The following is a 144,179-nucleotide window of genomic DNA, read 5'->3' on the forward strand; positions in this document are numbered from 1 at the left end:
GAGAGAGAGAGGAGCACAGCGGTAGTGGAGAGAGAGAGAGGAGCACGGCGGGAGTGAAGTGAGAGAGAGGAGCACAGCGGTAGTGGAGGGAGAGAGAAGAGTACCGCGGGAGTGAAGAGAGAGAGAGGAGCACAGCGGTAGTGGAGAGAGTGAGAAGAGCACCGCGGGAGTGAAGAGAGAGAGAGGAGCACAGCGGTAGTGGAGAGAGAGAGAAGAGCACCGCGGGAGTGAAGAGAGAGAGGAGCACGGCAAGAGTGGAGCAGGGAAAAAAAAAAATCGAAAAATGACATCAGAGTGACGTCACAATCAACAGAGAGAGCAGGGACACAGAGAGCAGCCGGGGTGAGTAAACAGGTAAGCTTTTAATTTAATTTAAGTCAAACATAGCATCAAACATAACAGGCAAGCAGGTAGGTGATTGGTTTGGGAAGAAGTTACCTGTTTGGTGAGTGTCTGGTAGGTGATTAAGGTCCATTTTAATCCTCACATTTAAAATGGTAAAGGAACGAGTGGTAAGCTTAATAAAATATATAAAAAAAGAAAAGAAACGAAATAATTGAATAAATAATTAAGTAGTTAATTAAAACACATTACGGATGGCAGGACAGGTGATGTGTCACGGCTGCTGCATATAGGAGCTCTTGAGGCTCGAAGAGTTCGGCTCAGAGTCATTAAACTGGAGTCCGAGCTGCAGACACTGCGACACATCAGGGAGGGGGAACGTTACCTGGACATTTTGTACCAGGAGGCAGTCACATCCCTTAGGATAGGGTCTTCTGATTTGGTCAGTGGTCAGGGACAAGAGAGTGTGGCTGCAGCTGAGGCAGGAAAGGGGACCCAGAAGGTAGGAGTGCAGGAGCACAGTCATTGTGATTGTCCAACAGGTTTGAGGTTCTTGCAGCTTGTTTGGATGAGAGTGGGGGCTGCAGGGTGGATGAGCAACCTGGAGAAAAAAGGAATGTAGTGGTAGTAGAGGACGGTATAGTTAGGAGGATTGACACTGTTCTCTGCAGCAAAGAGCGAGAGTCCAGACGGCTGTGTTGCCTGTCATGGTTCAGGACATCTGCTCAGGGCTGGAGAGGAACTTAGAGAAGGAGGGGGAGGATCCAGTCGTCATGGTCCATGTAGGTATCAATGACATAGACAGGACAAGGAAAGAGTTTCTGCATGGTCAGTATGAGGAACAAGGTGCCAAATTAAGAAGTAGAACCTCAAAGGTAATAATCTCTGGATTATTACCTGAGCCATGTGCAAGTTGGCCTAGGGCAAATAAGATTGGAGAAATTAATGCATGGCTCAAAGACTGGTGTGATAGAAGTGGGTTCCGGTTCATGAGGCACTGGCACCAATACTGGGGAAAGTGGTGGTTGTACTGTTGGGACAGTCTACACCTGAACCATGCCAGGGCCGGTGTTCTAGCGGGCCACATAACTAGGGAAGTAGAGAGGGTTTTAAACTGAATAGTGGGGGCAAGGGATCAAATTTGGGAAGATATGGTAAATCAAGGAGTAGAGACAAGGCAAGAGAGAAAGGTATTAATATGGGAAATGATAAAGAGACTGTGACAGGAAGGAACAGAGCGTAAAATCTAAGAGTAAATCAACAGACAAGGCTAGAGGTTACAAAAATAATAAAAGGACAAAACTAAGGCTCTGTATCTGAATGCACTTAGCATTTGAAACAAAACAGATGAACTGAGAGTGCAAATAGAAATAAATAAGTACGATCTTATAGCCATTACAGAGACATGCTGCAAGATGATACAGATTGGGGCCTGAATATTGAAGGATACGTGGCATTTGGGAAGACAGGAAGCTAGGAAAATGTGGAGGGGTAGCTCTGTTAATTAATGATGGTAATAGCGCATCAGAGAGGGATGCCCTAAGTTCAGGAAACCAGGATGTAGAAGCAGTTTGGGTAGACATGAGAAATCATAAAGGCAAGAAGTCACTTGTGGGAGTGGTGTACAGGCCACCTAATATTAACCACACTGTAGGATGGAATATAAAGGAAGAAATAATGGCAGCTTGTCTGAAAGGTACAGTGATAATTATGGGGGATTTTAACCTACATATAAACTGGAAAAATCAGATGGGCAGAGGTAGCCTAGATGAGGAGTACATAGAAAGTTTTCGGGATAATTTCTTGGAACAATACATTCTGGAGCCAACCATAGAGCAAGCTATACTAGACCTGGTCTTATTCAATGAGATAGGATTAATTAATGGCCTCATAGTTAAGGTGCCCCTAGGTAGCAGCAATCATAATATGATTGAATTTTACATTCAGTTTGAGGGAGAGAAGAGTGGGTCCAAGACTAGTATTTTAAACTTAAATAAGGGAACTTATGAGGGCATGAAAGCAGAGCTAGCTAAAGCGAACTGGCAAATCAGGTTAAGGGATAGGTCAATAGAGATCCAGTGGCAGACATTTAAGGGGATATTTCAGAATACACAGAATAGATACATTTCAATAAGAAAGAAATTTTCCAAGGGTGGGACCCACCATCCATGGTTAATTAAAATAGTTAAAGATAGTATCAAACTAAAGAAAAAGCCTATAATTGCACAAAGATGGGAGGCAGGTCAGAAGATTGGACACAATGTAAAAAACAGCAAAGAACGACTAAAAGATTAATAAGGAGGGAAAAATTAGAGCACGAGTGAAAGCTAGCTAGAAAATAAAGACAGATAGTAAGAGTTTCTATAGATATTTGAAAAAGAAAAGTTAACAAAGTGAGCATTGGCCCTATAGAAAGTGAGTCTGGGGAATTAATAATGGATAATAAGGAGATGGCAGATGAATTGAACAGATATTTTGCATCGGTCTTTACTAATGAGGATACAAGTAACATCCCAGTATTAGCTGCTAGTCAGGAAATGGAAGAGAGGGAAGAACTCAAGAAAATTACATTCACCAGGGAAGTGGTACTGAACGAATTGTTGGAGCTGTGGGCTGACAAGTTCACGGGTCCTGATGGACTTCATCCTAGGGTGTTAAAAGAAGTGGCGAGTGAGATAGTTGATGCGTTAGTTTTAATTTTCCAAAATTCCCTAGATTTGGGGAAGTTTCCATTAGATTGGAAAATAGCCAATGTAACTCCTTTATTCAAAAAGAGGAGACAGAAAGCATGAAATTACAGGCCAGTTAGCTCAGCATCTGTCTTCGGGAAAATGTTAGAAGCTATTATTAAAGATGTTATAGCAGGGCTTTTAGAAAAATTGAAGGTAATCAGGCAGAGTCAACATGGTTTTGTGAAAGGGAAATCATGTTTAACCAATTTATTGGAGTTCTTTGAGGGAGTTACTTGTGTTGTGGATAAAGGGGAACCGGTGGATGCATTGTACTTTGATTTGCAGAAGGCATTTGATAAAGTGCCACATCAAACATTATTGCAGAAAATAAAAGCTCATGGTGTAGCGGGTAACATATTGGCATGGATAGAAGATTGGCTAGCCATCAGAAAACAGAGAGTAGGCATTTTATGATTGGCAAGATGTAATGAGTGGTGTGCCACAGGGATCAGTGCTGGGGCTTCAACTTTTTACAATTTATATAAATGACTTGGATGAAGAGACTGAAGGTATGGTTGCTACATTTGCTGATGACACAAAGATAGGTAGGAAAGTAAGTTGTGAAGAGGACATAAGGGGGCTACAAAGGGATATAGATAGGTTAAGTGAGTGGGCAAAGACCTGGCAAATGGAGTATAATGTGGGAAAGTGGGAAATTGTCCACTTTGGCAGGAAGAATAAACTAGAAGCATATTTTATAAATGGTGAGAGATTGCAGAGCTCTGAGATGCAGAGGGATCTGGGTGTCCTAGTGCATGAATCACAAAAGGCTAGTATGCAGGTACAGCACGTAATTAGGAAAGCTAATAGAATGTTATCGTTTATCATGAGGGGAATTGAGTACAGAAGTAGGGAGGTTATGCTCCATATATACAGGGCATTGGTGAGACCACATCTGGAGTACTGTGTACAGTACTGGTCTCCTTATTGAGGGAAGGATGTAACTGCGTTGAAGGCAGTACAGAGAAGGTTTACTGGACTAATACCTGGAATGGGCAGGCTGTCTTATGAGGAAAGATTGGACAGGCTAGTCTTGTATCCGCTGGGATTTAGAAGAGTAAGAGGCGACTTGATTGAAACATATAAGATCCTGAGGGGTCTTGACAGGGTGGATGTGGAAAGGATGATTCCCCTTGTGGGAGAATCTAGAACTAGGGGTCACTGTTTAAAAATAAGGGGTCGCCCATTTATGACAGAGTTGAGGAGAAATTTGTTCTCCTCAAAGGGTCGTGAGTCTTTGGAATTCTCTTCCTCAGAAGGCAGTGGGAGCAGAGTCTTTGAATATTTTTAAGGCCGAGGTAGATAGATTCTTGATAAGCAAGGGGTGAAAGGTTATTGGGGGTAGGTGGTAGGGTGGCGTAATCAGTTCGGCCATGAATGTATTGAATGGTGGAGCAGGCTGGACGGGCCAAGTGGTCTACTCCTGCTCCTAATTAGTATGTTCGTATGTAACAAAGCGTCTTTAGAGGAAAGCAGAACTGAAATGATGTGATTAGATGGCACTTTGAAAAAATTCTTGATTGCCAACAAATACAAACACCATCATATTTGCTTCAGATAGACACAAGAGAAATAATATTTCCTTGTTCTTTAAAATTAGTGTTGCCATCAATTTTGAATACTGTTCTGTTAGTTAGCATTGGTTTAACTAATTTAAACCGGACAATGAGAAGTAAAAATAAAGACTTGCATTTATATAGCACCTTTCACTGTCACATCTTAGGCTGAAAGAATCACACTTGAAGTCACAGATTAAACTTTAACAAAGATTTAACAAGCTTTTAATGAAGGCTCCTGCTTACTGCTGCTACATGTGCTATCTAACCTTACAACATAGCCCTAGTCATGTGATTTCCCCAAAGCACAGAAAGTTCCTTTCAGTACTGTATAGTCTCTAATACTCAAGCCCATACCTACAATCAGCTATCATGACATTCATAACCCCAGGAAGTCCCAAAGTGCTTTATAACCAATGAAGTACTTTTGAAGTGTAGTCACTGTTAGAACATAGAACATAGAACATTACAGCGCAGTACAGGCCCTTCGGCCCTCGATGTTGCGCCAACCTGTGAAACCATCTGACCTACACTATTCCATTTTCATCCATATGTCAATCCAATGACTACTTAAATGCCCTTAAAGTTGGCGAGTCTACTACTGTTGCAGGCAGGGCGTTCCACGCCCCTACTACTCTCTGAGTAAAGAAACTACCTCTGACATCTGTCCTATATCTATCACCCCTCAACTTAAAGCTATGTCCCCTCGTGTTTGCCATCACCATCCGAGGAAAAAGACGCTCACTATCCACCCTATCTAACCCTCTGGTTATCTTATATGTCTCTATTAAGTCACCTCTCCTCCTCCTTCTCTCTAACGAAAGCAACCTCAAGTCCCTCAGCCTTTCCTCGTAAGACCTTCCCTCCATACCAGGCAACATCCTAGTAAATCTCCTCTGCACCCTTTCCAAAGCTTCCACATCCTTCCTATAATGCGGTGACCAGAACTGCACGCAATACTCCAGGTGCGGCCACACCAGAGTTTTGTACAGCTGCAGCATGACCTCGTGGCTCCGAAACTCGATCCCCCTACTAATAAAAGCTAACACACCATATGCCTTCTTAACAGCCCTATTAACCTGGGTGGCAACTTTCAGGGATTTATGTACCTGGACACCAAGATCTCTCTGCTCATCTACACTACCAAGAATCTTCCCATTAGCCCAGTACTCTGCATTCCTGTTACTCCTTCCAAAGTGAATCACCTCACACTTTTCTGCATTAAACTCCATTTGCCATCTCTCAGCCCAGCTCTGCAGCCTATCTATGTCCCTCTGTAACCCACAACATCCTTCGGCATTATCCACAACTCCACCGACCTTAGTGTCATCCGCAAATTTACTAACCCACCCTTCTACACCCTCTTCCAGGTCATTTATAAAAATGACAAACAGCAGTGGCCCCAAAACAGATCCTTGCGGTACACCACTAGTAACAAAACTCCAGGATGAACATTTGCCATCAACCACCACCCTCTGTCTTCTTTCAGCTAGCCAATTTCTGATCCAAAGCACTAAATCACCTTCAATCCCATACTTCCGTATTTTCTGCAATAGCCTACCGTGGGGAACCTTATCAAACGCCTTACTGAAATCCATATACACCACATCCACTGCTTTACCCTCATCCACCTGTTTGGTCACCTTCTCAAAAAACTCAATAAGGTTTGGGAGGCACGACCTACCTTTCACAAAACCGTGCTGACTATCGCTAATGAACTTATTCTTTTCAAGATGATTATAAATCCTGTCTCTTATAACCTTTTCCAACATTTTACCCACAACCGAAGTAAGGCTCACAGGTCTATAATTACCAGGGCTGTCTCTACTCCCCTTCTTGAACAAGGGGACAACATTTGCTATCCTCCAGTCTTCCAGCACTATTCCTGTCGACAATGACGACATAAAGATCAAGGACAAAGGCTCTACAATCTCCTCCCTGGCCCAGGGGACTTATCTATTTTCACACTTTCCAAAATTGCTAACACCTCCTCCTTGTGAACCTCAATCCCATCTAGCCTAGTAGTCTGAATCTCAGTATTCTCCTCGACAACATTTTCTTTCTCTACTGTAAATACTGACGAAAAATATTCATTTAACGCTTCCCCTATCTCCTCTGATTCCACACACAACTTCCCACTACTATCCTTGATTGGCCCTAATCTAACTCTAGTCATTCTTTTATTCCTGATATACCTATAGAAAGCCTTAGGGTTTTCCTTGATCCTATCCGCCAATTACTTCTCGTGTCCTCTCCTCGCTCTTCTAAGCTCTCCCTTTAGATCATTCCTGACTAGCTTGTAACTCTCAAGCGCACTACACGTCTCATCCTAACATAAGCCTTCTTCTTCCTCTTGACAAGCGCTTCAACTTCTTTAGTAAACCACGGCTCCCTCGCTCGACAACTTCCTCCCTGCCTGACAGGTGCATACTTATCAAGGACACGCAGTAGCTGCTCCTTGAATAAGCTCCACATTTCGATTGTGCCCATCCCCTGCAGTTTCCTTCCCCATCCTACGCATCCTAAATCTTGCCTAATCGCATCATAATTTCCTTTCCCCCAGCTATAATTCTTACCCTGCGGAATATACCTGTCCCTGCCCATCGCTAAGGTAAACCTAACCGAATTGTGATCACTATCACCAAAGTGCTCACCTACAACTAAATTTAACACCTGGCCGGGTTCATTACCCAGTACCAAATCCAATGTGGCATCGCCCCTGGTTGGCCTGTCTACATACTGTGTCAGAAAACCCTCCTGCACACACTGGACAAAAACTGACCCATCTAAAGTACTCGAACTATAGTATTTCCAGTCGATATTTGGAAAGTTAAAGTCCCCCATAACAATTACCCTGTTACTCTCGCCCCTGTCGAGAATCATCTTCGCTATCCTTTCCTCTACATCTCTGGAACTATTTGGAGGTCTATAGAAAACTCCCAACAGGGTGACCTCTCCTCTCCTGTTTCTAACCTTGGCCCATACTACCTCAGTAGACAAGTCCTCAAACGTCCTTTCTGCCGCTGTAATACCCTCCTTGATTAACAATGCCACACCCCCCCCCTCTTTTACCATCTTCTCTGTTCTTACTGAAACATCTAAATCCCGGAACCTGCAACATCCATTCCTGTCCCTGCTCTACCCATGTCTCCGAAATGGCCACAACATCGAGATCCCAGGTACCAACCCATGCTGCAAGCTCACCCACCTTATTCCGGATGCTCCTGGCGTTGAAGTAGACACACTTTAAACCAAGTTCTTGCTTGCCAGTGCCCTCTTGCGTCCTTGTAACCTTATCCCTGACCTCACTACTCTCAACATCCTGTACACTGGAACTACAATTTAGGTTCCCATCCCCCTGCTGAATTAGTTTAAACCCCCCCGAAGAGCACTAGCAAATCTCCCCCCCAGGATATTGGTACCCCTCTGGTTCAGGTGAAGACCATCCTACCAAGGTCAAAGCCGACCTACTGTTTCTGCAGGAGTGTGGAATACCACACCTCAGCAGCTATAGGCAATGGTTGCGATGGTAGTCCCATGGGCCATCGATCTGGTCAGGGGTAATGGTTCCTGTTCCTCCGGCATGGGTAGTCTGCTGCGGGGAGGTAACTTCACCATCTCCGAGGTTAAGGAGGTGGTGGGCGGTCGCCTCCTCATAGCAGATGTAATGTACAACAATGCTCCGCTCCGGTTGATCAATGTGCACACCCCTGTTCAATGCAGCGAGCGGCTGACCGTCTTCCAGCAGCTCCCACTGCTGCTGGTGACGTCCAGGCCAGTCATTCTAGGCGGTGACTTCAACTGCATCATTGATGCAGCTGGACGATCCAGCAGTGACAAAGAACAAAGAACAAAGAACAAAGAACAAAGAACAGTACAGCACAGGAACAGGCCATTCGGCCCTCCAAGCCTGCGCCGATCTTGATGCCTGCCGAAACTAAAACCTTCTGCACTTCTGGGGACCGTATCCCTCTATTCCCATCCTATTCATGGATTTGTCAAGATGCCTCTTTAATGTCATTATTGTACCTGCTTCCACCACCTCCCCCGGCAGCAAGTTCCAGGCACTCACCACCCTCTGTGTAAAGAACTTGCCTCACACATACCCTCTAAACTTTGCCCCTTTCACCTTAAACCTATGTCCCCTCGTAACTGACTCTTCCACCCTGGGAAAAAGCTTCTGACTATCCACTCTGCCCATGCCGCTCATAACTTTGTAAACCTCTATCATGTCGCCCCTCCACCTCCGTTGTCCCAGTGAAAACAATCCGGGTTTTTCCAACCTCTCCTCATAGCTAATGCCCTCCAGACCAGGCAACATCCTGGTAAACCTCTTCTGTACCCTCTCTAAAGCCTCCACGTCCTTCTGGTAGTGTGGCAACCAGAATTGCATCCAATATTCTAAGAGTGGCCTGACTAAGGTTCTGTACAGCTACAGCATAACTTGCCAATTTTTATACTCTATGCTCCGACCGATGAAGGCAAGCATGCCGTATGCCTTCTTGACTACCTTATCCACCTGCGTTGCCACCTGTGGACCTGTACGCCCAGATCTCTCTGCCTGTCAATACTCCTAAGGGTTCTGCCATTTACTGTATACTTCCCACCTGCATTAGATCTTCCAAAATGTATTACCTCACATTTGTCCGGATTAAACTCCATCTGCCATTTCTCCGCCCAAGTCTCCAACTGATCTATATCCTGCTGTATCCTCTGACAATCCTCATCACTATCCGCAACTCCCCCAACCTTTGTGTCGTCCGCAAACTTACTGATCAGACCAGCTACATTTTCCTCCAAATCATTTATATATACTACAAACAGCAAAGGTCCCAGCACTGATCCCTGCGGAACACCACCAGTTACATCCCTCCATTCAGAAAAGCACCCTTCCACTGCTACCCTCTGTCTTCTATGACTGAGCCAGTTCTGTATCCATCTTGCCAGCTCACCTCTGATCCCATGTGACTTCACCTTTTGTACCAGTCTGCCGTGAGGGACCTTGTCAAAGGCTTTACTGAAGTCCATATAGATAACATCCACTGCCCTTCCTTCATCAATCATCTTTGTCACTTCCTCAAAAAATTTAATCAAGTTAGTGAGACACTACCTCCCCTTCACAAAACCATGCTGCCTCTCGCTAATAAGTTTGTTTGTTTCCAAATGGGAGTAAATCCTGTCCTGAAGAATCCTCTCTAATAATTTTCCTACCACTGACATAAGGCTCACCAGCCTATAATTTCCTGGATTATCCTTGCTACCTTTCTTAAACAAAGGAACAACATTGGCTATTCTCCAGTCCTCTGGGACCTCACCTGTAGCCAATGAGCATGCAAAGATTTCTGTCAAGGCCCCAGCAATTTCTTCCTTTGCCTCCCTCAGTATTCTGGGGTAGATCCATCAGGCCCTGGGGACTTATCTACCTTAATGCTTTGCAAGACACCCAACACCTCCTCCTTTTTGATAATGAGATGACTGAGACTATCTGCACTCCCTTCCCTAGGCTCATCATCCACCAAGTCCTTCTCTTTGGTGAATACTGATGCAAAGTACTCATTTAGTACCTCGCCCATTTCCTCTGGGTGATGACAGCAAACTGGACGCTACGTCCAAATTCCTAATGGAAGCAGTAAGAGATGCCAACCTGCAGACGGAGCGCAGCGTAGTTACACCTGGTCAAGATCGGACGGGTCTGCCTGTTCCAGGATTGACTTCCTGTTTGTGTCCCGTGCTGTCACGGTCAGATCCACCGACGTCAAGCCGGTGTTCTTCCCCGACCATTGCCTCTTACTGACCGACTGTCACTTACAGGACGACCAGCGGGTTGGCAGGGGGATATGGAAGCTTAATGCTACACTGCTAACCCCAGAGAACGTTGAGGAACTCAAAAGGGATTACAAAGGTTGGAGAACTGTGAAACCCCTCTTTGAGTCTCCAGTTCACTGGTGGGAGCCGATCAAGGAGAACATCAAGAGGTTCTTTATCTTCAAAGGTGTTCAGAGGGCGAGAGAGAGACAGAGGGAAATGTCCCGACTCCAGAAAAGAATGCAAAATCTGCTCCGGCTGCAGTCGATGGGGGTCAAGGTCAAGGAGGACCTCCATGAGGTGAAGAGCCAGCAGGCCTTGCTCTTTGCCACGGAGGCCTCCAAGATCATCTTCCGGTCCAGAGTCCGCTCCATCGAGCAGGATGAGATGTGCTCGCGTTACTTCTTCCAAAAGGTACATAGAGAGAGCTCTGTTATCAGCAGCCTGAAGGAAGAAGATAGCTCGGTAACGTCTTCGCAGTCTGACATACTAAGGATCAGCAAATCCTTTTATGCTGGGCTGTATGACGTGAAGCCCACAGACAGCAGAGCCACCCAGTCCTTCCTGTTATCTATCACAGAGGTCTTAGATGACAGCAGGAGGGAGAGACTGGACAAGCCGGTAACTCTGGACGAGCTGACAAAGGCCGTCAAGTCCTTCGAGACGAGTAAAACTCCCGGAAGCGATGGTTTACCGGTTGAATTGTATTTAGCTCTGTGGGACTGGGTCGGCCCGGACCTGCTGGAAGTATATGAGAGTATGCTTCTGGCCGGCAGCATGTCAGAATCCATGAGGAAAGGCATCATTGCCCTCATCTATAAGTGGAAGGAGGAGAGGGCAGAAATCAGACATTGGCGGCCCATCTCACTGCTTAATGTTGACGACAAGATTCTATCCAAAGTCATCGCCAGTCGAGTCAAGTCTGCTCTGGAGTTGGTGATTCACCCTGATCAGACCTGCACTGTACCCGGCAGGAAGATCTCTGATAGTCTTGCGCTACTCAGGGATACGATGTACGGGACAGGAGGGTGGACGCCTGTCTCATCAGCCTGGACCAGGAGAAGGCTTTTGACAGGATATCGTACACCTACATGATGCACGTGCTCTCCAGAATGGGATATGGGGAGGGAATCTGCAATTGGATCAAACTGCTCTACACAAACATCAGTAGCGCAGTCTTAATCAATGGGTGGGAATCAGAAAGTTTCCTGATCCAATCTGGAGTCAGACAGGGCTGTCCTGTCTCCCTGGTCTTGTTTGTTTGCTGTATTGAACCCTTTGCTGAGTCTATTAGGAAGGATGTGAGCATAAGAGGGATGACAATCACAGGCAGTGGAGGCACTCAGGTTAAAACCTCCCTGTACATGGATGATGTCGCCGTCTTCTGCTCGGATCCGCTGTCCGTTTGCAGACTGATGAGCATCTGTGACCAGTTCGAACTGGCCTCAGGAGCCAAAGTTAACCACGGCAAGAGCGCGGCCATGTTCTTTGGGAACTCGGCTGACCGATCCTTTGTCCCCTTCACCGTCAGGTCAAACTACCTGAAGGTGCTGGGGATATGGTTCGGAAGGGCCGGGTGTGCAACAAAACCTGGGAGGAGCGAGTAGCCAGGGTACAACACAAGCTGAGCATGTGGGAGCAGCGATCTCTCTCCATTGTGGGTAAGAACCTGGTCATCAGGTGCGAGGCACTCACGTTGTTGCTGTACGTGGCGCAGGTCTGGCCCATACCCCACTCCTGCGCCATGACGGTCACCCAAGCCATTTTTCGCTTCATCTGGGGATCCAAAATGGACCGGGTCCGGAGGGACACGATGTTCAAACCTCTGGATATGGGCGGGAAAAACGTACCCAACGTCGCCCTCATCCTGATGACCACCTTCGTGTGCGGCTGCATCAAGCTGTGTGTAGATCCCCAGTACGCAAACACCAAGTGTCACTACTTGCTGAGTTTCGATCTGTCCCCGGTGTTGCAAAGGATGGGCCTGGTCACATTGCCGCGGAATGTTCCATCCAGTTGGACCGTGCCATACCACCCATCCTTTGAGGGAAGGTTTCTGCGGAAAAACACCTTTGACCACCGATCCATCAGGCAGTGGTCTGCACAGAATGTCCTCAAGGCCATACAGGAAAAGGGGATGGTGGATCCTGTCGGATGGTTCCCCGAGCAGACTGCCAAAGTCATTTGGCAGAATGCCTCGTCACCAGAACTTTCAAACAAGCACCAAGATGTAGCTTGGCTGGTGGTGAGAAGAGCCCTCCCTGTCAGATCCTTCCTGCACGCTTGGAGTCATACCCCCTCCGCACAATGCCCTCGAGGTAGCTGTGGTGGGGAAGAGATGGTTGCCCTACTCCTTCTGGAATGTGTATTTGCAAAGCAGGTGTGGAAAGAGATGCAGTGGTTTTTGTCGAGGTTCATCCCAAGCAGCTCTGTAGCACAGGAGCTTGTGCTCTATGGACTGTTCCCAGGGATGCACACCGAGATTAACATCAACTGCTACTGGAGGACTATCAATTCGGTGAAAGATGCTCTTTGGTCTGCCCGAAACATGCGGGTCTTCCAGCGCAAAGAGTTGTCCACGACCGAGTGTTGCAGACTGGCACATTCCAAGGTCCAGGACTACGTGCTGAGGGACGCACTAAAGCTTGGGGCAGCCGCGGCAAAGGCTCAATGGGGAAAGAACACTGTGTAAGGTCCCCCCACCGAGCTGAACTGCGGGGCTGAATCCATGGAAAACCACTCGGGTTGTATCCAGAAAATATGGGTTTGCTGCAAAACGTACATGGCATGTAAAATGAAATGGAAGGGTTGTGAGGCAACTCACTCCTGTATTGAAGGAAACTGATCTCCTTTGTACTTTTTGTATTGTTCACTTGGTGCTGTTTTGAACTGTTTTGTAATGTATTTTTTTACAGATTTTTATGAATAAAGTATATTTTGGGGAAAAAAAGGGAATATGCAGTGAGACCTGGGTGTTCTCGTACACCAGTCGCTGAAGGTAAGCATGCAGGTCCAACAGGCGGTAAAAAAGGCAAATGGTATGTTGGCCTTCATAGCGAGAGGATTCGAGTACAGGAGCAGGGATGTCTTGCTGCAATTATACAGGGCCTTGGTGAGGCCACACCTGGAATATTGTGTGCAGTTTTGGTCTCCTTATCTGAGGAAGGATGTTCTTGCTATAGAGGGAGTGCAGCGACGGAGACGGAGGTTGAGGGGGGACCTGATTGAGGTGTACAAAATCATGAGAGGTATAGACAGGGTGGATAGCAAGAGGCTTTTTCCCAGAGTGGGGGATTCAATTACTAGAGGACACGAGTTCAAAGTGAAAGGGGAAAAGTTTAGGGGGGTTATGCGTGGAAAGTTCTTTGCACTGAGGGTGGTGGGTGCCTGGAACGCGTTGCCAGCGGAGGTGGTAGATGTGGGCACGATGGCGTCTTTTAAGATGTATCTAGACAGATACATGAATGGGCAGGAAGAAAAGAGATACAGACCCTTAGAAAATAGGCGACATGTTTCGATAGAGGATCTGGATCGGCGCAGGCTTGGAGGGCCGAAGGGCCTGTTCCTGTGCTGTAATTTTCTTTGTTCTTTGTTCTTTGTTCTTTGAAGGTTTACCAGACTGATTCCTGGGATGGCGGGACTGACGCATGAGGAGAGATTAAGTCGGTTAGGATTATATTCGCTGGAGTTCAGAAGAGTGAGGGGGGAATCTCATAGAAACCTATAAAATTCGAACAGGACTTGACTGGGTAGATGCAGGAAGGATGTTCCCGATGGTGGGGGAGTCCAGAACCAGGGGTCATAGTCTAAGGGTAAACCTTTCAGAACTGAGATGCGGAGAAATTTCTTCACCCAGAGAGTGGTGAGCCTGTGAATTTCGCTACCACAGAAAGCAGTTGAGGCCAAAACATTGTATGTTTTCAAGAAGGAGTTAGATATAGCTCTTGAGTCTAAAGGGATCAAAGGGTATGGGGTGAAAGCGGGAACAGGTTACTGAGTTGGATGTTCAGCCATGATCATAATAAATGGCGGAGCAGGCTCGAAGGGCCGAATGGCCTACTCCTGCTCCTATTTTCTATGTTTCTTTGTCTATGTTTCTATCTTTCCCAGCTGAATGGAGGTGAATGAGAAGATTTCTTGTAGCTATGAATGAGAAAAAAAACTCAGTTGAAAGTTTTACCACACCATCTTTTGGAGAAAGAAAAAATTGAGTGTGAAACAATTTTAAAAATGTCAAGTTCCTGGCTGAAGTGAGAAATTGAGAGAAGGCTGCACAGATCAAGCCAAAAAACAATGCTGGGATTCAGCTGACTGGACAGGCCCAAACAAACTGACTTGCTCTCATGTAACATATAATCTATAATATTAAAATGTGGTCTCCTCTATATTGGGGTGATCAAGCGCAGACTGGGCAACCGCTTTGCGGAACACCTCCGCTCGGTCCAAAAGCAGGACCCTGAGCTTCCGGTTGCTTGCCATTTCAACACTCCCCCCTGCTCTCACGCTCACATCTCTGTCCTGGGATTGCTGCAGTGTTCCAGTGAACATCAACGCAAGCTCGAGGAACAGCATCTCATTTACCGATTAGGCACACTACAGCCTGCCGGACTGAACATTGAGTTCAATAATTTCAGAGCATGACGGCCCCCCATTTTACTTTTATTTTTAGTTGTTTTTTCTTTTTTCTTTTTTTTTGTGTTCATTTTATTTTATTTCATCTTAGTTTGTTCAGTTTGCTTACCCATTTTCTTTTCATGTTTGTACTTGTGGCTGTTCAATTTTCAGTCCGTTAACACCCAATCCGTATTAATGCTTTGTCTTTCAACACACCATTAACATATTGTTTGCCTTTGCTCCATGACCTTCTGGTCAGCTATTCTGTGACCTTGTCCTATCTACACCTTCTCATTTGTTATCTCTTGCCCCACCCCTGCTTTCCTTGCTTATAACCTTTGACATTTCTAATATTTGCCAGTTCTGAAGAAGGGTCACTGACCTGAAACATTAACTCTGCTTCTGTCTCCACAGATGCTGCCAGACCTGCTGAGTATTTCCAGCATTTCTTGTTTTTACTTCAGATTTCCAGCATCCGCAGTATTTTGATGTTATTAAACTGATTTGCTCACTGTGTAGTCAGCTACCAGTTGGTCCGGAAAACTCTTTTGATCTCATCAACTGCTGTAACTTTGGATGTCTGTTGTGGAGGTTTCATTTTTACCCCTTGCTCCAAGTTTTCATTTCAATCATGTGTTTGCAGACATACTGAAAAGGCTCACCAAATCCCTTTTCATAAGGATACTGCCCTTTAATTTTACCATTGTTGATTCCCGCTAACATTCTGTATTCTGTTGCTGTCTTTTTGAACTGCCATTGTTGACAGATGACCTTAGCATGAAACTGACATTTGAGAGGCTGCCATTCTCGAATATTGTCTTGGTGGGACATGAATACTTGTCAGCAATCTCCATTTCTAGAATCTTCTGTTCCAGTAAATCTTAGTTACACTGATTGATAAACAATTATCTAGCTTGGTGAAAGCTCTGAATGCTAATCTATTCAGTAATGCTTTACCAAGATACTTTCCTCTGTATAAAATTTAAAAACTCACTTTTACTAGATTATCATTGCCATCCAATGTCAGTTAATAAACACAGCAGAAAATATATCTTTCAATCTTCTCTCATGAATCTGAATTTGATAAATAATTGGCATTCTTTATAGAATATAATAATGCAATATTTGTCATTCTATTGGTCTCAACAAATAGCTGATGCAGTCCTGTCCCGCACAGTGGACAAGGCATAGAGAGGATTGAATGTCACTGTTTCCATGACGGTGCATGCTAATGCTGATTATCTTTTCTCTTCCTTCAAATTTCACCCCTCCCCTCCTAAAGACAGAGAAGTTCTGTTGGGTTAAGATTTTTCTGGCAGATGCCATCCTCCAGCACCATGTGTCGTGAGAATCAACAAGTTATTTGACTGTGGAGGCAGAGTCTGAGAGTGCCCTCACCTGAAATCCACATGCGTGCACATTCCAACAGGAGTGGGAACCCTGACTGACCGTCTTCCCTCCTCCCTAAGCAAGAGATCTGAATCTGATTGCAGCATGCTGTGTCATCCTGGTTGAGATGAGCTAACTCAACACCAGCCAGGAAAGAAAGGAAATCTTGCACTTAGAAAGCACCTTATCACATCTTTTAGAAAGGTCTCAATGCATTTCCCATTGAATGAATTACTTGAATCAGCAGCAGTGCCCCACCCTTGACTATACCAAGGAATATTTTTTAATGCAGGTTTAAAGATCCCAATTACGTTCTATTATGATATCTGATGGCACTGGTTCATGAAAGATTTTACGTTCATCGATTTGCAAATGGGTTTAAGCGGAAATCTGAGCAAAAAATTCAATTCAGGAAACTACCGCAATCTTGAGCACAGTTTGTGCCTGGATTGCCAATTACGCCCAAAGTGGAAACTCTACCCCCAGAGATAGAACCAGACATTTGGTGAAATGGAATCTCTGTCAATATAATCTTGTTAAATTCTATTGTACAAACTGAAACCCACATCTGGGAATAGATTTCACACGATGTTTTCATCCTTTTCTGCTACTTGGCAAATCCACAATATTCAGCCCAATTCAATTGCTCAGTGTTGCCCATCTGTTCTACTTGCCATAAATTAATGAAGATAATTAATTTTTTGTGGAGTAGCATGCTGACACCTGCAAAAAATACACACATGCAGAAGTCCTGCTGAAACCGGTAGTGTAAACAGAGCTGTTGGATTCAATCCAGATTCTCTTGCAAAGTGTCCCGAAAGGTGGCCCTTTCAGATCCATCCATTTCAGAAAACAAAATACTGCAGATGCTGGAAGTCTGAAAAAAGAATGGGAAATACTGGAACCGCTCAGCAGTTCGGGCATCATCTGAGCAATGAGAAAGGTAGAGTTAACTATTTAGGTCAATGGTCTTTTGCTGGATTGGGAGATGTTCCAGGTTAACAATTGATAAGGTAGGTCAGAGCCAGGGAAAAGGGGGAGAAAAATAAAGACAGGCCTGTGATTAGGTGGAATGATAGGAGATGATTAAAAGACAGAAGTGATGATGGTGTAAGAAAAATGAAGGCATTACTTGCTATCTCTCCCTGACCCTTTTCCCTGGTTCTACCCAAGAGCAGATCAAATAATGTACTTTGGGGAACTATTATTATACATCAGCTCAATATAAAATGAATGTAATCATTTTTCTTCATTTTACAATAGTTCAGAAAAAGGGATTTTGGGATAATTCCTTGATCTCAAATTCACTGGTGAGAAGCCACAGCTAAAGGGAGAATGAGGGAGTCCTGTACTGTTCGAGGTATCATATAAACATATGAATTAGGAGCAGGGATAGGCCAATCAGCCCCTCAAGCCTGCTCCGCCATTCAATAAAATCATGGCTGATCAAATTGTAATCTCAACTCCACATTCCCGCCTACCCCCAATAACCTTTCACCCCCTTGTTTGTCAAGAATCTATCTACTTCTGCCTTAAAAATATTTAAAGACTCTGCTTCCACCACCTTTTGAGGAAGAGAATTCCAAAGATTCACGACCCTCTGAGAGAAAACATTTCTTCTCATCTCTGTCTTAAATGGTCGACCCCTTTTTTTAAACATTGGCCCCTAGTTTTAAATTCACCCACAGGGTGAACCATCCTTTCCACATCCACCCTGTCAATACTCCTCAGAATCTTATATATTTCAATCAAGTCACCTCTTACTCTTCTAAACTCCAGCGGATATTGAAGTGATTTATGACTTTAACCCCTTATAGGGACTAAACCAAATCAGGAGTACATCCCTATGAATCTCCGTTAATCAAGTTCAAACCAGACAAATTGTTATAGACACTTATTTGGGACCAAAGAATTGAACTAGTTTTCCCTCAAAGAAAGAAAACTAACAGAGAATATTACCATCTTTCGGATAGCCTATTTTAAAAATAATTATGGTTAAGTCATAAATATCCCAGATATTATAAGGGTCTGGGAAACTCTCTTCAATATGTATCTCTCCACTTAAACAGACTTAGGGGGATCCTGTAGTTGTATACAGAATGCTACATGAGACAATTTATTAACTTTTATATATTTATTAAAGAATTTAACAGGCAATACACTTTTAAGTGGATATGTATATCACAATATCAAATATTACTAAGAGATGTAACACATAATCTTATTTCTAACATAGAATCCAAAAGTTTAATCCCGCAAATGTTACAGCAAAATATCTTAGAATATCCATCAAAATTTAAAGTAAACTTTTACCATAAATTCCCCGAGTAAGCCATAGAGTGATAAGTATTGTTGAGGAATTCAACACTTTTATTTTTGCTTCAGAAATTCTCATGTTTATACTATTTCTAAGGTATCATCTAACCTTTTAATATATAGGTGTTACCTTTCTGTGTGTGTTTTTCCTGCTTTTAAGATCCAGATTTGGTAGTATCATTTCCACTTACATCTCCACTTAATGTTTTGCTGGAATTCCCTGCTCTTCTAGTTGTGAGCATTTATCTGGTCAAAATGTTTACAATTGTGTTTACTTGACCTCTATTTCCTGTGAGTACTATTCCATTTATTGTTTTATTATCTATAATTGTGTTTTATGATACCTTGTAACAACCTTTTGAATCGATCTGTCTATATCACTGACCAACACTATCAATTACGTTTATTGCTACCTCTTACTGATGTGACACAGGATATTTCAATGTGTGTTTATCCTCCAAGTCCCTGGCAACAGAAACACTGAAATAGATTTTCCAACTTAAAAGGTGTTTCTGCTTCACATTCTATTGTAACAGGGACCTTGAAAGACCTTGACATTTTTAACTCTACCTTCTTAAAGGGGAATGTCAGTGAGTCTTGAAAACTGACCATTTATTCAATCTCTAATTCTAAAGGTATGATATATTAACTATATCCAAATTTCTACCTAATTAGGCCTATTATACCTATGTTTCATCACAATACATGCCTAGCCTGTCCAACCTTTCCTCTTAAGCCAACCTGCCCATTCCAGATATTAGTCTAGTAAATCTTCTCTGAACTGCTTCCAACACATTTACATTCTTCCTTCAACAGGGAGACCAGTACTGTACACAGTACTCCAGATGTGGTCTCACCAATGCCCTGTATAGCTGAAGCATAACCTCCCTACTTTTGTATTCAATTCCCCTCACAATAAATGATAATATTCCATTAGCTTTCCTAATTACTTGCTGTATCTGCATACTAACCTTTTGCGATTCATGCACTAGAACACCCAGATCCTCTGCATCTCAGAGCACTGCAATCTCTCACTATTTAGATAATATGCTTCTTTTTTATTCTTCCTGCCAAAATGGACAATTTCACATTTTCCCACATTATGCTCCATTTGCCAGATCTTTACCCACTCGCTTAACCTATCTATATCCCTTTGTAGCCTCCTTATGTCTTCTTCAAAACGTACTTTCCTACCTAACTTTGGGTCATCAGCAAATTTAGCAACCATACCTTTGGTCCCTTCATCCAAGTTATTTATATATATTGTAAAAAGTTGAGGCCCCAGCACAAATCCCTGTGGCACACCATTCGTTACATCTTGCCAACCAGAAAATGACCCATTTATACCTATTCTCTGTTTCCTGATTACTAGCCAATTTTCTATCCACACCAAAATGTTACCCCCTACACCATGAGCTTTTATTTTCTGCAATAACCTTTGATGTGGCACCTTCTGGAAATCTAAGTACAGTACATTCACCCATTTCCCTTTATCCACAGCACATGTTATTTCTTCAAAGAACTCTAATAAATTGGTTAAACATGATTTCCCTTTCACAAAACCAACATAACGCTGCCTGATTACCTTGAAGTTTTCTAAATGCCCTGCTATAACGTCCTTAATAACATTTTCACCATGACAGATGTTAAGCTAACTGGCCTATCATTTCCTGCTTTATTTCTCCCTCTCTTTTTGAATAAAGGAGTTACCATTCACTATTTTCCAATCTAATGGAACCTTCCCCGAATCGAGGGAATTTTGGAAAATCAAAACCAACGCATCAACTATCGCACTCGCCACTTCCTATAGGACCCAGGATGAAGTCCATCCGAACCCAGGGACTTGTCAGCCTGCAGATCCAACAATTGATCAGCACCACTTCCCTGGTGATTGTAATTTTCTTGAGTTCCTCCCTCCCTTCCATTTCCTGATTTTCAGCTAATACTGGAATGGTACTTATATCCCCTATGGTGAAGACAGATGCAAAATATCTGTTCAGTTCATCTGCCATCTCCTTATTTTCCCTTATTAGTTCCCCAGACTCACTTTTTATAGGACCTGCGCTCACTTTGTTAAATCTTCTTTTTAAAAAATATATGTAGAAACTCTTACTGTCTGTTTTTATATTTCCCGCCAGCTTTGTCTCATACTTTAATTGTTCCCTCGTTATTCATCTTTTAGTCGTTCTTTGCGGCTTTTATATTCTGTTGAATCTTCTGACCTGCCACCCATCTTAACACAATTATATGCTTTTTCTTTAAGTTTGACACTATCTTTAACTTTTTAGTTAACCATGGTATGGTGAATCCTCCCCTTGGAATTTTTCTTTCTTGTTGGAATGTATCTATTCTGTGTATTCTGAAATAACCCCTTAAATGTCTGTCTCTGCATCTCTAATGACCTATCCCTTACCCTACTTTGCCAGTTCACTTTAGCTATCTCTGCTTTCATGCCCTCATAATTGCCCTTATTTAAGTTTAAAATACTAGTCTTAGACCCACCTTTCTCTCCCTCAAACTGAATGTAAAATTCAATCATATTATGATCACTGCTGCCTATGGGGTCTTCACTACGAGGTCATTCATTAATTCTATCTCGTTGCACAATACCAGGTCTAGTATAGCCTGCTCTCTGGTTGGCTCCAGAATGAGCTGTTCTAAGAAACTATCCTGAAAACATTCTATGAACTCCTCATCTAGCCTACCTTTGCTCATCTGATTTTTCCAATCTATATGTAGATTAAAATCCCCCATGATTATCACCATATCTTTCTGACAAGCACCCATTATTTCGTTCTTTATACCCCGTCCTACTATGTGGTTACTATTAGGGGGCCTGTACCCCACTCCCACAAGTGATTTCTTGCCTTTATCATTTTTCATCTTGACCCAAACTGCTTCTACATCCTGGTTTCCTGAACTTAGGTCATCCCTCTCTATTATGCTAATTCCATCATTTATTAACAGAGCCACCCTTCCACCTTTTATTAGCTTTCTGTCTTCCTAAATGTCATGTACCCTTCAATATTCAGATCCCGATCTATGTCATCCTGTAGTCATGTCTCTGTAATGACTATCAGATCGTGCTTATTTATTTCTATTTGCACTGTCAGTTCATCTGTTTTATTTCGAATGCTACATGCATTCAGATACAGATTTTTTAGTTTTGTCTCTTTATTATTTTTGTAACCTCTCGCCTTGTCTGCTGATTTAGACTTGGATTTGTACACACTGTCCCTTCCTTCACAGTCTGTTTATCTTTTCCCATATTAATACCTTTCTCTCTTGCCTTGTCTCTACTCTTTGATTAACCACATCTTCCCAAATTTGATCCCTTGCCCCCACTATTTAGTTTAAAACCCTCTCTACTTCTTTAGTTATGCGACTCGCTGGAACATCGATCCCAGTACGGTTCAGGTATAGACCGTCCCAACGGTACAGTCCCCACTTTTCCCAGTACTGGTGCCAGTGCCCCACAAACCAGAACCCACTTCTAACAAACCAGTCTCTGAGCCACACATTAATTTCTCTAATCTTATTTGGCCTACTCCAACTTGCTCGTGGCTCAAGTAATAATCCAGACATTATTACCTCTGAGGTTCTGCTTCTTTATTTGGTTCCTAGTTCCTCATACTGACTAAGCAGAATCTCTTTCCTTGTCCTGCCCATGCTGTTGGTACCTACATGGATCACAATGACTGGATCCTCCCCCTCCCACTGTAAGTTCCTCTCCAGTCCTGGCACCGGGCAGGCAACACAGCTGTCTGACTCTTGCTCTTTGCTGCAGAGGACAGTGTCAATCCCCCTGACTATACTGTCCCTTACTGCCACTACTTTCCTTTCTCCTCCCCCACTTGAATGGCTTCCTGTACCATGGTGCCATCTTTCAGATGAGATGTTAAACTAAGGCCCCATCTGCCCTCTCAGGTGGACATGAAAGGTCCCATGGCACTATTTCAAAGAAGAGCAGGGGAGTTCTCCCCAGTGTTCTGGCCAATATTTATCCCTCAATCAACATCACAAAAAACCCAGTTTATCTGGTCTTTATCACATTGCTGTTTGTGGGAGCGTGCTGTGTGCAAATTAGCTGCTGTGTATCCTGCATTGCAACAGTGACTACACTTCAAAAGTACTTAATTGTCTGCAAAGTGCTTTGGACATCTGGTGGTCGTAAAAGGTGCTATATAATTGCAAGTCTTTCTTTTTGTGGATCAAAGGATTACAACTATATTGTTGTAGCTCTATCTCCTCATGAGCACACGCTCCAATCAGAGGACTGGAGTATGGAAATAATGCACGAGAAAAATAAGTTTTCCACAAATTAAATGAATGAACACACAGTAAATTTCATGATTTTATGAGGTGAGTACTTCAAAAATACTTCATTGACTGTAAAACGCTTTGGGACATCCGGTGGTTGTGAAAGGTGCTATATTAATGCAAGTCTTTACTCCTTTTTTGGATGTAGGGAAGAACAAAAAGAGTGCAGATGTTAGATTTCCACTTCCACCATTGTATCTCGGTATTTCCTGGGGCTTGCCACTGACTAGAACTGGACTTGCAACTGTAGGAGGCATAGGCCCTGTATTGCTGTTATAGTGATGTGGGAGCATTGTACTAGCCTCCTGTCTCATTCTTCCTTTCAGTTTGCTTGTTGGATATCCCAGCTGAAGGGTGCCTGCAGAGATCTGGTGCAAGAGCCTGATCATTGAGGGTTATGCACAGAGTCACAGGGACCAGGCTCAAAATGTATGCAGGCAAGTTGTTACCATCAGGTGAAGAGGAGTCACAAGGCTCTCCTCTTGTCCTTTCTCTTATTTGAACACAACAGGGTTTATTCTATGATTCCTTTTTTAAACAGTGGATGTGGTTACCACCGCAGTGAGTGTTTTACCTTTTACCTTTGTTGTGATCATAAAAGAAACAATTGGACAGGTTTTCTTGAGTTTAAACAAGACAGAGGTGAGTTTGTTATACTTAACAACCTAAACATGCTCTGAAAAAAAAATATGCTACACATTCATAAACATGATCACATGAGAATTACACAGTGATGAGGGATAGATCTGTGGTTGGATTAGAGTCCAGAACAAATAAAAAGTAATACACAGTCTCTGGGGTTGGATGATTCCATTGTCTTCTGTCTGTAGTTGTGTTCCTGAAGTCTTTGGCTAGTAAATGTGCAGTCTGTGGCTGGCCCACCTGGTTCAGGCTTTTCTAGTAAGCAGAATTGTAAGTGGCTTTCTTCCCCTGGTGTCTTTGTCTTGGATCCAGCAACCAGCAACTAGGCTTCACATGTACCCACCAGGCCTTCTGGAGAGAGAGAGGGAGGGAGAGAGAGAGAGAGAGAGAGAGAGAGAGAGCCCTTCTGGCTTCTGCCCAGAATGAGTCATTGACTTGTCTGTTTTTGTCCAAGGGATACTCTCAGCTTTCATAGAGATGGACAGATGGAAACATGACTGCCTCAGTGTATTATCTGGAAACTTCTAATGAGATTCAAGTTTAGGAATTTCAGTCCCACAGGCCTTAGGATGTTAATGTTTATACCTGGAAGGGTTGGCCCTTTCAAGATTAATGTTCCAGGATGGCTTTGAATGCCTTGCTAATGAAAGCAATTTCCTGTGGCTCATTCGATAGAGCAAACCATTGTTTTAGGTACAGGTTCATCAGACATGTGTCTCCTCTTTGAAGCCTTGGAATGTGCAAGGTGTTCAGATGTAAATTGCTGTGGCCATCTTGGCTGCCAGTTTTTTTTTAATGTTAACTGTAGAATTCCAGCTCTTTTTGTTTCATTAAAAGTTTAATGTAGGTTTTCAATCGATGAATTAACAGGTTTTTCCTGGCAAAGTTTTAAACTTCACTTAAGAATCCCACCTCAAGATGGTTTAAAGTTACTGGGGTTCTTCTGTCTGCTTAACATTGACTTCAGGTCTTAACTTTAACTTCCACTTTCTTTACAGCAATGGTGGTGTGGAGCGGGTGTGTCAGTGTTTCTAAGGAGAGGGTGAAAACTGGTTGGCATTTTCTGTAAGACAAGTTGACACTTAGGATGGGACATTTGGTAAGGACACTTCTGGCAGTGCAGTCTGCATCCTTAATGTTGGTCTACCTTTTTTCAAGGCCAGTGGAATCCATTCCACATTGCTTTATCACTGCCTCATGCTATTCACACAATTATCTCCATCTGTTAAATTTAATTTAATTTGGCTCATGTCAATATCACTCAAGTCATTTAATCATCACCTGTTTTCCTCTGAAGCATTGTAAGGTCCAATCTATTCCTTCACTCATATGGTTATATGTGTGTTTTTACTCTTTCCCTTTCTTTTGTTCTGTTTCATTTGTCCATCTGTAATCTGTGCTCATTCTAATAAAGGATTACACGTTGTCTGCTCTCATTGACCTGCTGTCTGTTAGCAGTAGTTTCTGGCATTTGCAATTTTGTTTGCTTTTTATTTAAAATGCAGTTTAGTTTTGGATATTATATTTATATGGTTGCATTCACACAATGCCTCGGAGTTAGCACCAAGAGATGCTATTTTTACTGTATATATTAAAAAAGAACATGTTCGTGGATTAAACTCAAACAGGTGCCTTCTCTTCAGCTGCATGTTAATGAAAAATTGTGCACTGAGCAAACATTCCTCTTGAAATCACACCAGCATCATTAAACAGAAGACCCATATCAATTAAAACATTCCCTGTAGTCATAGCCATGGCAACAAGACAGAATCGACATTTTTGTGGCTGATTTGAGTAGACGTCATTGGGTACATTTTTCTTTGAGTTTGCCCACTGGGTGTTGAACAGGCACAGCATACGCAGCGGAAGAAACTACCCATGTTTATAATCCCTCTGGCTCATTAGTTTGGAACAGGTCTAACCCTTGACTGGGCCATGCATCTAAAAAAAACTAGCAAATAGTAGCAAATAAAACAGAAAGTGCTGGAAATACTCAGCAGGTCTGGCAGCAACTGTGGAGAGAGGAACAGAGTTAACATTTCAGGTTTATGAGCTTTCATCAGAACTGGCAAAGGTTAGAAATGAATTAGGTTTTAAGCAAGTGAATCGGGGATGGGGGCGGGGTGTGGGGGTGGAAGAGAACAAAGGGGAAGGTGTGTGATAGGACAGAGGGCTGGAGAGATTAACTGACAAGGAGGTCATGGGGCAAAGGCAAAGAGAGTGTGCTAATGGTGTGGTGAAAGACAAAGCATTAGTGTAGAGAGAGTGTTAATGACAGAATAATGAACAGCTCTGTCCAAAAGCACAAACAAGAAAAACTACATTTAAGGCAGACACATGGTTAAAAAATGACAAAACAAAATAAAATAAAATAATTTTAAAAAAGGGTCAGTCATGCTCTGAAATTATTGAACTCAATGTTCAGTTTGGAAGGCTGTAGAGTGCCTAATCTGAAAATGAGGTGCTATTCCTCGAGCTTGCATTGATGTTCACTAGAACATTGCAGCAGGCCAAGGACATCAATGTGGGCATGGGAGTAGGGGGTGAATTGAAATGGCAAGCAACTGGAAGCTTGGGGTCATGCTTGCGGGGCCATTGACACTCTCTCTGCACTAATGTTCTGTCTTTCACCATGCAATTAGCACACTCCCTTTGCCTTTGCCCCTTGACCACCTTGTCAGTTAATCTCTCCAGCCCTCTGTCCTATCACACACCTTCCCTTTTGTTCTCTTTCTCCCCGACCCCCGCTTCACTTGCTTAAAACGTAATTCTTTTCTAACCTTTGCCAGTTCTGATGAAAGGTCATTGACCTGAAACGTTAACTCTGTTTCTCTCTCCACAGGTGCCACCAGACCTGCTGAGTATTTCCAGCACTTTCTGTTTTATTTCAGATTTCTAGTATCCGCAGTATTTTGCTTTTATTTATATGAATGTAGCAGTTGGGCTCCTGGCTGCCAATGTTTAACAAAATCTTCATCAGATTCCCCATAGAGTTGACTCATTGAATTTAGTGGTTTTTAATTATCAAATAGTAGCTTGCAGAAACTTTCAAGCCAATAGTGTAGAATGTTACGTTGCAAATTCACAAACTAGGATTAACCTATGTTTGGTTAACCTATCCTGAATGAGTGACTGTAAGCAATGGCTACTCTTTCCATTCAAATATACCACCTCCTGACCTACCAATTTTATGTGTAGAGATTCTGGTGCCAGGTCTTTAGTACCTAGAAACTGAATAACGGTTTATGGTTTCTGAACAAACCTAAATATGTAATATTTGTATCAAGCATAGTTGTGTTTCTAGAGTTTCAGGAAGTATGAGATGACTTAGTTAGAAAATCCAGCCAACTGCTTCTAAAAATACATACCATGTCATATATTATTTATTGTAGAAAAGCCCTTGTAACATTACTGCTTGAAGATTAGTGTACAAATGCTTAACATGCTTACATGCAATTCCGTTGTCCACTATTGTAACAGCAGTGTTAACTATTTTAAAATATCCTAGCTTTTATATATTGTGCTTTGCACAGGATTGCTCAAGGCCAAAGTGCTCCTGCGACCCGGGTTCAATTCTGGGGACTGCCTATGTGGAGTTTGCAAGTTCTCCCTGTGTCTGCGTGGGTTTCCTCCAGATGCTCCGGTTTCCTCCCACAGCCAAAAGACTTGCAGGTTGATAGGTAAATTGGCCATTATAAATTGTCCCTAGTATAGGTAGGTGGTAGGGGAATATAGGGACAGGTGAGGATGTGGTAGGAATGGGATTAGTGTAGGATTAGTATAAATGGGTGGTTAATGGTCGGCACAGACTCAGTGGGCTGAAGGGCCTGTTTCAGTGCTGTATCTCTAAATCTAAATCTAAAAAAATCTAAATAGTGTTGGGTGAAGGTGATGAAATGTGGCAATTATTCTATGGCATAATCAGGAGAGAAAGTATTGAGGAGAGTGGTATGTTCCTCCCTCGAATTGAACCTCAGAAAAGCTCTCTTTTATGCTCAAGCTGGTACTTCGGCACTAATTATTTTCAGTGAAGTATTCGCTGTGTGATTGAGAAAGTGGTATCTCTCACAAGTCAACATTCTAAAATTCTGTAATATATACTGGCCCACTAAAATTTCACATTTTAGATCCTTGTTCCCTTTCACCTCCTAATATTATGACTAATTAAATGAATACTGAGAGTATGGGACTGCAGGAACTGGACACTGCTGCAGCCAATTAACACAACACATTCTTACCACAGGAGAAGACAATATATAATTCAGGGAATGAATATAAATAGTTTGGATGAGAAATTGATTCACTGTGGGACCTGGAGAAGGGAGGAACCCAATGAATGAAGGCGTGAAACAGGAGCCAGCTATAGATGAGCAGTGAATGAAGAAATGCCAGCCTCTGGTTGCAGACTACATGAATGATGATTGCATGAATTCTGCCATAAAACGAAGAATGCTCGCAGAGCAACAAACTCAAATGAAGATTCTGTGCAGCATCTCTGAAGATGTGTGGTAAATGGCTGGTCGAGTGGCATAGTTCACTATGATGTTTTGTCCTAACATTTGAGAGGATTTCTCTTCAATGCACTGCATCCTGAAGGAAGTGGGCACACCAGGAATATCTGCATTCCTTCACCTGCTTCTTGAGTTAATCAAGTAAGTCAATTAATTCAATGTGGAGCCACTGCGTGAAGTACTGCAGGTTCTTGGGGGAGCATTTCGAGAGGTCGATTTGAATCAGATTCTGAAGTATAATGTCTCAGAGCACCATGAGGTCATTCGATTAACCCTCTGAGGCATAGAATATAAGAGGAGGCAGGTTATGATGGAGCTGTACAAAATGCTAGTTAGGCCACAGCTGGAGTACTGTGTACAATTCTGGGCACCACACTATAGGAAGGATATGATTGCACAGGAGAGGGTGCAGAGGAGATTCACCAGGATGTTGCCTGGGCTGGAGCATTTCAGCTATGAAGAGAGACTGAAAAGGCTAGGGTTGCTTTCCTTAGAGCAGAGAAGGCTGAGGGGGGACCTGATTGAGGTATACAAAATTATGAGGGGCGTTGATAGGTTAGATAGGAAGAAACCTTTTCCTTTAGCGGAGGGGTCAATAACTAGGGGGCATAGATTTAAGGTAAGGGGCAGGAGGTTTAGAGGGGATTTGAGGAAAACAAATTTCACTCAGAGGGTGGTTGGAATCTGGAATGCACTAGCTGAGGAGGTGGTAGAGGCAGGTACCCTCACAACATTTAAGAAGTATTGAGATGAGCACTTGAAACGCCATAGCATACAAGGCTACGGGCCAAGTGCTGGAAAATGGGATTAGAATAGATAGGTGCTTGATGGCCAACACAGACACGATGGGCCGAAGGGCCTGTTTCTGTGCTGTATGACTCTATGACTGTCTTGGGGATTTAAGGATCTTTCTGCTTCTCCTAAGTCAGTTCTCTCATTGATCACTGGAGACCAGAATCTTGTTCCCACGGCCAGTGGAGTAGGTGATGGGCTTGTCTTGAGGCTGCTTTCTCTCATGCCTTGAGCACAGTGAACTACTTGATCAACTCCCGACAAAAACCAGTGAATTATTATTTCAAAAGCCTCATTTTTAGGCTAGGTTTAATCAAAGATTTGAGGAGTGCGGGAAAGCTTCTGTTTATGTGATAAGGAGATTCCAATCTACTCAATGCTCTACACGATGGGGGATGAAGCTGAAGGTAATTGAGGGAGATTTTCCTCTATGGTCACCCACTGTGCGCCTGGGACAAGATGGGGTAGATTTTGTCTTTGTGCGATGAAACTGGTGATAGCGAATCAGCTGCCTGTTTTGCATCACACCCAATTTTCATTGACATTGATGGAAATTAGAATCGGGAAAAATGTTGTTGATTTTTCGTTACCTGTCTCACACTATCGCACAAAGTTAAAATCCATGCTGACATCTCTTACACTGCTGCCTTCCTCAGACCAGTTCCACAGCCCAGGCAAATTGCAGGCACAGGCCGACTTGCCATGTGCCTTATACTGGGAGTGCAGCTGCAGGTCTTTCAGAGAGTAGCAGCTGGAGGGCTTTGGGCGCTTTAGAACATCCCGGAGAGTTTTAAAATAAATTGTAAAACTTTCCTGAGTAATCTTCAACCTTCTCTTGGGATCCCTGCAAACCCTCATGAGCATGTGAGACTCGGGGAGGGCCTCCGGGCTAAAGCTTTTCAAGTGCCTCTCTGCTTGGGCACCCAATGATTGTGAGTCTAGGTAAATGAAGCAGGAAGATTGGGACATTGCCATTTGGCTCATTACACTAGCATCTAGAAAAGGGAAGAGATAAATTTACTGTCTATACTCTCTTCATTTAAGCCTGACAGACAGAGGGAACTATATCACAGATCATCAGAACAATGCTGATTGAGAAATGCCATCAGCCCATTAAGTTGGCTCCGTCCAGGGTCCATGTGAGATTATTCTATCATGGACTTTTCTTCCACATCACCTGTTGATCCCCTACTTTAATGAACCCTTAGCTATCAACTAATACTAAAGGATAAGCATTCCTCTTGTCTAGTCCTAGTTTGGACCCCTACCCACTGGGAAACTGCATTAAACAATCTTACCTCCACGAGATAGGTCTGGAAACATTTGAGAGGCATTTGGTGGTGGATGGAGATGTCACTTCGAGAGAACAAAGCTGAATCACAGAATATGAGGGTGAATCTAAGTGCAGTTTTGCTACGGCTGAGTGCCAGCAGACAGAACACTGTGAATATGGTGTACCTTGCAATGAAGTGAGTTGTGACTGCCTCATAGTTGGCCTGTGAGATAACAGGTTGTTGCAAAGTCTTCAACTGGAGTCTGATGTTGCTCTTGCAAAGACAGTCCAACAGCTGAGACAAAAGGAATCTGTTTAAAAAGCAACAGATGGCAGTTAGAAATCAGCCAGATGGGGATGCAAATTCAGTTACAGGGAAAATCTCAGCAGTCTGCAAAAGATACTTAGGCAAATTATACTCTGAAACAAGTGAAGAGAGATGCCCACCAGTAAAGGGAAAAACCTGTGATGTCGCAGATGTCAATGCAAGTTGCCTATTAGTTTTACATATTGACAGACTGCTCTCACTGTCGGGAAGAAAGTAGCAGTCTGCTGTTTTGCTCCTCAAGGGCTGTCTTCCTATTGGATGACTTAATAAGGGGGACTAACATAAGACACGACTGTTTGTTCTCTGCCTTTGATCCCCCTGCTAAGGGAAAACGTTTCTTCCTATATATCCTATCTATGCCCCTCATAATTTTGTATACCTCAATCAGGTCCCCCCTCAGCCTTCTCTGCTCTAAGTAAAACAACCCTAGCCTTTTCAATCTCTCTTCATAGCTGAAATGCTCCAGCCCAGGCAACATCCTGGTGAATCTCCTCTGCACCCTCTCCAGTGCAATCACATCCTTCCTATAGTGTGGTGCCCAGAACTGTACACAGTACTCCAGCTAGTGGCCTAACTAGTGTTTTATACAGCTCCATCATAACCTCCCTGCTCTTATATTCTAAACCTCAGCTAATCCCATATGCCTTCCTAATCACCTTATCTACCTGTGCGGCTGCCTTCACTGATCTATAGACAAGTACACCAAGGTCCCTCTGACCCTCTGTACTTCCAGGGGTCCTACCGTTCATTGTATATTCCCTTGCCTTGTGGTAGTTGAATTTATTTTCTCTTTTTCAAATGTCGTATGGCCATCATGCTAGACATTATGGTAGATTTTTTTCACGGAATGTAAAAATCTGATAACTGGATGATTCTGCCCTTTTTGTTTTCAGGAATATATATATATATATATATATATTACTTGCATGCTATCCAAGCTTATCAATGTTGCTAGACCATTCACAAGAGCAGTCAGTAATCATATACCTCGTCTGATAGTGAGGAGGTTAAGTAGTGCACAGTTGATAATTATAATGTATAAATCTAGTTTAAAAATTGTTTTTTACATGTCATCATTTTGGGGGGGTGGGGAAGGGCAAGTAATTAATTCTATGGTTATTGTGGGGGGAGAGGGGCAAAATAAATGTTTTTAATTTTTTTTAAATTCAATGTCTCTCTAAATTTTTGAATTCTATGGTAGGGCTCAAAGTCCTTTAAAAATGCGTCCGCACCTGCACACAGGCAGCTGACGCCATTGCCGGGGTTGAACAGCCCATCCCCTCCACCTCATCAAGGGAGGGCGGCCCACCCCAGCTATTTAAATGAACCGTCACGCTCAATATCACAGCAGCTCCACAACATGCAGCCCGCACAGGCAGGCCGCCATTATTTTCACCCACTGCCGATTTTGGTGGCGGGAGTATAAACATATCTCCTCACAATAAAGGTTCATCTGAATGGACATTAACTGCTACGGGTCCTGTTACCTCTGGTTGTTGACTTGGTGAGATCAAAATAGAGGAATTTGTTTGTCCCCTTGCACAAGCATGATTTGATATTTAATTGAACTCCAAGAGTGCAATTTAGAATCAAATTTCGTCTCCATTTTCCAAGATAAAATATGGCTGATAGTTCAGTTATGTGTGCTTGAGAGAGTTGAAGGACATGACCCCTGAGCTTTAAGAATATAAAATAGCTCAAACCCCACATACAGGTGAGCGGTACAGACACTTGGGAGTTAACTGTACCACACAGAGGGGTGAGCTAACTGAAACTAGAGCCATTATCATGGACAATTGCACAGGACAACTGCCATTATATAGCGCAATTAATGAAAGGAGTATTCACATCCCAGTCAACCTTGAAGCCAGGTATCCATTACCATGGGGAGGGAATCACATTGTTTTCTGTTGTATAAACAGAAGAAGAATTGATTATGTCCATACAGTGCTGTCTAGACCAGGGCCTGGAATAAACCAAGGAAAAGAGGTGCTAAGCACAGATGACTCAGTGGAATGGTAACACGTTTTGTGCCTGTGATTCTTCTTCTTCTTTGGCCTCCTTATCTCGAGAGACAATGGATAAGCGCCTGGAGATGGTCAGTGGTTTGTGAAGCAGCGCCTGGAGTGGCTATAAAGGCCAATTCAAGAGTGACAGACTCTTTCACAGATGCTGCAGAGAAATTTGTTTGTCGGGGCTGTTACACAGTTGGCTCGCCCCTTGCGCCTCTGTCTTTTTTCCTGCCAGCTACTAAGTCTCTTCGACTCGCCACACTTTAGCCCCGTCTTTATGGCTGCCCGCCAGAATCATCATAAAAGAGGACGACATTGGAGCACGGACACTGCAGTCAGGAGAAGGAGGATGGAGACCGGTCACTTCCAGATCCAGGCCTACAATCAACACCGGCAACAACACATGTGTGGGTGTTTGTAAGTTTCAGCCAAATCGTAGCGGGGTTTGTGTTGTGAGGTATTGTTGTTAATTCAAGTCAAGTCAAAGAGAGGTTTGTACTAAGGGGGAGATTTTGTGAGTTCAATAAGCGAACAAATCTGAGGTTGAGCCAAACCCTGTGTTACTTGCATTTTATTCTCGTAATTCCTGGAGTCCAAGAACTATTGTAAGGGGGAAGGGGAATGGAATCTCTTAGAGTTTAGATGCTGCTCAAACCTGAGTGTTCCTCCCCATCTCTGCCTGATGTTGACAGCTTGTATTCAAATAATGCTTTTAATTTCCTGTGTTTGTGCTTTTCTGTGAATGTAATGGAATAAAAATTAAACTTTTTTGGATATTGCTTCTTTCAAGAAGTTATGAAATTAGTTTGGTGGCTGGAAAGATAGAAAATCTATTGGATTAAAGATGAATGTTCAGGTTAAGTTTCATGCTAAAATATTGAGAGAGTTTGAGAGCATGGGGATACTTCTGGGCATGGATTAGCCACTGAAAGTGGACTGCAAGAGGAGAAAATCAAGGAAAAGCATTACTAATCTGTTGGTTCTTCATTCTGCAGAGTCTCAAAATAACAGTTTCTATTTCAATTTTATTTCCCTGCACTGAGAGCTCCAGATGCTGGTAAAAGAAGACATAGTATTGAAGGCCAGTACTGTCCATGCTTTTATAATTTCCTTTTTTTACTTCACCCCTGCACTTTCTATACTCCTCTAGGCTTTCTAAAGTATTAAGATATTTGTGATTTAATAAGCTTTCTTTTTCTGCTTTAACTTACCCTGTAAGCTTCTAGATAACCAAGGAGCTCTACATTTGGCAGTATCACCCTTAATCTTTGTGGGGACATGCCTACACTGTGCCTGTAGTATCTCGCTTTTGAATGCCTCCCACTGGTTTGCCACTGGTTTTCCTTCACGTAGCTGTGTTCAATCCAATTTCACCAGGTCACCTCTCAGTTTCGTAAAATTTGCCTTCCCCCAATTTAGAACCTTTGCTCCTATTTTATCTTTGTCCTTTTCCATAATTACACTAAAACTAACTGTATTATGGTCACTATCTCCAAAATGGTCACCCACTGTTACTTTATCAAGGACTAAATCTAGAATTGCGCCCCCTCTCATTGGGCTTGTTACGTGCTGGCTAAAAAAGTTCACTTGAACGCAGTTCAAGAATTTTGTCCCTCTGTGCCCTTCACACTGTTTGTATCCCTCTTGATATTGGGGTAGTTGAAATCCCCAACTATTATTGCTCAACAGTGTTTGCACTCAGAAATTTGCCTACATATTTGTTCTTCTATCACCGTCTCACTATTTGGGAGTCTATAGTACACTCCTAGTAATGTGGCTGCCCTTTTTTATTTCTGTGCTCCACCCGTATGGCCCCATTTGATGATTCATTTAGCATATCATCCCTCCTCAAAGCTGTTATTGATTCCTTAACTAATAATGCTGCACCCCCCTCCTTTTTTATCTCCCTCTATATCTCGCCTGAAAACTCTATAACCAGGCATGTTGAGCTGCCGTTCTTGCCCCTCTTTAAGCAAGAGGGGCAAGACTCCTTGAAACATGAGAGCGGCGCAGTGGTTAGCACCGCAGCCTCACAGCTCCAGGGACCCGGGTTCGATTCTAGGTACTGCCTGTGCGGAGTTTGCAAGTTCTCCCTGTGACCGCGTGGGTTTTCGCCGGGTGCTCCGGTTTCCTCCCACAAGCCAAAGACTTGCAGGTTGATAGGTAAATTGGCCATTGTAAATTGCCCCTAGTGTAGGTAGGTGGTAGGGAATATGGGGTTACTGCAGGGTTAGTATAAATGGGTGGTTGTTGGTCGGCACAGACTCGGTGGGCCGAAGGGCCTGTTTCAGTGCTGTATCTATAAATAAAAAATAAAATAGTAAAAATTGTAAATGAGACATCAGAGTTACAGCTGGGATGTTTAATGTGACTCAAAGATGCTTTCTCCATCAGGAATTCATAAACAATTGCCTCAAGTCACACAAGTATTACTATTCCAGTGGGTCTTGTCATTGCCTGGCAACACAGATACTAACAAGATGACACCAGAGATGTCTGAAGTCATCTTGTTAATGCAATGCTTTTTCTGAAATTTATACAGCTATGGTCTGCTTCTTATTAGTAACTTGAGCTCTTGGCTTGAAAGGCTTGATATAATCTGAAATGCTATCTACTTTTCAATTTATCAAGAGTATTTCCAGTATGACTTGGTAAGGTTTTGGAAAATTTTAGAACAATGCTGCATATAGTTTGAATAAAGGCTACGGGACCTCTGAACATATGGAACGAAAGTGGTCATTTATCCCATCAAACTCATTCCATATATCTATTGCTGTGAGGGAAGAAAATCTTGTAATCTCACAGCTTGCTGGAGGCTTATCTAATTTTATAAATGTACCTTAGTTCCGCAATCAATGTCCAACTTAGTTAAACTGCTTGTCTGTACATTACCTATTCTTAGTAGTGGGCCTTTTGAGTGCATTACCGGTTTGTGTAGTGTGTGCTGACAGTATGATGTGTTCAAAGGGGTATTGGTCCTTGGCCAGGGTAGAGATCACAACATAGAGAAGAGAAGTGGTTTAATCGTTAACGTATAATTAATCAGTGTGATCTGGGCTTGCCTGAGGGTGGGGAGAGGAATTTTCCAGATTTTCCCCCTCTTGTTGATCCTTTTTTTTGCCTCTTATAGGAGGTTACGTGGCTGCTGGGTTGGAGTGGGTCTCTGTGTTGGGGTGGGGTTGGGATAGGGGAGGAGAGTGTCTGGTCAAGACACTCCTGGCATCATGATTGTGGTATTTCCCTTCCCGCCATTTTTGTATTTTCTCAGCTTCTTAAAAACATGCATCATCCTTTCCCCTCTCCAAGTTTAAATTCCCTTGCGGAGCTGAGCAAAGTGGAAGCATTATCATGGTGGGGAGAAATTAGGATGTCATCTGCTGACCCTGCGTCTCCATCCTGTTTAAGTACTCTGTAGGGGTGGGTTTCTGCAAATTACTGAGGGCGGGAGCTTCTTGCATGCATTCCTTTCACAATTGACATCAAAAAAGAGGCATGATTGGTCAGAGGACTTCACTCATCAGAATTCCCACCCTCCCACCTCTGGTGCTGCCAATGTACTGTATGCCTGTATCACATAGGTGCAGGCTACAGTAAGCAGCGGAAGTGGGGTCTTACCAAAACGGGAAAAGCCACTTTCCTTGCAATAGCTGCCTGCTTTCTGACTGGCTGCTCTGAGGAAACTGACCTTTCTGGGAAAGTGCCAATTTCCAAGTGCTGTTCTCATTCCTCTATGGCTCTTTCTGGTAGCACTGGGTCCCCCAGCTGGCCAAAGTTGCAATACTGCCACATGTGCCTGCCTACTCTATTTGAATTCCTTGACCCTGAAAATTTTGACGAGGGCAGACTCTTGAATTGCGAGTGGAAGGTGTGAGTCTGCTATTGCTGCAGTGACGGAGTGGGATCACAGATTTTCAGCCCCAGGATGGCTGTAATATTCCAAATAGGGTCTTGTCAGCTTCACAGTGACTGGATAATTCCTGTCAAAAGGCAGTGATTCTTTCCAAATCCTTTCTTTTTCAATTTCACACATGGAAATCTCATTATCGTGCCCCCCGCCCCCCTTGCAGCAAAGCCTAACCATCAGCCTCAAGAAAATGAACATCATGGGACAGGACGTCAGAAATGCTCCATCTATCAATATTGGCGACCACGCTCTGGAAGTGGTTCAAGAGTTCACCTACCTAGGCTCAACTATCACCAGTAACCTGTCTCTCGATGCAAAAATCAACAAGCGCATGGGAAAGGCTTCCACTGCTATGTCCAGACTGGCCAAGAGGGTGTGGGAACTGACACGGAACACAAAAGTCCGAGTGTATCAAGCCTGTGTCCTCAATACCTTGCTCTACGGCAGCGAGGCCTGGACAACGTATGTCAGCCAAGAGCAAAGTCTCAACTCATTCCATCTTCACTGCCTCCGGAGAATCCTTGGCATCAGGTGGCAGGACCGTATCACCAACACAGAAGTCCTTGAGGCGGCCAACATCCCCAGCATATGCAGATAGGAACAGAAAAGAGAAGAGGAGAAGAGGGGTGGTGCAGTGGTTAGCACCGCAGCCTCACAGCTCCAGCGACCCAGGTTCAGTTCTGGGTACTGCCTATGTGGAGTTTGCAAGTTCTCCATGTGACCGCGTGGGTTTCCGCCAGGTGCTCCGGTTTCCTCCCACAGCCAAAGACTTGCAGGTTGATAGGTAAGTTGGCCATTGTAAATTGCCCCTTGTGTAGGTAAGTGGTAGGAGAATGGTGGGGGTGTGGTAGGGAATATGGGGTTAATGTAGGATTAGTATAAATGGGTGGTTGTTGGTCGGCACAGACTTGGTGGGCCGAAGGGCCTGTTTCAGTGCTGTATCTCTAAATAAATAAAAAAAATAAATAAATATACACCCTACTGAGCCAGCGGTGCTTGAGATGGCTTGGCCATGTGAGCCGCATGGAAGATGGCAGGATCTCCAAGGATTCATTGTACAGCGAGCTCGTCAATGGTATCAGACACACTGGCCGTCCATGTCTCTGCTTTAAAGACATCTGCAAACGCAACATGAAGTCCTGTGACATTGACCACAGTCGTGGAAGTCAGTTGCCGGTGATTGCCAGAGCTGGCGGACAGACATAAAGGTGGGGCTAAAGTGTGGCGAGTCGAAGAGACTTAGCAGTTGGCAGGAAAAAAGTGCAGGAAGTGCAAGGAGAGAGCCAACTGTGTAACAGCCCCGACAACCAATTTTATCTGCAGCATCTGTGGAAGAGTCTGTCACTCTAGAATTGGCCATTGTAGCCACTGCAGGCTATAATGCTCCACAAACCACTGACCACCTCTAGGCACTTACCCATTGTCTTTTGAGACAAGGAGGCCAAAGAAGAATTATAATAGTGTTCTTGTTACAATAGAATCTTTACCATGAATAGTGGAATGTGAATTTGGCACGAAAATCTGAGTATGAGCAAAGACATTATATCCAGTTCAATTAATTCACCTCTGGTGAGACCTATAATGGTTCATGGCTAGAGTAGGTCTGCAGTATAATGGCCAGTGCTGGGCAGCATCCTGTAGACCAATGATATTTCAGTGCGTTCTGTAAAACTGGTCCATCTATCTATGGGTATGAGTGCAACCCATTCTGAGACTGATAGCTGAAGACAAGAGTGAAACTTATGTTTCTAATGGTGCTCTATTTTCCAAAGGATGCAGAGAGCCATTGAATACTGGACAATATAATCCAATTATGTGAGCAAATTGGAATTGTTAAATGCATCACATTTTACACATAGCTCTTTATATAGCCATGACATTAGATCCAGGGCCAGAACAAGAAAGCAGCTCACACCCCACCTTGCATCGCATCCCCAATATTTGTAAACACCAGCGCAGTTACACGCATCCCAGAGGATGCAATGAATGAAGGGGAAGTTAGTATTGCATGAGTCACAGTGCACAGCTGGTGCCAGAGGAGAAATGGGAAACCATTGGCCAGATGATCCCATTATTGCCTCCAGCAACCTCCTGCATTTTCGCCAATGTCACGTTGCTCTGGATATTCAATGGGAAAGGACATGGAAGTGCTGGCCATTCTGAGCAATACGTCATTCACGTGTTTGATATTTCTATAGACTGCCCATTGGTTAGCACTACAAACAATCCCTAGGTTAGTTCGGAAGGAAGCAGAGGCAGAAAAATTGAAGGCAGTGCTGATATTAGCTGCCTCTGGTAGTATAATGGTTCTGACCTGGACTAGTGATCCAGAGGCCTGAACTAATGATCTAGGTATCTGTGCCTGAGCCTGCAAACATGCTTTGTTATATTTTGTCAGATGTGAACCTTCCATTTCTGATGCAACACATCTCACTGGCAGTGAAACTTAGGGTTATAGGAACTTCTTTACATATCCCCTCTTCTTTTATGATCTTCCTATTCTGCTGAAAACTTGAAAATGCTTCAAGCACAGTCAGTTTTCTGGTGATTTTACAGAGGATACTCAACTGCTTTTGTTTCTAGTGTTTTATACCAAAGAATAACAAAAACTAAAAAGTCACCTTTTGTCCATTCCAAATGAGTGGGCAATGTAAACAATATGACCCTGTCCTAAATGGACAGTAAATGTCTGGGGGCCATTAGCACCTGTTATCAGGTTAACATGAGGTTCTCCAGATTTTATTGTGCCCATCTTACGGCTGCAGTACAGGTGCGACAAGGGCTAATTTTGGGGAGCAAAGTCCTGCACCAATCAGCACCGGAGCATGGGTGCTGCTGTATGGGCATAGGCAGCTGCCCAGATCATAGAATCGTAGAAAGTTTACCGCACAGAAAGAGGCCACTTGGCCCATCGTGTCTGTGCCAGCTGAACAACAAGACACCCAGACTAATCCCACTTTCCACCATTTGGTCCATAGTCCTGCAGGTGCATATCCTGGCACTTTTTAAATGAGTTGAGGGGTTCTGCCTCTACTACCCTTTCAGGCAGTGAGTTCCAGAGCCCCACCGCCCTCTGGGTGAAAAAATATTCCCTCATCTCCCCTCTAATCTTTCTACCAATCACTTTAAATCTCTGTCCCCAGTCACTGACTTCTCTGCTAAGGTAAATAGGCCCTTCCCATCCACTTTATCCTCACAATTTTGTACATCTTAATCAAATCTCCCCTCAGCCTTCTCTGTTCCAAGGAGAACAGCATCAGCCTATCCAATCTTTCCTCATAGCTGCATTTTTCCAGTCCTGGCAACATCTTCATAAATCTCCTCTGTACCCTCTCTAGTGCAATTACATCCTTTCTGTAATGAGGTGACCAGAACTGCACACAGTACTCAAGTTGTGGCCTAACCAATGAGTTATACAGTTCCAACATAACCTCCCTGCTCTTATACTCTACACCTCAGTTAATAAAGGAAAAGATTCCATATACCTTCTTAATCATCCTATCAACCTGCCTTGCTACCTTCAGGGATCTGTGGACATTCACTCCAAGGTCTCTCACCTCCTCTACACCTCTCAGTATTTCGCCATTAATTGTGTATTCCCCTGCCTTGTTTGACCTCCCCAAATGCATCACCTCACACTTCTCCAAGTTGAATTCCATTTGCCACTTTTCTGCCTATCTGACCAGACCATCAATATCTTCCTGCAGTCTACAGCTATCCTCCTCGCTATCTACCACACGGCCAATTTTTGTGTCATCTGCAAACTTCTTGATTATGCCCCTTACATTTATGTCCAAATCGTGAATATATGACACAAAAAGCAGGGGACCTAGTACTGAGCCCTGTGTAACGCCACTGGAGACAGTCTTCCAATTGCAAAAACACCCATCAGCAATTACCCTTTTTTCCTGCCACTGAGCCAATTTTGTATCCACCTTGCTACATTTCCCTGGATCCCATGGGTTTTTATGTTTTTAACCAGTCTGCCATGTGGGACCTTGCAAAAACATTGCTAAAATCCATGTAGACCACATCAACTGCACTACCCTCATCAATCCTCCTTGTTACTGCTTCAAAAACTTCAATCAAGTTAGTCAGACACGATCGTCCCTTAACAAATCCATGCTGACTATCCTTGATTAATCTGTGCCCTTCTACGTGACAGTTTATCCTGTCTCTCAAAATTAATTCCAATTATTTTCCCACTAGGCTGACTGGCCTATAATTATTCAGTCTATCCCTCACTCCCTTTTTAAACAGAGGTACAACCTTTGCAGTTCTCCAATCCTCCGGCACCACACTTGTATCCAGTGAGGACTGGTAAATGATGGTTCAAGCATCCGTTATTTTCTCCCTGGCTTCTTTTGACAGTCTGGGGTACATTTCATCTGGCCCTGGTGATTTATCAACTTTCAAAGATGCTAATCCCATTAATACTTCCTCCCTCCCTATGTTTATCACAACCAATACTTCACACTCCTCCTCCTTAACTACAATATCTGCATCGTCCCCCTCTTTTGTGAAGACAGATGCAGAGTATTCATTAAGAAACTCACGGTGCTCATGGCACCTACCTGAAGCAGGCATTAGGCTCCTTACATATGTAACTGAGGGGTCTAACGCCTGTTGCAGGACCCATGCACTAAACAATTGAGCGATGAATGGAGCAGGCTCCAGGTTTGTACTGCTCAGGATTCTTAAGCGATCCCTGCATCCTAAGCAGCTGCCTCCACAAAACAATAGTTTTATTAAAATAAAAAGTTCCTGCTGAACCAGTGGAAGCAGGAGGCCTTCTCCTTGCTCCAGAGCATTCCTGAGGGATGTGATTGCTCCCCCTTCCCCTCCCATTGTCCGACCTCTCCCTGGGAACTACTTGAGTGCTGCTGCCAAGGGTGGGGGCCTGAAGATGGCTGCATTGCCTCTGGAAGCACATCAGATGCTAGCAGCTCTGAAATGAGACCTGAGGCCCAATTTTTAGGCTAACCTCAGGCCTCTTGGGTTTGGCACATAACTAATCTTCAGCTCATTGTGTGAGAGGATCACACCTTGCACTAATTGAGTGGGAATCTATGAAATCACACTTATGTTCTGCTCCATTACGATGGAGCCCACCAACCGGCAAGTCGACAGGAGCAAAATACTGCAGATGCAGGAAATCTGAAAGAAAAACAGAAAATAGTGGAAACACTCAGCAGGTCTGGAAGCATCTGTGGGGAGAGAAACAGAGTCAATGTTTCTGGTCAATGACCCTTCATCAGCACTGGGAGTACGGGTACTTGAATGAGCAAGGCATAGAGGGATATGGAATTAATGCAGGCAGGTGGGATTAGTATAGATAGGCATTATGGTCGGCATAGACGCTGTGGGCCGAAGGGCCTGTTTTTATGCTGTACAACTCTATGACTCTACTTGGAGATGTAACAGTTTTTAAGCAAGGCAGGGAAAGGCAGGGTGGGGTGGGATGGGTGCGTTGGGGGAGAAATGTTGGGGGCAGGAGTGCAGTGAGGAAATAACTAAAGGGAAGGTCTGTTTGCAGCACTCAGATAGGTCCCTGGGAGGGTGTCGGATAATGGGAGGGATGGTGGTGGAGGGGTGGCGGGGGTGGGGAACAGGAGGCCTCCTGTTCCCCCGGATCAGCAGGAACTTTTATTTTTAATAAAACTTACTGTTTTTTGGAGGCAGCTGCTTAGGACGCAGGGACCACTTAAGAATCCTGAGCAGAACAAACCTGGAGCCTGCTCCATTCATCGCTCATTAATGGGTGGAAGCCAGGAATTATTAAATGACAAAAGGGGTAATGATGCAAGGCAAAGGGGAATGGTAAAGAAACAGAAGGTAGGTGGGAAAGCAGGATCACCGCCAACAGCCGCTGTCCAAAAATTTTAAAACAGAAAAAACACAGAAAAGAGGAAAAAAAGGTGACAGAGATTAATTATGATCTGAAATTGTTGATCTCAATGTTGTGTCTGGAAGGCTGAAAAGTGCTTAATCGAAAGATAATGTTCCTCGAGCTTCTGTTGAGCTTCATTCAAACAGTGTTGGAGGTCGAGGACAGAGAATCAGAGTGGGATTGGGGTGGAGAATTAAAATGACAGGCGATGAATTGGCAAGACTACCCCAGTATTTTTACAGGCAAAAGTGAATAATGAAAGATTATATCACTTGGAGTGCATACATCTGCATTGCTGTAATCTATTAACATGCCACTGTAACTATAATGGATATGGATATCATATTTTTATCTCAGATCAGTATGGTAAAATTTGCCCAATTTTACTGAAAACTCTCGAAATGTTTTGATATTTTAAAGGGAGTTGCTGAAAATTGGAATGAACTAGAAGAAATTAATATGCTTCCATTCTTCATTTCTGCTTCTCCCGCTTTCTTCTTTCTTTTCTGCGCTCCTGAAGGATTCTCTTTCTCTGTATTTGCTGCAATCCCTGAGAGTGGAGATTGGAATTAAGGGATTCCTAAAATAACACAGGCTAATCTGCACTGAATCCTTTTTCAACAGCAAAATCCTACAGAAAATAACATTAATTAATCCAAATTATGCCACTACATGGTGAAAGCTAAGGGTAGTAAATGAGTAAAAAAAAGTATAACATGTAATCCTAGGACAACTGCATCTGTTATGGATACTGTAGACTAGTGATTATAGCACTAGGCCTGGAACCCAGAGGTTAATCTCGCCATAGCAGGTTGTGAAGTTAAATTTAATAAATCTGATAATCTGTGGGCTGCATTGCTGTAAAACCCAAATGATTCACTAAAAGAGCCTGTCACCCTCACCTGGTCTAGCATCCAGGTGAGTTCAAGCCCCAGTCTCACACCATGTGGTTCTTCGTGCCTTCAGGGAAAGTAGGGCTGGGAAATAAATGCCACTTCATTATAATTTTCCACATCCGATAAGAAATACAATAAACTTATGCTAATCATGGAACGCTCCCTATCTTGGGTGTGTTACTTCTTACATAATCTAAGGTACATTTACACAACATCATTAAGTGTCAAGATGAAGTGGTTTTGGCTTCACCAGTGATGTTAGACTTGTTTATTATAAATTGGATGTTAAGGCTTGTACTGATCGAATGGGAGTCTTGTTCTCGTGTTGGCTAAGGTTAATGCTTCATTGACAATACAACTGCCATGCCACAGTTGAAGGATACAGATTTTCTCTCTGGGAGCCTGAGGCGTGCTGTGCCTTTCAGAAGTTAGTTGCTGTTTTTCGGCCCTGGACTATTTGCATTCACAATGACAGTGCGGCTGGCTAAGCCTCGCACCTGAGCATTGGGAATTAAACAGGAAAGAATCAGATCAAAGGCACAGGGTTATTTTGTGAGAGGGCAGAAGAAGAAAGTACCTTAAGGCTCACTCCTCTGTGATGCATGGCTGCCCTGAGAACTCTAGCAGGTGTTGTAACCACTGAAGGTTCTAGCACCAAGTTTCTTCAGGCCTCTCTGTTTAGGCAGGAAAGTGAGGAAGGAATACAGGTATATAAACAAGAAATGCTGCAACCAATCAGCAGGTCTGGCAGCATCTGTGGAAAGAGAAGCAGAGTTAACGTTTCGGGTCAGATGAAGGGTCACTGACCCGAAACGTTAACTCTGCTTCTCTTTCCACAGATGCTGCCAGACCTGCTGAGTGGTTCCAGCATTTCTTGTTTATATTTCAGATTTCCAGCATCCGCAGTATTTTGCTTTTATTTTAAGGAATACAGGTACACAGCTTATGCCTGTTTTTTATTTGTTCTTGGGATTTGAGTGTCTCAGGCTAAGCCAGCATTTATTACCCATCCCTAATTGCCCTTGAGAAGGTGGTGGTGAGCTGCCTTCTTGAACTGCTGCAGCCCATGTGGGGTAGGTACACCTACAGTGCTGTTAGATCTCGTTAATGTACGACTGCTGGACTTGTACCTTCTCCAGGAACTGAGGTCAACGTAGAATGTCCCAGGCCGAGGAAATTCCAGGGCAACCACCTGATATAGTTGGGTTCTGTCCTTTTTCCCTATCATGTGCATGGGGAAAATTTAACTCTGTCCTTAAATATCTTTTTGAGTGTTAGAGGTTGGATTCTCCTGCAGAAACAGTCAACAATTGCTGCACACATGTAAACAGGAAATCTATATATATACCTATTAAACAGATACTGTGAGGTTCCTTAAAGCTTTGGACCCTGAGTATATAGGCCATTCATTATAATCCAATGTTTTGCACATGATTACTGTTGTCAGTGAAATGATGTAGCTGAGAACCAATTTGGAAACACTCAGATGGCTTGTTCCAGCCGGTTAGGTTTTTACACAATGCGCCAGTCACTTTGCCTTTCACAGCTGCAAGAAACACAATATAATTTTTTAAATAGCAATTTTTCAGCATGACACAATTCAGGTACATAATTCTGTTTGGAATATATCTTCAGAACATGTGATAATTTAGTCTTTCATAAAATGAAAGAGAATGTATCCTATTCGGTGTAAAATAATAACTAGAATATATGAAAATTTCAGTAAAAGCATATATGATGCCTAGAAATAGGATTTTATAATCTGGTTTTTAAGATTTTAAACTTTAACACAGAGTCTGTGTCTTTGTCTTGAGTTGAATTATGCTATTTTATATTGTTGAAGTGTAAAAGAAAGCTGCAAATGTTGGTGATATCAAAGTGCTGGAAATAGACAATGTGTGTATCAGCATCTGAAGAGGGCAAAGACAAGCACACTTTCGAATGTTGACTCTTCATCATAACTGGGAACTGAAAGGTAGGAAATAAGAGCAGGAGTAGGCCATTCGGCCCCTCGAGCCTGCTGCACCATTCAACCAGATCATGGCTGATCTTCTACCTCAATGCCATTTCTGCACTCTCCCGTTTCCCTTGCTATCTCAATATCTACAAATCTATCGATCTCTTTCTTGAACATACTCAATGACTAAGCCTCCACTGCCCTCTGGGGTAGAGAATTCCACAGAAGCACCATCCTCTGAGTGACAAAATTCCTCCTCATCTTAGTCCTAAATGGTCTACCTCTTATTCTGAGACTGTGACCCCTGGTTCGAGAGCCCCCAGACAGGGTAAACATGCTTCCTGCATCTACCATGTCGAGCCCTATAAGAATTTTGTATGCTTCAATGAGATCATCTCTCATTCTTCTAAATTCGAGAGAATAACGCCCCAGTCTCCACAATATCTCCTCAAAGGACAACCCTGCCACCCCAGGGATCAGTCTGGTGAACCTCTGTTGCGTTAGCTCTATGGCAAGTATATCCTTCCTTAGGTAAGGACTATCAGAGTGTTTTAGAGAGGGAGGTGATGGTGTAGTGGTAATGTCACTGCACTAGTAATTTAGAGCCCAGGCTAATGTTCTGGGGATATGGGTTCGAATCCCACCAACGGCAGATGGTGAAATTTTGTGAATTCAATTAATAAACCTGGAATTAAAAGCTAGTTTAACAGTAACTATGAAACAATTGTCGATTGTTGTAAAAACCCATCTGGTTTGCTAATGTCCTTAAGGGAAGGAAATCTGCTGTCCTTGTCTGGTCTGGCCTACATGTGATTCCAGACCCACAGCAATGTGGTTGACTTTTAAATGGTCTAGCAAGCCACTCAGTTGTATCAAGCTGCTGCAAAATAAACAAGCCTCTTCAATGTGACCAACAAAAAGAGAAACAGTGAGGAGACGGGGCAGAGAAGGAGATAACCAAAAGTAAAAACTGAAGCCCTGAAATTGTGCAAATCTACTCCTGACGTTTGGAAGGTGCACAGATTAGTATGCCTAATACATTGCACTCTCAATTTTCTGCCTGTTAATTTTTATAGCTGGAAATTTGGAGTGTTCTCGAGGGAGTGCCCTCATCTTCATGCTCAGTTCACCAATCAGCACTCTCATCAACTGTGATTCCACGATGGAGCAGGATCTCATAATTTTGCTTAAGTGTGTTAACTGCTACCACAAGAAATAGTTAATGATGGCATTAATAGCCTGTAAGTAGGTGAAAAGTCAGAGATGGAATATAATAATCATCTTCATCAGACGTATTTGTAATGGCTCTGTAAATGGTCATAGGATAATTTACTAGCTTTGTATCAATGTCCCACTGGATGTTGTGGGATTATGCAAACCCAGTGAAGGAGTTAATAATTGTCTAAATTAAGTGATGTCTTGGCCCTATATAATGTCAGATGGGAAGGACAGAAACTGTAATATGAGATTCGCACTCTTATTCTGTCCTGTCTATCTTGTCAGTGAACTGCAATAGAGCAGGAACAAGAGAAGGCCAAAGAAAGACTAATAGGCACAGTCATAAAAATATGTGTCTGCAACGATTTTGCCATTTGTTGTAGTGTTTTCTGATCTGAAGGACTGTCTATGTGTCTTCAACTCGGTCTGAATCTGGAGACAGCTGTAAGAAAGTTGCTAACATATCCAATGCATATACATATAATGGAATAACATTTTACAAGTGTTGATAATGATACAAATTTGTGATAGATTTGCTTTGAAATTTGATTTTTGTAGTTTTATTAACAATGGGAGATGATTGAGCTCCAGGACAGTTAACTATAAACCCACTAAGTGTTAGGTCTTAAATTTAACATCTCAATCAAGAGTGAAGAGTGTAAGTTTCCTGCTTTGGTGTCTGTTCAAATGGAATAGACTGAATGCCATAAAATTAAAAACAAAAACCAGTCTGAGTAATGAGGCATGAATTGGGTGATTCAACTATTTAGTGAAACAGGAAATCCCAATTGATCGATAGAATTAACTTCTGTCTGTATGAAGAAAACATTGCTCATTTATATTGTCAGGTTTAGAGACACTAACCATGCTGTCACAGATTACCCTAATTACAAAGTTCACAGGGTGGATGAGTGGATTGCACAAAACCTTTCTTTTTTATATTACTGGTATAAATCTTCTGTGTTATATGTGGCCATCTAATTGCTTCATTCTCCTCAGACAGTGCCCAGTTAACATTTATTCCCCAGATGAGCCTCTTCATGATTGGGTCACAGAGAGGATTTTGGTCCTTTGGTTTTTTGTAAATTACTTGCTGTGATGATGTGTGTGGTTTTATCACATGCAATTGCTTACTTAAATTCATCAGTTTTTTGATGCACAAATATAATAACAGTTTTCTACGTTTCTCGTTGAATGTGATTGTTGGATCTGAGCAGTCCCCAATTAAAAAACAAATTTGTCCCACTACATTCTTATAACTGTATATACAATTATTCATACATAGGGGCACATAAAAGTTTTAGGATTGAGATGAACTTGTTACAAATTGTATTTCATGTTAATGGCTGGGAGTTACCTTGGAGCTGTTCTTGCTCCGTCGTGACTTCACCAGAAGCCAGTTACTCACCACAAGCTGAACCGTGATTTAAGTTATTGTTGTTCCAACTGCTATAGTTACTATCTTCTTCTGACTCTTTTTATACAGAAGATGTTACTTTTCAGATTTTAGCTCAGAGTTGATGTCTTCATGTGTTATGGAATAATAGATATGACATCTAATATGCCTCTTCATTTCTAAGTGTCACATCAAATGGTAGAAAAATTACACCTCAAATCCAGAGGGAGCTAATTTTGCAGTAAGGCAAGCAGTTACCCATTTTTATATACAGTTCTCCGGAGATCAAAATCAAAACTTGTTTTCCTGAAAGAAAGGAGTCAGTCTGGGATATTTAGCATTCTGCATAAAGGTGCACTTGTTCTAGACCTTTTATAATAACAATTTTGACAGGTATGCAAAAGCAGTTCAATATACTAAATCAACACCCCACTGTTTTTTTACTCTTTCCTTGCCATTTTTAATAGCTCTGGGCAGTTTTCACACTTGGGAGAAATCTTGTGAGATTTATGCTTCAACAGCCCAAGCCGAAAGGCATGAAAGCTTCTTCCAGGAATCAAATTTGCAACATGATTCCAATGAGCCAATGTGTTATCTTTATGTTTTCAGTATGACAATGGGTTAATAAAGGATTATGTTTGACTTTGTCCATATAGGGTCATGACCTAACCCCATGCTATCCCTTTGTAGGCAGGCAAGATCCTTAAATTCTTCCTAGTTATCCAAGCTGGAAGAATGCTGCCAATTTACTCAGATTCCCAAAAGGGTGTTTTTCCCAGAGTTCAGTTAACTGTGCCAATACCTCAATAAAGGTGCATTTTTGTCTTTTGCACTCATGACACAGAGCTTTGCATGCTGAGAGTGTTAAGGATGAATATTTACATCAATGTGCTGATGTGTTATCCTGCTTGTACTCTGTAAACAGAACTGGATTAGTGACTTCATAAATTGTGTGTCTGGAACATAGAAACAGGAGTAAGCCATTCAACCTCTCGAACCTATTTGGCTTTTCAATTGGATCATGGCTGATCAGTACAGATATATATTCTTTCTTCTAAATAATTTAAGAAAACAAACATTTTATTTTTTCATAAATTTGCCCATTATTCTGTCCATAGTTTCTTATTTAGTTAGTTACCTCTCTGAGTGATTTCCTTCTTTTTAATGACGTTGGCAGAACTTACACTTCTTGGCTTCTGCTACCAATGTTGGCCTTCAAATCTACGATTTATTTTCAGGAATGTGGGTTTCCCAAAGCTCTACAAAACGGTAAAATCAGACTTGATGAAAGTCAGTACAAATATAATCATATATTTAAGTGTTCGACTGGGATTAAAGAAGACAGTATTGATATTGTAAAGGCTGTATGTTCATTATATGAAAGTATTACGTGGAAAAAGCTCTTTAAATCAGCTCCTTCCAACACACCATCAGGTGTAACACATGCAAATTTCTACATTATGTTTTATAAAGAAAGGCGTCAAATATAGAAGACAATCATTTCTTGCTGGCTGCCTCTGATCTTTGGGAGGACCTGAGTATTTACAGGAAAAGGACAATCTATAGGAAATACCCAGTAACAGAAAATCCTGCCTAATTGATTTCAGGATCTGGTTAAGCACTATAATTGAACTAGAGATGTATCTATTTACGGCAATTGGATCTGTGCTTTTGAAGAGACACACCAGTTATAGAGAGCTGTACTTTAGCAACAGAACAATACATTGTACATTACATATAAAAGAGAACTGTAATACAGCAGATCTGCTAGTTTATTTAATCTAGTAGGGGAGGCGGGTAACCACAGCTAATGCTTCCGAGAGAATAACATTCTTCCTAGCCATAAAATGCAAAGCAGCAAAACGCCAGAATTTTATAATCTTCATTATTCAGCATTGGACAGTTACATTCCACAGTCAGTATCTCCTTGAAGAATTTCCATCTCCACAGAATACTTACTGTTGCTAAAACAAAGTGGGAATAGACTGAGAAAGTGGAATTTGTTTTTTATTCATTCATGGGATGTGGGCATCACTGGCTAGGCCAGTATTTATTGCCCATCCCTAATTGCCCTTGGGAAGGTGGTGGTGAGCTGCCTTCTTGAACCGCTGCAGTCCATGTGAGGTAGGTACACCCACAGTGCTGTTAAGAAGGGAGTTCCAGGATTTTGACCCAGTGACAGTGAAGGAACGGCGATATAGTTCCAAGTCAGGATGGTGTGTGACTTGGAGGAGAACTTGCAGGTGGTGGTGTTCCCATGCATCTGCTGCCCTTGTCTTTCTAGTTGGTAGAGGTCACGGGTTTGGAAGGTGCTGTCTAAGGAACTTTGGTGCGTTGCTGAAGTGCATCTTGTAGATGGTACACACTGCTGCCACTGTGCGTCTGTGGTGGAGGGAGTGAATATTTAAGGTGGTGGATGGGGTGCCAATCAAGAGGGCTGCTTTGTCCTGGATGGTGTCGAGCTTCTTGAGTGTTGTTGGAGCTGCACCCATCCAGGCAAGTGGAGAGTATTCCATCACACTCCTGACTTGTGCCTTGTAGATGGTGGACAGGCTTTGGGAATTCAGGAGGTGAGTTACTTGCTGCAGGATTCCTAGCCTTTGACCTGATCTTGTAGCCACAGTATTTATATGGCTACTCCAGTTCAGTTTCTGGTCAATGGTAGCCCTTCGGATGCTGATAGGGGATTCAGCGATGGCAATGCCATTGAATGTCAAGGGGAGATGGTCAGATTCTCTCTTGTTGGGGATGGTCATTGCCTGGCACTTGTGTGGCGCGAATGTTACTTGCCACTTATCAGCCCAAGCCTGGATATTGTCCAGGAATTGAAATAGAAGAACAGTCATGGCCTTATCGAATGGCAGAGCAGGCTTGAGGGGCTGTATTGCCTCCTCTTGTTCCTGTTTCATAGTTCTTATGTTTATGTTCATACTTTTAAATGAGAAGTTAAACTGTTGCTTGAAGAGGATGAAAATTGAAGCAGGAGAATAGAGTAGGAGAGTGGCTTTAGATAATTGGGTCATGTGGAGAAAAATAACAAATGTGTTGTAATATTCTATGATTATATGATCATCTAAATACACACTTAACCTTTTTACCATTAATTATGCTATATGTGTACAAATTTTACTGATTTATAATCCTATCCTTATGCCAGAATGTGGAAAATCCATCCACAGATGACCTAGCCAATGCTAACAGTGTATGTCAATTCTAAGTTCAAACTTTCTATCTGTTACTAAGGATTATTGCAACAAATACTTGTTTGATGTTGTGACGGAAATCGCACCTGCCAAATGGAAACATATTAATTTTGTCATATGGGACACTACCTGAACCATTTTTACTGGACATTGCACATAACCTGTTTAAAAGAACAACAGAGCTGAACAGCTGGAAACATGGTTGCACATTTGCATTCTGAGAGATAGTTGAATAGGGAGACAATGGGAGTGCTCACTGATTCAATTAACAAGATTGGCCTGGGCAATAGTGATAATCCACATCCTTTGACTGTATAAGAGCCAGAAGTCCACCTAACGCCCCCCACCCCCCCCATCTTCCCTCACCGAGTGTGTCTGGAAAGCTTTGAAGTCCAGCAACCCTCCAAGAAGCTGCTGTTTCAAACAAAGAGATGGTCACATGACCTACCTGCTGGCCAGACTGGGGTCTTTTTTGAATTGTGCCACAGAAAGGAATCAGACTGCAAGACCAAAGAGAAGACCTCTCCCTCTGTCTCTCTCTCCAGCAAAGTCTCAGGAAAACTAAGGTGGCAGTTTCTATGCTTCAAGACTACAGACAAAGCATATCTTTGGCCTTCTGGTACCAGAGAAGCAGGCTTGAAATTATGCACCAGGCCGCAGCGAGAACTCCAAGATCTTAACTTCAATTGAGGACATCGTAACCCAGTAACTAAATTCCATGTATTACAAACTCTACTTCAACCCTACCCACCCAATCCCCCGCAATTCTTTCTCCCCCTCTGTGTCTATTTGTGTGTGTGTTTCTCTCGTGTGAATGCGAGCGTTATTGCATCACATATGTTCGTAATTTTAACTGGGTTAGAGTGATAAGGCTAATAAACTTACATCTTTCTTGTTTAAACCTAAGAAAACCTGTCTGATTGGTTCAGTTGCAATTACAATTACAGAGCAGTGAGCAAAGGGTCACTGAGGTGTTAAGCTAAAAATCACTGTGTTTTAAAAGATAAACCCTGTTACGGCCAAACCAGGAAAGGGGCAAGAGGGGAGCCTGAGACCCCTTCCTCACCTGGTTGTAACAATGTTTAAACAGACTCTGCAGTTGGGTTGTGTAGAAAAAAAATCAACTTTTTCACTATTCCAGTTGAACATTTTTCAAAGGAAAATGAACCTTCTTACTTAAAATAATCTCTAACAGCAGCTGGGTGAATCAAATCCGTGCAACCCTGTAAATATTATGTCCCCATGAGATAGAATTAGCACTCCTGATACATGAGAGATGGAGAGTGTGTGCAAGACCAGCAGAAATGGTGCACATGAGAGGAGAGGAGAGATATTGCAAAGTGTGAGTGGGTGTGTGAGATGAAGATGATTGTGTGTGTGTCTAGAGATGAAAGGCTGGGTTTTGTGTATATAAGAATGAGGTGCTGAAGAAGATAGTGATCTTGACTGAATATTGTCAGCTGTTTTCTTGCTCCTTTTCAAAATCTCATTACTCTTGGTGGAATCATGGATATATCAGTGTCTTTAAAATATACTGAACAGATAATTCTGGCAAAATGGGCATTAAAGTTTAACTGATATTCCGTTCAATTGTTGATCACTCTGCTTCAATATAATAACTAAAACATAAGTGATCCAATTGTTTATTCTATAATCTATAGGAAAAGTAATGGCAATGCATCTCTAAAGATCCTTCATAAATGTATTGACATGCTTCCTTACTGCTGAATGCTTTAGGAGCGAATACTATTGTATAAATTCTTAAGCACAGTGGCTGGGATTTTACTGAGCTCCTGAGGTTAGGCTCCGTGGCGGGGGTGGGTAAGGGGTGGGTGAGGGGGTGCAGAAGATTGTTCTGGCAGTGGCCTGCCACGGAGTCAGACACCAGGAGTGCCGGGCCTGATCTTCCCAGCGGCAGTGAGACTCCGTGGCGACACCTCTGCTGCTGGGCGACGGGACCCAGTTTTGAATATTTAAATTAAAGACATGAATAGACTTAAGTAAAATTTACTCCAATCTTACCATCGGGCCGTGATCTTCCCAGCGGCGGCAGGCACTCACGTACCTTCACTTCCCCGTCCAGGGAAAGCAGGCGCCACAGGAGTGGGGAAGGGGGGAGTTTTTGATTTTTATTGCTGCGGTGGAGGGGGGAAACGGGGTCAGATTTACAGTACTAGTGTAGGGGATGGTGGGAAGGGGTGACCTCTGCACTTGGTTCAGTTTGAGTGAGGGGGTGGGGGGGAAGGTCAAGTGTTGAAGGTAAGTGTTTTGTTGTTGGCGGGGGGAGGTAGGGCAAATATTTAATTTAATTGTTACTGGCGGGTGGGACAGGGGCAACAGAGTTTTGATTGGTACAGTGGTGGGGGCAGGGGGTATAACTTTAAAAATGTAAATTAGCCAGTAGGACTGGCTGACCTTTAAAAATGGTGCCAGCGCCTGTGCACAGGCAGCTGACGCCATTTCCAGCATTGGGGAGCCCGCTCTCTCCACGTTATTGGGAGGTGGGGGCAGCCCAACTGACACATTATCACGGAGGCCTGGCAGCGCCCTTTTTTTTGCGGGTACATAAAATCCAGCCCAGTGTGTGCAATTTGATGCTCTTGCACACTGGGTCTAACAATATACCTGGCCATTTTGTAGGATTATACTCCAGATAACAAATAGGAAATTTTCTTAAGAGAAAAATAGGTCAAGACACCAGAATCAGTGTGTTCCTATATAATTCAGAGATACCGGTGGCAATGAGCCAGTGGTTATTGTAATATCAAATCTGAAGATAACTCTATGAACAATTATCAATAGCTAGGAAATTGTCTTCATTGCAATCAAACTTGTAACATTCTCCGTTCCAAAGCAATTCTTGCCAAATAGTTTATACCAATGAAGGGCAAACCAGCAACTAAACTGAGCTGGGCAAAAACATCATAAATATAGTAAAAACAGAAAATGCTGGCAATGCACCACAGGTTGATCAACATTTGAAAGATAAAGCTGGATAATGCCTTGTGTGCAACCTTTCATCAAATGCTGAACTTTTCACAAGGGTAAATAGAGTAGCAGCTGCTTTGGGCATTGCTTTTTAACATGTTCTGTCAGAATGGCAGGGCATGAATTTTTATTTTCAGTTGAGCTGCCAGGGGTATTTGACAGGAGGAGTTGTAGAAAAGAGTCATCCCCAAGAGATTAACCTTACTTTCTCTGTGATACTGACTGATACGTGAATTTTCAGTATATTCTGGTTTTATCTTGGATTTTCAGCATTCACAGTCTTTCTTTTGATCTATACCAACAACACCAAAAATTTACAATTATATATGCCTTTAACAGTAAAACATCCCAAGGTGCTTCACAGGATTATTAGCAAACAAAATATGACTAATCTATATAAGGATGTATTAGGCTAGATCTTAGACAAGTTTGTCAAATTTAGGTTTTAAGGTGTGTCTTTAAGGAGGACAGAGAGGTAGCGAGGCAGAAAGGTTTAGGGAGGGAATTCCAGAGCTTTGGGCCCAGGTATCTGAAGGCATGGCCTTCACCAATGGTTGAGCAATTAAAATTGGGGATGCTCAAGAGACCAGAATTGGAGGAGTGCAGACATCTCAAAGGGTGGTAGGGCTGCAGGGGATTATAGAGATAGAGAGGGATGAGGCAATGAAGGGAGTTGAAAACAAAGATGAGAATTTTAAAATCGATGTATTGCTTAACTGGAAGCACACGTAGGTCAGTGAGGTGGTGGGTAACGGCACTTGGTGTGAGTTAGGACTCTGGCAGCAGAGTTTTGATTGATCTCAAGTTTATGGAGGGTAAAATGTGGGAGGCTGGCCAGGAGTGCTTTGAATTGTCAAGTCTGGAGGTAACAAAGGCAGGGATGAGGGTTTCAGCAGCAGAGGAAGTGAGGGACCTTGGAGTGAATGTCCACAGATCCCTGAAGGTAGCAAGGCAGGTTGATAGGATGATTAAGAAGGTATATGGAATCCTTTCCTTTATTAGCTGAGGTATAGAATATAAGAGCTGGGAGGTTATGCTGGAACTGTATAACTCATTGGTTAGGCCACAACTTGAGTACTGTGTGAAGTTCTGGTTGCCTCATTACAGAAAGGATGTAACTGCACTAGAGAGGGTACAGAGGAGATTTACAAGGATGTTGCCAGAACTGGAAAAATGCAGCTATGAGGAAATATTGAATAGGCTGAGGTGGTTCTCCTTGGAACAGAGAAGACTGAGGGGAGATCTGATTGAAACGTACAAAATTTTGAGGGGTCTGGATAGAGTGGAGGTGAAGGGTCTATTCACCTTAGCAGAGAGGTCAGTGAAGAGGGGGCATAGATTTACAGTGATTGGTAGAAAAATTAGAGGGGAGATGAGGAAAATGTTTTTTTACCCAGAGGGTAGTGATGGTCTGGAACCCACTGCCTGAAAGGGTAGTTGAGGCAGAGAACCTCAACTTATTCAAAAAGAGTCTGGATATGCACCTCAAGTGCTGTAAGCTGCAGGGCTACTGACCAAATGCTGGAAGGTGGGATTAGAATAGGTGGAATGTTTCCCGGCTGGCATAGACATGATGGGCCAAATGGCCTCTTTCTGTGCCTTAAACTTTCTATGATTCTATGATTCTATAAGTCAACGATGTTCTGGAGATGGAAATAGGCCGTCTTAGTGAAGGCGTGGATATGTGGTCGGGAACATATCTCTGGGTCAAATGTGATACCAAACTTATGAACAGTGTGGTTCAGCCTTAGGCATTTGCCAGGCAGAGGGATGGAGTTGGTGGCTAGGGAATGGAGTTTGTAGCCAGGATTGAAGATAATGGCTTTGGTCTTCCCAACATTTCGTTGGAGGAAATTTCTGCTCATCCAGTACTGGATGTCGGACAAGCAGTGTGATAAATCAGAGACAGTGGAGTGTTGAGAGAGAGGATGGTGAGGTGGAGCTGGGTGCTGTCAGCATACATGTGAAATCTGACATTGTGTTTTTGGATGATGTCACCAAGGAGAAGCATGTTAATGAGAAATAGGAGGGGGCCAAGGATAGATACTTGGAGGACACCAGAGGTAATGGTGCAGGAGCAGAAAGAGAAGTCAGTGCAGGTGATTCTCTGGCTATAATTCAATAGTTAAGAATGGAACCAGGTTAGCGTAGTCTCACCCAGCTGGACGACAGTTCAGGTATGTTGGAGGAGGATGATGTGGTCAACCGTGTCAAAGGCTGCAGACGGGTTAAAAAGTATGAGGTGAGATAGTTTACCTTTGTCACAGTCACATAGAATGTCATTAGTAACTTTGAAAAGAGCACTTTTGGTACTGTGGCGGGGCGGACGCCTGATTGGATGGATTTAAACATGAAGTTTCAGGAAAGATGGGAATGGATTTGGGAGGTGACATCACATTCAAGGACTTTGGAGAGGAAAGGGAGGTTACAGATGGGACAGTAGTTTGCACAGACAAAGGGTCAATTTTTTTTAGGATAGGAGTGATGATGGCAGACTTGAAGGAGAGAGGGAGAGTACCTGAGGAGAGGGAACTGTTAACAATATCAGCTAATGTGGGAATCAGGAAGGGAAGTTGGGTGCTCAAGTTTAGTGGGAACAAGCTCAAGGCAGCAGAAGGTGGGTCTCATGGACACGATGAGCTTGGAGAGGGCATGAAGGGAGATCGGAGAGAAAATAGAAAAAGTTGTGAGTTCAAGGCTAGGGCAGGGGGATCTTTAGAGGAAATTTGGTCTGGTGGGCTAGTGGATGGGAGCGAAGTGTCAGAGGCAGCTGATTGGACGGTATCGATCTTAGTGATAAAAAAGTCCATGAGCTACTCACATTTGTTGGAGGTGAGTGTGGAGGGGACAGGGGAGAGGGGTTTAAGTGACAGTTTGTAGTACAGAAAAGAAACAATGGGTTTTGGAATGACCCTGGAATAGTTGGCAGTTTTGGCTCATGAGCGCAGGATCCATTAGTCCTTTACATGGTCCAACTAGATCTGGCAGTGAATGGCTAAACCAGTTGTCTGTAATAGCCATTGAAATCATTGTCCTTCAGACTTAAGGAAGCTGAGATTAGGGCTGTACCGGGGGAATGGCCAGGGTGAAAGAGAATAATGGTTTTAATGGGGACTAGGGCATTGAAGGTGGAGGTGAGGATGTATTTGAGTAAATTGGTAGATGCAAAAATGTTATGGTAATTGAAGGGCTAAAAGCTATACAGTTGAGCTTTTGAAAGTGCAATTGTAAGTGAATGTGGGATAGTTTTTTCCAGGAGTGAACACAGACGGAAGTAGGGTTGCGAGAGGGAAGGTGAGTGGACAGCAATACAAGGAAGTGATCAGACATGGCCTTATCTGTGATAAACATAACAAACATGCATACTTTCCTGCAGGGACTGAATGGCTATGTCTAGAAAACATCATTTTAACAAAGCTGGATTCATTCATTTTGTGCCCAAAGTAAAACATGTTATGGATCCCTCCTGATAGGGTGACAAACATTATTCCGTTATTGCATATTACAATTTATAAGCAGTGGGTCGATGCTTATTTCATACAGATGTGCTCCCCCTATTTAATAATGGCCATGATCCAGGTTTGTTCATTCTTTTGCACCAGCAGTTGTGTAGGAGTTAAAGCAAGTTTTATTCCAATCACTGAACTGCAAAGCATATTAGAACAATGATATATGGCACAATCACAGTATTTCATTGTTTGACATGACCTTCCATATGCTGTTCCTTGTGAATTCCCCACCCATCCTTCCAGTTCCTAGCAGCTAATTAATCTGATACTGATCACAGTGGCCACCCCATTATAAAATATTAATTGTGGCCTCTTGAATTATTGATTAATGATATTGTGAGGTGTGGCAGATGTGCAGGCAATCTAAGAATAGGATGCATCTGCTGTTTGTGCAGGTTGACTACCTTGAAAGTAAAATCAGCTTTTATAATGGCCCAAACATAGATAAAGAGGAATATTGCCTTCTGAAGCCAGAAATGAGATAGACCTGATCAGGGGCACTAGCAGCGGCTGCAAAGAATAAAAGAGCAAACGAGAGAGAGAGAGAGGGAGTGGGGGAACAGCGAGACCTGACTGGTATATTTCCAAAAAAAGCAAGGAGTGATGCCAGAGGACAGCAGGTAGATGATTGGTTGATGAGTATTAGGCTTTTCTAAAAACCAGGAGATTGATTTAAACTAGGACCGGGGAACTATAAAATGCTGTATTGAATTTATAGCTTAGCTAGTTAAACTAATTGATAAATTTTCTATCGGGGTAAGTATAACAGTAAGGGAAGTTATAAGAGTATTTGCACAGAGCAGCTCTCGAGGCACTAATTAAAATTAATAGTTTAAAAAAGGTAGTAACCAGAGTCTAAAAGAGGGAATAGAATTTATTTTTCGATGGTGGATGGGCAGCTGAGACCTGTTGCTTGCAATTCCTGTGCCATGTGGGAAATTCAGGACACGTCATGTGTGTAGGAAGTGTCTCCAGCTGCTTCAGCCCGAGCTCAGGATTTCCAAGCTTGAGAAGCAGCGGGAGTCACTGTGGAGCATTAGGGAGGATGACAGTTTCCTGGATCACACGTTAGAGGAGGTGGTCACCCCACAGACAGTGAGAGGTGAGAGTGACTGCCCTTGACATCAAGGCGGCATTTGAGCGAGTATGGCATCAAGGAGCCCTAGCAAAACTGGAGTCAATGGTAATCAGGAGGAAAACTCTCCCCTGGTTGGAGTCATACCTAGCACAAAGGAAGATGGTTGTGGTTGTTGGAGGTCAATCATCTGAGCTCCAGGACATCACTGCAGGAGTTCCTCAGGGTCGTGTCCTAGGCCCAGCCATCTTCAGCTGGTTCATCAATGACCTTCCCTCCATCATAAGATCAGAAATGGGGATGTTCACTGATGATTGTACAATGTTCAGCACCATTCACAACTCCTCAGTTACTGAAGCAGCCCGTATCCATATGCAGCAAGACCTGGATAATATCCAGGCTTGGGCTGATAAGTGGCAAGTAACATTCATGCCACACAAATGCCAGGCAATGAACATCTCCAACAAGAGTCATAGAGTCTTACAGCATAGAAACAGGCCCTTCGGCCCTCCGCGTCCATACCGACCATAATGCCTATCTATACTAATCCCACCTGCCTACATTAATTCCATATCACTCTATGCCTTGCTCATTCAAGTACCTGTCCAGATGCCTCTTAAATGTCACTACTGTTCCTGCCTCCACCACCTCCTCTGGCAGCTCATTCCAGATACCCACTATTCTTTGTGTGAAAAATTTACTCCTTTGATCCCCTTTAAACCTCCTCCCTCTCACCTTAAATCTATGCCCTCTAGTTTTAATCATCCCTACCATGGGAAACAGACTCTGGCTATCTACCCTATCTATGCCTCTCATAATTTGATATACCTCTATCATGTCCCCTTTCAGCCACCTTCGCTCCAGGGAAAATAGACCCAGCCTATCCAATCTCTCTTTATAACTCAAGCTCTCCAAACCAGGCAACATCCTTGTGAATCTTTTCTGCACCCTGTCTAGCTTAATCACATCTTTCCTGTAGTGCGGCGACCAGAACTGCACACAGTACTCCAAATGTGGCCTAACCAACGTTATGTACAACTGTTACATGACGTCCCAACTCTTGTACTCAATGCCTCGGCCGATGAAGGCAAGCATGCCATATGCCTTCTTCACCACCCTGTCTACCTGTGTTGCCACTTTCAGGGAACTATGTACTTGCACCCCAAGGTCTCTCTGCTCAACAACACTCCCCAGGGCCCTGCCATTCACTGTATCTGTCCTGCCCTGGTTTAACTTCCCAAAATGCATTACTTCATCCTTGTCTGCGTTAAAGTCCATCTAACCATCTCCTCTTGACATTCAATAGTATTATGATCACTGAATCCCCCACTATCAACATCCTGGGGGTTGCCATTGACCAGAAACTGAAATGCAGTAGCCATATAAATACCGTAGCCATATAAATACCATGGCTACAAGAGCAGGTCAGAGGCTAGGAATCCTGCAGCGAGTAACTCACCTCCTGACTCCTCAAAGCCTGTCCACCATCTACAAGGCACAAGTCAGGAGTGTGATGGAATACTCTCCACTTGCCTGGATGGATGCAGCTCCAACAACACTTAAGAAGCTCGACACCATCCAGGACAAAGCAGCCCGCTTGATTGGCACCCCATTCACAAACATTCACTCCCTCCACCACTGACACACAGTGGCAGCAGTGTGTACCATCTACAAGATGCACTGCAGCAATGCACCAAGGATCCTTAGACAGCACCTTCCAAACCTGTGACCTCTACCAACTAGAAGGACAAGGGCAGCAAATGCGTGGGAACACCACCACCTGAAAGTTCCCCTCCAAGTCACACACCATCCTGACTTAGAACTATATTGCCGTTCCTTCACTGTCGCTGAGTCAAAATCCTGGAACTCCCTTCCTAACAGCACTGTGGGTGTACCTACCTCACATGGACTGCAGCGGTTCAAGAAGTCAGCTCACCGGCACCTTCTCAAGGGCAATTAGGGATGGGCAATAAATGCTGGCCTAGCCAGTGATGCCCACATCCCATGAATGAATAAAAAAAAGTTCAGGATAGGAAATGTGTGGCCATCCGGAAGAGTAGGAGGAAGCAGGAGTCTTTGGGGTGTGTGCCACGCTCAAACCGGTACTCACGTTTGGAGACTTTTGGGAGTGACAACACCTTCAAGGAGTGCAGTCCAGACCATGGCACCAATGGGCATGGCACTGTACAGGAGGGTACAGCAAAGAGTAGAAATGCAGTCGTTATAGGAGATTCCATAATCGGAGGGACAGACAGGCATTTCTGTAACCGTCATCATGTGTCTTGCATGTTGCGTTGCCTCCCTCATGCCAGCGTAAAGAACATGAAGGAAAGGGTGCAGGATATTTTGCAGGGGGAAGGGAGTGAGCCAGAAGTTGTGGTACATGTCTGGTACACGTCGGTACTAACAACATAGGGAGAACAAGTATTGAGGTTCTACGGTCAGATTTTCAGAAGCTAGGGAGGAAGTTAAAAAGTATGACCTTGATTGTAGTAATCTCTGGATTACTCCCAGTGTTACATGCTAGTGAGAGTAGAAATAGGAAGATGGAGAGGATCAATGCATGGCTTGAGTTATGGTGCAGGAATGAGGGCTTCAGATTCTTGGGACATTGGGACAGTACTGTGTGGAATTCAATAATACAAAGTATTTAGAAAAGATAGGGAAGGAAAAAAGGTAGGTGGGGTGGCAGTACTGATTAGGAAGACATTGCAGAATTGGAAAGGGAGGATGTCCTAGTGGGGGCAAAGATCGAATCCATTTGTTTGAAGTTGAGAAGCAAAAAGGGCATGATCACACTATGGGGGTATTATATAGGCCTCCAAATAGTGAGTGTAACAGAGAGAGGAGCATATCTGCAGGGAAATTAGAGAGCTGTGCAAGAATTATAGAGTGGTGATAGTGGGGGACTTTGATCACCCAAATAGCGATTAGGAAAAAGTCAGAGTAACGGGAAAGGAGGGGGACGAATTTTTGAAATGTGTTCAAGATAAGTTCCTTGACCAATATGTTCTCAGTCCTAGAAGGAGGTATTGCTGGATCTGCTGTTGGGAAATGAAGTGGACCAAGTGTTTGTGGGGGAGCACTTGGGTAAGAGTGATCACTGTATCATAAGATTTAGATTAGTAATAGTAAAAAAGCAAGGAACAATCTAACACAGAACTTCTAAATTGGATGAGGGCTAACTTCAATGGGATGACAGGGGATCTAGCTAGGGTAAAATGGAACAAAAGATTGACAGGAAAAACAGTAATTGAGCAATGGGTGATCTTTAAGGAGAAGATGTTTCAGATACAAGAGGATAACTAAGGAAAGGGTAGGGCCTATCAGAAACGTACAAGGTAACTTATACGTGGATGCAGAAGATGTGGGCAGGATTCTTAATGAGTTTATTGTCTCTGTCTTCATAAAGGAAAGGGATGATGGGAAATATGAGATACACTATGCATAATGAGAGAGGAAGTACTCGAGGGTCTGACATCCTTGAAAGTGGATAAATTGCCAGGGCCGGATGGATTGCAAACCAGGTTGTTAAAGGAAGCCAGGAAGGAAATAGCAGATGCGCTGAGGATCATCTTCAAATACCCAATAGATATGGGCGAGGTGCTAGTGGATTGGAGGTCTGCGAATGTTATACCATTGTTTAAAAAGGGTGCAGGGGATAGACCAAATAATTATAGGCTGGTCAGTCTGACCTCGGTGGTGGGTAAATTATTAGAATCAATTCTGAGGGACAGGATAAACTGCCACTTAGAAAGGCACGGATTAATCAGGGATAGTCAGCATGGATTTGTTAAGGGAAGGTCATGTCTTACGATACAGGGAAATGTGGCAGGTTGGATCCAGAATTGGCTCAGGGACAGGAAACTAAGGGTAGTAGTCGACAGATGTTTTTGCGAATGGAAAGCTGTTTCCAGTGACTTTGCACAGGGTTCAGTGTTGGGTGCCTTGCTGTTTGTGGTATATATTAATGGTTTAGACTTAAATGTGGGAGGCATGATTGGGAAATTTGCTGATGATACAAAACTTGGCCGTGTAGTTGATAGTGAAGAGGATAGCTGTAGACTCCAGAATGATATCAATGGTTTGGTTGAGTGGGCAGAAAAGTGGCAAATGGAATTCAATCCAGAGAGGTGTGAGGTAATGCATTTGGGGAGAGCAAACAAAGCAAGGGAATACACAATAAACGGGAGGATATTGAGAGGGGTAGAAATGAGAGACCTTGGAGTGCATGTCCACAGGTCTCTGAAGGTGGCAGGACAGGTAGATAGAGTGGTGACGAAAGCATATGGAATGCTTTCCTTTATTGGCCGAGGGATAGTATACAAAAGCAGGGATGTAACACTGGAACTGTATAAAATGCTGGTTAGGCCACATCTGGAGTATTGGGTACAGTTTTGGTCATCACATTGCAGGAAGGACATATTGCTCTGGAGAGAGTACAGAGGAGATTTACAAGAATGTTGCCAGGGCTTGCAAGTTGCAGCTATGAGGAAAGATTGGATTTGCTAGGGTTGTTTTCCTAAGAACAGAGGAGGCTGAGGGGTGACTTAATTGAGATGTACAAAATTATGAGGGGCCTAGATAGAGTAGACAGGAAGGACCTGTTTCCCCTAGCAGAGAGGTCAATTACCAGCGGGCACAGATTTAAGGTCATTGGTAGCAGGATTAGAGGGGACATAAGGAAAAACATTTTCACCCAGAGGCTGGTGGGTGTCTGGAATTCTCTGCCAGGAACGGTGGTGGAGGCAGAAACCCTCAACTCTTTTAAAAGGTACCTGGACCTGCACCTGAAGTGCTGTAACCTGCAAGGCTATGGACCAGGTGCTGGAAGGTCAGATTAGATTGGGCGGCTAGCTTTTTCGGCCCAGCGCAGACACCATGGGCTGAATGGCCTCCTTCTGTGCCATAACCTTTCTATGGTTCTATACAGGCTAGGTACATTCCAACAAAAAATAGGCTTGCATCCCAGGTTGCTAAAGAAAGTGGAGGATAGTGGAAGGGCTTGCCATAATCTTCGAATCTTCTGTGGATATGGGGGATGTTCCAGAGAATTGGAGAGTGGCAAATGTGACACCCTTATTCAAGAAAGGGTGTAAGGACAGTCCTAGCAACTACGGACCTGTTAGTTTAACATCAGTGGTAGGTAAGATTTTAGAAACAATAATTAGGGAAAAATCAACATTTAATTAGAGAGGTTTGAATTAATTAAGGAGAGCCAGCAAGGATTTGTAAAAGGGAGACCATGCTTGACAAATCTAATTGAATTTTTGATGAAGTAACAGAGAAGGTTGATGAAGAGAATGTGGTGGATGTTGTTTATATGGATTTAAGAAAGCATTTGATAAGGTACCACATAAAAGTCTGGTTATCAAAATTGAGGCTTATGGAATAGGAGAGCCAGCGTCCAATTGGTTAAAAAATTGGCTTAAGAGCAGAAAACAGCGAGTAGTAGTAATTGGTTGCTTTTCAGACTGGAGGATGGTAGACAGTGGTGTTCCCCAAGGTTCAGTGCTGGGACCACTATTTTTTTGCTATATATAATTGTCTTGGATGTTGGAATACAGAGTAGAATTTCAGAATTTGCCCATAACACCAAACTTGGATGTTTGTCAAGCAGTGAGGATGATATGAACTGTCCGCAACAGGACATAGATAGGCTAGCAGAATGGGCAGAGAGGTGGCAAATGGAATTTAATACTGAGAAGTGTGAGGTGAGGCATTTTAGCAGAAGCAATAGGGAGAGGCAATATATACTTAATGGCACAGTTTTAAAGAACAGAGGGACCTGGGGGTGCATGCGCATTGATCTTTGAAGGTGGCAGGACATGTCAAGAGAGTGGTTGGTAAAATATCTGGAATCTTGGGTTTCATTAATAGAGGCATTGAGTACAAAAGCAGGGAAGTTATGCTGAGTGTTTATAACGCTCTGGTTAGGTCCCAACTGGAGTATTGCATCGAGTTCTGGTCACCACACCTCAGGAAGGATGTGAGGGTCCTTGAGAGGGTGCAGAGGAGATTTACCAGAATGGTTCCAGGGTTGGGGAATTTTAGTGCAAGGTTAGGTTGGAAAATCTGAGGTTGTTTTCCTTAGAGTAGAGGAGATTGAGGGGAGATTTAATAGAGGTGTTCAAGATTATGACAGGTTTAGATAAGTTATGGTACAAGAAATAGGGGACATAGATTGAAAGTTTTGGGCAAGAGATGCAGGGGGAATATGAGGACGAACTTTTTTACGCAGTGGGTGGCAATGACCTAGAACTTGCTGCCTACAAATGTGGTAAAAGTGGAGACTATCAATGATTTCAAAAGGAAATTGGAAGGGCAATTGAAGGAAATAAACTTGTAGGGCTAAGGGATTGAGCAGGGGAGTGGGTCTGACTGGATAGCTCTGTGTAGAGCCAGCATGGACTTAATGGGCCGAATGGCCTACTTCTGTACTGTGAATGACTCTATGAGAACCAGGCCAAATACACTAATTTGAGAGGACAGGTGAAGAGAAAAATAAGACTGGCAAGGCGGGAACATGAAAATAGAATTGCAGTTAACATAAAAGAGAACCCAAAAATCTTCTAAATAGTAAGTGGGTAGGAAGAGATGGGGTGGGACCTATTAGGGACAAAGAGGGTGATACATATTTAGAGACACAGGAAAAGTCTAAAATACTTAATGTGTATTTTGTATTGGTGTTTACTAAGGAAGAGGATGATGACAAAATATTGGTCGAAGCAGAGATGGTAGAGGTAATGTATGGGATGAAAATTGACAGATAGGATGTACTGGAAAGACTGGCTATGCTTAGAGTGGATAAGTTGCTTGGTCGGGATGGCTTACATCCCAGGTTACTCAAATAAGTGGGAGTGAAGATAACGGAAGAGCTTACCGTAATCTTCCAATCTTCCTTAGATATGGGGAAGGTGCCAGAGGATTAGAGAGTGGCAAATGTGACACACTTATTCAAGAAAGGACATGAGGACATTCCTAGTAACTACAGACTGGTTAGTTTAACATCTGTGCTGTTTAAGGTTTTAGAAACAATAATCAGGGAAAAAATCAACAGGTTCTTGGAAAGGTTGAGTTAATTAAGGAAAGCCAGCATGTAAAAGGAAGATTATACTTGACTAATCTAATTGAAATTTTTGATGAAGTAACAGTCAAGGTTGATGAAGGGAAAGCAATGGCTGTTGTCTCTATGGATTTTAAGAAAGCGTTTGACAAAGTAACAACGACAACAATTTATATTTATATAGCACCTTTAAGGTAATAAGACGTCCCAAGGTGCTTCACAGGAGGGTTATAAAACAAAGCATGACACCAAGCCACAAAAGGAGATATTAGGTCAGATGACCAAAAGCTTGGTCAGAGGTAGATTTTAAGGAGTGTCTCAAACAAGGAAAGTGAGGTGGAGAGGCAGAGAGGTATACGGAGGATATTCCAGAGCTTGGAGGCAACTGAAGGCATGGCCACCAATCGTGGAGGTCAGAATTAGAGGAGAGCAGATATCTTGGAGGGTTGTGGGTCTGGAGGAGATTACAGAGATAGACAGGGGCGAGGCCATGGAGGGATTTGAAAAAAGGATGAGAATTTTAAAATCAGGATGTTGCTTGATCGTGAGGCAACATAGGTCAGTGAGCACAGGGGTGATAGGGTAACGGGAGTTGGTGCGAGTTAAGACACACCCAGCAGAGTTTTGGATGACCTCAAGTTTATGGAGAGTAGAATATGGGAGACCAGTCAGAAGTACATTGGAATGGTCAAGACTAGAGGTAACAAAGGCATGAATGAGTGTTTTAGCAGCAGATGAGCTGAGACAGGGGTGAAGTCATGCCATGTTACAAAGGTGGAAATAGGCACAAATGTGAGTATCACATAAAAGGCTGGTTACCATAATTGAGGCTCATGGAATAGGAGGGTCAGTGTCAGCTCGGATAAAAAATTTGCTTACAAACAGAACACAGCGAGTTGTGGTATATGGTTGTTTTACAGACTGGAGGATGTTCCCCAAGGTTCAGTGCCAGGACCACTGCTTTTTTGATATGTATAAATGACTTAGATTTTGGAATGCAAAGAAAAATTTCAAAATTTGCCAATGATACAAAACTAGGAGGTGTAGTAGATAATGAGGATGATAGCAATCGACTACAAAAGGACATAGAGTGTCAGAGTGGGGAGACAAGTATTGAATACAGAAGTATGAGGTGATGCATAAGGGATAGGGAGAGGCAATATCGACTTAATGACACAGATTTAAAGAGTGCACATGGACAGAGGGACATGAAGGTGGTAGAGGTCATGGGTTTGGAAGGTGCTGTCGAAGGAGACTTGATGAAGCAGCTGAAGATGGTTGGGCCTAGGACACTACCCTGAGGAACTCCTGCAGTGATGTCCTGGGGCTGAGATGGTTGACCTCCAACAACCACAACCATCTTCCTTTGTGCTAGGTATGACTCCAACCAGTGGAGAGTTTTCCCGCTGATTCCCATTGATTCCAGTTTTGCTAGGGCTCCTTGATGCCATACTTGGTCAAATGCTGCCTTGATGTCAAGGGCAGTCACTCTCACCTCACCTCTGGAGTTCAGCACTTTTCTCCATGTTTGGACCAAGGCTGCAATGAGGTCAGGAGCTGAGTGGCCCTGGTTTTAACCTAAACTGAGCGTCAAGTGCTGCTTGATTGCACTGTTGATGACTCCTTACATCACTTTGCTGATGATTGGGAGTAGGCTGATAGGGCAGTATTTGGCTGGGTTGGATTTGCCTACTTTTTGTGCGCAGGACATACCTGGTCAATTTTCCATATTGCTGGGAAGATGCCAGTGCTGTACCTGTACTGGAATAGCTTGGCTAGGAGTGTGGCTAGTTCTGGAACACAAGTCTTCAGTATTATTGCTGCAATGTTGTCAGAGCCCATAGCCTTTGCAGTATCCAGTGCCTTCAGCCATTTCTTGATATCGCGTGTAGTGAATTGGACTGGCTAAAGACTGGCATCTGTGATGAGGGGGACTTCAGGAGGAAGCCGAGATGGATCAACCACTTGGTACTTCATCCTTGTCTTTTATAACTGATGTGCTGGGCTCCCCCATCTTTGAAGGTGGGGATGTTTGTGGAGTCTCTTCCTCCTGTCAGTTATTTAATTGTCCACCACGATTCATGACTGGATGTGGCAGGACTGCAGAGCTTAGATCTGATCCATTGGTTGTGGGATTGCTTCCACTGTTTGGCATGCAAGTAGTCCTGTGTTGTAGCTTCACCTCATTTTTAGGTATGCCTGGTGCTGCTCCTGGCATGCCCTCCTGCACACTTCATAGAACCAGGTTGGTCCCCTGGCTTGATGGTGTCATGCTAGACCCCCACCTACCAAGAATGAGGCATATTAATTTCACCATATGGACATTACATTTCAAACTGTTGCTGAAGTGAAGAAAGGACTTGTTTAAAAAATCACCAGGCCCTTCGCTGGAAAAACATTTTTGCATACTAACAGCCAGTGCTTAGAAGGACAAAGGGGCTATTCCCTGCTCCAATTTAACCCACAATGGTTGGCACCAGGTACTGTGTGTAAGAAGAGACATTCCAGGGTCGGCTAAGACCAGAGAATCTACAAACAGACGTGGTCAGACATGACTGACCTGCTTGGCAACCTGGGTTTTTCTGAATTGTACAAACAGTTTGAACTCAGAGTGTCTGTTTGCTCCTGGACTGAAAAAACCTCCCCTGGCTGGCTCGCCACAGCCTCTCCTGTCTGCTCCCATCTCTTTCTCACAGGACTCCAAATCCACTGAAGGCACATGAACTTCAAGAAAGAAAAGTCTCCCGCAGCGAAAAACATTTAAGAAGAATACTGGGCCCCAACGAAAAGCAAGATCTACCTACAATCAAGGACGCTACAGTGAGCTCGAAGATCTGTAACAAAAACCCTCTTCAGAGATTGCCTCAAACTTTTTCACTTTATTTCTTCTGCTCTGTTCTGTCTCTATCTGCATGTGTGCATCACGTATGCATGCTAGCGTCGTGTATCTTTTTTATTTTATTTTAGAGATACAGCACTGAAACAGGCCCTTCGGCCCACCGAGTCTGTGCTGACCAACAACCACCCGTTTATATTAACCCTACAGTAATCCCATATTCTCTACCACCTACCTATATTAGGGGCAATTTACAACGGCCAATTTACCTATCACCTGCAAGTCTTTGGCTATAGGATGAAACCGGAGCACCCGGCGAAAACCCACACGGTCACAGGGAGAAACTTGCAAACTCCGCACAGGCAGTACTCAGAATCGAACCTGGGTCCTTGGAGCTGTGAGGCTGCGGTGCTAACCACTGCGCCACTGTGCTGCCCATAGGCGTCTGTAGGCGTTAACTGAATTGGAGTTTAAGTTTAACAAATTTCAACTTTTCTTCTTTAAACCTAAGAAAACCTGTTTGTGCTGGTTTCTTTGCCGTATAATTGAAAAGCTGTGAACAAGGATTCACCAAGGGGGAGCTAAAAACATGGTGTGTTTAAAATAAAACCCAAATGAAGGCTGAGAGGGAACCCTAGACCCCTTTCTCACAGGGTCGTAACAATGGTAATGGTGGGGGATATGCCGAGCCATGAGGTTCCAGTTTGTGGTTAAATACAATTGTGCTGCTGCTCATGGCCCACAGAGCCTCATGGATGCCCAGTTTTGAGTTGCTAGATCTTTTTGAAATCTATCCCAGTTAGCATGGTGGTAGTGTCACACAACACGATGTTGGGTACCCTCTATGTGAAGACGGGACTTTTTCTCCACAAGAACTGTGCGTTGGTCACTCCTACCAATACTCTCATGGACAGATGCATCTGTGACAGGTAGATTGGTGAGGATGATGTCAAGTATGCATTTCCCTCTTGTTGATTCTCTGCCACCCAGTCTAGCAGCTATGTCCTTTAGGACTCGGCCAGTTCAGTCAGTAGTGGCGCTGCCGAGTCACTCTTGGTGATGGACATTGAAGTCCCCCACCCAGAGTATATTTTGTACTCTTGCTACCCTCTGTGCATCTTCCAATTGGTGTTCAACATGGAGAAGCACTGGTTCATCAGCTGAGGGGGACAGTAGGTGGTAATCAGCAGGAGGTTTTCTTGCCCATGTTTGACCTGTTGCCAAGAGACTTCATGGGGTCTGGAGCCAATGTTGAGGACTCCCAGGGCAACCCCCTCTCAACTGTATACCACTGTGCTGCTACCTCTGCTGGATCCTGCCAGTGGGACAGACATACCCAGGGATGGTGATGGTGGTGCCTGGGACATTGTCTGCAAGGTATAATTCTGTGAGTATGACTATGTCAGGCTGTTGCTTGACTAGTCTGGGGGACAGCTCTCCCAACTTTGGCACAAGCCCCCAGATGTTAGTAAGGAGGACTTTGCAGGGTCGACGGGGCTGGGTTTGCTGTTGTCATTTCCAGTGCCTAGGTTGATGCCGGGTGTTCTATCTGGTTTCATTCCTTTTCTTAGATTTTGTAATGGTTTGATAGAACTGAGTGGCTTGCTAAGCCATTTCAGAGGGCATTTAAGAGTCATCCACATTGCTGTGATTTTTGTCTTCATAAATTGAGTACAAAAGCAGGGAAGTTATGCTGAACCTTTAGAACATTATAAAGCTCTGGTTAGTCCATAGATAGAGTATTAGGTCCAATTCTGGTCACCATACCTTAGGAAGGATGTGAGAGTTCTTGAGAGAGTGAGAGGAGATTTACCAGAATTGTTCCAGGGATGAGGGATTTTAGCTACAAGGTTAGGTTGGAGAAGCTGGGTCGTTCTTCTTGGAGCAAAGGACATTGAGGGGAGATGTGATAGAGGTGTACAAGATTATGACAGGTTTAGATAAGGTAGACAAAAAATGCTGTTCCCAGTAGCTGATGGTGTAAGGACTAAAGGACACAGATTGAAAGTTTTGGGCAAAAAATGCAGGGGGAATATGAGGAAGAACTTTTTACACTGTGAGTGGCAAGGACCTGGAACTCGCTGCCTATGAGGGTGGTGGAAGTGGAGATGATGAATGATTTCAAAAGGAAATTGGCTGGGCACTTGAGGGAAATAAACCTACAGGGCTACAGAGATAGAGGGAGGAATGGGACTGATTGGATTGCTCTACAGAAAGCCAGCAATGTTTCGATGGGCTAAATGGCCTTTTTCTATACTGTAATTACTCTATGACTCGATCGGAAGCATATGTATAATATTACATCTTCAGATGAAATGAAAATTTCTATCGTCAAAATAGTGTTTTTCAAAAGAGCGCTCAGACAATGCCTCTGGGTTATTGAAAATCAAACAGCTGAGGAGTTCTTTGAAGCTAGGGAATTTTAGCAAATAGACACGGTCCTTTAGGTATCTTATAACGATGGTATTCGATACGTTGGTAGTTTTGACAGATCACAGTGTAGCTGAGGATGCAGCAATCTATGGAGGATTCGTGGTGTTATATATGTCAATGTTTGCGGATCATGGAACTACAGATACACATTTGAACATTTCACTACACCATACTTGGGCCAAACTTATATGATTCACATAGATACTTACAGAGTTCAAAGTAACACCCAAAGAATCGAAAATGGGGAAAACATTGCCTTTTTTATATATATAAAGGGTCACTACAAGAGAAGGATTAATTGTATTAGTTTTATTATTCAAATTGTGTGGAAAGTTCCAAAATTTAAATACAGGAACAGAATACCAGTTAAATTTAAAATCTAATCAGTCAGACAGGCATTGATCTCACCAAGCCCTACTACAAATGTACAGTTTGGAATATAAAGAAGTTGAAGATGAAGAACAGCAGAAAGTGTTGTTTGTCACTACCAATGTAATCATATTTTGTCATCGATATTTTGATAGCAATGTACATGGGAGAGGCCATTGCCGAAAGCAGAAATCTTATCTTTTGATACTGTTGCCATTAATTGGGCTCTGTAGCTCTGTAGGGAACAAAGGGGAGAAAGGTGGAAAGCAAGAGAGGAGACAAGCAGATTATCATTAACCTTTGTGTGCTCCTCTTGGAGCAGATCATTATCAAAATTCAGGGAATATGGTATGGCCTGTTACAGCTTTTTGGTTTCTTCACACTTGTCAGTAACAATATGAAAGATACAACATGGGCTCAAGGCGTTACAGCAAAGTGTTCAAACTGACAGTGCAGAGTTATTTTCAGAATGGTGTGTTCTGATTGAATGATGTAGTGTGGCACTGAGCCCAACAGAAGGTCCATGCTCTGTGGTGAGCTACCCAATCACAGCCAGGAACGTGCTAGGTGATGTCTTTGCTGCCTGCTCAAAAGAGCAGGTTAAAATTAGGATTGGTGTGAAGCAGGCAAAAAAATCAGTGGGTAAGCTACCTGGGGCATTTTAACTCCATACCGACTCAGTTTCTGGATTTGAATCACTCCATGTCCAAAAGTAAATTCGCTGACAGCCGTTGAGATTGTACATTATTCACTGAGCACCAGTGGAGGGTATGGAAGTCCTGATTGGTTATTTTGATAGCAGAACTCACTTCTCACTTCGGTTACTTTTCCCATCATCTGAGAACCAAGTGTTAATAGTTAATAGTGTTATTAGTTATTGCTGACATTAATTGTGGGAGAGCCCAAACTAGGGGCTATTAATATAAGATAGTCAGTAATTAATCCAATGAAGAACTCAACAGAAACTTCTTTACCTAGAGAATGTTAAGAATTTGGAACACGCTACCAGAAGCAAGCTGAGGCGAATATTATCGAAACCTTTAAGGGGAAGCTAGATAAGTACATGAGGGAGAAAGGAATAGAAGAATGTGTTAGATGAAGTAGAGCAGGAGGAGACTTGTGTGGAGAATAAACACTGGCATAGACTAGCTGGGCTGAATGCCCTGTTTCTGTGCTGTACATCCTTTGTAATTCCATGAAGAGTTTATGTACAATTTGTCACACAGTAACCTAATTTCACAGTTTTCTTTTTTTGAAGCATTATTTGCCACCCCCAGGAAAGCAATTAAATTAATGAGTGCCATGGGAAGTTTATCTGAAGGAGTTGACTTGATGGGACAACGACAATATTTCATTCCGTACAAGAAGTTGCAGGTGTAAGGACCTTAGCTATAAGCATGTGCCTTCAATGCGAATTTGCTTCAAGTATTCAAATGGGGGTTGGAGGAGTCCCTGAGAGTGACAAACATCTTTACACGTAGAAGGTAGGTGAGTCATGATGGCTTGTGCCACACAGTATCTACAGTTTCCTTTACTTGTTTGATTGCCTTTGAGAGCCATAGAGGAAATTCCTGGAGTATTGTGTCCAATTCTGGGCACCATACTTTAGAAAGGATGTGAAGACATTGGAGAGGGTGCAGAAAAGAATTACAAGCATGGTTACGGATTTACAAGCATGGTTACGGAGATGAGAGACTTCAGTTACGGGGAGGGACTGTTCTCTTTAGAGAAGAAAAGGTTGAGAGGAGACTTGATAGAGGCATTGAAAATCATGAGGGGTCATTGAGTCATAGAGTTATACAGCACAGAAACAGGCCCTTCGGCCCATCGTGTCTGCGCCGGCCATCAAGCACCTAACTATTCTAATCCCATTTTCCAGCACTTGGCCCATAGCCTTGTATGTTATGGCGTTTCAAGTGCTCATCTCAATACTTCTTAAATGTTGTGAGGGTACCTGCCTCTACCACCTCCTCAGCTAGTGCATTCCAGATTCCAACCACCCTCTGAGTGAAATTTGTTTTCCTCAAATCCCCTCTAAACCTCCTGCCCCTTACCTTAAATCTATGCCCCCTAGTTATTGACCCCTCCGCTAAAGGAAAAGGTTTCTTCCTATCTAACCTATCAACGCCCCTCATAATTTTGTATACCTCAATCAGGTCCCCCCTCAGCCTTCTCTGCTCTAAGGAAAGCAACCCTAGCCTTTTCAGTCTCTCTTCATAGCTGAAATGCTCCAGCCCAGGCAACATCCTGGTGAATCTCCTCTGCACCCTCTCCTGTGCAATCACATCCTTCCTATAGTGTGGCGCCCAGAACTGTACACAGTACTCCAGCTGTGGCCTAACTAGCGTTTTATACAGCTCCATCATAACCTGCCTGCTCTTATATTCTATGCCTCGGCTGATTAAAGGAAGTATCCCATATGCCTTCCTAACCACCTTATCTACCTGTGCTGCTGCCTGCAGTGATCTATGGACAAGTACACCAAGGTCCCTCTGACTCTCTGTGACAGAGTAGACAAAGAGGAACTGTTCCTATTGGCAAAAGGGTTGAGAACCAGAGGACACTGACTTCAGGTGATTGGCAAAAGGACCAGAGGCGACATGAGGAAAATCTTTTTACCTAGTGAGTGGTAAGCATCTGAGATGCACTACCTGAGAGAGTGGTGGTTTTCAAAAGGGAATTGGATTATTGTCTGAAGAGAAAAACAAAATGCAGGGCTACGGGGAAAAGGCAGGGGGAGTGGGACTAAATGAGTAGCTCTTACAGAGAGCCAGCATGGACATGATGGGCCAAATGGCCTCCTTCTGTGCTGTAACCATTCTATAATTCCAGACCCAACGCTATCAAACAAAGTATGACACCAAGGTGCATCAGGAGATATTAGGCCAGGTAACCAGAAGGTTGACCAAAAAGGTAGGTTTTAAGAAACGTCTTAAAGGTGGAGAGAGCGGTAGAGAGGCAGACAATCTTAGGGAGATAATTTCAGAGCTAAGAGCTTTGGAAGCTAAAGGCATGGATGCCAATAGTGGAGTTATTAAAATTGGTAATGTGCAAGAGGCCAGAGTTGGAGGAGCGCAGATATCTCGGAGGGTTGTGGGACTGGAGGAGATTGCAGAGGTAGTGAGGGGCAAGGCCATGGAGCGATTTGAAAACAAGGATAAGAATTCTAAAATTGAGGCATTTCCTAACTGTGAGCCAACGTAGGTCAGCAAGAACAGGGGTGATGTGTGTACAGGACTTTTGTGGATCCAGCAGGAAAATTCTTACTCCTCCTGGCCCCAAATTAGGTCTCACTGGTTAGGTTGCTCAAGGCCTCACACCTATTAGCCTGCATGGTGCACACTCTGCCCATGGATACTGGAAAATGCAAATGGCTCCTACAACTTGTGTAGGATCCTAATTTACATATCTCGTGTGGGAGCACTGACTGCCCATTTGCAGGCTTCCCTCAAAATTGTATCGGGTAGGCCTCAAGCAGCCAAGAGTAGGCAATTGTTCAAAAATAATTTACCGCGTCCCAAATCTATGCCCATCTTTCCCATGTTTCAATCCCTCAAATCAGGTTTCTGCCCCTGCCTCAGTACTGAAATGGCTCTTATCCAAGTCACAAGGACATTCTATGTGACTGTGACAAAGGTAAACTATCCCTTCTCTTCCTTCTCGACCTGTCTGCAGCTTTTGAGACAGTTGACCAAATCATTCTCCTTCTACGCCTCTGCTCTGCTGCCCAACTGAGTGGAACTTCTCTTGTTTGGTTCCATTCTTATCTATCTAATCATAGCCAGAGTATCACTTGCAATGGCGTTTCTTCCCTCTCCCACACTGTTACCTCTAGCGACCCCCAAGAATCTATCCTTGGCCCCTCCTATTTCTCATTTACATGCTGCCCCTTGATGATATCACCCAAAAACCATGTGTTTCCATGTGTATACTGATGTCATTCTCCTCTCTGGACCCCTCAACTGTGTTTGATTTATCACACTGTTCATCTGACATCCAATTTTGGATGAGCAGAAATTTCCTCCAAATAAATATTGGGAAGACTGAAGCCATTGTCTTTGGTACCTGCTATAAACTCAGTTCCATGGGCCATCCCTAGCAATTCTCTGGAGTTATCTGCAGCCTTGGTATTGTGTTTGACTCTGAGGTGAGCTTCCAACCACAGATCCGCTCCAAATCCAAAACCACCTACTTCCACCACTGTAACATCGCCAGACTCCAACCCTGCCTCACTTCATCTGCTGCTAAAAGCCTTATACATTCTTTTGTTATTCCTAGACTTGACTATTCCACTGCTCCCCTGGTTGGCCTCCATCCTTCCACTCTTCATAAACCTGTGCTCATCCAAAACTCAGCTGCCCATGTCGTAACTCACTCCTAGTCTTTTTCACCCATCACCCCATTGCATGCTGCCCTACTTTGGATCCCGGTCCGACAATGTCTCAATTTCAAAATCCAAATTCTTATTTTCAAATCTGCCATAGTCTCGTCCCTCCCTATCTCTGTAATCTCCTCCAGCCCTACAAGTCTTCACGATCACTACACTCCTCCAACTCTGTCCTCTTGTGCACCCCCTATTTCAATCGCTCCACCATTGGTGATTGTGCCTTCAATTACCAAGGCCCTAAGCTCTGGAATTCCCTCCCTAAACCTCTCTGCCTCTCTACCCTCCTTAAAGAAAAACTGACTTGCATTTATATAGGGCTTTTCGTCACCACCTGATGTCTCACAGTGCTTTACAGCCAATGAAATACTTTTGGTTGTAGTCACTGTTGTGATGTAGGAAATGCAGCAGCCAATTTACACACAGCAAGCTCCCACAAACATCAATGTGGTAATGATGTTAATTGAAGGATAAAGATTGACCAGAACACCAGGGATAACTCCCCTGCTCTTCTTCAAAATTGTGGTATCAGACCTTTCATTTCCATAAGGCATGACAGGGCAGCACCTCCTCAATACTCCACCATCAGCTCTTTTGAATTGAAGTCCTGAACAGGGATTTGAACCTAGAACCATTTGACTCAGTGGCTACCAACTAATCTCCAGCTGACACACGCATTATTTGAAACCTAGCTCTTTGACAAATCTCTCCTGATATTTCCATCTTTGACTCGGTGTCCAGTTTTGATTTTATTGCTATCACTCTTGTTAAGCACCCTGGGACATTTTGCTATGTTAAAAGCACAATATAAATGCAAGTTGTTATTGCTATTGTTGTTGTTATTCCGAGAGAGATATTTTATTGCTTGTCTCTGTAACCCTCGTATTCTGGGTTTGTGAATTTTTCAAACACATGACATTCATTGCATTAATTTATTGAAGGGGCTGTAACTGCTGTCTTTGAGTGAATTAAATGTCTTAGCTTTGGCTAATGAGATTTCTATTGTATTCTCTGAAGATACCACAAAGTGTTTTCTTTCTCAGGCTTCTGAAGATAAGGCATTATTATTATTCAGACTATTAAAGGCGAATATCTTTAACCCTCAGTTGTCAGAATGACACAAACTTGCATATCTTAAGGTACTTCACAAATAGGCTCAAAGAAAATGGGCAGCCAGACTGGAAGGAGGAATGGCCAAAAGGGTTTGATCTTGTAGTTCACCCGACGTGGTGGGGGTGCCGGAGATTGGGAACGACAGGGGCCGCCATGGAACCCGACGCCGGAATTGCTGGATTCGATCTTCCCGGGGGCGGGGAAGCTCCGTGACAGCACCTCCACCGCTCTGCGACAGGACCCGAGTTTAAATATTTAAAATACCTCTCTGCATACATTTCAATGTCATCCGCCGCGATGTTCCCATCCAATCACGATCTTGAGATCGACATGCGGCACTCACGCACCTTCACTTTCCCATCCATGAGGAGCTGGCGCCACCAAGGAGGGGAAGGGGTCACCTCTGCATTCTGTGTAAGGATAAGTGGGGGAAGGGGTCACCTCTGCATTCTGTGTAAGGATAAGTGGGGGAAGGGGTCACCTCTGCATTCTGTGTAAGGATAAGTGGGGGAAGGGGTCACCTCTGCATTCTGTGTAAGGATAAGTGGGGGAAGGGGTCACCTCTGCATTCTGTGTAAGGATAAGTGGGGGAAGGGGTCACCTCTGCATTCTGTGTAAGGATAAGTGGGGGAAGGGGTCAACTCTGCATTCTGTGTAAGGATAAGTGGGGGAAGGGGTCACCTCTGCATTCTGTGTAAGGATAAGTGGGGGAAGGGGTCACCTCTGCATTCTGTGTAAGGATAAGTGGGGGAAGGGGTCAACTCTGCATTCTGTGTAAGGATAAGTGGGGGAAGGGGTCAACTCTGCATTCTGTGTAAGGATAAGTGGGGGAAGGGGTCAACTCTGCATTTTGCTTGCAGGGCTGGCAGACTTTTGAAAATGGTGCCAGCACCTTCTCCCACATCAAATGACGCCATTCATGGCATCACCGATGCTGCCCCCACCACGTGATTGTTGGGGGGGGTGGGTGCAGTGGTGGTTGGGTGGCAACACCTTCACTATGTTAAGTGGCCACCCCCCGCAGAATCGCAGCGGCCCAGGCCCTGTGCGGGGCGGCTGCCATTTTCTGCACCTGCCGCCGCTCCTGACAGCAGGACAACAAGATCCAGCCCATGGTGAGTTCACAGAAGTGGGTTTGGGAAGTTTATAAAGGTGGAGAGACTGGAGAGGCTTAGGAAGTGAGTGCCAGAGAGCAGGACTGAACTACCACCTGCATTGAGATGAAGGGATGGTGAATGCACAGAAAGTCTGGAGCAGAGGAATGGAGCATTCATCGCCTTGGGATGATATAGGATTAGAGGAAATTTCAAGAGACTGATATACCATATAGTCAAAAATAATCAATCAGTATTTTGGCTTTGACTTTAACCCCACCCAACCCCCGACAGTCAGGGATGGGTCAAGCGAGGGGTTAAAATCCTAACAATCCATAGCCTACCTTACAGTTTCCCCATCCCCAGCAACTCAGGGCCTGGATGAGATCCCAATAAAAGCAGGCGGGGGTCTGCTTCAGATTCGAAAGTTGCAGCATGATAATGCCAGGATGTAATTTTAAGGGGGGAGTCCCACACTGTCAGTTGTCCGGCAGTAGCAACAAGGTAGGAAGAGCCAAGTGGCTAGAAGAGGCCCAGGCATGTGTAAGCATAAGAACATAAGAAATAGGAGCAGGAGTAGGCCATTCGGCCCCTCAAGCCTGCCCTGCCATTCAATACGATCATGGCTGATCTGCCCCAGACCTCAACTCCTCTTTCGTGCCAGCTCCTCACAGCCCTCAACTCCCCGATATTTCAAAAATCTATCTATTTCCTCTTTAAATACTTCCAGTGATCCAGCCTCCACAACTCTCTGAAGTAGAGAATTCCAGACATTCATCATCCTCTGAGAGAAGAAATTCCTTTGCATCTCAGTTTTAAATGAGTGTCCCCTTATTCTGTAACTACGTTCCCTAGTTCAAAATTCCCCCACTAGTGGAAACATCTTCTCAACATCTATCCTGTCAAGCCCCCTCAGAATCTTGTACGTTTCAATAAGATCACCCCTCATTCTTCTAAACTCTAATGAATAAAGGCCTAACCTGTTTAGCCATTCTTGATATGTCAATCCCTTCATCCCAGGAATCAGCCTAGTGAATCTCTTTTGACTTGCCTCCAATGCCAGTATATCCTTTCTTAACTACAGGGACCAAAACTGTATGCAGTACTCCAGGTGCAGCCTCACCAACACCCTGTACAGTTGTAACAAGACTTCCCTATTTTTAAACTCCAACCCCCTAGCAATAAAGGCCAAAATTTTATTTGCCGTCTTAATTACTTGCTGCACCTGCATGCTAACTTTTTGTATTTCATGCACAAGAACACCCAGATCCCTCTGTGTTGCACTTTTTTGAAGTCTCTCTCCAGTGGTGCAGTGGTTAGCACCGCAACCTCACAGCTCCAGCGAACTGGGTTCAATTCTGGGTACTGCCTGTGTGGAGTTTGCAAGTTCTCCCTGTGTCTGCGTGGGTTTTCGACGGGGACTCTGGTTTCTTCCCACCACCAAAAGACTTGCAGGTTGATAGATAAATTGGCCATTATAAAATTGCCCCTAGTATAGGTAGGTGGTAGGGGAATATAAGAACAGGTGGGGATGTGGTAGGAATACGGGATTAGTGTAGGATTAGTATAAACGGGTGGTTGATGGTCGACACAGACTCGGTGGACCGAAGGGCCTGTTTCAGTGCTGTATATCTAAATCTAAAAAAAAAATAGTCTGCCTTTTGATTCTTCCCACCAAAGTGCGTGACCTCACAATTTCCTACATTAAACTCCATCTGCCAAGTTTTTGCCCACTCACTCAACCTATCTATATCCCCTTGCAGATTCCTTATGTACTCATCACAACATGCCCTCCCACCTATTTTTGTATTGTCAGTAAATTTGGATATATTACACTCTGCCCCCTCCTCCAAGTCATTATTATAGATAGTAAATAATTGAGGCCCTAGGACTGATCCTTGTGGCACTCCACTAGTTACATCTTTCCAACCTGAAAAAGACCCATTAATCCCGACTCTGTCTTCTGTGAGTTAACCAATCCTCAATCCATGCTAATACATTCCCCCCAATACCGTGAGCTCCTCTCTTGTGCAATAATCTTTTATGTGGCACCTTATCGAATGCCTTCTCGAAATCCAAATACGCTGTATCTACCAGTTCCCCTTTATCAACTCTGCTTGTTATATCCTCAAAGAACTCTAGCAAATTTGTCAAACATAATTTCCCTTTCACAAAACCATGTTGACTCTGTTTGATTGCGTTAAGCTTTTCTAAATGTCCTGCTATTTCTTCCTTAATAATGGACTCCAGCATTTTCCCACTGACCGATGTTCGGCTGACTGGCCCATAGTTTCCTACTTTTTGTCTCCCTCCCTTCTTGAACAGGGCGTCAAATTAGCGGTTTTCCAATCCACTAGGACTCTCCTGGAACCCAGTGAGTTCTAGAATATTTCGACCAATTCCTCCACTATCTCTGCAGCCATAGAGTTATAGAGTCATAGAGTTATACAGCACAGAAACAGGCCCTTCGGCCCATCGTGCCTGCGCCGGCCATCTAGTACCTAACTATTCTAATCCCATTTTCCAGCACTTGGCCCATAGCCTTGTATGTTATGGCGTTTCAAGTGCTCATCTAAATACTTCTTAAATGTTGTGAGGGTTCCTGCCTCTACCACCTCTTCAGGCAGTGCATTCCAGATTCCAACTACCCTCTGAGTGAAATATTTCCTCAAATCCCCTCAAAATCTCCTGCACCTTTTCTTAAATCTGTGCCCCCTGGTTATTGACCCCTCCGGTAAGGGAAAAAGTGTCTTCCTATCTAACCTATCAATGCCCCTCATAATTTTGAATACCTCAATTAGGTTCCCCCTCAGCCTTCTCTGCTCTACGGAAAACAACCCTAGCCTTTTCAGTCTCTCTTCATAGCTGAAATGCTCCAGCCCAGGCAACATCCTGGTGAATCTCCTCTGCACCCTCTCCTGTGCAATCACATCCTTCCTATAGTGTGGTGCCCAGAACTGTACACAGTACTCCAGCTGTGGCCTAACTAGCATTTTATACAGCTCCATCATAACCTCCCTGCTCTTTTATTCTATGCCTCGGCTGATAAAGGTAAGTATCCCATATGCCTTCCTAACCACCTTATCTACCTGTGCTGCTGCCTTCAGTGATCTATGGACAAGTACACCAAGGTCTCTCTGTCCTTCTGTACTTCCTCGTGTCCTGCCATCCATTGTATATTCCCTTGCCTTGTTAGTCCTCCCAAAATGTATCACCTCACACTTCTCAGGATTAAGTTCCATTCACCACTGCTCCACCCATCTTACCAGCCCATCTATGTCCTGTAATCTAAGGCTTTCCTCCTCACTATTTATGACACCACCAATTTTCGTGTCATCTGCGAGCTTACTGATCATACCTCCTGTATTCACATCTAAATCATTAATGTACACTACAAACAGCAAGGGTCCCAGCACCGATCCCTGTGGTACACCACAGATCACAGGCTTCCACTCGCAAAAACAACCCTCGACCATTACCCTCTGCCTCCTGCCACTAAGCCAATTTTGGATCCAATTTGCCAAATTGCCCTGGATTCCATGGGCTCTTACCTTCTTACCTTTGAAAGCCACTTTCTTTAAATCCCTTGGAAGTCGGCCATCTGGCCCTGGCGACTTGTCTGCCTTTAGTCCCATTAGTTTGTCAAATACTTTGTCCCTCGTGATAGAGACTGTTCCAAGATCTTTCCCCCCAATAGCTCCTTGCTTACCTGATATCTGTGGGATGTTTATCATGTCCTCCACGGTGAAGACTGATGCAAAATATTGGTTTAAATTATCTGCCATTTCCCTGATCCCCGTTATCAATTCTCCAGTTGCATCCTCCAAGTGTCCCACGCTCACTTTAGCCACTGTCTTTCTTTTTATATACCCGTAGAAGCTCTTGCTGTTTGTTTTTATATTTCTTGTCAATTTACTTTCATAATCAATTTTCTCCCTAGTTATTAGCTTATTAGTCATCTGCTGTTGGTTCCTAAAAAAATTCCCAATCCTCTGGCCTACCACTAGTTTTCACCGCTTTGTATGCCTTAGTTTTTGATTGGATACTCTCTTTGACTGCCTTTGTTAACCACGGGTGGTTCATCCTTCTCATTGAGTCCTTCTTTTTCACTGGGATAAATTTTTGCTGAGCATTATGAAATATCTGCTTAAATGTCTGCCACTGCTCATCCACTGACCTTCCCCTTAGTCTATTTTCCCAGCCCGCTTTAGACAACTCTTTCCTCATACCTCTGTAATTGCCCTTGTTTAAGCTGCGGACACTGGTTTGAGACCCGAGTTGCTCGCCCTCAAACTGAATTTGAAATTCTACCATGTTGTGATCACTACCCACTAGATGCATGTTGCATGTCTTTGAATCGCTTGTAGGTCAGGAGGAACAAAAGTTTTTCCTTCAGGCCCTTCAGAATCCTTGGCCCTCTCGAGCCACTGCATTTCCCCAATCTTTGGGGAATCCCCAGTACTGGCATCCTCACAATCTCTCAGCAAGAGGAAACTCCAGCCTGACCCTCCCACTGCAAAATTAGGATATGTCCTCCACCCACTAACTGCTGGAGACTGTTCTTGCAGTTCCCTGGCTGTCGCCTTCTGCCACTAGATGCCCACTCCTGCCCACTGGATGGGTGGTCCATCTGACCAGGTGTCAGGCAGAGCTCTGCAAATATTTATACAAATGAGGCTTCGCTATTAAGATTGGCAAGGCCTCCACAAGATTTGTCAGTAGTTACCCTTTCTTCCACCACCCCGTCCAGAAAAATCGAGACCATTATCTCTCCTGGTGCAGAGCTTCACACAGCACGAGTGCACTTGAGGTGTGCCCTATATGGTATTTTGTTCATTAAAATTAATAGGCAGAAAATTGTGCATTGTGTGCTGACCTCAGTGCCTGTCAAGTTCCTCCTGGATGGCTAATTTGTAAAGTCAATCCTGTACATTTTAACAGAACAATGCTCTGTTTGGATTGTCTCGTGTGTGCTTTTCAGAATCTTGCTGTTCCAATGGCAGGAACATTACAGTTAATGTCAGTCCAGCTGGGGTCGTGGAGGAGAGAAATCATTTCAGGCTTCCAGTCCTAATTACTGGTGACTGAGTCTTGCTAGAAAATGCCAGTGTATGAGCATCAGGTGGTTTAATTTCTGCTCATACTGCAACCCTTAAAGCATCCATGTAAATTCCTTTGTGCACTATTATAATGAGGTTGTTAACCTATTTATTTTAAATGGGTTAATGATTATGGTAAAGTAGCACTCTGAGGAATTTTATGTGACTGCATTAAGCAGTATGCACCATTAAAATAATGGGCAGAGGAATTTCACACGAATGATTTAAACATTGATATGCTAATATTCATACAGCGTTTATCAAGGCCAAAACCATTTTTATTGACTCAGCTTTTATTTCTCTTGGAGGTTGTGGGCAATTCTGTCATCTGTATAAAATATAATAGACTGCGAAGATTTTGCAATCTTTCCTTTGATAACGTAAGGGATGTTGCCATCACGTTAATGGTCACAGTGCACAGCCAATGCCAGCTGCAGCAAGATGTGACAAATGACAGTTGTACAGTCGCAAAAAGATGGTGATACATTATCTAGTACTTTTTCTAAACTGATATAAATATTTACATTCTTACAAAAAGGCTCAAGGACTTTCTGCTAGATGTTTAAGTCATAAAATTGTTATTAAAGTTCAAATCAAGAGAGGTCCATTACAATTTGAATGCATTTCATAAGCAAAATACTTTTAAAAAAACTGGCACATATGCTTTCAAGTCCTGGAGTGTATTTTTTGAGAAAGATTTACATTCTCATCATATTCATTCTACAGTGATATCAAAACTTGAAATTGATTCAGTATATTAATTGTGCTAAAATGAGGAAAGAATTTAAAATCTTATCATTTCTATTCTGCTGAGTGTCGCTCTTAGCACGATAGTTAATGTGCTTATTTAAAATTCATACATGTGCTATTTTAAGAAATCATTAACCCTAGTTAACCAGCAATCTAAAAATAGGGTTCAGCAGAATTTCAATCAATAACTATTCAAAAGATAATGGGTATTTCTTGGAGCTGATGTAGAATTTATTGCAGTCAGTGGAAGATATTGCGGCCTCAAGATTCCTGGGGGTTGGTGGGGGAGAGGGGTGAGTGGGGGGAGAGGGGTCGATGGGGGTGAGGGGTCGATGGGGGGGAGAGAGTTTGGTTGCAGGGGTTGAGGGGCTGGTTGGAGGGAGAGGGGTTGGTTGGAGGGAGAGGGATGAGTGGGAGCGGGACGCCTAGTAGATTTGCTCTTGGGACAGGTCACAGTTTTGCTGCAACTCTGCCCCATTTGTACTGGGTTTGAAATTCCAGTAAGGGGGCCGTGGATGGATCTTCTATGTTACGAAGATGTGGCTGTGGGAGCTCCTGGATTTTCCTGGCATATTCTCCCCAGTCTGTCTCCTTTTAGACTCAGCAGAACCTACGCTTTCTGAGGGTAGAGTGGGTTCTTTTATGTGCTTATCAAATGTAGGGATTTGATCCCGTGATCCTTTTGAATGCTGTGGAGATGGGTGGTGCTTTGTTGTGGTGTATCAGAATGGTATTCCATTGCTCCGGATTTCCAGCTCTCCATTGGGGTTGGTGTTGCTGATGCACTCTTATTGGCGCTGGCACTCCAAGGATGATAATTGTACAGCTTTGATTTTATCATACCTATATTTAGAGCTATTTGATCATTAGTTCAAATGAGGATTAAATGACTAAACCTGCGCACCCCCCATCCCCGCCCCCCCCTACAGAAAAAGGCTGTAAAATTTGGCTCTTTATGCCACTGGTGCCGGTGCTACGGAGGACCCAAAACTCAAAAAATGTCAGCAGATTATTTCCAGCCACCTCTGGTGTGGCCTGAACAGCGTGCCTTGACTGATAGGCCATTAGCGTGGGCATGCTGTGCCTGTGCCAGAAGAATGCAGAGTGGGCGGATTGTGATGTCAAACAGCTTCCAAAACTGATTTGGTGCACGATCTGCCATTTGGACCGTGCTGGTCCAGTTTACGCCCTCTCGTAATCACTCCCAGCTGCACATGTGTTCAACTGCACGGGGGACCCTCCACAACATGCACTATTTAAAGGGCTAATCTTGCAACTTTCAGGTGAGGTGCTTTTGACTTACTTTTGCTTGCGCAGAGTTAGCGGAAGTACTGTGTTGTGCTATTGGGGGAGTTTTACAAACTTTTTGTATTTACAAGGGAATGGTGCTGAATTTTGACACAGAGGTCAGAGGAGTTGTTTAACCTGTCAGGAGAAATCTTTCTTCAGTAATGGGGGCTATAGTTGCTGTACCTCCTCGGCTGCTGCATGACTTGGAAATGGAGCAGAGTCAGCAGAGAGGGGAAGCTGCACTCAGAGGGAGGAGGAGGAGGGATATCATTAAAAGTTCCTACCTTCAAGGGACTTTATGCAGCATTTCTCCTACCTCCAGCCCAACCAGGAGCAATGTCTGAGGCGATTATGATTCACCAAGGAGATGGCCTCTGAACTGTGCCACTTCTTCCAACCTGACCTGCAGCTACACAGTAGAGCAAGGACAGTGCTGCCAATAACCGTCAAGATCAGCGTCACCCTAAATTTCTACACCAATGGATTGTCCAGATGGAAGCATGTGACATTTCCAACTTCTCACAGTTCCTCGTTCATCACTGCATCAGGGAAGTGAAAGTGGCCCTGTACACCAGGAGAGGTGTATTATCTTCTCACTTTCCAGAGAGAAGCAGGAGGAGTGGGCATGTGGCTTTGTCAGATTACTGGGGCTCCCAGTGGTGCCGGGTGGAATCGACTGAATGCTCATAGCTCTGTGGGCCCCACATGTTAACAGTGAGATGTACTGTAACCACAAGGGCTACCATTCTATTAATGTGATCCCATCAGCAAATGCTACCATGGCCAACGGACCCTCTAATTTGATGTTGGAGTCCACTGGCAATTTGTTTATGTGCGTGGCCGCTTTAATTTTTTTTGCATGGCCATGCATGTACTGTAACTTAAGGGGGCTGACTTGTTTGTGGCATGCGTAGGAACCTTAGTGTTAAACTACAGCCGTGCCCTTAGAGGGAACATTGGCCATGACGCATTAATTCTGCACCCACTGGACTGGATGCAGGGTAATCACACTTCACAATCCCCTTTCCCAATATTAAGCTTAATTCAATTTCTCCCCCAAAGATCTCAGGTCCAATTGATTGTCTGGGATGAGTTCGCTGACTTCCACTGGGACAATGGTAGAGGTGTTACAACCAATTCTGGTCAGGTAAGAGGACATGGGCCAGGCTCCTGATTGCTATCCAGCGACCCACGACTGGAACTATGCAGATGTGGACATTTAGTGAGACAGAACTGGTCATCAAGTAATTGAGGGTAAGTAGTTTGCTGCAATAGGGTGACTTTTATTTTAAGATAATCTATGCCTCTGGGTTTGATTTATTTTAGTTTGGGCGAATGCTCAGACCTTTACACAGGCTGCAATGAAATTCACGCAAATGTCTCACTGGGTAATCTGGGAACTGCCTTCAGACATATCCCTTTAATGTGGGAGGGGTAGGGTGAGAAGACTCACTCAGTCCCTTTCCCCCCAGTTCGATTTATTGGGCATTTACATGGAGAGGGATCCTGACCAAATTAGGCTCCGTACAAAATTTGGTCCCTCCAGGGCCAATCTGCCCATTCTCTGCTCTTGGTACCTAATCAGAATTGATGGTGACCCTTTTAATGGTCTATTTATATAATTGTTGAAAAGCAGTTGGCCGTATTGTTATTTTCAAAATTCACACCAAATTGGGCGGCCCAGTAACTCTAATGATAAGGCATTGAACATGCAGTGTGGACTGGGAATTGTGATTGGTGTTATAAACTGGGTAACTCCCACTAACTCTCAGCCAGGCTGCTCCTGTGATGAGAAAAATATTGTTCGGACTGTTCCTGTCTGCTAGAAATGAACCTAGTACAAATCAGCATTAATGACAGCTATAGATATTGCCATGCCCTTTGGTTGAAGGATGAAGCATGACACCAAGGGGGAAAAACAAACAAAACTAAAGGTCACTTTAGCATATTGAGACTTTTTGTGTGATCCTGATTTTCTTTGTGGTACTGCAGTTTCCATACACATTAAGCTCATTGAAAGCAGAGGCAAAGCTTTATACTGACTGTAGATCAACAGCTTTGTACTGACTGTGAACCAACACTGCTAAACAGCTAAAGATATTTTACATCTATCTGAAATTGAGGTGTAGGTATCAGGCTCCCAAAGTGCTGACATCTAGTAAAAGGATCACTGCTTTGGATATAGTTTTGTTTCGGGAAGGATGAGAAATTGTGTCTCTTTTTAACCACACAGACATCCTATACAAATAATGCAATGGCTTATTTTGACATAATCTATATGATTGAAGTCAAATTTCTGGTCATGCACATAATGGACATCACTGGGTATATTGGCTGTGCAATGTGAAGGAGCAGCCCTGTAGAACAAAAGCAAAATACCACGGATGCTGGAAATCTGAAATAAAATCAGAAAATGTTGGAAATACTCAGCAGGTCAGGCAGCATCTGTGGAGAGAGAAACAGAGTTAATTTTTCAAGTCGATGACCTTTCATCAAGCACTATAGCTCCTCTCATTCATGAATTATAATAACTTTCACAAATTAGGAGCATCACATACAAGAACTGAGTCGGTTTAAGACCTAAAAGAAATAAATTGTTCAGCAATTTAGATGCACTCTTCAGAAATTTGGATTACAAAAAACAAGGGAGGCTCATTTTGTCAAAATTGACGTCATCCTAATGTATAGAAGAGTTGTTGGCTATCAAGGCAATAAAATACAGCTGTGGTTCTCACTTTGTCAATCCACATGAAAGAAAACAAGCCTGGAAAATTTCTAACAGCTTCAATGCTGTCCGTCTGTTCTGCGCTGGAGCAGGTCCTAATTCAAGTTTCAGCAAGGAGATGCTTGATCCACTTACTGGGCAAGAGCAGCTGAGGCAGTTTCCTGTTGCCTTCCTTGCGGTGTTTATCTTGGAAGTAACTCCAGAGTATCAGTCCTGCTGATGTTACCACAACGTATCTCGATAACCAGATGTTTTACAGCTGAGTTAGTTGTCTTGCACCAGGGATATGACTGCCAGAATGAGAGCATATTGGTCACTGTCACAGGCACATGGAGGGAGAGAAAAAATAAATCAGTTTCATAGCTGGTTGATCGCAAGTTATACAGAGTAAACACATGTACTTCACATTAAATATCATATTAACTATTTATAAATCATCACTTCCATATGTTTTTCATTTCGACATTCTTATATAGAGCTATAGGACAATAAAAAGTTGATATATTGGGAATAAAAACAAGAAATGCTGGAAATACTCAGCAGGTCTGGCAGCATCTGTGGAGAGAGAAGCAGAGTTAACGTTTCAGGTCAGTGACCCTTCATCAGAACTGGCAGAGGCTAGCAATGAAAAAGGTTTTAAGCAAGTAAAACGGGGGTGGGGCAAGAGATAACAATAGAGATGTTGATAGGACAAGGTCACAGAGAACACTTTTATTTCAGATTTCCAGCATCTGCAGTATTTTGCTTTTATTTTAGTGATCTATTGGGAATGTTTGCCAAGGGAACAATGGGAATAAGATGACCAGTATTGCAGCAGATCATTTAGAATGTTCAATAATTTTAGGATAATACTTCTCGAGGTTTTAGGTTGATGTGATTGGTCTGTGTGTGTGAACAGCTAGACCAGTGCTTGAAGTTTCTCGTCTTGATAGTTGCGAATTCCTTAAGTGAAATGCTTGTTAATCAGGTTTTTTTTCTAACCTTCTGTGTCAATGTCACTTCACTTGCCAGTGCAGGCAACCGTAATCTCTTGTCATCCATAGTCATGGCATTGGTGTGCTTCCTATTGATTTTAAACTGATGTCTCATCAAGGTTATGTGGGCATACATCAGACCACCATTTTTCTACACATTTTGACTGGATCATATTTTAATGTTGTGCCCCCTCCCCTTCTTCCACCCTCTGAGCAGTTAAGACAACATAATTATTTCTTTAGAACTCCAAATGTTTGCTTGGTGATGCAGATGTGTGCTTTGTTGTAGCCATATTCAGTTGTGGGTGGAGCAACAGAGTGTTGGCCATAGTGTTGGACTGTAGCAAAGATCTATCAACCAGCCCTGGACTCTGTCGTCATGTTTTAAATGCTGCAGCGAGAGCTGGTTGGCTGAAGATGAAGGCGATGATATTTGCTGCTCCTGGAAGTTGAGCATTGACACACAAATTCCTGCATTGTGCATCATAGGTCACCTGCATATTGATGGGATGAAAGTCTTTGTGTTTGATATAAGCCATGGAAAATGTATCAGATGCATCTTGAATGCAGGTGAACGTGATTCTATAGCTAATGCTAGAGAAATCCCCATCAGATGTGATTCAAATAATGCGGTGGCGAAAACATTTGGAGCCACTCTGGCCTTCACAGCCACAGGAAGAGCAGTTTGCTATTATTTGTGCCCTAGCTCAGTAATTGCTTCCCTGGAGAGTCTCGAACTCTTCTGATGCTGCTCCTTTCATCAGTACCAGGTATGACATTCTGACATTCTGACATCCTCAGATCTTTTCCCTAGTCTGTTTGCTCTCTTGTCCCTTTCATCTCACTCCCCATCTGTCAGGATGATGGCAGCCAGGACAGGATTTAAAAAAAACAACTGTTCTCCTCTTTCTGGGTTTATTGAAGATTTCATCCCATTAGTGAACTTTGAGCTGAACCTATGTGAGTTTGCAGTCTCCTTAAATTTGCAGTTCTTGTAATGTCCCCTTAAGCTGGATCAACCCCAGTTAGTAACCCTAACTTGATTTTGCCAAGTGCTTTCCTAATCCATTTCTAGCATTGGAACCAGTTGTCAAAAACTGGTAACCTCTGACCCTAACAATCATTTTGAATCGAGCGACGCTGATCATTCTGTGTCATTCATTGATCAGAAATGTTGAGAATACCCAGAAATCCATTGCAGTTGTGTCCTGTGTTTGTATTCACATGGGGGAAAAATTGTTTGAAAATGATGTTTTCGAGCTGATTGTGCCACTTACCCCCATGGATATTTATTCTTTTCTTTCAGTATCGCAGTCATTTCGTTCAGAAATCTGTTGTTTCCTCTGACAAGGTGACCCTGTAGCTGATTGATTGATTGAAATTTGTTGTTTTCTGGAAATTATTTCTCTACAAACAGGGGCCAATTTCCTTAAGCTCAAAATGACTGGAGGGTGTAAACATGACTGGGCAGCAATGGCTGTGGGAAAGAACACAAAGTCAGTATTATCTGGAGTCCATACTCTTCCAAGCAGTGCAAGCAGTTTTCCAAAGGCAGCAGCTGCTGACAGGAAGTTGGGACTTTGATTTTTGCCAGGAAGCTTTTCTGTGAGAAGATTGTTTATGACGGGATGTTGACCCTCAAGTTCTAAAGGAGTTACTATTTATGCTGAAACATAGCTCTTCCAAGGGTCATAAAATTTTCATGACATAATGTCAGCAAACATGATCATGTTAACATTTTTCAGTTTGTTCACTATACTTTTGCGTTAATCACTTTGGCTCCTGGTTAAAAATCTCCTGCTAATATGTGGTTTTATGCAATCTGTTGACAAATAGTGTAGGGTAAGGCTGTTCAAAGACTAAAGCCTGAGAAATATTTATTTTTATTTTGATATTTTATATTTGACATGTCAATCTAGCATAGGGAAAGAACTCAATTCAAGCATAATTGTACAGACCAGACTGGAATTATTAAAGGGAACAAAATTAGCTGAATGTAGACATAAGATGATAGCTCAATACACTGCACCTCATGGTATCCATTTCAGGCAAAAGCTTCTTTTCTTCAGATGTAGGCATCACTGGCACTTATTGCCCATCCCTAATTGCTCTTGAGAAAGTGGTGGTGAGTCACCTTCTTGAACCACTGTAGTTCTTGTGGCGTAGGTACACCTCCAGTGTTTTTTTTCGAGTGTGGTTTGCCAGTCCATTTCAGAGGGCAGTTAAGATTCAACCACATTGCTGTGGGTCAGGAGTCATGTGTAGGCCAGACCAGGTCAAAATGGCAGATTTCCTCCCCTGAAGGATATTAGTTAACCAGATGGGTTCTTATAACAATCCAGTAGAGTCATGATCATTAATAATGAGATTAGTATTTTATTCCACATTATTTCATTGATTTTAAATTAACCCAGCTGTCTTGGTGGGATTTGAACTCATGTCTCCAGAGCATTAGTCTGGGCATCTGAATTACTAGTCCAGTAACATTACCACTATGTTATTGTCCCATGCATTCATTTTGCCTGCTCGGCAAAGCTATTAAGGGATATAAAAACAAGAAATGCTGGAACCACTCAGCAGGTCTGGCAGCATCTGTGGAAAGAGAAGCAGAGTTAACGTTTCGGGTCAGTGACCTTTCTTCGGAACTGACCCGACACTTTAACTCTGCTTCTCTTTCCACAGATGCTGCCAGACCTGCTGAGTGGTTCCAGCATTTCTTGTTTTTATTTCAGATTTCCAGCATCCGCAGTAGTTTGTTTTTATAAAGCTATTAAGGGATATAGGGTAAAGGCGTGCATATGGAGTTAGGTCGCAGATCAAACATGATTTTATTGAATGGCAGAACAGGCTCAAGGGGCTGAATGGCCTCCTCCTGTTCCGATGTTCCTAGAAACATATTGTGGGTGGAGATCCCTCTTCTTAATTTGGGTGATCACTTGACACACCCCTACTACCACCCCATCTGGCATCAGCGAACTCAACACAGAACAATTTTCCATTCAGTGACACTCATTTACAAGTGCCATGAAGTTGGGGTTGATCAAACAAGTGTAGGGATTAAATGATGCCAAGTTTGGGTTTAAAAGTAAACAGATTGCAAGATGAGGGAAAGAGTGAAGGAGATCAGAGTTCCAAAGCTCCAGAGGCCCTGGCAATATTAGAGTAGGAGATGTGAGCACATTTGCGATTATCGATTGAGGTACTCATTGATAATTTTTATAGTCTACGGCTATTAATAGGAGCCTCATTATTCCAGGAAGTTCAATTTGTTTTTTTACTAAAACAGATATATTAAATGTTGGTAACACTAGTAGGTCAAGCAGTCACTGGGTAGAGAACAGATGAGTTAGCATAGCAGAGGGGTGTTTTGGTCAAAACTGAAATTTTTGTTTTTGTTTCAAATTTTCAGCATCTGCAATTTATTTTTCTCTTTATTTATCTTGGCGATTTATTGGGTGAATAATGAATAAAGGATCAGCACCTTTGGTTATTGAGGATCAAGACTGAAGTACACTAACGACGTATTGCCAAGTCCAAGATACTGCTCCACAAGAATAATCAGACCTAGAACTGAATTAATGGTTATGATTGAAAGGATACAATTTGCTGAGGAGCCTTCAATTAATGATCGTGTGAGGGAGCTGCAGTTAGATGATAACTTCAGAAAGTCACTGTATAAACAAACAGCTTCAAGTAAAAAACAAAAACTCATCTAAAAGATAGAAAATAAAGATATTAAAAGTTATTTTTGATAACAGTTTTACAAAGGTAATGATGCCACTAACAATGGTCCCTTGAACCACCTTATTCTCATTCAGGTCATTTAAATGTTGTTCTGACATTGTGAAGAAAGAAATTTGTTAGGCATGCAGAAGATGTAAAAACGCAAAAAAAAGTAACTTTTAGCATATTTAATACTCAAGATATAATTCATTAAACAAATTAGTACTGTTACAACCAGGTGAGAAAGGTTTCTAGGGGTCTGTTACTATCTTCACCCGGTCTTATTGTAACAGGGTTTTAATTTTAAACACACTCTGTTTTGAGCTCCCGCTTTGTAAATCCTTGTTCACAACTTTCCAATTATAAGGCAAAGAAATGAGCACAAAATGGCTTTCTTTGTTTCAAGAAGAAAGATGAAATTTATTAAACCTTAAATTTAAACTCTAATACAGTTAACGCCTATGGATATACGACACGCCCATGCTAGCATGCACACGCGATACAAACATACAAATAGGGACAGAAATGAGCAGAGGAAAAGATAAGAAGAACAGTTTGAGGCAATATCTTGTTACTGTTTTGGAGTTCGTTGTAGTTCTTGATTGAAGATATGGTCTTGCGTTTTGTTGGGGCCCAGTACTCTGCTTAAACCTTGTTCACCTAGGAAACTTTTCTCTCTTTGAGTTTATGTGTCTTCAATGGTTTCCAAATCTGGTGAGAGCGAGATGAGGGCAGACAGGAGAGAAGGTAATTCTTGCTTCAGTTCCAGGAGAGATTTTCACTCCATGTCTGAGTTCAAAAATCCTTTGTTGGAAGTTCAAATTCTCTGCAACAGCCAGTTACTCATTTGGCTAAAACTGGTCTGACTACTTCTTCTTCGTATTGGGAAAGCAACAACTGGGTGCCCATTGTTCCATCACTGCTAGTACTATGCAAATACTCTTCCAATCAGGGCTTGCAATTTTAAGTTTTAATGTTCACGTGGCGAAATAATGTGTGCCTCAGTCTTGGTAGGTGGGGGTTTGCCTGACAGTACTAACACACGTAATTTTAATATAAGAAAGAACAATGGATAAAATATTAGTTCCAGAACCACAGAGTTCTTTATTCAGCCACTGGCATTCTTGATCTTACAAACAAGCTACATTGCTGAAAACCATAAAGTATTGAAAGTTGAAAAATATACCTTGAACATTTACCCTGCTCATGTATCTATTGACACCTTCAGATGCTTTGGGTCAAATATGTCACAATCCCAATGGAATTCAAAGCTTCCTGTTTATTGATTTGTCAATCCACTCAAGATACAGCTTCACAGTAACTCTGTGTTGTACCAACATTACTTTTCCATTTTCAAAACTGTCTATCATTGTGACTGTCTAAGTGTGAGGTCATATTAGCATGAATTGTGCACAATATGTTACGCTATGAACTTGGAAGTAGGATGGAGACTACCCAAAACCATTCTATTTAAAGCTCTAGTTACCAATGTGAACAGGAGATTTTCCTGCGCATTGTGCATTCTTCATTTCTTCTGATTGGACAAGAGACTAACATGCAAAATAGGATCTAAGGAGCATTGCAGAGTCTTTGTGATTTTGAATACTTATTGATAAATTGTACATTTTTGCAAGTTTTTTAGTTATTAATTGGAAGAACTTTCAGTGGGGAGACATGGCCTAAGAGAGCCTCGGTCAGTGTTAGGGTTTCAAGTCTACAGCCCTGATTCTCAAACCAGTAATCCCTGCAAGACTGCTTCCTGCTGAGAGTGCGGGATTTCAGAATCACTCAGTTCCTCACGTACACCGTTTTCTTAAACCGTTTCTAGGCAGAAAATTTTAGTAGATTACCAGTTAATTCCAGTTGGAATTAGGCCAATTTAAATCAATTTGCAGCGAGGAGAAATTGATAGAAAACCAGAAAATTCTAAGAAACACACAGCAGGTCAATGAGTCAACAGCAAGCAGAAAAGAATAACCTTTTGGGTATAGGGCCCTCATCAGAACTGTGGGTTTAACAAATGGCTGATACCAAAATGTAAGTGTGTCTTTATTTCTCTTGATAGTTACTGCCCAATGTATTTCCAACATTTTTCTATTTTTATTTCATGCTTCCAGCATTTGCAGTTTTCTTTGTCCCAGTAAAATTGATAATTTTATTCATTGGTCAGAATTGCAGGCATGCTGTGACATTGATTAAATCGATCAAAAAATTGCAGATAAATCGGCTCATTTAAAACCAGACCAGTAAAAGAAAGAATACATCTTATTGAAAAAAGCCACAAAATGAACTTATTGCTAAGATATAATACGTTATCTTGATTGTTTCTGGTACTCAACAATAAAAACAGTTCAATATGCCTGTGACATGGTGCTATATACACCCAGGGTCTTCATTATTAGTTTTAATACATTTTCATTTGCATCACGCTCTCTAGAGTGCTCAGCATGCCCACCGCAAAATGGCAAAAAAATGTAGAAGGCTGGCAGGTGAATCACACTAGGTGAAGCAGACAAAAGACTTTCTGACAAAGACCCAGTAAAAAGAGGTTGAACAGTCAGCTCAAAGGAAGTGCCAGTGAATATGAGGGAAATAAAAGTCAGACAACTCAAACTGGGCAACCCACAGATCAACTGGCATTGCTTGAACCCCATTGCTTTCTGTATGAAGTATTATAAAGTGTGCTGTACAAAAAGCTAAACGCTCTGAAAATGAAGAAGAGAGCTTTAGAAGATTGTCGCAGTGGGCTTGTATGTAACTACGATAAAGCCTTTAGATATTCAGCCCTCTGGTAAACACCCTTTTGTATTCATAGGCAAAGAATTGAAAAGTAGAAATTTATATGGAGTGCACTATCCTCTTTGTGTGTTAGATTATGTGAGTTGCATAGCCTGTAGAATAAAAGCATTTGTTATGAAAAACATTTGCACTTGAATTTGAAATGCACTTTTTTCAGGAATTGTTAATAATGAAAGCAGTGTGTGTTTAATGAACTGTGATTCCCGAGGATCAGGACCTTCATAAGAATGGAGAATAGTGTACTCAGATGTTCTGAGAGTTTGGACTCCATTGTGATCATTATCTGGTACACTTACAATTATCTTCTACTTTTATTATTTTATTTAAGGATGAACGCTTTATGAGTTTTATTTCGTTGTCCATTTAGGGAGTCATAGGGCTGAAATTTATTAGCCCTCCGGCATCAGAGGTCATGGCGGGGAGGGGGTCTGGAAAATTCTTCTGGGAGAGGCCCGACACGAGCCTTGATGCCGAGAAGGCCTCGCCGCATTTTACCGGTGGTGGCGAGGCCTCCATGTGGCCACCCTGCCGTTCAACGGTGGGGCCTTCATTTTAATATGATTAAGTTGAAAACATACAAATTAACTTATCTTGTCCCAGCGGCTGTCCCAGGCCAATATTCCGGCCACCAGCCAGAACTCCCGCGCCTTCGGAACTCTGCAAGGCGTAACACTGATGGGGAGGGGGGAAGGAGTGAAATTATCGGGGTGGGGGCCGGGGTAACGGGGAAAATGTTTTGTATTGGCTGACGGGATGGAGGGAAGGGGTTGAAGGGCAAAGGTAACGAGGTTGGGGGGGAAAGTTCAGGTTGGGAATAAAGTTTATTTCGGTTCGATAGGCCCAAAGACAAACATCTGCGGGGGGGGGGGCGGTGGGAAAGGGCTCTCCAGATTCAATAAAATTTTTAAAGGTGCTGCGCCCAGAAATAACAAACAAAATGTCAGAAACACTTTCAAACCCCTTTCCAACAGCACCCCCCGCCACTGAGTTATCAATTAATAAAATACCCAACCCCCGAAAAACCAGTTTATAAAATTACAAACTTTAACCCCCCCCCACCTTCAAAACATTTGACCCTCAACCCTTTCCCACCATCCCCACAACAAATCGGAGTGGTTATCTCCATTCCTACACCCTTCCCGACCTGAAGATTTCACTGCTCCCCCCTCCCCACCAGTGTCACACCTCAGAACTCCAAACAGAGTTCCAAAGGCGTGGGGCCTCCGTTTTGCGGCCGTAATATCAGTGTGGGACAAGGTGAGTTCATTTAAAAATTTATTTCCATTCATTTTAATATGTAAATGATGTCCCTGCTGCTGAGAGGTGGGGGGGCCGCACCGAGGCCTCACTGCCGCTGGTAAAATGCGGCGGGGCCTTGTCAGCATCAGGGGTTGTGGCAGGCCTTTCCCACAAGTATTTTATGGGCCTTCCCGCTATGATCCCAGACATCGAGGGGCTGGTAAAATTCAGTCCCAGATATCATTCTGGTAAATCTACACTTCACTCCCTCCAAGGCCTCAAGTGTAGTGCCCAGAGCTGCTCACAGTACTCCAGGTAAGGTCTATTATGAATACATTATGATTCATTCCTATTGTATGCAATAAAATACGAAGAAAGAAAATCACTCAATTCCATTTAATGAATGACCAAACCAGCACTAACACTTATGGGTAATTTTGGAATTTATAAAGTTTGCATTCATTTAATTGTGGCAGTAGTATAAATTGTATGCAAAATATTTACAATTGATAACAATATTCATAACTAAATATGAAAACCATAATGCCTTTTGACATCTTGTGATCTTGGGTATTTGTCTTTTCAATATTGGGAGAGTAATTGTTATCAGCCCATTGCAGTACAATAATGCAGTCACATTCCTGCTGTCTATTGTACTTTCTATTGCATTCTCTTATCTCTGCCCTGTGTATATTTATGACAGGGACATGTTTACAAATAGAATTTTTCTAAAAGAAAAATTGATAGTGTCAGACAAGCCCCCCACCTGCCAAGAATGAGGAAAATTAATTTCGCCACATGAACATTGATTTTGGACTGTTGTTGGTGAAGAAAGAACTTGCTTTAATAAACAATTGGAGACTTTGGCTGCGGAAAGACATTAGCATATCAACAGACAGTACTTCAAAGGACAAAGTGGCTATTCCCTGCTCCAATTTAATCCACAATGGACTTTTGATTACCAGCCTTCGAAGGTGGAAAGGCTAGCATTCCAGGTTAACTGTTAAGATGGCCGAATACACAAACAGATGTGGTCAGACCGGTTTGGGTCACATGACTAACTGACTGTTGGAGTTTTTTGAATTTGAACTTTCAACAAGGAATTTGAAATCAGAAGGCTGTTTTCTCCCGGACTGAGAACGCCTCTCTCCTGTCTGCTCTGATCTCACTCCCGCCAGCTTCTGAAACCATTGAAGATACATGAACCCCAAGAGAGAAATGTCTCCTACAGTAAACAAGGTTTAAAAGAATACTAGTCCTCAACGAAAAGCAAGACTACTCATAAAAGGACTACAGTGAGCTCGAAGCACAGTAAACAAGAAACTCTTCTGATGTTGCCTCAAACCATTTTATTTTTCTTCTGCTCTTTTCTCACCCTATTTGTATGTGTGAATCGCATGTGCATGCTAGCATGAGTGCGTCGTATAACCGTAGGCGTTAACCATATTAGAGTTTAAGTTTAAGGTTTAATAAATTTCACTTTTCTTCTTTAAACCTAAGAAAGCCTGTTTGTGCTTATTTCTTTGCCTTATAATTGGGAAGTGGTGAACAAGGATTCACCAAGAGGGAGCTAAAAACACAGTGTGTTTAAAGTTAAACCCTCTTACAATAAGACCAGGTGAAGACAGTAAAAGACCCCTAGATACCTTTCTCACCTGGCCGTAACAATAGCAAAAGCTTCAGAGAAACAACTTTAGCATCGAAAGCACTTTTGTTAAAGTTGTCTTTTATTGCCTAAGGCATATAGAAGCATGAAAGGCAATTATCCAATGCTCTAATATTTAAGTTTTTTGGGAACTGTCCATCTTCGAGCTTATCTTGTGGTGAAATACATTTTCAGATGTCTGAAGTACATCTTGCCAGTTCTGATGCGATTGTATTATTACTTTTCAGCAATTTAAATTCCAGCTGAAAAAAATTAGTGAGCAATGGTTCAACAAGTTCAGTGCCTGAAATAAGCAATTTTCTTTCACAGAAAGTGTAATAAAAATGGTTCTGCCAAAATCTGATGATTTTCAGACCTGTTTTTTTTGTTTCGCACAGCACATTGCTTCTGATAGGAGTCAAATGTTTCAAAGATATCGTGAACAGGACTTGACAGAAAGCCCTCTGTGACTGCTCTTATTGTCCGTAGCAATAGAGTGACTGACTGTGGGCCTTTTGTGTCAACCCAAATGGAGTATAGATCCCGGTAGACTGAAGCATAAAATCTAATTATACACTGTTGTTATTTTCTGCAATGTAGGCATTCTGACCTCCTTTTCTCCTATTATTGGTTGGTAATATAAAATAACATTTTAATAAAATAGATATACTGTATAATATGTATTATAGCTTACTGAATTTCCTGTCAAACTCCCATATACATATTATACATATTATTTAATTTTGGCGGTTAGGACTTTAAAAATTTAAATAGGGCGGCAGGGCTGGCTGCCATTTAAAAATGGTGACAGCACCTGTGCGCAGGCAGCTGACACCATTGCCAGGGATGGACAGTACGCTCCCCCTCCACGAGATTGGAGAGGTGGGCTTCCCCGGCTATTTAAATGAGCCGCCAAGTTTGAGATTGCGGTGGATTTCTGGTGTGCGGCCCGCAAGTGCGGGCCACCATCTTTTGAGCTCATGGCTGAAATTGGCGGTGGGCTCTTAAACTCAAGCCCAATGTGGGTGTTTCAGATAAGGAAAGCATTTATTGCTCATCCCTAACTGCCGTTGAGAAGGTGGTGGTGAGCCTTCTTCTTGAATATAACTGAGTGGCTTGTTAGGGCATTTCAGAGGGCAGTTAAGAGTCAACCACATTGCTGTGGGTTTGGGGTCACAGGTAGGCCAGGCCGGGTAAGGACAGCAGATTTACTTCCCTAAAGGACATTAGTGAATCGATTGGTTTTTGCAACAATCTGATAGTTACGTGGTCACCATTACTGATATTAACGTTTACCCCAAATTTATTTTGAGTCTTGGGGGGGAATTTTATGCTTTCCCCCGTGGCGGGTTGGTGGCAGCGAGAGCATATAATCGGGTGGGATGGTGATGGTGGGGGGGGGAAACCCACCACCTTCCCACCGCCGCCAAAATTAAGTCCGGAGCAGGAAGGCCTGTGAATGACCTTCCTGCCCTGCCGCCAGTTGAAGCCCTTAAGTGGGCAATTAATGCCCAATTAAGGGCCTCGTCCTGCCTCCATTACAGTTAGCTGAGCGGCAGGTGGGCCTGTCATTGCACAGGAAGCACAGCAAGAAAACCTTTGTGGGTTGTTTGCTGGCTCCGGGGTGGGGGGGTCCTTGTTAAAAGGCACTTAGTGCCTGAACAAGGGACCCGGCATCAGGAAGGGGAGGGCCCGCTGAGAGTCACCCCCTTCCCTTGCTGCCGATCCCCCTACATCCGCCTCCTCCCCAACCCCCACCCTGTGAGATCCCTCCTGCGCTGACGTACCAGTGGCCTGGGCCCAGTACCGCTCCTGGGCCTCAGGTAGATGCTCCACTGGCATTCCACAGTGGCGCTGCTCAATAAAAGGGCTGCCGGCCTCTGATTAGTGGGCAGTTCTCAGAGGGTGGCACAGCCATCACTGGGGTCTTTGATCCTGTCGAAGGCCTGCTGCTGTCCAGTTAAGTGCCACTTGCAACTTGATTCGGTGGGTGACGTGGGGTTCTCGGCGGTGTTTTTTAACCCCCGTCACCTGGATAAAATCCTGGCCATAGACTCACTTATGGCATAGAAGGAGGCCATTTGGCCAATCAAGTCCATGCAATCCAGTCAGTCTCACTCCCTTGCTCAATCCCCATAACCCTGCCAGCTTATTTTCTACAAGTGCCCATCCAATTTCCTTTTGAAGTCATTGATCGTCTCCGCTTTCACCACCCTCGCTCCAGGGTGGGGGGGGGGGGGTGGTGTATGCTGGGGAAGAGGGGCAGAGGTGGGGGTCCCCTTGCCTCTTCAGCCCGGCGCTGGAAGCCGCGCCTCCAGCACAACTTCCAGCTCGGTGAGTCATCTCTTTTCATGGTTGTTGAAGGAATCAAACACTGACCCTCTCCTGTGATGTGCTACAGCTCTCGGTGAGGCTGAGCAGCTTAAAACAGCTGAAGAGTTACTGCGGATCAGACCAATAAATCAGCTCTTAAATCTTTAGCAGGAGGAGATGGTGAAAATCTAGCCCTCCTTAAATAACATGCTGCCCTTTATATTTAAATAGGATTAATTACATTTTTGATATTTTTCATTCATGTCCTTATTATCACTTTATTCATTATCAGCAATGGTCCAAAAAATTAAGCAGATTTCATGATGCAATTAAAAGCACTCTGCAGATTCGTACATGCACCTTACCGCTAATTAATGGTTTTAATTGATCTTTAAGTGTGTTCAGGAAAACGTGGTCGAAATGCCACTTAACCAGCAGTCCTTAAAGGGATCATGGAAAGGTAAATTTGTTCAAATATACACACCTGAATGTTGAGCTGAGAATAACAGGATTTATCTGGATCTACTCTGGATTTACATTTATCTACTTTTCTAAAGTCCCCTCGGTCATCGTGGAGGCTCACGTTTCTTCAGCCTTTTCTTCATAACTTAATCCTCTGACACTGGAGGTCAGTCTCTTGGCTGTTTTCTGCACTGCCTTGTGTCACTCTGATCAACACTGGATGCAGTACTAAACATTTGTGCAGATCACTATACAGTTTCAGCATGACATTCTCTGATCTAGGCCCTGCTGATTTAGACATTCTTTTTGCCTTATTGATTGGAGCTTCATGGTGACTGGACATTTTAAGTGCTAAATCTAATAACATTCCTCCATTCCTTTCAATTTCACACCTAGTTTGATGGCATTCATAGGATATTGCCCTTTTTTTCCAATGTGCAGCAGCTAACATTAGTATCCATATTAAATTCCATCTGCCTCTGTTCTGCTCGAGTGTGTTTCTATCGCATCGGATTAGTATCATTAATAGATGAATTTTTCAGTCTTCTTCAATCACATTGGGCTGAATTTTGTCAGCCTTGAGGAAGTCCCACCACCGGGACTGAAAGTGGGAGTCGACTCTGCACTGGCAGATGGCGGAACTCAGGGGCATTTTACCAGCAGCCAACAATTAAGAGGCCAATAGAGGACGGCGGCCCGATACCAGAGCTGCTGGCCCAATCAGAGGCCTGGCAGCTCATCAACCTCGGCAGCACCACTGTTGCAGGTGGCACTGCTGAGGCTGCAGCATGAAGAAGAGGAGGGCCCTTCCATGGGCCATGAAGAGGCCATTAAGGAGTGATCCCCGGGAACAGGCTGGGAGGCTGCCAGAGCCCATCTGGTGGTCTCCCCAAGCAGCGGCGGGCCATCCAGATACGGGCATAATCCCAGCAGGAGTGGGAACTGGCCCTTAATTGGGCTCTTAAGTGGCTCAATTGGCCGCCCGATGGGTGGCAGCGCCGCTGAGGTTCCTACCACTGGCAATATGCCATGGCACCAGGCTCTCCTCCCGATGCCTTCCCCTGCTGTAATAACAGCCCTCCTGTCTCCCAGCCTGTCGCCATAGGGCTGGTAAAATGCAGCCCATTGTTTTGGAACCCAAACTGCTCCAAGGGTGATCCTCAATAAATCATTTATATTTTCCTTGAACAGCTGGCAATTGCGTTCTGGGGAACCCCTTATCTTCAGATTGGATTTCAAACTAAAACCTTCCCAGTAGATGCATTCCAACCAGTTATGATCTAACTGAACGGTAGAACAGACTCAAGGGGCTGAATGGTCTCCCCCTGTTCCGATGTTCCATTCAAAGCAGCACACTGAAAATTATCCAGATTTGCCTGAAGTTCATCTCGTGTTTGTTACAGGGTGACAGAATTTCATCCTGTTTATGGAATAATCATTTCGACATACCTCTAATAAAAACAATCGAGAGTGAAAACCTTGTAAAATATGTAGCAGGCAGGGACACAAGGGAGCACAGAGAAATGCAGTTAATAACTTCTAAGATTCATACTGGATGGTAGGGTTATTAAAACATGCAGACAAGTTAAAAAAAATTACAGTGTGTGTACCAAATTTAAACAACTAAACCTAATTTTTGTATCTTGAACTGTGAATTTTAAAAACATCTGAAGATTTGGCAGTGTGCCTAGCTACCACTGGGGGGATTCTAACTGTTTAATATTCCTTTATGAAAAATACAACTTGTGAGAAAATTGGACACTTAAATGGAATTTCAAGGAAATTGAGAAACACTTTGTTGTATTATCGGTGCTTAGATCAATACAAACTCAGTCGAAGAGTCAGCATAGATGTTGTACTTGGCGTTTTATTCAGATACTGTTCTTCCATGTGCTAGCTGAGCATCATGGTGGCATCACGTGGGTGATTACGTCACTTCCGGTCATGGTATGTACATATGCATAAACATATATTCAAATAGCTTTGCTTACTTTCACTATCACAACAACCGCCTTCCCTTGAATAGAGGATCAATTCAGTTTAACACAACTATGTATACAAATAATTATTTCTTATGGGGTAGAAAAATGGCATCAATGTTACACACTGGTAGTGTAATTTTCTCGCACACATATAATTTGCAAATTCATATCTTATACAATGTCTTCTAACTTTAACACATTCACCTATATTAGTAACACTAAACGCCTGCAGCTATCACTCAAACGAATCCTTACTTCGGCAACCATAAATACTGCTTAACATAGAACATTCCAACCTGCAACAACAACACTTAAAATGACTACTCACCAAGGTGCTAACTACATCTCGTATCCTTGGAAACGTGCTGGTCGGCGGCTGACTCGACCAGACCTGTAAGCAGCTATGTGTGGGTGTGATTTTGAGCTTTCTGTTTTTCTGGATCTGACTGTCTTCAGGTGTCGGTGTGCTCAGTTTGGTACTTGTCATCCCTTCGTCAGCAAAGTGCATGCATTTATGCGTAGGCAATGCTGTAGGATTGGCTGGTGCATGACTGACAGAGGGTTCTCTGAGCTGAGAACTATTTCTTCTAAGTGTAGTTTCATTCAGTGTTGTCACCTCGTAGGATTGTGGTTCCCTGCAAACTTCCGACACTTCTGTCGAGATCCACGTTTGTTCCTGTGGGTGTAAGACTCTCATTGCAAGAATCACAAGCCTTTGGTTGATAGCTTTGCTAATGCCAGGTCAGAATACTGATTCACGAGCAAGACGTCTCATCTTCTTAATCCCCATAGGGCTCTGGTGAAGCTGACTAAGTATGCCTGAGCGAAGCATCACTGGAATCAATACCTGACAGCCTTTGAAAAGCACTCCATTCAATATGACAATCTCGCCCCGATATGACCAGTATATCCTCAGGTCCATGGGCATCTCCTTGATGGTTTCTGGCCAAACACAACAACGATCTGCCACAGGGTTCTGCGTACAGGCTCTGGGCAAGTATCTCTCTGGAGTTCCTCTTATTTGCTGTGACCAAAACACAACAGGTCGATATTATAGACAGTCAGTACATCCGCGCGTACCTCATTGACCTGGAAGTCGAGCGGTATGTTCCGTGTCTTTACGGGGTTAGGCAGTCTGCTGAAAGCATCTGACAGAACTATCTGGTTGCCAGCTTTATACCTGAAGTTGCAATTGTAACCTTGGATCTATATTAGCAATTTCTGGAGGACGAGTGGTGCACAGGTAAGCGGCTTCTTCCAAATCATTTCTGGAGGTTTGTGGTCCATTTTGACTGTGAATTCCTTACCGAACAGATATGTACGAGAATCTCATGTTCAATGTTTGAGTAGTTTGCCTGGGCAAATGATAGACTCTTCGATCCAAATGCCACTGGTTTGTGGTCATGCAGGAGGCACTCTCCAAGGCCTTTTGGTGAGGCATCTATCTCCAGCGTTTTTGCTTTCTGTGGTTGTAGTACTGTAGGTACGATTTGGCTGAGAGTGCCTGCTTCAGTGCATTGAATGCATGTTGATGGTCATCTTGCCAGAGGAACGGTGTGAATTTGATCACAAGCTCCCTGGATGGAGATGCCTTTTCTGAGAAAATTGGAATGAATGCTGCTAGGAAGTTGAACATTCCTAGGCATCTCTGCAGGCCATCCTTATCCTGTGGTGTGGACATGGTGTGAATGTCTTCAATTTTACTTGGATCTGGGCGAATACCCGTGTTGTAGGAGATCAACCCGAAGAAATTGATGTGATTTATCTTGATGGAACATTTCTTGCTATTGAAGACCTTCACACCTGGCAGGCTGCATCAGCATGTGGAGGTTTCTATCGTGTTCCTCTTTTGTGTGCCCTACCACAGCAATGTTGTCTGTGATGCATACGCAACCTGGGACACAGTCTGTTATTCAGTCCATGTGCTGCTGGCTGATGTCTTGGCTGACCGATAGCCCAAAGGGTAGATGAAGGAAGCAGTATCTGCCAAAAGGGGTTCTGAAAGTTGTCAGCTCTTGTGATTCCTCGGACAGGTGTACTGAACAATATCCATTCTTGGCATCGAGCTTGGAAAATGCCTGAATCTGTGGAAAGAGAAGCAGGGTTAACGTTTCGGGTCAGTGACCCTTCTTCGGAAGGGTTCCGAAGAAGGGTCACTGACCCGAAACGTTAACTCTGCTTCTCTTTCCACAGATGCTGCCAGACCTGCTGAGTGATTCCAGCATTTCTTGTTTTTATTTCAGATTTCCAGCATCCGCAGTATTTTGCTTTTATTATATTGGAAAATGCCTGGCTCCCACAAACTTTGGGCTGAGTTCTTGCAGGGTTGGCACCTTGTGGGGACATCTCTTCAGGGTTTTGTTCAGCCTTCTTGCATCTAGACACAACCGAATTGAACCATCTTACTTGACTGCCACGGTCATGGTACTGCACCAGTCTGGGTGGTGCTGTACTCAGCGAATTATGCCTTCTTCTCCATGCCATCAAGCTCTTTCCTTAACTTGTCCCGTATATACACACTACACCTCCGTGGTGGGTCAATAGATGGTGTTGTATCTTTCTTGAGGTGAAGGACTGTGTCGAACTGGTCTGGGTACATCCTCTGGAGGTTGCTGACTGACTTTATAGGGGTGTATGTACCTTGATTATGGTGGTCCTTCGATTGGCTCAGCTTGTGGATTGATTCCTCTTGTATCAAGCTATCTATGCCGTGTCTCTTCAGCTTGTTAAGCAAATCATTCTGGAATGCTTCTATTGATGTGGAAACAATGACTAATTCCATAACTCGCTCAGAGAGCTCTGCACCTGTGAAGTCGCATTCCTTTCCTTTGTCTCTGCACCTACTGATGAACTCGTCGATCTTCTCATTTGTTTTCTGCTTATACCTCATAAGCTGTAAATGATGGAGACTGAAGTTTATCTTTACTTTATGCTGGTCTTTTAATGTCAAGCAGAGCTTTGCAGGATCTTTCAGATTCGTTTCGGATAGACAGGAGGTGTTTATTCTTTGAAGTCCTTCATTGCCTATTGCAATTTTAATTTTGATTACTTGCTTTTCTGGATCTGCAACCTCATTATCTAGAAGGCATAACTCCATTCTTTGTCTGAACATTCTTAAACTCACCTGGGATATCTGAGACCTTCCAATTCATTTCTGGGTACCTGGTCACCATGGTCTCTATCTTCTGCTGCTGCTCGTCCGTAGGAATGAGTCTCGATAATGAAGTGGTAGCCAATCGCAGTGGTCACAGAGCTGGACTGGAGCCATGCCCTGAGCTATGCAACTGCAGTGCAGGCCTCGAGGTTATGGAAATGGGAGTGCTTCTGGAGGTGGGGTAAGTACTGGTGCGCAAGTGTGGCAACAGCGTAAGTTAAACTTCATGTCCGCCTACATTGTCGCTGTACTCATCTCACTGGCTAATGCTGCTGCTGCATTTACTCTGCCTGCTCAGGGCAAAGAGCCAGCTGTGTTCAGCTCGCTTCTAATTATTTTTGTTACTGACATCAGGAGAACTATGATCAGATCGCGATGCTTGCTTCCTGCTTCTTGTTAGGTCGCCGATCCACCACCACTTCCACCATATTGTATTATCTGTGCTTGGATCAATACAAACTCAGCTGAAGAGTCAGCATAGATGTTGTACTTGGTGTTTTATTGAGAGATGCTCTTACATGTTCTCCTAGCTGAACATCATGGCAGCATTATGTTGGTGATTACATCACTTCCAGTTGTGATGTGTACTTATGCCTAAACATATATTCAAATAGCTTTGCTTAATTCCATTATCACAACACACTTGATTTTTGCTAGCACTGACAAAAGGATATATTTTATTTCTACTCAAGGCAGTTTTATGCTGCTTGCGAGGAAATTAGTTGAGACCCTTACAGCTCTGTATCCTTTCATTTTTGGCCTTTGTCGACCATACTGCCAAAGGACAGAGTAAGTGTGTGGTGGACTGATAACCTGTAAAAAGAACTTTTTCTAACCCAGGTATCAGACTGAGCAAATGGCAGAAATGTATTTACCAGATATTGTTATGTCCTGCTGGATATAGTAATAATCTTGGTGAGGCTTCTGCCGATACACTATAGGATGCCAATCTGGCAACTGAAAGGCAAATTTATAGCGAAGAGACACCAATATGACTTTAAATGTCAACTGCTTCTAAAGCAATTATATCTTTTTTCAAAAAAGAAGAACCAAAACTGTACACAGTACTTCAGATGCGGCCTCACCAAGGTCCCATACAGCTGCGGTAAAACTTCGCTACTTTTATATTCCATTCCCCTCACAATAAGTGCCAACATTCCATTTGACTCCCCAATCACTTGTTGTATCTGCATATTAACTTTTTGTGATTCGTGTACCAGGATACCCAGATCCCTCTGTACTATAGAGTTCTACAGTCTCTCTCTCCATTAAAATAGTATGCAGCTTTTCTATTCATCCTGTCAAAGTGAACAAGTTCATATTTTCCCACATTATACTTCGTCTGCCAAATCTTTGCCCACTCACTTAAACTATCTCTATCCTTTTGCAGACTTGTTACCTCCTCTTGACAACTTACTTTTCTTCCTATCTTGGTGTCATTGGTAAATTTAGCTACCATACATTTAGTCCTTTCTTCTAAGTCATTTATATAAATTGTAAATCGTTGCGGTCCCAACACCGATCTCTGTGCACTCCACTAGTTACAGCGTGCCAACCCGAAAAAGACCCATTTATCCCTATTCTCTGCTTCCTGTTAGCTAATTAGTCCTCTGTCCATGCTAATATGTTACACCCCCCAGCCTCCCCCCCCCCACCATGTGCTCATATCTTGTGTAGTAACTTCCAATGTGGCACATTATCAAATGCCTTTTGGAAATCCAAGTACACCACATCTACAGGTTCCCTTTATCCACCTTGCATGTTACTTCCTCAAAGAACTCCAATAAATTAGTTAAACACTATTTTCCTTTCACAAAACCATGATACCATTATGATTTTCTAAATGTCCTGCTATAACCTCCTTAATAATAGATTGTAACATTTTCCCTATGACAGACATAGGCTAAGTGGCCTTTGGTTTCCTGCTTTTTGCCTCCCTCCTTTCCTGAATAAAGATGCTACATTTGCTATTTTCCAATCGACTGAGACCCTTCCAGAATCTAGGGAATTTTGAAAGATTATAACCAATGCCTCTATTATCTCTTCAGCCACTTCTTTTAAGACCCTGGGATGCAGAGCATCTGGCCCTGGGGACTTGTCAGCCTTTAGGCCTAATAGTTATCCCAGCTCCTTTTCCCTGGTGATGGTGATTGTTTTAAGCTCCTCCCTTCCATTCATCTCTTCATTTTCAAGTATCTTTGGGAAGTTCTCTAAGTCTTCTACAGTGAAGACTGACACGAAATATCTGTTCAACGCCTCCGAATTTTCCTTGTTTTTCATTATCAATTCCCCAGACTCACTCTATAAAGAACCAACATTAGCTTTAGTTAATCTTTTCTGATTTAAATACTTGTAGAAACTCTTACTATCTGTTTTTATATTACTGGCCAGCTTTCTCTCATACTCAGCTTTCTCCTTTTTTTTCGTCATCTTTGTTGGTTCTTAAAATCTTCAGATGGTCCAATCTTCAGACCTACCATGAATCTTTGCAGATTTGTACTGTGTTTCTTTCAATTTGGTACTATCCTTCACTTTCTTATATAGCCACGGTTGATATATCCTTCTCAGAGTCTTTCCTTCTCACTGGGATAAATCTTTGCTGAGAGTTAATAGATACCTCTGTAAAAATCTGCCACCGCATCTGTACTGTCCGACCTTTTAACCGAGTTTCCCAGTTCACTTAAGCTAGCTCTGCCTTCACACCCTTATATTTACCCTTATTTAGGTTTAAAACACTAGTCTTAGACCTACCTTTCAAACTGAACGTGAAATTATATCATGTTATGATCGCTGTCGCTTAGGGGCTCCTTCACCATGATGTTATTGATTAATCCTGTCTCATTACACATTACCAGGTCTAAAATAGCCTTCTCCCTGGTTGGCTCTGGAACATACTGCTTTAAGAACTTGTCCTGAATACATGCTATGGGCTCATTTTCCAGGCTACCTTTGCCAATCTGACTCTCCCAATCTACATGCAGATTAAAGTCACCCATGATTATTGTGGGACCTTTCTTACATGCCCCATTTATTTATTCCTGTATACTCTGTTCGGAGTGCTGTTGGAGCTGCACCCATTCAGACAAGTGGAGAGTATTCCATCACACTCTTGACTTTTGCCTTGTAGATGGTGGAAAGGCTTTGGGGAAGCAGGAGGTGAGTTACTCGCCACAGGATATCTAGCCTCTGACCTGCTCTTGTAACCACGGTATCTATATGGCTACTCCAGTTCAGTTTCTGGTCAATGGTAGTGGGATATTCAGCGATCGTAATGCCGTTGAATGCTCAGGGGAGATGATTAGATTCTCTCTTGTTGAAGATGGTCATTGCCTAGCACTTGTGTGGTGTGAATGTAACTTGCCACTCATCAGCCCAAGCCTGGATATTGTCCAGGCCTTGCTGCATTTCGACACGGACTGCTTCTGTATCTGAGGAGTCGCGCATGGTGCTGAACATTGTGCAATCATCAGCGAACATCCCCACTTCTGACCTTATGATTGAAAGAAGGTCATTGATGAAGCAGCTGAAGATGGTTGGGCCGAGGACACTACCCTGAGGAACTCCTGCAGTGATGTCATGGAGCTCAGATGATCGACCTCCAACAACCACAACCATCTTCCTTTGCACTAGGTATGATTCCAACCAGCAGAGAGTTTTCCCCCGATTCCCATTGACTCCAGTTTTGCTAGGGCTCCTTGATGCCATACTCGGTCAAATGCTGCCTTGATGTCACTTTCACCTCACCCCTTGACTTCATGAATCAAGGCTGTAAAGAGGTCAGGAGCTGAGTGGCCCTGGGGGAACCCAAACTGAGTGTCACTGAGCAGGTTATTGCTAAGCAAGTGCCGCTTGATTGCACTGTCAATGACACCTTCCATCAGTTTACTGATGATCGAGAGTAGACTGATGGGGCGGTAATTGGCCGGGTTGGATCTGTCCTGCTTTTTGTGTACAGGACATACCTGGGTAATTTTCCACATTGCCACGTAGATGCCAGTGTTGCAGCTTGGAACAACTTGGCTAGGGGCGCGGCAAGTTCTGGAGCACAGGTCTTCAGTACTATTGCTGAAATATTGTCAGGACCCATAGCCTTTGCAGTATTCAGTGCCTTCAGTCGTTTCTTGATATCATGCAGAGTGAATCAAATTTGCTGAAGTCTGGCATCTGTGATGCTGGGACTTCAGGAGGAGGCCGTGATGGATCATCAACTCGGCACGTCTGGCTGAAGATTGTTGCAAATGCTTCAGCCTTATCTTTTTCACTGATGTGCTGGGCTCCCCATCATTGATGATAGGGATATTTGTGGAACCACCTCCTCCAGTTAGTTGTTTAATTGTCCACCACCATTCAAGACTGGATGTGGCAGGACTGCAGAGCTTAGATCTGAACCGTTGGTTATGGGATCGCTTAGCTCTATCGCATGCTGCTTACGCAATTTGGCATGCAAGTAGTCCTGGGTTGTAGCTTCACCAGGTTGACACCTTATTTTGAGGTATGCCTGGTGCTGCTCCTGGCATGCCCTCCTGCACTCTTCATTGAACCAGGGTTGAACCCCCGGCTTGATGGTAATGGCAGAGTGGGGGATATGCCGGGCCATAAGGTTACAGATTGTGGTTGCGTACAGTTCTGCTGCTGATGATGGTCCACAGCACCTCATGGATGCCCAGTTTTGCATTGCTAGTTCTGTTCAAAATCTATCCCATTTAGCACAGTGGTAGTGCCACACAGCACGATGGAGGGTATCCTCAATGTAAAGATGGGACTTCGTCTCCACAAGGACTGTGCGGTGGTCATTCCTGCAAATAGTGTCATGGACAGATGCATCTGCAGCAGGCAGATTTGTGAGGTTGAGGTCAAGTATATTTTTCCCTCTTGTTGGTTACCTCACCACTTGTCGCAGACCCAGTCTAGCAGCTATGCCCTTTAGGACTCGGCCAGCTCAGTCAGTAGTGGTGCTACCGAGCCACTCTTGGTGATGGACATTGAAGTCCCCCACCCAGAGTACATTCTGCACCATTGCCACCCTCATTGTTTCCTCCAAGTGGTGTTCATCATGGAGGGTACTGATTCATCAGCTGAGGGGTGGGGAGCGAGTAGTTGGTAATCAGCAGAAGGTTTCCTTCCCTATGTTTGACCTGATGCCATGAGATGTCATGGGGTCTGTATTTGATGTTGAGGACTCCCAGAGCAACTCCCTCCTGACTGTATACCACTGTGCTACCACCTCTGCTGGGTCTGTCGTGCCAGTGGGACAGGACATATCCAGGATTGGTGATGGTGGTGTCTGTGATATTGTCTGTCAGGTATGATTTGTGAGTATGACTATGTCAGGCTGTTGCTTGTGTAGTCTGTGGGACAGTTCTCCCAACTTTGGCACAAGGACCAGATGTCGTAAGAAGGACTTTGCAGGGTCGACAGGGCTGGGTTATAAAGGAGTTACATGCACTATTTTCCAAATTAATGGCACCTTCCCCAAATATAGGGGATTTTGGAAAATTAAAACAAATGCATCAACTATCTCAACAGCTACTTCTTTTAACACCTAAGGGTGAAGTCCATCAGGACAAAGGGACTTGTCAGCCCACGGCTCCAACAATTTGCTCAGTGCCACTTCCCTGGTGATTGTAATTTCTTGTGTTCCTCCCTCCCTTTCATTTCCTGATTTACAGCTATTTCTGGGATGTTACTTGTATCCTGTATAGTGAAGACCGATGCAAAATACCTGTTCAGTTCATCTGCCATCTCCTTATTTTCCCTTATTAATTCCCCAGCCTCACTTTCGAGAGGACCAACACTCACTTTGTTAACTTTTCTTTTTTAAATGTCTATAGAAACTCTATCTTTTTATATTTCTAGCCAGCTTTCTCTCGTACTCTAATTTTTTCCTTCTCATCAATCTTTTTGACATTCTTTGCTGTTGTTTATATTCTGTCCAATCGCCTGAATGGCCACCCATCTTTGCACAGTTATATGCTTTTTAAAAAAGTTTGATACTATATTTAACTTTTTTAGTTAACCATCGATGGTTGGTCCTCTCCTTGGTATTTTTCTTTCTCATTGGAATGTATCTATTTTGTGTATTCTGAAATATGCCCTTAAATGTCTGCCACTGCATCTCTATTGACCTATCCCTTAACCTATAACCTTATAAAGATTACAATATCCACTATTCTAAAATCCTGATCTTCAAATCTAAATATTGTACCTTATTTGGAAACTAAGATTTTAGGGGTTTTACTGATGATCGCACATCAAGAGGCAGAGAAAGAATAGTGTGGCCCAGATGATGTGGAATGGGGAGTTGTAACTTCAGAGCTGACACAATCCATCTGTACAGTGGTTGTAAACGTCCAGAGCAGAGAAATTGTATAAGGGTAATTATTGGGTCCTGTTGCAGTACCAGTTAAGGCTAGTTCGAATTATGCACTTCTCGCGTTTTGGGTTGCCCTTGATTATTCTGTGAGATTAGCTTCCTGGAAGACTTTATATACGCTCTCTCTATACATTGGCCCAGGCATTTCATTAATGTGTGAGATATCTGGCTAGACTCTTAAACAGCTCCTCCTTGCATCTTGTTACGACTGAGGCTGGAGGAGTGCACAGTCTTTTCTACTTCCACTTCTCCACAGGTCACAACATATATTTAAATGTTTGCCCAGTAACCGATACAGTCAATTATATACTCGATTTTTATTTCAGAAAAAAATCCACCAACCAGGTTTCTTTAATAGACAACAAGATTATCAATTTATTATAAAACAAGACGTATTCAGTAAGGATGCAAAGCATTAACACACCGATTGAAATATGAAAGTTTCCTTCTACCTTAGCCCAACACACACATACACACACACCGGTTAAAGAAAAAATAAAGAAGTTTTCTCTGCAGAGATCTCGTTACAAAAAAGACAAAAAAAAACTTTGAACAACTACCTGTTAATTCTTGAAGGAAAAGGAGAAGATATGGAATGATATCAGTTATCCTTTTATTCTGGCCTCCAAATACACGTAGACGGCTGTCACTGGGATCTTTTTGGAGCAATTCGCTTCAGGCGACTTCGAGGATTAGTCTGGCAGGCTTTCCAGGAGAAAAGTGGTATCGGCGTTTCAGCTATCACACTGGATTCTGGAGAAAGGATAAGCTGGTGTCTTCTCTCTTAGGAGGCTGACCTCCAACTGACTCAAAACAATATCCAAAATGAAACCAACTCTTGACCACCATAAATCTGAACATGTCACTTCTCTTTGAACATCTCCGCCCATTCACCAAGGCTCTTGCTGTTTACTTAGCTGAAGACATGTGACTTCCACTAAGTGTGTTTCTAAACCAAGTCCCAAAGTCTTTCCAGTGACCTTTTTTAAAAAAAAAGTCCAGCATCTATATAATCTCTTCAGTCCTCCAAAGGAATCAATTTCCACAATTTTAAAACATGAATCATCACAAAATATTAAAAAATGGACGTACTTTCATAACAATGTAAAGAGAGCTGAATATTAATCGAGTTACTGAAGAATATGGTAAAGCAGCTAGACTGTCAACTTGCGTAAGTTACCCTCAGTGTTGCTCCAGGAAATGAAACAAAGAAGCTGAGAGGCACCTGCTCTTTGCTGCCTGATAGTGACTATCTTATAGCCTCGAGTTCTGGTCTTCTCCACAAGTGGAAACATCTTCTCTAAGTCTGTCCTATCAAACCTTTCATAATATTAAAGACCCTTCAGTCTTCTCTTTTTGAGAGAAAAATGCCAAGAAGATTTTCAGGACCCAAAAGACTGCCAAGGTAAGAGTACTCTGAATTTGCTAGTCTAAGTACAGGACCATCAGTTACATGCCATGAGGTTTTATTTTCTCAACCTGGTGTTTGTATGTTCTTGTGCAGTGCGTTCCTGTGTATGTGAGCAGGGAGAGAGACAGCGAATACTATAGTTAAGACGGTGCTGATCCCAGGATTAAGGCAGCATGCTATGATACAATATGGAAAGAATTTGGGTGGAGGTAAGACTTGGTTGCTGACAGTAAGTATGCTTTTAATATCATATTGTGAATGTGAACCACTGTGAGTAGAAGCTACCTGAATAGTACATGTTCCATGGACTGGGCACTTGGTTGTATCTAAACTGCCAAATCCCCATATGTGTAGGTTTTCTATCTGCTTACAGGAAAATACCAGAAAAATCAGCTGGAACAGCACTTGATTGGAGGACGCCCTCCCAACTCTTGGCCATTTGGGACACTGCTCTCCAAATTTGGAGGCTGGAGGCCATAGATGGAGTGGCGGGAGTGGGGGGGACGTCAGAGGTTCCCCTAAGCTTAGAGCTAGCACCACCCTCTGCTTGTTCACTGCTGATTTGCTCATTCATTGACATACAGGGATACTTTCCCCTCAAGCAGCATAACACATTTAGTGACCTTGAAATTCCACAGGGTTATTCCTACCTTCCACCATAACTTGGGGGCATAATTTGACACCTGCATGCCCCATGCACCTGGAAACTAGGATGGTCACCCTTCTGCACTTGCATGGCCAGGACAGGGAACTCCCAGTTAAGAGAAACCCAGCCCCTAGTCAAACCTTTGTCTTGGAAAACACAGACAGAAATTCCACCCCTGACAAGCAATACAGAAACCGCCACCAATAGTGAACACCTGATGTAAACCTGCCATTGGTGGGAGACTGATTGGTTCCTCACTGTGAGCGGGAATCTGCTATACTGGACGATATATCTTGTAAAAGCAGGCCTGGCGATCACCCCTTGCTGGCTTCCCAACTGCCACAGCTCTCCCTTAGCACTGACCATGCTACTGCTTCATCCCAGAATCAAAGGTTGCAGTGGCAGAGTAGAGCAAACTTGTGGGCTTGGCCAATAGTTGCAGAGCACGGGCCAAAGGTACAATGCAGTGCGAGATGGATCAGCATCCCTTCTTAATAAATGTTTCTTTAACAATTATAGATACCGCACATATTTCTAATAGCAGAATCTAGTATTGTAGGCAAGAATATCGATGAAACATTTGGCAGGTCTTTTAGTTTAGTTTAGAGATACAGCACTGAAACAGGCCCTTCGGCCCACCGAGTCTGTGCCGACCATCAACCACCCATTTATACTAATCCGACACTAATCCCATATTCCTACCACATCCTCACCTGTCCCTATATTTCCCTACCACCTACTTATACTAGGGGCAATTTATAATGGCCAATTTACCTACCAACCTGCAAGTCTTTTGGCTTGTGGGAGGAAACCGGAGCACCCGGAGGAAACCCATGCAGACACAGGGAGAACTTGCAAACTCCACACAGGCAGTACCCAGAATTGAACCCGGGTCCCTAGAGCTGTCAGGCTGCAGTGCTAACCATCTGTTGCTGGTGTATGACTGTGTAAGTTTTGTGTAATTTCACAGTTATTACCATGTTCTGGAGGTGATGTTTTTAAAGGTTTCATTCTTGACACGAGGCAAGTCTTACTCATGAAGAAATAAAAATCCCAGCTGTCACTGATTTACTGAAAGGGTCAAAGCACAACATTTCTCTGTGTTATCTCAATTTATTTGCCATAGTTGAACATATTGATATTCGGCTGCAAAGTTTGTCACTAAGATTATGCTGGTATCAAGAATCAAGATAATTTAAATTAGACTCTCAGTGTTAAATGTGTTGCCGAATTGTAATGAATTAATTCAGTGCTTCTGCTGAACACACAGTAATACCTGTAGAAAGGCAAATTAGCATTCATGTTTATGGATGAAGGATGAGAAAAATTCTTAAATGGGGATTTTTTTATTTAGAGATACAGCACTGAAACAGGCCCTTCGGCCCACCGAGTCTGTGCCGACCAAGAACCACCCATTTACACTAACCCTACAGTAATCCCATATTCCCTACCGCCTACCTCCACTTGGGGCAATTTACAATGGCCAATTTACCTATCACCTGCAAGTCTTTGGCGGTGGGAGGAAACCAGAGCACCCGGCGAAAACCCACGTGGTCACAGGGAGAACTTGCAAACTCCGCACAGGCAGTACCCAAAACTGAACCCGGGTCGCTGGAGCTGTGAGGCTGCGGTGCTGACCACTGCGCCACTGTGCCGCCCTAATTATTTTCATAAAACTATTGAGTCATAGAAGGAGGCCATTTGGCCCATCAAGCCTGCATCGGTTCTTTCAAACAGCATCATAGTTAGTCCCATTCCCTCTCTCTCTCCCAATAACCCAGCAATTTCTGCTAAAGGTAGAACCTTTCATCCTTTGTGCATGTGGAATCATGTATAACGGCAATGCTTATGATGTGAGATAACTAAATTTAAAATTTCCATCATGTGTATGAGTCCAGCACATACCACATAAATCATAACAGACAGCTTTTGTAAAATAATGCATCTGATTGCCACTTAACCCACCTTCCATGACACACCTTCTGCACTTGGAATCTGGTGTTTCTTTTTATTTTCTGGCAGTGTAGTTCTCCTCAGCTAATAGTTCCAGTTCCCTGAATTTCATAATTCCCTGTTATTTAAACATTTGAGTTTAAATTTCCATCGAGATTTGCATCTCTCAAGGATCAGAGAGGTCATTGCTACATACATTTGATTAATGGGGATTAGTCTTGTCATTGTGTGATTCAATGTCTTGCCACTGTTACAAAATGCTCAGAGAACATTTTGCATCATTAAACCTAATAACAATGTAAAGACTTGTAACTTCTTTTTTCAAGAAAAAGCGGTGAAAATCTGCCTTCTACTATCCTGACCACCACTTGGATAATTCAGGATCCTAAATTTGCTGTTATCCAATCTTTTCTATCACTCCTGACAATTCACTCTGCTTTTTACCTACCTTCACAGAAGGATTTGGCATAATTCTGTGGTTGTCTTGTGATGCATCTAGATGTGAACCCAAAGTATTACCCAAACTCATTCTGGCCTTGGTTCCAGCTTATACATGCAGGGATTCTTGGGACCTCCTGCTTATTTTGGACTCAGTAAACCTTGGGTAAGTCCCCTCCCTTGTTGTGGAGTAGACCAGATATAGAATCATAGAATCATAAAATAGTACAGCACAGAAAGATGCCATTCAGCCCATTGAATTCACGTTGGCTATTTTCAAGAGCAATCCGGTTTGTTCCACTCCCCACTCTTTCCCTATATCACTGCAATTTTTTCTCCTTCAAGTATTTATCCAATTCCCATTTGAAAGCCACTATTAAATCTGTATCCACCACCCTATCAGGCAGTACTTTCCAAATCCTAATCACTTGTTGGGTTAAAAAGCTTTTCCTCATGTTGTCTCTGGCTCTTTTGCCAATCACCTTCAACCTGTGCCCTTTGATTATCGACTCTTCAGCTATTGGAAACAGTTTCTCTTTATTTACTCTATGTAAACCCTTCATGATTTTAAACACAACTATCAACCTCCTCTACTTTAAGCAGAACAGCCCCAGCTTCTACATAACTGTAATCCCTCCTCTCTGGAACCAGTCTAGTAAATCACTTCTGTACCCTCTCCAAATCCTTCACGTCCTTCCTAAAGTATGGTGCCCAGAATTAGACATACTCCAGCTGGTTGATTTAATAGCTTTGAGGTATCGAGGAGTGTTAATTGTTAATTATTGACTTTTGTTGTATTTCCTTTTTTCTCCCCCATGCTGTCAATTTTCATTGTTTTCTTTCATAGCTCCAGAAGTGTTTGCCCAGAAACCCTACAGCAAAGCTGTTGACTGCTGGTCCATTGGAGTTATTTCTTAGATTCTGTGAGTATACATTCTCTTACAGGAGTCTCAGCCTAGTTTTTGTGCAGAAGTCACTGGAGTGAACCCAGAACCTGCTGACTGGGAGATGAGAGTGTCACCAACTGAGACATGACTGACAAGATCTGATATCTGAGGCATCAGATATCTGAAAACAGTGAGCGATACAAATTGCATTTTAACATAGAGTACTGTTTAAAATATGTCAAGCACATATTGTTTTGTAAATTAGCTCACAGCATACATTTTCCTGCCTCCCAATATATTGGAACTTGATTAGAGTTTTTAGAATGCAACACAGGAATTCTCAGATTTAGAGACATAATCAAAAGAATCATGTTGTATAGACTGTACTATTTTGCAGTTCCCTATTAGTTTATCAGGCTTTTCAACCTCTCTCCATGCTGGGCTACAGCAAAGAACTAGATTCCCTATGTTAGGATTTCAAAGTGACTGACAATGCTGTTGGCTAATTGAACAACAAGAGCAAAGACGACTTTTGAGCGACAAGGTTATTCCTCGTGCCATTTTATAACCTTTAAAATGTAGTGCGGAGAATTGTGTTGGAGGTGTTGTTTGATTGTGTAGTATGCATTTGATCTCTTTCTGATGTAAGTGGATGAATTAAGGCCACAGACCTGAAACGTTAACTCTGTTTCTTTTTCCACAGGTGCTGCCAGACCTGCTGAGTGTTTCCAGCATTTTCTGTTTTCATTTCAGATTTCCAGCATCTGCAGTATTTCACTTTGGTATGGGTGGATGAATGACTGTTTGGCATAATATTCCTGGCTACAAACTTGTTTCGGCACGAGGACCCTCAGTGCCATCCTTTGGCATTGCATGTTGATGGGTTTCCTTCTCCACTCTTCCATATTTGAGCCTCTGGCAGAATTCACCTTGTCCCTTTCCTGAGGTAAAGTTCATTAGTCTCCGATCCGAAAGACAATTATGAGTCCATTCCAAATTACTACCTGGTGTTATATATTGTTACACTATCTGTAAAGTGCTAGGAACCAATTAGCTAGGAACTAGTTGTGATGTGTAAGTGTTTCAATGGGGCCACATTCACGGCTGCACTGGAGAGTCATGTGATATGTAACATAAAACCAGTCTGACCAGTCCTACAGCAGGCAGCATGGTGGCTGAACAAATAAATGAAAAACTCAAGCCTTTCCAAGTTTAAAGTGTAATTATTTCCAACATCTGAGAACCAGATAACAACAAGAAGTCGTTACAAATGGTGTCCATCAGAGATAACAATCTGCCTCTGTGATTCAGTAACACAGCAGCCAACATGTTCCAAGGACTGGTTAATCGCCTCAGTGTACACTTCTGTCTATTTTTTCAATACAAAGCAAGAAGAAAAATGCATCCTCATTCCCTCCCTGCTTAATTTGACACATATCTGTATGCTAAGTAGTGGAATTGATAAATCAGACTCAGTTTTAAAAGTGCCTGAATTTTAAAAACAAGTTCTAGAGATACAGAGAAATTCAGGTGCATCCAGTCCCTGCACCTGAATGGTGAGGTCTGAGGAGTCCCCTGTATTGGGCCTCAAGTTAGCAAGGCACACAGAGCTTGTTGGCAAAGAGCTCAATGGAGAGTGCATGACTGCTAACATCACAGTAACCCTCAGGTAAGTGAAGACGGGACAAGAGGATTAGAGGCTGGGAATCTCCGGGGTGATGGGTGCAGGACGGGAGGAATGTTTGCTCTTTCTGGCTCTACATTCTGGTAAGTATATTGCAAAATCATAGCTTGTTTATAAGAGACAGTCCCAAGGTCTGGTTTTCCTGAGTAAATTTGGTGCTGGTGTTTGGCATCCAAGAACTTAAGTTTTGAAAACATGTATTGCTGGTTTCATTACTTCTTTATCTTAACAGTGATTTATTTTTAGTCATATGGGAGTGAAAGTGAGCTCTGTAGCGTCCATTTTTTGGGTGTGAGGTGGCCTCATAAACTAGCAAAATGACATTTGCGAAGTGCGTGCACACATCTAATGGAAAGTGTGCCGGACGCCATAATTGTTAAGGGATTTGCGCACAAATACCTAATGATCACCCGCCCCTTGTAGAGCACGCAGATCATAATGTTAATCAGCGTGTAACCAATAACCATTACCAGTGCTGCCATATTGAAGCACCAACCCTTTCTTCAATAGCACCACCACCGCCCTCACCAGTGCTATTTAAAGGGAGCATCAACTACTCTAGTTTAGTTGCTGGATTCTTTCTTCGAGATGTTTCTGCAATTCTTTTTTTTTGGTTGCTTTTCCATACTTGTTAAACGTTTCAATAGTCTACTGGGAATGGTCTGGCTGCTGCTGAAGTACATTTTTTGGTGATTTAAAGGCTTGTACCCAAACTAGTTGCTTCAAGACATGGATAGCCTAGTAGAGCTTCCTCTTGGCATTGAGCATGACTGGGAGAATCGGCAGAGGCCACACAGAGCAAGACAAGCTGTTCAAAGAGGGAGGAGGATGTTCTGTATGCCCTCCAGTGCCTTGGTTCCAGTGCACCGGTGCCCGGTATCTCACCACTTGCCGATCCTGCCTCGATCCTGTCCAGTGAATTATGCAGAGTGTCAGTACCTGAGTTGGTGGCTGCAAATGTGAGATCATGTGACAGTGTTCCTTCATCACTGTCTTCTTGCTCTTCCTCCAGAAGTTCACAGATGACACGAAAATTGGTGGTGTTGTAAATAGTGAGGAGGAAAGCCTTAGATTACAGGACGATATAGATGGTGGTAAGATGGGTGCAGCAGTGGCAAATGGAATTTAATCCTGAGAAGTGTGAGGTGATGCATTTTGGGAGGACTAACAAGGCAAGGGAATATAAAATGGATGGTAGGACTCTAGGAAGTACAGAGGGTCAGAGGGACCTTGGTGTACTTGTCTATAGATTACTGAAGGCAGCAGCACAGGTAGATAAGGTGGTTAGGAAGGCATATGGGATACTTGCCTTTATCAGCCGAGGCACAGAATATAAGAGCAGGGAGGTTATGATGGAGCTGTATAAAATGCTAGTTAGGCCACAGCTGGTCTACTCTGTACAGTTCTGGTCACCACACTATAGGAAGGATATGATTGCACAGGAGAGGGTGCAGAGGAGATTCACCAGGATGTTGCCTGGGCTGGAGCATTTCAGCTATGAAGAGAGACTGAAAAGGCTAGGATTGTTTTTCTTAGAGCAGAGAAGGCTGAGGGGGGAACATGATTGAGGTATACAAGATTATGAGGGGCATTGATAGATTAGATAGGAAGAAACATTTTCCCTTAGTGGAGGGGTCAATAACCAGGGGGCATAGATTTAAGGTAAAGGGCAGGAGGTTTAGAAGGGATTTGAGGAAAAAAAATTTCATCCAGAGGGTGGCTGGAATCTGGAACACACTGCCTGAAGAGGTGGTAGAGGCAGGAACCCTCACAACATTTTAGAAGTATTTAGATGAGCACTTGAAATGCCATTGCATATAACGCTATGGGCCAAGTGCTGGAAAATGGGATGAGAATAGTTAGGTGCTTGATGGTTGGCATGGACATGATGGACGAAGGGCCTGCTTCTGTGTTGTATAACTCTATGACTCTATGACTCCACTGTCTGGGCAGTTTCCATGGTCTGAAATGACAAAGGGACAAGGGTTGGGTTGTGGTGATGGGAAAGGAGGAAGTAAAACGTGCTTACACCAATTGCAGCTTGTAAATCAGAATAGATTGCAGGATGAGGGACAAGTGGAATGAACAAAGTAGGATTTGCTATGCAGATACCTTCATCACCAAATGATTCCACCTCACTGCTGGCTACAGCCTCAGCAATAGCCCTTCCCATAATCACCAATGCTATCTCCTCCACGGAGGAGAGAACAAGCTTCTCGCCCAAATCCCTTTAGCTCCTGTTGCCTCCGGTTATGTGCCACCTTCTGCGAGAAAGAGGGAAAAGTGTTAACGAGTGTTATGCAATATGTTTGAGTGATGTGGCTGTCTTGGTTGAATACCTGTCAGTGTGTGCGAGCTGTGTGTTGTGGATATGAGGTGTACAGCTGTGCTAAGTGTGTGAGGGTGAGGTGAAGGTAATGCACGTTAGGTATGAGTCCTGATTAATAGAGATTGCCGGTAGGTATGTGATGGGGGTATGGTGAACTGAGCAGTGGCTGGGGGTCGTAGTGCAGCTGGTAGAATCTGGCATTTGAAAATTACCTTGACAATTTGTCTGAGATTATTTAATTGCTTCCTGCACTGTATCCAGGTCTTAGGGCCTACACTCCTGGTGTTGACCTCCGCTGCTATCACCTGCCATTGCCTTTAGACCCTGGCCTGGATTTGTAATCCTGCCGTCGGGAGCGACAGCAGGCATGGAACATGGAAGCCATCCTGCATGTGACGTACGCAGCCATGCCACTGCGATTAAGTGGTGGGTGGCCACTTACCATAATGATGGTGGTCATCCCCCCCAATCACATGACGGGAGCGGCATTGGCGATGCTGTGAAAGGCGTCACCTGATGCAGGAGCAGGTGCTAGCGCCATCTTTAAAAGGCTGACAGCCCTGCAAACAGTGTATCCAAATGAAGAGTTACCCCCTTCCCCATCCATAAAATAATGCAGTTACCCCCTTCCCCCATCCCTAAAATAATGCAGACTTACCCCCTTCCCCACATCCATAAAATAATGCAGAGTTACCCCCTTCCCCATCCATAATATAATGCAGACTTACCCCCTTCCCCACATCCATAAAATAATGCAGAGTTACCCCCTTCCCCATCCCTAAAATAATGCAGAGTTACCCCTTCCCCATCCATAAAACAATGCAGAGTTACTCCCTTTCCCATCCATAAAATAATGCAGTTACCCCATCCCCACATTCATAAAATAATGCAGAATTACCCCCCTCCCCATCCATAAAATAATAGTTACCACCCTCCCCATCCATAAAATAATAGTTACCCCCTTCCCCATCCATAAAATAACAGTTACCCCCTTCAACATCCATAAAATAATAGTTACCCCCTTTCCCAAACATAAAATAATGCAGGTTTACCCCCTTCCGCATCCATAAAATATGCAGAGTTACCCCCTTCCCCATCCATAAATTAATGCAGAGTTACCCCATTCCCCATCCATAAAATAATGCAGATTTACCCCCTTTCCCAAACATAAAATAATAGAGTTACCCCCTTCCCCATCCATAAAATAATGCAGTTACCCCCTTCCCCATCCATAAAATAATGCAGTTACCCCCTTCCAAATCCATAAAATAATGCAGAGTTACCCCCTTTCCCAAACATAAAATAATGCAGAGTTACCCCCTTCCCCATCCATAAAATAATGCAGAGTTATACCCTTCCCCATCCATAAAATAATGCAGTTACCCCCTTCCCCATCCATAAAATAATGCAGAGTTACCCCCTTCCCCATCCATAAAATAATGCAGAGTTACCCCCTTCCCCATCCATAAAATAATGCAGTTACCCCCTTCCCCATCCATAAAATAATACAGTTACCCCCTTCCAAATCCATAAAATAATGCAGAGTTACCCCCTTTCCCAAACATAAAATAATGCAGAGTTACCCCCTTCCCCATCCATAAAATAATGCAGTTATACCCTTCCCCATCCATAAAATAATGCAGAGTTACCCCCTTCCCCATCCATAAAATAATGCAGAGTTACCCCCTTCCCCATCCATAAAATAATGCAGAGTTATACCCTTCCCCATCCATAAAATAATGCAGAGTTACCCCCTTCCCCATCCATAAAATAATGCAGAGTTATACCCTTCCCCATCCATAAAATAATGCAGAGTTACCCCCTTCCCCATCCATAAAATAATGCAGAGTTACCCCCTTCCCCATCCATAAAATAATGCAGAGTTATACCCTTCCCCATCCATAAAATAATGCAGAGTTACCCCCTTCCCCATCCATAAAATAATGCAGAGTTATACCCTTCCCCATCCATAAAATAATGCAGTTACCCCCTTTCCCAAACATAAAATAATAGAGTTACCCCCTTCCCCATCCATAAAATAATGCAGAGTTTCCCCCTTCCCCACCCATAAAATAATGCAGTTACCCCCTTTCCCAAACATAAAATAATAGAGTTACCCCCTTCCCCATCCATAAAATAATGCAGTTACCCCCTTCCCCATCCATAAAATAATGCAGAGTTACACCCTTCCCCACCCATAAAATAATGCAGAGTTTCCCCCATCCCCACCCACAAAATAATACAGTTACCCCCTTCCCCACATCCATAAAATAATGCAGAGTTACCCCCTTCCCCATCCATAAAATAATGCAGTGTTACCCCCTTCCCCATCCCTAAAATAATACAGTTACCCCCTTCCCCACATTCATAAAATAATGCAGAGTTACCCCCTTCCCCAATCCATAAAATAATGCAGAGTTTCCCCCATCCCCACCCACAAAATAATACAGTTACCCCCTTCCCCACATCCATAAAATAATGCAGAGTTACCCCCTTCCCCATCCCTAAAATAATAGTGTTACCCCCTTCCCCATCCCTAAAATAATGCAGTTACCCCCTTCCCCACATCCATAAAATAATGCAGTGTTACCCCCTTCCCCATCCCTAAAATAATGCAGAGTTACCCCCTTCCCCATCCCTAAAATAATACAGTTACCCCCTTCCCCACATCCATAAAATAATGCAGTGTTACCCCCTTCCCCATCCCTAAAATAATGCAGAGTTACCCCCTTCCCCACATCCATAAAATAATGCAGAGTTACCCCCTTCCCCATCCATAAAATAATGCAGAGTTACCCCCTTCCCCATCCATAAAATAATGCAGAGTTACACCCTTCCCCAATCCATAAAATAATGCAGAGTTTCCCCCATCCCCACCCACAAAATAATACAGTTACCCCCTTCGCCACATCCATAAAATAATGCAGAGTTACCCCCTTCCCCATCCATAAAATAATAGAGTTACCCCCTTACCCATCCATAAAATAATGCAGTTACCCCCTTCCCCACATCCATAAAATAATGCAGAGTTACCCCCTTCCCCATCCATAAAATAATGCAGAGTTACCCCCTTCCCCATCCATAAAATAATGCAGTTACCCCCTTCCCCACATCCATAAAATAATGCAGAGTTACCCCCTTCCCCATCCCTAAAATAATACAGTTACCCCCTTCCCCACATCCATAAAATAATGCAGAGTTACCCCCTTCCCCATCCATAAAATAATACAGTTACCCCCTTCCAAATCCATAAAATAATGCAGAGTTACCCCCTTTCCCAAACATAAAATAATGCAGAGTTACCCCCTTCCCCATCCATAAAATAATGCAGTTATACCCTTCCCCATCCATAAAATAATGCAGAGTTACCCCCTTCCCCATCCATAAAATAATGCAGAGTTACCCCCTTCCCCATCCATAAAATAATGCAGAGTTATACCCTTCCCCATCCATAAAATAATGCAGAGTTACCCCCTTCCCCATCCATAAAATAATGCAGAGTTACCCCCTTCCCCATCCATAAAATAATGCAGAGTTACCCCCTTCCCCATCCATAAAATAATGCAGAGTTATACCCTTCCCCATCCATAAAATAATGCAGAGTTACCCCCTTCCCCATCCATAAAATAATGCAGAGTTACCCCCTTCCCCATCCATAAAATAATGCAGAGTTATACCCTTCCCCATCCATAAAATAATGCAGAGTTACCCCCTTCCCCATCCATAAAATAATGCAGAGTTATACCCTTCCCCATCCATAAAATAATGCAGTTACCCCCTTTCCCAAACATAAAATAATAGAGTTACCCCCTTCCCCATCCATAAAATAATGCAGAGTTTCCCCCTTCCCCACCCATAAAATAATGCAGTTACCCCCTTTCCCAAACATAAAATAATAGAGTTACCCCCTTCCCCATCCATAAAATAATGCAGTTACCCCCTTCCCCATCCATAAAATAATGCAGAGTTACACCCTTCCCCACCCATAAAATAATGCAGAGTTTCCCCCATCCCCACCCACAAAATAATACAGTTACCCCCTTCCCCACATCCATAAAATAATGCAGAGTTACCCCCTTCCCCATCCATAAAATAATGCAGTGTTACCCCCTTCCCCATCCCTAAAATAATACAGTTACCCCCTTCCCCACATTCATAAAATAATGCAGAGTTACCCCCTTCCCCATCCATAAAATAATGCAGAGTTACACCCTTCCCCAATCCATAAAATAATGCAGAGTTTCCCCCATCCCCACCCACAAAATAATACAGTTACCCCCTTCCCCACATCCATAAAATAATGCAGAGTTACCCCCTTCCCCATCCCTAAAATAATACAGTGTTACCCCCTTCCCCATCCCTAAAATAATACAGTTACCCCCTTCCCCACATCCATAAAATAATGCAGTGTTACCCCCTTCCCCATCCCTAAAATAATGCAGAGTTTCCCCCATCCCCATCCATAAAATAATGCAGTTACCCCCTTCCCCACATCCATAAAATAATGCAGTGTTACCCCCTTCCCCATCCCTAAAATAATGCAGAGTTACCCCCTTCCCCATCCCTAAAATAATACAGTTACCCCCTTCCCCACATCCATAAAATAATGCAGTGTTACCCCCTTCCCCATCCCTAAAATAATGCAGAGTTACCCCCTTCCCCACATCCATAAAATAATGCAGAGTTACCCCCTTCCCCATCCATAAAATAATGCAGAGTTACCCCCTTCCCCATCCATAAAATAATGCAGAGTTACACCCTTCCCCAATCCATAAAATAATGCAGAGTTTCCCCCATCCCCACCCACAAAATAATACAGTTACCCCCTTCCCCACATCCATAAAATAATGCAGAGTTACCCCCTTCCCCATCCATAAAATAATAGAGTTACCCCCTTCCCCATCCATAAAATAATGCAGTTACCCCCTTCCCCACATCCATAAAATAATGCAGAGTTACCCCCTTCCCCATCCATAAAATAATGCAGAGTTACCCCCTTCCCCATCCATAAAATAATGCAGTTACCCCCTTCCGCCACATCCATAAAATAATGCAGAGTTACCCCCTTCCCCATCCCTAAAATAATACAGTTACCCCCTTCCAAATCCATAAAATAATGCAGAGTTACCCCCTTTCCCAAACATAAAATAATGCAGAGTTACCCCCTTCCCCATCCATAAAATAATGCAGTTATACCCTTCCCCATCCATAAAATAATGCAGAGTTACCCCCTTCCCCATCCATAAAATAATGCAGAGTTACCCCCTTCCCCATCCATAAAATAATGCAGAGTTATACCCTTCCCCATCCATAAAATAATACAGTTACCCCCTTCCAAATCCATAAAATAATGCAGAGTTACCCCCTTTCCCAAACATAAAATAATGCAGAGTTACCCCCTTCCCCATCCATAAAATAATGCAGTTATACCCTTCCCCATCCATAAAATAATGCAGAGTTACCCCCTTCCCCATCCATAAAATAATGCAGAGTTACCCCCTTCCCCATCCATAAAATAATGCAGAGTTATACCCTTCCCCATCCATAAAATAATGCAGAGTTACCCCCTTCCCCATCCATAAAATAATGCAGAGTTATACCCTTCCCCATCCATAAAATAATGCAGAGTTACCCCCTTCCCCATCCATAAAATAATGCAGAGTTACCCCCTTCCCCATCCCTAAAATAATACAGTTACCCCCTTCCCCACATCCATAAAATAATGCAGAGTTACCCCCTTCCCCATCCATAAAATAATGCAGTGTTACCCCCTTCCCCATCCCTAAAATAATAGTTACCCCCTTCCCCACATCCATAAAATAATGCAGAGTTACCCCCTTCCCCATCCATAAAATAATGCAGAGTTACCCCCTTCCCCATCCATAAAATAATACAGTTACCCCCTTCCAAATCCATAAAATAATGCAGAGTTACCCTCTTTCCCAAACATAAAATAATGCAGAGTTACCCCCTTCCCCATCCATAAAATAATGCAGAGTTACCCCCTTCCCCATCCATAAAATAATGCAGAGTTACCCCCTTCCCCATCCATAAAATAATGCAGAGTTATACCCTTCCCCATCCATAAAATAATGCAGAGTTACCCCCTTCCCCATCCATAAAATAATGCAGAGTTATACCCTTCCCCATCCATAAAATAATGCAGTTACCCCCTTTCCCAAACATAAAATAATAGAGTTACCCCCTTCCCCATCCATAAAATAATGCAGAGTTTCCCCCTTCCCCACCCATAAAATAATGCAGTTACCCCCTTTCCCAAACATAAAATAATAGAGTTACCCCCTTCCCCATCCATAAAATAATGCAGTTACCCCCTTCCCCATCCATAAAATAATGCAGAGTTACACCCTTCCCCACCCATAAAATAATGCAGAGTTTCCCCCATCCCCACCCACAAAATAATACAGTTACCCCCTTCCCCACATCCATAAAATAATGCAGAGTTACCCCCTTCCCCATCCATAAAATAATGCAATGTTACCCCCTTCCCCATCCCTAAAATAATAGTTACCCCCTTCCCCACATCCATAAAATAATGCAGAGTTACCCCCTTCCCCATCCATAAAATAATGCAGAGTTACACACTTCCCCAATCCATAAAATAATGCAGAGTTTCCCCCATCCCCACCCACAAAATAATACAGTTACCCCCTTCCCCACATCCATAAAATAATGCAGAGTTACCCCCTTCCCCGTCCCTAAAATAATAGTGTTACCCCCTTCCCCATCCCTAAAATAATACAGTTACCCCCTTCCCCACATCCATAAAATAATGCAGTGTTACCCCCTTCCCCATCCCTAAAATAATGCAGAGTTTCCCCCATCCCCATCCATAAAATAATGCAGTTACCCCCTTCCCCACATCCATAAAATAATGCAGTGTTACCCACTTCCCCATCCCTAAAATAATGCAGAGTTACCCCCTTCCCCACATCCATAAAATAATGCAGAGTTACCCCCTTCCCCATCCATAAAATAATGCAAGAGTTACCCCCTTCCCCATCCATAAAATAATGCAGAGTTACACCCTTCCCCAATCCATAAAATAATGCAGAGTTTCCCCCATCCCCACCCACAAAATAATACAGTTACCCCCTTCCCCACATCCATAAAATAATGCAGAGTTACCCCCTTCCCCATCCCTAAAATAATACAGTTACCCCTTTCCCCACATCCATAAAATAATGCAGAGTTACCCCCTTCCCCATCCATAAAATAATGCAGAGTTACCCCCTTCCCCATCCCTAAAATAATACAGTTACCCCCTTCCCCACATCCATAAAATAATGCAGTTACCCCCTTCCCCATCCATAAAATAATGCAGTGTTACCCCCTTCCCCATCCCTAAAATAATACAGTTACCCCCTTCCCCACATCCATAAAATAATGCAGAGTTACCCCCTTCCCCATCCATAAAATAATAGTTACCCCCTTCCCCATCCATAAAATAATAGTTACCCCCTTCCCCTTCCATAAAATAATAGTTACCCCCTTTCCCAAACATAAAGTATGCAGAGTTACCCCCTTCCCCATCCATAAAATAATGAAGTTGCCCCCTTCCAAATCCATAAAATAATGCAGTTACCCCCTTCCCCATCCATAAAATAATGCAGAGTTACCCCCTTCCCCATCCATAAAATAATGCAGAGTTACCCCCTTCCCCATCCATAAAATAATGCAGTTACCCCTTTCCCCATCCATAAAATAATGCAGTTACCCCCTTCCAAATCCATAAAATAATGCAGTTACCCCCTTTCCCAAACATAAAATAATGCAGAGTTACCCCCTTCCCCATCCATAAAATAATGCAGATTTATACCCTTCCCCATCCATAAAATAATGCAGAGTTACCCCCTTCCCCATCCATAAAATAATGCAGAGTTACCCCCTTCCCCATCCATAAAATAATGCAGAGTAATACCCTTCCCCATCCATAAAATAATGCAGAGTTACACCCTTCCCCACCCATAAAATAATGCAGAGTTTCCCCCATCCCCACCCACAAAATAATACAGTTACCCCCTTTCCCACATCCATAAAATAATGCAGAGTTACCCCCTTCCCCATCCATAAAATAATGCAGTGTTACCCCTTCCCCATCCCTAAAATAATACAGTTACCCCCTTCCCCACATCCATAAAATAATGCAGAGTTACCCCCTTACCCATCCATAAAATAATGCAGTGTTACCCCCTTCCCCATCCCTAAAATAATACAGTTACCCCCTTCCCCACATCCATAAAATAATGCAGAGTTACCCCCTTCCCCATCCATAAAATAATGCAGTGTTACCCCCTTCCACATCCCTAAAATAATACAGTTACCCCCTTCCCCACATCCATAAAATAATGCAGAGTTACCCCCTTCCCCATCCATAAAATAATGCAGTGTTACCCCCTTCCCCATCCCTAAAATAATAGTTACCCCCTTCCCCACATCCATAAAATAATGCAGTGTTACCCCCTTCCCCACCCATAAAATAATACAGTTACCCCCTTCCCCACATCCATAAAATAATGCAGAGTTACCCCCTTCCCCATCCATAAAATAATGCAGAGTTACACCCTTCCCCACCCATAAAATAATGCAGAGTTTCCCCCATCCCCACCCACAAAATAATACAGTTCCCCCCTTCCCCACATCCATAAAATAATGCAGAGTTACCCCCTTCCCCATCCATAAAATAATGCAGAGTTACCCCCTTCCCCATCCATAAAATAATGCAGAGTTACCCCCTTCCCCATCCATAAAATAATGCAGAGTTACCCCCTTCCCCATCCATAAACTAATGCAGTGTTACCCCCTTCCCCATCCCTAAAATAATACAGTTACCCCCTTCCCCACATCCATAAAATAATGCAGAGTTACCCCCTTCCCCATCCATAAAATAATGCAGAGTTACCCCCTTCCCCATCCATAAAATAATGCAGTGTTACCCCCTTCCCCACCCATAAAATAATGCAGAGTTACCCCCTTCCCCATCCATAAAATAATGCAGTGTTACCCCCTTCCCCACCCATAAAATAATGCAGAGTTACACCCTTCCCCACCCATAAAATAATGCAGAGTTTCCCCCATCCCCACCCACAAAATAATAGTTAACCCCTTCCCCACATCCATAAAATAATGCAGAGTTACCCCCTTTCCCATCCCTAAAATAATACAGTTACCCCCTTCCCCACATCCATAAAATAATGCAGAGTTACCCCCTTCCCCACCCATAATATAATACAGTTACCCCCTTCCCCACATCCATAAAATAATGCAGAGTTACCCCCTTCCCCATCCATAAAATAATGCAGAGTTACCCCCTGCCCGATCCATAAAATAATGCTGAGTTACCCCCTTCCCCTTCCATAAAATAATGCAGAGTTACCCCCTTCCCCATCCATAAAATAATACAGATTTACCCCCTTCCCCATCCATAAAATAATAAAGAGTTACCCGCTTCCCCATCCATGAAATAATGCAGAGTTACCCCCTTCCCCATCCATAAAAGAATGCAGAGTTACCCCCTTCCCCATCCATAAAATAATGCAGAGTTTCACCTTTCCCCATCCATAAAATAATACAGAATTACCCCCTTCCCCATCCATAAAATAATGCAGAGTTACACTCTTCCCCATCCATAAAATAATACAGAGTTACCCCCTTCCCCATCCATAAAATAATGCAGAGTTACACTCTTCCCCATCCATAAAATAATACAGATTTACCCCCTTCCCCATCCATAAAATAATGCAGAGTTACCCCCTTCCCCATCCATAAAATAATGCAGAGTTACCCCCTTCCCCATCCATAAAATAATGCAGTTACACTCTTCCCCATCCATAAAATAATGCAGAGTTTCACCTTTCCCCATCCATAAAATAATACAGAGTTACCCCCTTCCCCATTCATAAAATAATGCAGAGTTACACTCTTCCCCATCCATAAAATAATACAGATTTACTCCCTTCCCCATCCATAAAATAATGCAGAGTTACACTCTTCCCCATCCATAAAATAATACAGATTTACCCCCTGCCCCATCCATAAAATAATGCAGAGTTACCCCCTTCCCCATCCATAAAATAATGCAGTGTTACACCCCTTCCCCATCCCTAAAATAATACAGTTACCCCCTTCCCCACATCCATAAAATAATGCAGAGTTACCCCTTCCCCATCCATAAAATAATGCAGTGTTACCCCCTTCCCCACCCATAAAATAATACAGTTACCCCCTTCCCCACATCCATAAAATAATGCAGAGTTACCCGCTTCCCCATCCATAAAATAATGCAGAGTTACACCCTTCCCCACCCATAAAATAATGCAGAGTTTCCCCCATCCCCACCCACAAAATAATACAGTTACCCCCTTCCCCACATCCATAAAATAATGCAGAGTTACCCCCTTCCCCATCCATAAAATAATGCAGAGTTACCCCCTTCCCCATCCATAAAATAATGCAGAGTTACCCCCTTCCCCATCCATAAAATAATGCAGAGTTACCCCCTTCCCCATCCATAAAATAATGCAGTGTTACCCCCCTTCCCCATCCCTAAAATAATACAGTTACCCCCTTCCCCACATCCATAAAATAATGCAGAGTTACCCCCTTCCCCATCCATAAAATAATGCAGAGTTACCCCCTTCCCCATCCATAAAATAATGCAGTGTTACCCCCTTCCCCACCCATAAAATAATGCAGAGTTACCCCCTTCCCCATCCATAAAATAATGCAGTGTTACCCCCTTCCCCACCCATAAAATAATGCAGAGTTACACCCTTCCCCACCCATAAAATAAGGCAGAGTTTCCCCCATCCCCACCCACAAAATAATACAGTTACCCCCTTCCCCACATCCATAAAATAATGCAGAGTTACCCGCTTCCCCATCCATAAAATAATGCAGTGTTACCCCCTTCCCCATCCCTAAAATAATACAGTTACCCCCTTCCCCACATCCATAAAATAATGCAGAGTTACCCCCTTACCCATCCATAAAATAATGCAGTGTTACCCCCCTTTCCCATCCCTAAAATAATACAGTTACCCCCTTCCCCACATCCATAAAATAATACAGAGTTACCCCCTTCCCCACCCATAATATAATACAGTTACCCCCTTCCCCACATCCATAAAATAATGCAGAGTTACCCCCTTCCCCATCCATAAAATAATGCAGAGTTACCCCCTGCCCGATCCATAAAATAATGCTGAGTTACCCCCTTCCCCTTCCATAAAATAATGCAGAGTTACCCCCTTCCCCATCCATAAAATAATACAGATTTACCCCCTTCCCCATCCATAAAATAATAGAGTTACCCGCTTCCCCATCCATGAAATAATGCAGAGTTACCCCCTTCCCCATCCATAAAAGAATGCAGAGTTACCCCCTTCCCCATCCATAAAATAATGCTGAGTTTCACCTTTCCCCATCCATAAAATAATACAGAATTACCCCCTTCCCCATCCATAAAATAATGCAGAGTTACACTCTTCCCCATCCATAAAATAATACAGAGTTACCCCCTTCCCCATCCATAAAATAATGCAGAGTTACACTCTTCCCCATCCATAAAATAATACAGATTTACCCCCTTCCCCATCCATAAAATAATGCAGAGTTACCCCCTTCCCCATCCATAAAATAATGCAGAGTTACCCCCTTCCCCATCCATAAAATAATGCAGTTACACTCTTCCCCATCCATAAAATAATGCAGAGTTTCACCTTTCCCCATCCATAAAATAATAGAGTTACCCCCTTCCCCATTCATAAAATAATGCAGAGTTACACTCTTCCCCATCCATAAAATAATACAGATTTACTCCCTTCCCCATCCATAAAATAATGCAGAGTTACCCCCTTCCCCATCCATAAAATAATGCAGAGTTACACTCTTCCCCATCCATAAAATAATACAGATTTACCCCCTTCCCCATCCATAAAATAATGCAGAGTTACCCCCTTCCCCATCCATAAAATAATAGTTAACCCCTTCCCCACATCCATAAAATAATGCAGAGTTACCCCCTTCCCCATCCCTAAAATAATACAGTTACCCCCTTCCCCACATCCATAAAATAATGCAGAGTTACCCCCTTACCCATCCATAAAATAATGCAGTGTTACCCCCTTTCCCATCCCTAAAATAATACAGTTACCCCCTTCCCCACATCCATAAAATAATGCAGAGTTACCCCCTTCCCCACCCATAATATAATACAGTTACCCCCTTCCCCACATCCATAAAATAATGCAGAGTTACCCCCTTCCCCATCCATAAAATAATGCAGAGTTACCCCCTGCCCGATCCATAAAATAATGCTGAGTTACCCCCTTCCCCTTCCATAAAATAATGCAGAGTTACCCCCTTCCCCATCCATAAAATAATACAGATTTACCCCCTTCCCCATCCATAAAATAATAAAGAGTTACCCGCTTCCCCATCCATGAAATAATGCAGAGTTACCCCCTTCCCCATCCATAAAAGAATGCAGAGTTACCCCCTTCCCCATCCATAAAATAATGCAGAGTTTCACCTTTCCCCATCCATAAAATAATACAGAATTACCCCCTTCCCCATCCATAAAATAATGCAGAGTTACACTCTTCCCCATCCATAAAATAATACAGAGTTACCCCCTTCCCCATCCATAAAATAATGCAGAGTTACACTCTTCCCCATCCATAAAATAATACAGATTTACCCCCTTCCCCATCCATAAAATAATGCAGAGTTACCCCCTTCCCCATCCATAAAATAATGCAGAGTTACCCCCTTCCCCATCCATAAAATAATGCAGTTACACTCTTCCCCATCCATAAAATAATGCAGAGTTTCACCTTTCCCCATCCATAAAATAATACAGAGTTACCCCCTTCCCCATTCATAAAATAATGCAGAGTTACACTCTTCCCCATCCATAAAATAATACAGATTTACTCCCTTCCCCATCCATAAAATAATGCAGAGTTACCCCCTTCCCCATCCATAAAATAATGCAGAGTTACACTCTTCCCCATCCATAAAATAATGCAGAGTTACCCCCTTCCCCATCCATAAAATAATGCAGAGTTACCCCCTTCCCCATCCATAAAATAATGCAGAGTTACCCCCTTCCCCATCCATAAAATAATGCAGTGTTACCCCCCTTCCCCATCCCTAAAATAATACAGTTACCCCCTTCCCCACATCCATAAAATAATGCAGAGTTACCCCCTTCCCCATCCATAAAATAATGCAGAGTTACCCCCTTCCCCATCCATAAAATAATGCAGTGTTACCCCCTTCCCCACCCATAAAATAATGCAGAGTTACCCCCTTCCCCATCCATAAAATAATGCAGTGTTACCCCCTTCCCCACCCATAAAATAATGCAGAGTTACACCCTTCCCCACCCATAAAATAAGGCAGAGTTTCCCCCATCCCCACCCACAAAATAATACAGTTACCCCCTTCCCCACATCCATAAAATAATGCAGAGTTACCCGCTTCCCCATCCATAAAATAATGCAGTGTTACCCCCTTCCCCATCCCTAAAATAATACAGTTACCCCCTTCCCCACATCCATAAAATAATGCAGAGTTACCCCCTTACCCATCCATAAAATAATGCAGTGTTACCCCCTTTCCCATCCCTAAAATAATACAGTTACCCCCTTCCCCACATCCATAAAATAATACAGAGTTACCCCCTTCCCCACCCATAATATAATACAGTTACCCCCTTCCCCACATCCATAAAATAATGCAGAGTTACCCCCTTCCCCATCCATAAAATAATGCAGAGTTACCCCCTGCCCGATCCATAAAATAATGCTGAGTTACCCCCTTCCCCTTCCATAAAAAAATGCAGAGTTACCCCCTTCCCCATCCATAAAATAATACAGATTTACCCCCTTCCCCATCCATAAAATAATAGAGTTACCCGCTTCCCCATCCATGAAATAATGCAGAGTTACCCCCTTCCCCATCCATAAAAGAATGCAGAGTTACCCCCTTCCCCATCCATAAAATAATGCTGAGTTTCACCTTTCCCCATCCATAAAATAATACAGAATTACCCCCTTCCCCATCCATAAAATAATGCAGAGTTACACTCTTCCCCATCCATAAAATAATACAGAGTTACCCCCTTCCCCATCCATAAAATAATGCAGAGTTACACTCTTCCCCATCCATAAAATAATACAGATTTACCCCCTTCCCCATCCATAAAATAATGCAGAGTTACCCCCTTCCCCATCCATAAAATAATGCAGAGTTACCCCCTTCCCCATCCATAAAATAATGCAGTTACACTCTTCCCCATCCATAAAATAATGCAGAGTTTCACCTTTCCCCATCCATAAAATAATAGAGTTACCCCCTTCCCCATTCATAAAATAATGCAGAGTTACACTCTTCCCCATCCATAAAATAATACAGATTTACTCCCTTCCCCATCCATAAAATAATGCAGAGTTACCCCCTTCCCCATCCATAAAATAATGCAGAGTTACACTCTTCCCCATCCATAAAATAATACAGATTTACCCCCTTCCCCATCCATAAAATAATGCAGAGTTACCCCCTTCCCCATCCATAAAATAATGCAGAGTTACACTCTTCCCCATCCATAAAATAATGCAGAGTTACACTCTTCCCCATCCATAAAATAATGCAGAGTTACCCCCTTCCCCATCCATAAAATAATACAGAATTACCCCCTTGCCCATCCATAAAATAATGCAGAGTTACCCCCTTTCCCATCCATAAAATAATGCAGTTACACTCTTCCCCATCCATAAAATAATACAGATTTACCCCCTGCCCCATCCCTAAAATAATACAGTTACCCCCTTCCCCACATCCATAAAATAATGCAGAGTTACCCCCTTACCCATCCATAAAATAATGCAGTGTTACCCCCTTTCCCATCCCTAAAATAATACAGTTACCCCCTTCCCCACATCCATAAAATAATACAGAGTTACCCCCTTCCCCACCCATAATATAATACAGTTACCCCCTTCCCCACATCCATAAAATAATGCAGAGTTACCCCCTTCCCCATCCATAAAATAATGCAGAGTTACCCCCTGCCCGATCCATAAAATAATGCTGAGTTACCCCCTTCCCCTTCCATAAAATAATGCAGAGTTACCCCCTTCCCCATCCATAAAATAATACAGATTTACCCCCTTCCCCATCCATAAAATAATAGAGTTACCCGCTTCCCCATCCATGAAATAATGCAGAGTTACCCCCTTCCCCATCCATAAAAGAATGCAGAGTTACCCCCTTCCCCATCCATAAAATAATGCTGAGTTTCACCTTTCCCCATCCATAAAATAATACAGAATTACCCCCTTCCCCATCCATAAAATAATGCAGAGTTACACTCTTCCCCATCCATAAAATAATACAGAGTTACCCCCTTCCCCATCCATAAAATAATGCAGAGTTACACTCTTCCCCATCCATAAAATAATACAGATTTACCCCCTTCCCCATCCATAAAATAATGCAGAGTTACCCCCTTCCCCATCCATAAAATAATGCAGAGTTACCCCCTTCCCCATCCATAAAATAATGCAGTTACACTCTTCCCCATCCATAAAATAATGCAGAGTTTCACCTTTCCCCATCCATAAAATAATAGAGTTACCCCCTTCCCCATTCATAAAATAATGCAGAGTTACACTCTTCCCCATCCATAAAATAATACAGATTTACTCCCTTCCCCATCCATAAAATAATGCAGAGTTACCCCCTTCCCCATCCATAAAATAATGCAGAGTTACACTCTTCCCCATCCATAAAATAATACAGATTTACCCCCTTCCCCATCCATAAAATAATGCAGAGTTACCCCCTTCCCCATCCATAAAATAATGCAGAGTTACACTCTTCCCCATCCATAAAATAATGCAGAGTTACACTCTTCCCCATCCATAAAATAATGCAGAGTTACCCCCTTCCCCATCCATAAAATAATACAGAATTACCCCCTTGCCCATCCATAAAATAATGCAGAGTTACCCCCTTTCCCATCCATAAAATAATGCAGTTACACTCTTCCCCATCCATAAAATAATACAGATTTACCCCCTTTCCCATCCATAAAATAATGCAGTTACCCCCTTGCCCATCCATAAAATAATGCAGAGTTACCCCCTTTCCCATCCATAAAATAATGCAGTTACCCCCTTCCCCATCCATAAAATAATGCAGTTACCCCCTTCCCCATCCATAAAATATGCAGAGTTACCCCCTTCCCCATCCATAAAATAATGCAGAGTTACCCCCTTCCCCATCCATAAAATAATGCAGAGTTACCCCCTTCCCCATCCATAAAATAATGCAGAGTTACCCCCTTCCCCATCCATACAATAATGCAGAGTTTCACCTTTCCCAATCCATAAAATAATACAGAATTACCCCCTTCCCCATCCATAAAATAATGCAGAGTTACACTCTTCCCCATCCATAAAATAATGCAGAGTTTCACCTTTCCCCATCCATAAAATAATACAGAATTACCCCCTTCCCCATCCATAAAATAATGCAGAGTTACACTCTTCCCCATCCATAAAATAATACAGATTTACCCCCTTCCCCATCCATAAAATAATGCAGAGCTACCCCCTTCCCCATCCATAAAATAATGCAGTTACCCCCTTCCAAATCCATAAATTAATGCAGTTACCCCCTTCCCCATCCATAAATTAATGCAGAGTTACCCCCTTCCCCATCCATAAAATAATGCAGTTACCCCCTTCCCCATCCATAAAATATGCAGAGTTACCCCCTTCCCCATCCATAAAATAATGCAGAGTTACCCCCTTCCCCATCCATAAAATAATGCAGAGTTACCCCCTTCCCCTTCCATAAAATAATGCAGAGTTACACTCTTCCCCATCCATAAAATAATGCAGAGTTACCCCCTTCCCCTTCCATAAAATAATGCAGAGTTACACTCTTCCCCATCCATAAAATAATGGAGAGTTACCCCCTTCCCCTTCCATAAAATTATGCAGAGTTACCCCCTTCCCCTTCCATAAAATAATGCAGAGTTACACTCTTCCCCATCCATAAAATAATGCAGAGTTACCTGCTTCCCCATCCATAAAATAATGCAGAGTTACCCCCTTCCCCTTCCATAAAATAATGCAGTTACACTCTTCCCCATCCATAAAATAATACAGAATTACCCCCTTCCCCATCCATAAAATAATGCAGAGCTACCTGCTTCCCCATCCATAAAATAATACAGAATTACCCCCTTCCCCATCCATAAAATAATGCAGAGTTACCCCCTTCCCCTTCCATAAAATAATGCAGAGTTACACTCTTCCCCATCCATAAAATAATGCAGAGTTACACTCTTCCCCATCCATAAAATAATACAGAATTACCCCCTTCCCCATCCATAAAATAATGCAGAGTTACCCCCTTCCCCATCCATAAAATAATGCAGAGTTACCCCCTTCCCCATCCATAAAATAATGCAGAGTTACACTCTTCCCCATCCATAAAATAATGCAGAGTTACCCCCTTTCCCATCCATAAAATAATGCAGAGTTACACTCTTCCCCATCCATAAAATAATACAGATTTACCCCCTTCCCCATCCATAAAATAATGCAGAGTTACCCCCTTCCCCATCCATAAAATAATGCAGAGTTTCACCTTTCCCAATCCATAAAATAATACAGAATTACCCCCTTCCCCATCCATAAAATAATGCAGAGTTACCCCCTTCCCCATCCATAAAATAATGCAGAGTTACCCCCTTCCCCATCCATAAAATAATGCAGAGTTTCACCTTTCCCAATCCATAAAATAATACAGAATTACCCCCTTCCCCATCCATAAAATAATGCAGAGTTACCCCCTTCCCCATCCATAAAATAATGCAGAGTTACCCCCTTCCCCATCCATAAAATAATGCAGAGTTACACTCTTCCCCATCCATAAAATAATGCAGAGTTTCACCTTTCCCCATCCATAAAATAATACAGAATTACCCCCTTCCCCATCCATAAAATAATGCAGAGTTACACTCTTCCCCATCCATAAAATAATACAGATTTACCCCCTTCCCCATCCATAAAATAATGCAGAGCTACCCCCTTCCCCATCCATAAAATAATGCAGTTACCCCCTTCCAAATCCATAAATTAATGCAGAGTTACCCCCTTCCCCATCCATAAATTAATGCAGAGTTACCCCCTTCCCCATCCATAAAATAATGCAGTTACCCCCTTCCCCATCCATAAAATATGCAGAGTTACCCCCTTCCCCATCCATAAAATAATGCAGAGTTACCCCCTTCCCCATCCATAAAATAATGCAGAGTTACCCCCTTCCCCTTCCATAAAATAATGCAGAGTTACACTCTTCCCCATCCATAAAATAATGCAGAGTTACCCCCTTCCCCTTCCATAAAATAATGCAGAGTTACACTCTTCCCCATCCATAAAATAATGCAGAGTTACCCCCATTTCCCCTTCCATAAAATTATGCAGAGTTACCCCCTTCCCCTTCCATAAAATAATGCAGAGTTACACTCTTCCCCATCCATAAAATAATGCAGAGTTACCTGCTTCCCCATCCATAAAATAATGCTGAGTTACCCCCTTCCCCTTCCATAAAATAATGCAGTTACACTCTTCCCCATCCATAAAATAATACAGAATTACCCCCTTCCCCATCCATAAAATAATGCAGAGTTACCTGCTTCCCCATCCATAAAATAATACAGAATTACCCCCTTCCCCATCCATAAAATAATGCAGAGTTACCCCCTTCCCCTTCCATAAAATAATGCAGAGTTACACTCTTCCCCATCCATAAAATAATGCAGAGTTACACTCTTCCCCATCCATAAAATAATACAGAATTACCCCCTTCCCCATCCATAAAATAATGCAGAGTTACCTCCTTCCCCATCCATAAAATAATGCAGAGTTACCCCCTTCCCCATCCATAAAATAATGCAGAGTTACACTCTTCCCCATCCATAAAATAATGCAGAGTTACCCCCTTCCCCATCCATAAAATAATACAGAATTACCCCCTTCCCCATCCATAAAATAATGCAGAGTTACACTCTTCCCCATCCATAAAATAATACAGAATTACCCCCTTCCCCGTCTATAAAATAATACAGAATTACTCCCTTCCCCATCCATAAAATAATGCAGAATTACCCCCATCCCCATCCAGAAAATAATGCAGAGTTTCACCTTTCCCAATCCATAAAATAATACAGAATTGCCCACTTCCCCATCCATAAAATAATGCAGAGTTACACTCTTCCCCATCCATAAAATAATACAGAATTACCCCCTTCCCCATCCATAAAATAATGCAGAGTTACCCCCTTCCCCATCCATAAAATAATACAGAATTACCCCCTTCCCCATCCATAAAATAATGCAGAGTTACACTCTTCCCCATCCATAAAATAATGCAGAGTTACCCCCTTCCCCATCCATAAAATAATGCAGAGTTACCCCCTTCCCCATCCATAAAATAATACAGAATTACCCCCTTCCAAATCCATAAAATAATGCAGTGTTACCCCCTTCCCCATCCATAAATTAATGCAGAGTTACCCCCTTCCCCATCCATAAAATATGCAGAGTTACCCCCTTCCCCATCCATAAAATAATGCAGAGTTACCCCCTTCCCCATCCATAAAATAATGCAGAGTTACCCCCTGCCCGATCCATAAAATAATGCTGAGTTACCCCCTTCCCCATCCATAAAATAATGCAGAGTTACCCCCTTCCCCATCCATAAAATAATAGAGTTACCCTCTTCCCCATCCATAAAATAATACAGAATTACCCCCTTCCCCATCCATAAAATAATGCAGAGTTACACTCTTCCCCATCCATAAAATAATGCAGAATTACCCCCTTCCCAATCCATAAAATAATGCAGTTACCCCCTCCCCCATCCATAAAATAATGCAGAGTTTCACCTTTCCCAATCCATAAAATAATACAGAATTACCCCCTTCCCCATCCATAAAATAATACAGATTTACCCCCTTCCCCATCCATAAAATAATGCAGAGTTACCCCCTTCCCCATCCATAAAATAATGCAGTTACCCCCTCCCCCATCCATAAAATAATGCAGAGTTACCCCCTCCCCCATCCATAAAATAATGCAGAGTTACCCCCTCCCCATCCATAAAATAATGCAGAGTTACCCCCTTCCCAATCCATAAAATAATGCAGTTACCCCCTCCCCCATCCATAAAATAATGCAGAGTTACCCCCTCCCCCATCCATAAAATAATGCAGAGTTACCCCCTCCCCATCCATAAAATAATGCAGAGTTACCCCCTCCCCCATCCATAAAATAATGCAGAGTTACCCCCTCCCCATCCATAAAATAATGCAGAGTTACCCCCTTCCACCATACATAAAATAATGCAGAGTTACCCCCTCCTCCATCCATAAAATAATGCAGAGTTACCCCCTCCCCCATTCATAATATAATGCAGAGTTACCCCCTCCCCATCCATAAAATAATGCAGAGTTACCCCCTCCCCATCCATAAAATAATGCAGAGTTACCCCCTTCCACCATCCATAAAATAATGCAGAGTTACCCCCTCCCCCATCCATAAAATAATGCAGAGTTACCCCCTCCCCATCCATAAAATAATGCAGAGTTACCCCCTCCCCATCCATAAAATAATGCAGAGTTACCCCCTTCCACCATCCATAAAATAATGCAATGTTACCCCCTCCCCCATCCACAAAATAATGCAGAGTTACCCCCTCCCCATCCATAAAATAATGCAGAGTTACCCCTCTTCCACCATACATAAAATAATGCAGTGTTGACGCCTTCCCCATCCATAAAATAATACAGTGTTGACGCCTTCCACACCTCTCTGGTGCCAGCTTCTGATGGACAGGAAAGTGAATGCACATGTGTGTCACACGTTGAGCTCAAGATTGGGAACCGATAAGATTGTGGCAAATTACTTTCAAGTGGATGTAAAGAGTTACTTCCCATATTTAATGTGGAGTCACATCGCAGAGGGACGGAGCTGCCGCCATGGATCTTTGCTGCCCCCAGGAAGATCGGAACCAGCAATCCCGGTGTTGGGTTCTCCTGCTGCACCGATTCCCCAGCACCCCCACCACCCCCCACCATGGAACCCGATGTCGGGCAGTGTACAAGTTCTCACCCCTTGTGTCTGAAGGGCTTCTGGAGGGTACAGGACCTCTCTTCTTCTTTCCCTCTCTATCACCAAGACCTCCAGTGCAGCGTCCATAAACCTTGGTGCCCACTCTCACCAGGGTCAGTTGTTGTCGAATCTTCCACAGCACATTATTCAGAATGATCTCAGCATCACTTGCACCCACAATAAACCTCCCTTTAAGAGGCACAGGCTAGCTTTAGGTAGTCATGATATTGGGCCCCCTGCTAATGCGTGCAGCCAATAAACAGTACGGGGAGCACTGGCTACACTCAACAATCACATAGAAATGAGCAGGCAGCACAAAGTTGTCATCTTGCCTGCAGTATGGTCATCAGTTGCAGGTTAATCGCACATCTCGATCCCTGCCCCTGTTGGGAGTTCTCCAGTTTAGCCCCCAAAATATCTTGGCATAACATAATTTTAGAATATGATTTGGTTTGCTTCTCAAAAGAAGCCCTTCATTTCTACAAGGAGAAGTTGCCACGCTCTTAAATGTCTCATTGCAGGATGTGAAAGGAAAAATACTGTTAAGAAAAATCTGTAGCCATTTTATTGTGATGTCCTTGGGCTTGTTGCACTCACTTTTAAAATAGCAAGCTGCCAGTTGTCAATGTAGAAACAGACACATTATGGGAAATATTTGTGTGACTTCAAATTGACAATAATGCAATTGCACTTTGGCATCAATTATATTAAGCCGTTGCCTGAGGCAAAAAGTTTGAAAACACCAGCAACAACTATCAATTCTTGTGATGTGATTGCATTTTAACTTGTCACATTCAGACTTCTCGCCCAAGGGGAATGATGTCATACGACTGGACATTACCTTTATTCACTTCAGTTTTTGACCATACAATGTTGCTTTAAATGGAGGGAGTAAATGATTGTGGTTTTGTAAAACAACTTGATTACTTCTCCCTGACACTGATTAAGAATTGTTTTGGAATTTCTCTCCATTCACACCAAAAGTTTGATTGAAGAAAGGTTCAATTAAATTAACTGAACTGAAGAGAAATATCCTTCATCTGTGAATTATAAGTAGGCACCAACTAAACAATCAGTGATGTCTAGTTCCTGAGGAAAGGTAACCCATTTACAGAAAAACCTTGA

The sequence above is a fragment of the Heterodontus francisci genome, chromosome 27, assembly GCF_036365525.1.
Source record: "Heterodontus francisci isolate sHetFra1 chromosome 27, sHetFra1.hap1, whole genome shotgun sequence".
Lineage (NCBI taxonomy): Eukaryota > Metazoa > Chordata > Chondrichthyes > Heterodontiformes > Heterodontidae > Heterodontus > Heterodontus francisci.